At 31.0% G+C, this 140,992-nt stretch overlaps 20 protein-coding genes and 2 non-coding genes across 31 annotated transcripts; 11 read left to right on the top strand and 11 right to left on the bottom strand.

The window, feature by feature from the left end:
- Window positions 1–12,997: 12,997 nt before the first annotated feature.
- LOC137826735 (protein JINGUBANG-like) lies at window positions 12,998–15,776 on the top strand. Of its 4 annotated transcripts, none has more exons than XR_011083579.1 (4): window positions 12,998–14,503; window positions 14,729–14,905; window positions 15,075–15,242; window positions 15,362–15,776. XR_011083579.1 is itself a non-coding variant. In XM_068632873.1 (2 exons), exon 1 carries the CDS (start codon window positions 13,095–13,097, stop codon window positions 14,496–14,498), a length of 1,404 nt encoding a protein of 467 aa, XP_068488974.1. In that variant the 5' UTR covers window positions 12,998–13,094; the 3' UTR covers window positions 14,499–14,509; window positions 15,075–15,239. The 4 variants fall into 4 exon arrangements, 1 of the variants encoding a protein (XP_068488974.1); XR_011083578.1 differs by having other exon boundaries at window positions 12,998–14,509; XR_011083580.1 differs by lacking the exon at window positions 14,729–14,905.
- Window positions 15,777–19,581: 3,805 nt separating this feature from the next.
- On the bottom strand, window positions 19,582–27,233 carry LOC137822554 (uncharacterized). Its single transcript, XM_068627459.1, has one exon. The coding sequence runs from the start codon at window positions 27,097–27,099 to the stop codon at window positions 19,582–19,584; it is 7,518 nt and encodes a 2,505-aa protein (XP_068483560.1). The 5' UTR covers window positions 27,100–27,233.
- Window positions 27,234–29,775: 2,542 nt separating this feature from the next.
- Window positions 29,776–33,543, top strand: LOC137837913 (uncharacterized). The gene is made up of 7 exons (XM_068647127.1): window positions 29,776–29,997; window positions 30,210–30,375; window positions 30,473–30,531; window positions 31,696–31,814; window positions 32,024–32,261; window positions 32,696–32,816; window positions 33,340–33,543. Exons 1-7 carry the CDS (start codon window positions 29,938–29,940, stop codon window positions 33,417–33,419), a joined length of 843 nt encoding a protein of 280 aa, XP_068503228.1. The 5' UTR covers window positions 29,776–29,937; the 3' UTR covers window positions 33,420–33,543.
- A 3,378-nt stretch (window positions 33,544–36,921) lies between these two features.
- Window positions 36,922–38,932, top strand: LOC137837835 (allene oxide synthase 3-like). Its single transcript, XM_068647015.1, has 2 exons — window positions 36,922–37,978; window positions 38,074–38,932. Exons 1-2 carry the CDS (start codon window positions 37,213–37,215, stop codon window positions 38,748–38,750), a joined length of 1,443 nt encoding a protein of 480 aa, XP_068503116.1. The 5' UTR covers window positions 36,922–37,212; the 3' UTR covers window positions 38,751–38,932.
- Window positions 38,933–45,003: 6,071 nt separating this feature from the next.
- Window positions 45,004–47,452, top strand: LOC137837759 (cold-regulated 413 plasma membrane protein 2). The gene is made up of 4 exons (XM_068646909.1): window positions 45,004–45,363; window positions 46,412–46,519; window positions 46,610–46,680; window positions 46,900–47,452. Exons 1-4 carry the CDS (start codon window positions 45,197–45,199, stop codon window positions 47,151–47,153), a joined length of 600 nt encoding a protein of 199 aa, XP_068503010.1. The 5' UTR covers window positions 45,004–45,196; the 3' UTR covers window positions 47,154–47,452.
- Window positions 47,453–49,104: 1,652 nt separating this feature from the next.
- Window positions 49,105–55,957, bottom strand: LOC137837605 (probable CoA ligase CCL6). 3 transcript variants are annotated; one of them, XM_068646687.1, is made up of 19 exons: window positions 55,549–55,957; window positions 55,100–55,163; window positions 54,610–54,699; window positions 54,467–54,523; window positions 54,031–54,079; window positions 53,806–53,882; window positions 53,310–53,346; window positions 53,118–53,212; window positions 52,841–53,005; window positions 52,276–52,386; window positions 52,094–52,181; window positions 51,887–51,953; window positions 51,730–51,805; window positions 51,543–51,660; window positions 51,049–51,294; window positions 50,470–50,609; window positions 50,129–50,311; window positions 49,671–49,790; window positions 49,105–49,561 (listed from the first exon to the last, which is right to left on the bottom strand). In XM_068646687.1, the coding sequence occupies exons 1-19, from the start codon at window positions 55,695–55,697 to the stop codon at window positions 49,523–49,525; spliced, it is 1,971 nt and encodes a 656-aa protein (XP_068502788.1). In that variant the 5' UTR covers window positions 55,698–55,957; the 3' UTR covers window positions 49,105–49,522. The 3 variants fall into 3 exon arrangements, 2 of the variants coding, with proteins under 2 accessions (XP_068502788.1, XP_068502864.1); XR_011085508.1 differs by lacking the exon at window positions 50,470–50,609; XM_068646763.1 differs by lacking the exon at window positions 54,031–54,079 and having other exon boundaries at window positions 55,549–55,844.
- TRNAI-AAU (transfer RNA isoleucine (anticodon AAU)) lies at window positions 55,310–55,383 on the top strand. The gene has a single exon. It is a non-coding gene; the product is annotated as a tRNA-Ile (tRNA).
- Window positions 55,958–59,246: 3,289 nt separating the features above from the next.
- On the bottom strand, window positions 59,247–61,611 carry LOC137827682 (RING-H2 finger protein ATL65). The gene has a single exon (XM_068633939.1). The coding sequence runs from the start codon at window positions 61,264–61,266 to the stop codon at window positions 60,079–60,081; it is 1,188 nt and encodes a 395-aa protein (XP_068490040.1). The 5' UTR covers window positions 61,267–61,611; the 3' UTR covers window positions 59,247–60,078.
- Window positions 61,612–64,659: 3,048 nt separating this feature from the next.
- Window positions 64,660–66,698, top strand: LOC137826815 (mitochondrial import receptor subunit TOM6 homolog). Its single transcript, XM_068632991.1, has 2 exons — window positions 64,660–64,946; window positions 66,482–66,698. The coding sequence occupies exon 1, from the start codon at window positions 64,761–64,763 to the stop codon at window positions 64,923–64,925; it is 165 nt and encodes a 54-aa protein (XP_068489092.1). The 5' UTR covers window positions 64,660–64,760; the 3' UTR covers window positions 64,926–64,946; window positions 66,482–66,698.
- A 1,522-nt stretch (window positions 66,699–68,220) lies between these two features.
- Window positions 68,221–73,841, top strand: LOC137820955 (CASP-like protein 5C1). 4 transcript variants are annotated; one of them, XM_068625321.1, is made up of 4 exons: window positions 68,221–69,028; window positions 70,071–70,203; window positions 70,295–70,398; window positions 73,365–73,841. In XM_068625321.1, exons 1-4 carry the CDS (start codon window positions 68,898–68,900, stop codon window positions 73,384–73,386), a joined length of 390 nt encoding a protein of 129 aa, XP_068481422.1. In that variant the 5' UTR covers window positions 68,221–68,897; the 3' UTR covers window positions 73,387–73,841. The 4 variants fall into 4 exon arrangements, with proteins under 4 accessions (XP_068481422.1, XP_068481430.1, XP_068481437.1 ...); XM_068625329.1 differs by lacking the exon at window positions 73,365–73,841 and adding an exon at window positions 70,578–70,631; XM_068625336.1 differs by lacking the exon at window positions 73,365–73,841 and adding an exon at window positions 70,557–70,631.
- Window positions 71,313–72,880, bottom strand: LOC137820947 (pentatricopeptide repeat-containing protein At2g15980). Its single transcript, XM_068625302.1, has one exon. The coding sequence runs from the start codon at window positions 72,878–72,880 to the stop codon at window positions 71,417–71,419; it is 1,464 nt and encodes a 487-aa protein (XP_068481403.1). The 3' UTR covers window positions 71,313–71,416.
- An 850-nt stretch (window positions 73,842–74,691) lies between the features above and the next one.
- Window positions 74,692–75,756, top strand: LOC137820940 (uncharacterized). The gene has a single exon (XM_068625289.1). The coding sequence runs from the start codon at window positions 74,850–74,852 to the stop codon at window positions 75,630–75,632; it is 783 nt and encodes a 260-aa protein (XP_068481390.1). The 5' UTR covers window positions 74,692–74,849; the 3' UTR covers window positions 75,633–75,756.
- A 6,092-nt stretch (window positions 75,757–81,848) lies between these two features.
- On the top strand, window positions 81,849–82,274 carry LOC137822544 (uncharacterized). The gene has a single exon (XM_068627447.1). The coding sequence runs from the start codon at window positions 81,849–81,851 to the stop codon at window positions 82,272–82,274; it is 426 nt and encodes a 141-aa protein (XP_068483548.1).
- A 3,279-nt stretch (window positions 82,275–85,553) lies between these two features.
- On the bottom strand, window positions 85,554–87,064 carry LOC137837449 (anaerobic nitrite reductase MHB1). The gene is made up of 4 exons (XM_068646473.1): window positions 86,683–87,064; window positions 86,464–86,578; window positions 86,202–86,318; window positions 85,554–85,938 (listed from the first exon to the last, which is right to left on the bottom strand). The coding sequence occupies exons 1-4, from the start codon at window positions 86,859–86,861 to the stop codon at window positions 85,798–85,800; spliced, it is 552 nt and encodes a 183-aa protein (XP_068502574.1). The 5' UTR covers window positions 86,862–87,064; the 3' UTR covers window positions 85,554–85,797.
- A 2,275-nt stretch (window positions 87,065–89,339) lies between these two features.
- On the bottom strand, window positions 89,340–90,793 carry LOC137837526 (anaerobic nitrite reductase Hb1-like). Its single transcript, XM_068646574.1, has 4 exons — window positions 90,566–90,793; window positions 90,325–90,439; window positions 90,027–90,143; window positions 89,340–89,723 (listed from the first exon to the last, which is right to left on the bottom strand). The coding sequence occupies exons 1-4, from the start codon at window positions 90,667–90,669 to the stop codon at window positions 89,586–89,588; spliced, it is 474 nt and encodes a 157-aa protein (XP_068502675.1). The 5' UTR covers window positions 90,670–90,793; the 3' UTR covers window positions 89,340–89,585.
- Window positions 90,794–92,012: 1,219 nt separating this feature from the next.
- LOC137837356 (plastid division protein PDV2) lies at window positions 92,013–94,163 on the bottom strand. The gene is made up of 2 exons (XM_068646366.1): window positions 93,680–94,163; window positions 92,013–92,740 (listed from the first exon to the last, which is right to left on the bottom strand). The coding sequence occupies exons 1-2, from the start codon at window positions 93,875–93,877 to the stop codon at window positions 92,069–92,071; spliced, it is 870 nt and encodes a 289-aa protein (XP_068502467.1). The 5' UTR covers window positions 93,878–94,163; the 3' UTR covers window positions 92,013–92,068.
- Window positions 94,164–95,321: 1,158 nt separating this feature from the next.
- On the top strand, window positions 95,322–98,603 carry LOC137837280 (putative pentatricopeptide repeat-containing protein At3g18840). The gene has a single exon (XM_068646277.1). The coding sequence runs from the start codon at window positions 95,407–95,409 to the stop codon at window positions 97,480–97,482; it is 2,076 nt and encodes a 691-aa protein (XP_068502378.1). The 5' UTR covers window positions 95,322–95,406; the 3' UTR covers window positions 97,483–98,603.
- A 2,149-nt stretch (window positions 98,604–100,752) lies between these two features.
- LOC137837201 (uncharacterized) lies at window positions 100,753–105,341 on the bottom strand. Its single transcript, XM_068646164.1, has 12 exons — window positions 105,206–105,341; window positions 104,953–105,068; window positions 104,077–104,149; window positions 103,822–103,905; window positions 103,445–103,549; window positions 102,913–103,347; window positions 102,414–102,820; window positions 102,089–102,188; window positions 101,935–101,994; window positions 101,776–101,862; window positions 101,509–101,637; window positions 100,753–101,420 (listed from the first exon to the last, which is right to left on the bottom strand). The coding sequence occupies exons 2-12, from the start codon at window positions 105,042–105,044 to the stop codon at window positions 101,118–101,120; spliced, it is 1,875 nt and encodes a 624-aa protein (XP_068502265.1). The 5' UTR covers window positions 105,045–105,068; window positions 105,206–105,341; the 3' UTR covers window positions 100,753–101,117.
- A 7,419-nt stretch (window positions 105,342–112,760) lies between these two features.
- LOC137817191 (probable E3 ubiquitin-protein ligase ARI2) lies at window positions 112,761–116,569 on the bottom strand. 2 transcript variants are annotated; one of them, XM_068620456.1, is made up of 7 exons: window positions 116,166–116,569; window positions 115,645–115,677; window positions 115,283–115,559; window positions 114,698–115,178; window positions 113,983–114,528; window positions 113,768–113,898; window positions 112,761–113,286 (listed from the first exon to the last, which is right to left on the bottom strand). In XM_068620456.1, exons 1-7 carry the CDS (start codon window positions 116,286–116,288, stop codon window positions 113,141–113,143), a joined length of 1,737 nt encoding a protein of 578 aa, XP_068476557.1. In that variant the 5' UTR covers window positions 116,289–116,569; the 3' UTR covers window positions 112,761–113,140. The 2 variants fall into 2 exon arrangements, with proteins under 2 accessions (XP_068476557.1, XP_068476607.1); XM_068620506.1 differs by having other exon boundaries at window positions 112,761–113,358; window positions 116,166–116,562.
- A 1,555-nt stretch (window positions 116,570–118,124) lies between these two features.
- On the bottom strand, window positions 118,125–120,686 carry LOC137833090 (uncharacterized). The gene is made up of 7 exons (XM_068641466.1): window positions 120,522–120,686; window positions 120,338–120,434; window positions 120,132–120,270; window positions 119,724–119,806; window positions 119,459–119,593; window positions 119,271–119,375; window positions 118,125–118,435 (listed from the first exon to the last, which is right to left on the bottom strand). Exons 1-7 carry the CDS (start codon window positions 120,575–120,577, stop codon window positions 118,304–118,306), a joined length of 747 nt encoding a protein of 248 aa, XP_068497567.1. The 5' UTR covers window positions 120,578–120,686; the 3' UTR covers window positions 118,125–118,303.
- Window positions 120,687–121,362: 676 nt separating this feature from the next.
- TRNAM-CAU (transfer RNA methionine (anticodon CAU)) lies at window positions 121,363–121,434 on the top strand. Its single transcript has one exon. It is a non-coding gene; the product is annotated as a tRNA-Met (tRNA).
- A 3,267-nt stretch (window positions 121,435–124,701) lies between these two features.
- On the bottom strand, window positions 124,702–129,255 carry LOC137833080 (protein TIC 62, chloroplastic). The gene is made up of 14 exons (XM_068641459.1): window positions 128,901–129,255; window positions 128,567–128,684; window positions 128,424–128,496; window positions 128,284–128,335; window positions 128,015–128,191; window positions 127,653–127,734; window positions 127,440–127,512; window positions 127,250–127,360; window positions 126,262–126,414; window positions 125,946–126,079; window positions 125,611–125,799; window positions 125,268–125,462; window positions 124,986–125,068; window positions 124,702–124,902 (listed from the first exon to the last, which is right to left on the bottom strand). The coding sequence occupies exons 1-13, from the start codon at window positions 129,073–129,075 to the stop codon at window positions 125,014–125,016; spliced, it is 1,587 nt and encodes a 528-aa protein (XP_068497560.1). The 5' UTR covers window positions 129,076–129,255; the 3' UTR covers window positions 124,702–124,902; window positions 124,986–125,013.
- Between the last annotated feature and the right edge of the window lie 11,737 nt (window positions 129,256–140,992).

Here is a 140,992-nt window from a genome sequence, read left to right as displayed (position 1 = left end):
ACAATAGTTCATAACATTTCTCTTACATAACTCTCAAAATAAGAACTGATAGATAGACAAATAGGAATAGAATATACAAAACATATTAGGTCTGCTATTCTGCTATTGCTCATTCCTTGAACTCAGCAAGAACATCTTAGTGAAAAACATATCACCAAGGCACAAAACGATCCATAAGCAAACACATGGTTGCCTCTGACATGGTTCCACTACTGTCTCTCTTAACTGCAGTGCTCTTCTTTTGAGCTTCCTTTTCTTCCTGTTCCCTTGCTGATCCTTCTTTGGCTTTGGAGAAGAAAGGCTTGCGTGCAAGTACTTTCTCTCTGAGCTTTGTGAACTCCCCAACCCACACCTCTACCACAGCAGACATGTTTTTCTGCAACTGCAAACTAGTGAGGTAAAAAATTCTTTGTTTTGTTGCTTTTGCTTTGTGCTTTTGCTTGAATGTTGGTGAAGAGAGTGTGGTTTATATAGGAAGGAAATAGAAAGGCCTAGTGATAAGTGACAAACTAGGAGCTTTTAGAGCACCTTGGATGCAGTGGCACACAGGACTCAGTCAATTGAATTAGATATACTTTAAAGGTTTGAGATATTCTGTGGGACAAAACTATTGGCTCTGTCCTAATATTTCTTCTATTTTTCTTCCCTTTTGTTCTACTGGTCCCACGGATTTTTGGATATATATGATTCTAAAAATACAATCTTTTGAATTTACTATGCCAAGGATAAGATGAGTGTGAACATTCAATTATTGCTTTTCTTTTTCCTTATCACAACCAAAATATTATACCTTTTTAATGTAACAATAATCATTAAAAAACTACTTATTAATACTTTATTGTATTAATTCTTTCAAAAATATTTAAAACATTAGATTAGTTAAGATATTTTTAACATTAATTTTACTTCTACTCATGAGAGGAGATATTTATTCCCAAGTTTTATTGAATTGGAGCCTAATTTATTTTTCTTAAAAAATATCACATTTTTTTCATAAAAATATTTTCTTTAATTTTTACAAAGAGAAACTATTTGAAAACTATTAATATGTAAAGTCTATTTCGTATTAAGGAGACTCATGATTTAGAGACTCTAATCTATATAAAATTTAAGATGACAAAGATCGATAAAAATGAGTTTAAATATATGAAAGTTGAGTGATTTATATATTCTTAAAATAAAAAATAATATCCGTTTTTATATCTTGTCTAAAAAAGTAAAAATACAAAAAAAATAAATATTTAACACACAATAAGTAACAAGAAAAGGTGAAAAATATTTTTCATCTACTATCCAAGTCAATTAATCAATAAAAATGAAAAAAATTCTAAGATAAAGAAAAAAATTATCAACAAAGAAAAGAATTGAAAAAAATGGAAAAATTATTTGAATTGATTCATACTAATCTAAAATCCAAAAGCAAGAGCCAGAACATAAAGTATAATTGACAATATAAAGTGGTACAAATAATTATTATTTGAATAATAAACCAACTGATTAATTGATGTTAAAATAGAAAGAATTGATGATATATATGAATCACATGATACATACATGGTAGTGGTGGGGTCCATCATGAATGATATTTGCCAACTACTCATCACTTTTTACGGCTTATAATTCAATTATATTATGTACTAAAGCAACTTCACTACTTGTACATAGTTATAAAATACAAATAAGTAAACAAGAAATAAATAAATATAAAAGAGACATAAAAAATGTTCCAATATTTATATATATATATATTATATTTATATATATAATGGAATCCAAATAATATTTTTAAATACCTTAAGCCAAAAGTAAACTTATCAACACAAAACATAAAAATCCACTACTTTCACGAAAAAACGTCATGTAAAACAAAATTGCTAAACGACCTGATATTAAAGGATAATTGTGACTCTCAAATAAGAAAACCAAAAATCAAAGCAAGACAAAAAACATAATGCACATTTACCGTAACGAACAAAGAAACGGAAGATCAACCTCTCAATCTATACAACAATCAACGTTTTACTGCCATATAAATATATTTCATTGCATAAATCTCAATTTATTAAAACTTATTATTCATTGTCTGATATAATGTTTCAAAAAATATAAACTTATTTTCCATAAATTAGATTATTTGTCATTTTAACTTCATTGTCCAGTTCATTTAATCATAGAGATTCTTAAATAAAATTATTAAGAGTTAAATTTAAACTTAATTCAAATTTATCAACTTCTAAACTAAAATTTCCACAATTTCTAACTTAATTTTCTCATATTAATATATATATATATATATATATATTATAAGTGTCATTAAATATTTTATAAATAATTTAACAATAGTTTGATAATGAATAATTTGATAATGGATGACAAATAGTTTTAACAAATCTTATTAAAATATTAAAAAAATTTATTTATTTTACAAAATTTACTTCTCAAATCAGATTTGTACTTACTCATATAATATAAATTAATTTTATATATAATTAATAAGAGATAATGATAAGTTTTTTTCTATTAAATAAAAGATTATATAAAAAAAATTATTTTATGTTATTGTATAATTACCATAAATACAATTATACAAGCATTTTGATATGTGTAGGCGTTTCTATTATACTAAGATGATGTAATTTTAAAAATTAAATAGCTTTTGTCAAAATAGTGCTTTTGAAAGGAATGTATGGAGAAAAACAATAAAAATAATTAGATAGCGTAGAAGAATATGTCCACATTTGAATTATTTAACGTATGTTGCGGCTACTTTTGATTTGAGAGTTTATGAAATTATTTTTAAGATTGAGAGATTGTGAAATTATTTTTAAACTGAGAAATTATATGGTTACTAATCATATTTTTATTAAATAATGAAAATATATTTATCTGATGATAAAAGATATAATAGTCTAATTCGAAAATGATGCAACAAATCATTATAAAGAATTCATACAATTGTATAGGCAATAAATAGAGAAATTCCATGGTAGGAATTTCGTTGTGCTACCTCTAAAAAAATATGAAATAATAAAATTCTCCTTAATCTTTTATTTTATGATTTTCAAAAAAAATGAATTACTTTTACTTCAGCATTATTTAACTTTTTTTATGTATTTTATTTATATAAGATCATTAAAGAAATGTGTGGAAGAAAGATCCAAGAAAAATATTTAAATGGGCTTTTCATCGGGCCCTACTGCACTTATTAGAAGAGATAGTTTCTTCCTGCACCTCCATATGTTATACTCTTACCTCCATAAAGTTTTGATATTCCAAAAATGTCCTTCTATAATATTCCATATTACGTAATTTAGAATTCTTTTTCAAATTCATAATTAAATTCTGGTTATGAAATTTGAAAGCCTTTTTTTAAGATGCATAATTAGTTTCTAGATTACATAATCTATAAGTCTAAATTAACTTCTGGATTATGTAATCCGGAAGCCCTTTTTTCAAATGTATATGAATTATATAATTCGAAAGCTATTTTCAAATCTAGACTTCCAGATTATATAATCCATAATATCATTTTTTTTAAATATATTACAGATTACATAATCTGTAAGTTATTTCCAAATCCAAGATTAATTTCTGGATTATGTAATCTAGAATATGGAGATGACATAAGAAGGATAAAAAAGTATTTTCATATTTTTATGGGGTGACAAAAGAACATATGGAGGTGAAGGAAGAAATAGTCATCAGAAGACTTACAAGGCCTAACTATGCTTGAGGAATTGCTATTCGGACTCATCTTTATACTTTTCACACCCATAAACTTTTGGACTCTTCTGACATACTCAAACAGACCTTTTCTCTTGCCTTTTAGATTATAAAAAATAATCTTCATTACATTTTTTTTAATATATTACAGAAATTAACTTTTGTAATTAAATTAATTTTTTATTATTATAGAAATTAGCTTTCGTAATATATTTACGCATTGATGTATTATGGAACTAATCTCGATAATGTATGTAACCGCACAGGGCCTTATACTTATTATTTTATAAAAATGATTTAAAAAAAAAAAGTGGTGTGAAAGAGGAAATAGAGTGTAGCGAATAGCATGGTCTATCTGTTGGTGGATATCAATCGGCCCAATTTCAAGGCTTGATATATCCACCCTTGCACTCTTGATTACATTACACTGCCTTTTCTTTTATTTTAAAAAAGGAAACATTTTGAATATGACCAACTCATTTCAGGAAAAAAAGGTGTAACTATCTATTTTTATTTCTCTAAATATTATTTCCTTAATTTTTGAAAAATTATTTGTTAGTGTTAAATCTATAATACTTTTACATATTTTTTAAAATTTTATAACTAATTATTATTAGTTTAACGCTAAAATAAAAAATATTATTTAATATAGTTAGGACTAAAAACATTATCAAGTTAAGCGAATTATAATTTTAGGCCCTAAATTTAATTAAGTAACATAAATATTAACCGTATAAACAAGGCAATTATATATGTAAAACTTTTTTTTACGTTATTTATTTTGAACATGGTGTTTTCATTAAAAAATATATATTTTATTCATAATTTATAATTTATTTTGTATATATTAATTTTGATATTACAATATTGAATTATTATAAAATAGTTTTCAATGTGTCACAAATAAAATTTTTATCTCAACAAATAAAAATAATAATTTTTTTTAATTTTTTAATTTTAATATATTAAAATTAAATGTAATATAAAAAATAGTCATTATTATTTTGTTTTCTATCCTTACTTGAAATCAATACAAAATAATTTACTTATGTATTGCCATCCCTAATATATATATATATCATTAAAAAACTATTAAATAACAATTAAATTTAAAGATAAAAAATAATTAATTATTATATTAATTAAATTAGATATTATTTAAAAATTAAAATATTATTGATATTTAATTTTTTTTATTATTAATAAAAATTTATAAAATAATTTTAAATGAATATCTAAATTAGTTATTTAAATTTTAATTATAAATTAGTCTTAAAAAACTAATAAAAATAATTTATAATATAAAGTAATAAATAGTTAAATAATTAAATATTAATTTAGAAATTATTTTGTAAATTTTTATTAATAGTAAAAATACTTTAAATACTAATAATTTTTTATTTTATAAAATGATCTTTAGTTTAGTTAAATAGTAATTAATTATTTTGATTTTTAAAATTAATTTTTATTTAATAATATTTTTTAGTATATATATATTATTTATTTATTTAAATGTGTTGGATTTTGGCTCTAGTTCTGAATTGAGTGCACACCATGAGCAATATGAAGATGAAGAAGTATGATGAGAGGTCTAGAAATTGCAATTATTGATTTATCATCCATCTGTTGTCTTGATTCTTCTTTACCTGTGTATACTACCAGTATCTGACACGTACACTCTACTTCTTTCATCAATATTGCCACCACCAACATCCCCACAAAATCACTTCTAACACTTGTAGGACCAGAAACAAATTCACGAATCAGATTAATCCACTTTCAAGAAGAAGATATACCATCGCAAAAAAGTTAGAATAGGTGATAATGCAAGTAGCTATCTACTATAAAACAATATAAAACACTTTCAAAGATAACATTCATACTTTTCTATTATTATAGGTTACAATACAGGCACTGTTTTTCTCATACAGTAACATCTTAAAGAGTTTTTTTCTGTCGAAAAAGTTTAAGAGTTTTTACTTCAAAATCTTTAACTAATTCGAACGATTCTGCATTGATATTATCTTTGATTATTTAAGATAATATTAGGGATAGGGATGCAGAAATCCTGGTTCCATGATTGATCAACATATGGGAGATATTTTGTTTGAGTCAACAAGAGGAGCTTGACTGCGTGCATGCGTTGCTGAGAGACACTGGTTTTAGGGTAGTTGATTGGTTGGGGTATGGTTAGTGAATGGCCATCTGTAGAGCACTAACAGTGGTTGGTGGCTAGCTACCATGTTATTATTTGGTTACTCTTTCTTTTTCATCAAGTTATGATTAGATTGGTTGGACACACTCTTCACTCTTCTGTGTCACATTTGCATCCTAACGACAACATGGTCCAAATAATTCTACAATAGTTTGCCAAGTGTACAGCACTACCTTGGATCCATGCTTCTTTTCCCATCTACAACTACATGGAACTTCTAGAACTGCTACCACTCTTCTGATATTTCTGTAATGCCTCCATTTCTTATATCACAAAGTTACAAAAGAAAATGAAATAATGTTGATTTTTGTTATTCTTTGTTAAGTGAAATGAAATAAGATAATGAAGAACATCATAATAGGTCATACTTTGAAACTTATTTGTCCACATGTGAAATGTCGAGTGATACTGATAATTGATCATATTGACACATTTCATTTAGCAGCTATATGGTCAAAAACTATGCACAAACAGTGGCACCAGACGGCTTGTTTTCTAGTTGCTGGATATGATACAAATCAACACAACAGATCAAAGAAATTTTCTGTACATTTTTCTAGTCCTGCATTTTCTGTTTTGCACTTTTTTTACTGTAGAAGAATGAAGTACACACTTTATGCAAGTATATTTTGCAAGATTAATTGTATATATAGGTAGGTAAATGAGTTGGAATACACCAAATGTTCTCTATAATGTATATATATAAAATTTTAGATGCTATTGAAATACACCAAATGTTCTCTATAATACACTCAAAAGGACAAAAGTGTGGATTCTTGATGCACACTGTTTTTAGTAAAAAGTTTTAAATTAGATGCCATTGAAATATATCACACACACATATATATATATTGTACTGTCAAATTTGCTTTATTTGATTTATATCAGTTACTACTGTCATTGTCACTGCTTTAAACAGCATAATCTAGACAATAAACATCCAATTATATATACAGTGCAACAAAACCAAAAAAAATTACCAGTTTGGAATCATAGTTACAAATGGAGCTGGCCATTTGAATGTCTTCTGAAAAAGCTTTAAAAAGAATGAGGACAGCTGAAATGAATGATTTTGTTGTGTTGGTGGAAAACAGAAGAAGCAGCTAATATCTTCTTGCACTGCTTTTTCTCGGGGATGAATGAAGAATCTCATAATCACGCCACGTTGTCAACATTAACATAATTTTTCAATCATGAAAGTATAAACACAAAAGGAAAATTGCAATCATTCAAAGGCTTTGACGTTCTTGCTACGCAATCATTAGCTAATTAATCGGCTTCTTATCTACAAACTGATGAAAAAAGAAAATGGAAATATAAGGTTACTAGAAGTGTGTTCTTGTTATTTTTTATCACTTTTAATTGTGTTTTACTTCAAATTATAATCATTAACATCTTTAATAAGTGAGAAAAACACATCTAATGTAGAACCAAACAAAATATATACATTATGGAACCATTGATTAACTCAACAAAAGTATTATAACTTAATCTTCTAATCTTCTGATGTTATTAAAGGTAGATGCATGTCGTCAATCACGCGCCTCCTGTATGAATGTTTGATCTGCTTCTCTTAAACATAAAGTTCAGAAATCACTAGACCAATTACATCATTTTGGTCCCCTAAAGTTTTAAAAAATTTAGCATATCAAAATTTAAAAAATATACTTAGTTTTAAACAATTGAAGACTCTAGAATTAGGTTTTTTTTTTAAAAGTCATTTTTAATCTCTAAACAGTAAATTTGAGAAATTAAAATCATATTTGAAAAAAAAATTGGGAGACTAAAATTGGATTCATTATTCCAAATTTAAGATTAAATATAATGAAGTCAATTTTCAATAGTTTCTTCCACATGAGAAAGTTTAAAAATTTAATACCTACCTAACAAGAGAGGTCCTGGTGTTTTATTTTCTTGACATTTATGGTATGTTTTATTTAAGTAGAAAAGGAAAACAAAAATAAAAAGAACAAATCATATTACTTTCATGGTATCCATATAATAATTAAATTTGTGTCCTTTTTTAACCAACATTTATTCATGTTAAATCAAGTGTTAGAGACTTCAACATTTTTTTTTTCTAAAACGGAAAGCATTTAATTTCTTCGGTCTGATTCAGTTTTTTAGCTATTCCTTTTTCAATTTTTGTTTGGATAACTTTCTTTTAATATATATGTGGACATTAATTGGAATACTCATGTAAGAACCTTTATCTAAAAACGTAAACGAATGAGTCATTGCATTAAGTGGCCTCTGTGTAAAAATCTCTCAACACTTTATTGTTAATTATGATGCAACGAGACAGCTCAATGGGACACTTGTCCCAGATAATTAATTGCAATGTTGAGCTCGTAAGTTTTGGCTAGAAAACTAGGACTTTATAGCCCCCACAATAGCCTTTTTCTTCTAAATTTAGTTAGATTGCCACTGAAGTATGTTATGTGAGAATCGTGCTTTGGCTTTGGGATAACGTGTTTGATGATAAGCAGACACAAAAGGCAAAAAGTGAAAAAAAGAGAATAATACTGAGTATTTGCTTGAATATGGTTGAAAAAGTTTGTGATTTGATGAGAGTTTCACTTTTTTATATTCTATTCTTCTGTAGCAGGGATCGCTGTTCACTAACACATGTTGAGTTGGTGCAACTACGAGGTAGCTAGCAAACATGCAACCTTGCATTTTGAGCCAAATATGAAGCCTGCATGTTCTGCCAAGTGTCTGAGACAAATTCCTGGTAACATGTTTTGGTCTGTGATTTTGACTTGTTCGGCCTCACACCTTACACGTATATGTTTTTTTTTTTAGGTCTAACACGTATGTGTAGATTAATAATGAACATATTTTTGTCATGGGTAGTCATAAAATGAGAAAGACTTCATACAATTGTATCAGAAATATGAATCACGCTAGTGTTTTAACTCTTGCACACCACTTCGAACTTGAATAGATCGCGCATGGTGCAATTCAATGAACTCAACCACGCCTACGTAACGTTCATTCCAAACTCATGGATTTAACCGACACATGTGCAACCCTTTCTATTCTAGCCAGCTTATATGATAAGATGAATCTTGTATCGGATTATAATTGAAGAAAAACAATACTTTTTATTAAAATTAAGTAATTTTAATATTATATTATATCACATTAAAATTGTAAATTGATATCTCTCTACTGTATAATTGTTAAAATAATATTTTTTATGATGTTTTCTTGATGAAACATAATACCCTAATAATAATTTCATTTATTTAACATCTAAAAATTATTATTTTATTATGATATAATATTTTATTTTAAATTTTTTTTTTTTACTTAGAATGCCAAATAAACTTTATTTTAAATTTATAAAATGGCTTCTTCAATTAAAAAACATAAATTTATATTATTTTAATGTTTTATTAGATGTTCTATTATATTAATTTATAAATAATCTCTTATTTATAAATTTTTTTTATAAGAAATTTGTATAAAAGAAGGAAGAAGATGTTTTATTCTTATATGTGTATTTATTTCGGAAATATATACTAGGTAGGAGACTTTCTCTCTCCAAATTACAATCTAATTATACATGGATTCACTCAAAATTCTATCATTATTAAATTAATTTCATATAATTGAATATAATATCGTATAATATTATATACAATAATTACATATAATAATTTATTATTTATTTAATATTTTTTTCTGAAAATCGAACTCCTAATCATAGTTTTTATACTATATTTATGAAATTCAGCATTTACTATTCGACAAAAAAAATTACGAAAACACTAATTTTTTTTACATGATGTAATGACTGAAACATATCATAATTTGATGGTGGCTTATCTAACTTAATCTCTATCACAAAACAATTAATACAATATGCAATAACTTCTTATTCTTAACCTAATTGCATGACCATGATAGACTAAATGTATAAAATTTAAATGATTGATCGCATATGTAGGGGAGCACAAGGCTCCCAATTCTCAACGCAATTGATGAAGTCAAAATGTAGGTAAAAAGGGTTGCTTACATTTTGAGGAAACTATAATATTATATAAAAAGCATATGTTATACCTATCACAGATAAAATAATAATTCATGCATATACATTGAATTCAATACACTTGCAAAGAAAATTTATACGAAACCGATTCTTTTTCCGCCATGTCTTCCCTTTAAACTTTAAACCCTTATTATAAATAATAATGTCCAAATCTAAACACGAATTATGATTAGATTCGGTAGATTTCTGATGACATCTGCAGAATCTCCTTTATTATATTATTATCTGCTTCATATATATAAGTAGATAAACTCCCCATAATTTTTTAAATTTCCCTATTTTAACTACGTGTTGAAACCTCAACGATGGCTTTTATAGATAACATTTGCATACCCATTGCAACTAAGAAGTGTGAGATTCGATATTTTATTATGTTATGAGAAGCAAAAAAAAACAAAAATTCCATAGGACACTATGAACAGGAAGAAAAAGGATATTTATTTTGCTTAGATTAAAAATGAAATAGAAAATAAAAGATAAAAATAAATAGAATTGACAGAAATAAAAGATAAATATACTTTTTTGTAAAAGAAAAATATAAACAGAGATTATGTACATATTCATTTTGAATAGATTTAAAATAAGAAAGAAAGAACTATTTTTTTTAGATGAGTGAAAGAGAGGAAAAATAAATAAGTTGAATTAAAATAGTTAAATTTAATCTAAATAGTAAAAAAAATTACACCATTATTTTTAAGGGTGAAAATATATATTTTTTCAGTTTTTATGTCATAAAAGTATTTACGTTTTAAGAAACTAAAATAAAAAGAGAGGTTTTCAATTTTTTTTTCTGATTCATTCTGGAAAAATAAGTTTCTTATAAATCTCCCAAAAATATCCTCGTTTTTTTCTTAAGAAAAAGTAAAATTTTGAATTATTTTATTTTTCTTTTCTTTTCTCTTCTTTTCTGTATACTCGATCTTTTTAAATCATATTGCATATTTCTCATTTTTCTAGGCCAAAAACTATAGAAATTGCACATGTTAAATATATAATATAAAATTATGGAAACATGTCAAGTGAAACATTTTTTTATTGTGATAAATAAAAACTATAAATATAAACCATATTATATATATAAGTCGTTAAAATTTGATTAATAATCAGATTATTACTTGAAAAATCATACATTTTTTTTACTATTTATATTCAAACTTAATTTAATAATATTTTTAGTTTTATTTTTCATAAGAAGAATTGTCATCTAATATATAATTAAGTTACAACTCTCTATACGATCTAGTAAGTTCAACTTTAAAATATTTAATGTGATATAATGGGATAATTTATTCAAACAGTGATTCATAAAATTTTGATTTTTTTTATCATGCTTGAAGTCTAAAGGAGGAGTGAAAAATATCGAAATGAGTTAATAAGACTTATATTATAAAGTCGTTCACCTTAGGATTTTAATGTTTACTCATTTTAAAATTAATCAAAATTGAATTTGATAAAAAAAATTAAACATATATTTGAAATATATACATGCTAACATTAAATTCACTATAACTTTTATATTTAAAATATGTAGATATATAATAAAAAATAAATTAATTTTATATGGACACACGTAAACGTATCGTCATGCTTATGTATTGGGAAATGTAGAATTAGTCCACACAGCGAGATTTCCTGATGCAATTATTCTTTTTACACCTATTCATTTTTTAGATAATATTTTTTTTAAATATATTAAATATGTAAGATAAAATAATAAAATAAATATTTTATTATTAAAACAAAGTATAGGTACTGGAAGAAAAAAATTAAAAAAAATTAAAAATGAAAAATATTTTAAAATAAATGAAAAAAAGTACTTAGGGAGACATATATATAATTTGGGATGGAAGAAGTAGTAGTGGCATAAATTTTTGGGTAGTGAATGAAATAGATGTGACCTACTTTACTTATATAGCAATTATCCATTACCAATATTTAAACTGCGTATTCAAAGTAGATTGAAGTTCACACTGTAACATTTATATTATCTTATACTATGAAAGGGGAAAGACAACCGAGGAAGATGTTTGGTCACGTATTAGTTCGATCTGGGCAAGACTTTTTGTTACACTTAAGAAAATGAGTGGTCCTGAACAACGTTTGAAGTTTGATGGCAATATCAGAGACGTAGACTTACAATTTTTTGAGAAAGACGCAGCGCAGACATTACGCCTTCAGCAGTTATTAAACAGCTTCTGTGTGAACATTTTGGATAGTTTTGGATATTAGAATGTTGCCCTAAAATGCCATACATATATGGTTCAACAAACATTTTGACTTCACATCCCAAAACTTTGTCTCTGTCTGGTGACATGTTACATTTCATTTCCATTTTTTGTGTTGCATTGCATGGTTTTGGGTAGTATACGCAATATTAGGAATTTTCACTCGGAATGTTCGGTCATGGATGGCCATTGCACTTGTACGGATTCCTTAGACAGTGGGAACGAGGAATTTAAATTTACGCACTCAACGTGTTGAATTCAACCTTCTGATATATTGTGCTATGTAACTCAGACACGGTCACATGTTTAAATTTCTTGATCTCATTTTTAAATTTCTTTTAAATTGTTCTGCCATCGTATCATCCACTTGTCTTTTTATTCAAAATAAATAGTTAATAATTTGATATAGTAATTAAGAATGTGACATTATTATGAGTAAAAGAATTGGGGAAGATCTATTGAAACCGTCCAGCAGAAGGGAGAGGGCAAGTGGGAATTACACGTCATGGTGGCATCAGCTAAAAAGCGGCTTTTTGACAAGACAAAAAGGTCAACATTAGACGATCCCTTCCCTTCCCTTCATGGTATAGAAATTGAAAAGTCAAACATAACAATGGCTCATTCATATGCGCAACCAACACACTTCCTTACGCAACAAAACTAATGTTCATTTTCTCCCACAAAAAATCTTCCAATTTTCGGTTTCATTACACGTGTCGCGCACCCATCACCCCATCTCCCTCCACCTCTCGCTATATATATCCGCGTAACCAACCTCTTGTTCAACTTTCAATCCTCTCAAACAAACACAACCTCAATAAACACATCTCAATATTTTTAAGATTTCTCCTTCATTGCTTTTTCTCATTTTTGAATGACAAACGCACAGGGAGGCTCCTTGGTGGAGCCCAACACACACAACAACGCCTTACACAGACCCAAATTTGGAGCATTATTGCACTCCGAACCCAACTCGCCTTACCCCTCCAACAACGACGATGATAACTTCCAATACAACCGCCGCAGCAACGCCGCCCACTTAAACTACACAGACAGCAGCAACAATGTCTCTCCCTACGCCATGTCCCCGTGGAACTACCAACGCGATTCTTCATCTCCCCTCAAGAAGTCTCCGTGGTTATTACCCACCTCACCTGCGATAAACCTCTTCCACCACCAACAAGACGACTTTCCTGGAAACAGCCTCATCGGATCCCTCGTTCGCGAAGAGGGTCACATATATTCCTTGGCCGTTTTCGGGGACTTGTTATACACGGGCTCCGACAGCAAGAACATAAGAGTTTGGAAGCATCTCAAGGACTACACTGGCTTCAAATCAAGCAGTGGATTGGTAAAAACCATAATAATCTCCGGCGAAAAAATCTTCACGGGCCACCAAGACGGGAAGATCCGAGTGTGGAAGGTTTCGTCCAAGAATCCAAGCAAGCATAAACGCGTCGGGAGCTTGCCGACATTCAAAGACTACGTCAAGTGTTCCATGAACCCCAAGAATTACGTGGAGGTTCGGCGGCACCGGAACGCGGTGAAGGTGAAGCACTTCGACGCCGTTTCGAGTTTGAGCCTGGACAAGGAGGAAGGGTTGTTGTACTCCGGGTCGTGGGACAAGACGGTGAAGGTGTGGCGTGTGGCGGATTCCAAGTGCTTGGAGTCGATCAACGCGCACGACGATGCAGTGAACGCGGTGGTGGCGATGTCCGGAGGGTGGGTGTTGACGGGGTCCGCGGATGGGACGGTGAAGATGTGGAGGAGGGTGCGCGATGAGAAGGGGAAGAAGCCAAAGCATGTGTTGGACCGGATTTTGCTGGAGCAGGAGAACGCGGTTACAGCGCTGGCGGTGAACCCTACGGCCACGGTGCTTTATTGCGGTTCCTCTGATGGTATGGTGAACTTCTGGGAGAGTGACGAGAAGCGTGGGTTTATCCACGGCGGCGTTTTAAGAGGGCACAAGCTAGCCGTGCTCTGCCTGGCCGTGGCGGGGAACCTTCTCTTCAGTGGGTCTGCGGATAAGAACGTGTGTGTGTGGAAGCGCGACGAGAGTGGGTTCCACTCCTGCCATTCGGTTCTGACGGGTCACATGGGTCCTGTTAAATGTATCGCCGTGGAGGAGGACCAGGCGCAAGAGGAGAAGCCTCGCCAGAAAGGTGATCAGCGGTGGATTGTGTACACGGGGAGCTTGGACAAGTCGGTGAAGGTGTGGCGCGTGTCTGAACAGACGCCGGAGTTGAGCTGGACCACTCCGGGTCAATTTACCACATAGACTTTGTGAGGGTTGGTTCTTGTCGTACAAATTGTTTTTGTTAATTAACTGAGTTATCCAGAAACTTGTAAATACACATGTGATCACTAATTGCATTTTTTCACACTCTAGGAGTCTGTATAAGCCTTGTATCAAGTATTGCAAAGTTAATTAGCAAAGTGAACGAAGTTTTACAATATATTGGTAATTCATCTTAAGGGGGAAAGTTAATGATGTTTAGTTTGCAACAGGGTGAAATTATTCACACCACAACCTACTCAAATACACCATGCCATGTAACTTGGATACAGTATTTTTCCAGCTGCTCCAGTGGTGGGAACTGGAAGGGATGCAATGCAACCACTCAACCCACATACTATAGGACAAATGAACATAAAATATCTACTGAGAATTATTTTCTAGAGCGGGTGAGATAATGTTTTCTCCTCCACATATTCATCATCTCATCATAATCCATTCCTATACTCTCACTAGCTTACTACACTTTATAACATTTCATGCAACTCATATCACACAGCGTAATTCTTAATACTGTTGTTGTGTTTTTTAATCCCATGTTTCCTTGATTAATTTCAGTTACACAATGGATTACCACCGCAATCAGCTGAGTGGAATTTTTGTATGTACGTAACATAGGATTTACTCAATCACATCAGTGTCTGTCTACACGTTCCTTCGGATGCAGGGTGCTGAAATTTCCACGATAGATTATGACCCTGTGTATCAACATGATCCTTCACTCAGGTCACCCTTCTTTTCATTAAGCTAACACATGATAACAATATTCAGTTTTTGAGTTATGCACTGTAATGGATAAAATAAAACTACTCGGCAGTGCATTGAATCTTTGTTTGTGCTTGCAGGTACCATCTAATCAGTATACATGTTTGAAGGGTTCAAGTGGTTGGACATGTTTGAGGACACTGATATGTATTCTTATCTTATTCAGTGGCCTTATAGATGACTGCGATGAGTGCACTGTAGACAGTAATGGAGTTGCTAACCACGAAATTTTAACAGCCAAACATCATCACTCATATAGTCTTCAGCATCAAGAAATTTCTTCGAATATTGACCAAGAGATTGAACAGTAATGCTTAAGGAAAAAATCTTGGAGGAAATGATAATTAACCTAATCTTGATTAGGCTAGAACTTATGTTGCCACCGCATGGTCTTATTGCATGTATCCCCAAACTTGCATTTATTTGTAAATGTGACTTTAATAACAATTTCATAGATATTTCGATTATCGTAAATCAAAGTTCAAATATTATTCTTGAAGGGAACGTGTTAATGCAAGTAAATCAAATGTAATTTTTATTACGTAAGGTTAAAAACTTTAAGCTAAAACTTTTTAAAGACAAATCACTTCTCTTTAAGTAATAATTTTAATTATTTTTTCTTATAGAATAAAAAATCAGCCAAAATTAATGTTTAGCGAACACCAAATTCCAGAAATCATGACTAGGATATTTTCATTTTCTACTTAGTTGTACACTAAAAAAAATTATTAAATAAAACCTATTTTTCAATGAAAAAAAATGATTTTCTTCTAGTGGTGGTGGTAGGTGTTGTCATTTGTTCAATTTAAAAAAAAAAAATCTTCAATTATGTTGGATGAAAACAAAATAAAGAACCTGTAATAGACAACTATATATTACAAAGTAAATTTTAAGTCTAACTCAACCTCATAAAACCGGCTCATGAGATGAGGTTTGCATCCACTTATATACAATGAATTGTCCCCATCTAGTCGATGTGGGATTTACAACACTGTATTATCATCTAACAACTTTTTTTTAAAATAAAAGTTTTCGTGATAGGCATTACTATGCAACTTGACATCTCAGTTATGTTGACATCTCAAGTAACAACAATCATTTGTCATCACATGAAAAAAAAGTATTATTAAAAAAAATACAAAAATATGGAAAACTAGACCAAAGCTCACGTGTTAAAAAATATACATATGTAGACTATATTTATTCATAAAGAATTTTAAGAACATACTAGATGATAACCTATTATACCAATGAAAAGATTCTTTTTTGAATAAATATTAAATTAGCAAACTTATCAGCAAACACATTTCCTTCATGAAAAAATATGAGTAATCCTAAATCTGATTTTCACACATTAATTAAGTAATCAAGAAAAATATTTCACCGATGACGAAGCATCCAAGGAACATTAGTCCTAACAATAAACGCATCACAAACCAAAGCGAAATCACATTCCAGTCAGACATTAATAAGTCTCATCTTTTGAACTTCCTTCATATAATCTAACCACCTTAAATATTACTAATTTACTTTTATTATTTGATTATAACACTACAAGAAAATCATGAAATAGAAACCAATTTTAGAGACAAAAAATAATTAGTTGTAATAATGACTAAATTAGAGACAATTTTAGAGATTAAAAAAAAAACTTGGTTTCTAAATTAGTTTATATCATTGTTAATTGGTTTCTAAATTGGTATCAAATTAGCAACTTTTGCTACTAAATTTGAAATCTAAATAATTGATAGTTAAAACTTTGGTAACTAATTTGATACCAATTTAGGAACCATTTAACAATTATAGAAACTAATTTAGAAACCATTTTTATTAAGTTTTTAAAATGGTCTCTAATTTAGTTACTATAACAACTAATTACTTTTTGTCTCTAAAATTGATTTTTATTTCATGTTTTTCTTGTAGTGTAATATTTTATTATTAGAAGGAATTGTGAGAGATAAAATTGGGTATCAAATCATAATTTTTTTTAAAAATAAAATCATCTAATGAAAACTGGTAATTGTTTGAGGAGAAAGAGTACCAAAATATTTTTTTATTTTTTTACAGGCAAATAATGAATTAATATAAAGTAGCACTTAAGGGTACTGTAATCATAATACAAAAAATGATTCATATTAAAACCTACACACCAGACTTACGCCAAAAAAAGTGTAAAACAGTTGGATACAAAAGTCCCATTCTGACTACAAAACACTTATTCTAATAAAAAATATAGACTTTGAGATGTATATTCTGCACTATAAATGCATCATAAATTGCTTGCTACATGCTCTTTGTTCCAAAACTAATGCTTCAAAAATGAGCTCATTACATGTTACAAAGAGAGGTTCACAAGTCACAAATAACCCAAAATTTATAATAAAAGAAATGATACTTTCACAACAAGAGAATTTTATATTCATTTTTTTTTTATAGTTTGGTCTAATTCAACTCTATTGAATACTCGTGAATAATATGTCCAAAATTACGAGTTTTTATTTGTGAGAGGGTAATTAAATCTGTTAGGTGATAGCGTTTACTAGAAATATGCTTTGGCATATAAAGAAGAGAACCATGATTTTTGGAAATATGAAACCTTAAAAATTAGGATTTTTAAGAATAATTAAATTTTACTTAAGTGGTAAAATAATATTCTTAAGATTATTTGAACAAGTTTTTATAAATCAAGAAACAATACGCTGTTTTTATCAAAATTTAAATTTGTTATCACATTAAATTATTTAATAAAAATAACAGTCCTATTTTCTTTAGTTAAATTTATACTTTTTGTTTAGGAAGGTTAGTTTCCACCTCTCCATGCAAGATTATGTTTTTGTTAGAAATCTGATTCAAAATATTCGTAAAAAAAAACTCTATTTTCTGAAAATTTAATTTTTTAAAAAGTAAAAAAAAAAATCCAGAAATTAGGTATAGAAAATATTAGTTTATATCATGAATAGTAATTTTTCTAGATTTTAATATATTATATATTTTTTTATGGTTGAATTTAATAGCTAGAACTATTTTGTATTAGATATTTTATTCCATTGATAATAGTATAAAAAATATTTTATTACATATATATTGATGGATATGACTTCTTGATTTGACTCGAAGAATGTCTAATATAATATTTGAATATGTATGATATAAAAACAAGATGTAGTAGTTGTGAATCGGAAATAAATATTAGAAGTTGTTAAATAATTTAGTTTTTGCAAATATAATTATAATATCTCACAAAGACGTATAAAAGAATGTGCACAAAAACATTTATATTTCCACACACTTCAGATACATGTAAAATGAGCGTAGCCAACGAACGAGGTAGAAAAAATAGAAAAAGACAAATATGATGGATTATAGAATGTTTCTTATAATTTCTTCGTTAAAAATAATAGATTTGAATAGCTTTTCATGAGTTTATTTCAGTTTTTCAAAATAATTAAAAGGAAAAAATATATAATCTATTTTAAATGAGATAGCTCGTCATAAAAAGCAGTTATTTTTTTAAAATAAATCAAAATTATAATTATAAACAAACAAACACATTTCCATTTTGTTAAAATATTTGGAAATATAATTAATCACTATTTTTTTTTTATATTTGAATGACCTCATTTTTAAAAATAAAATTGGAAGAGAGAGCCCTACAAAACACTAAAAGAGGGGAAAAACATAAAATAGTGTCAATGAAATATACGAAAAAAGATAAAGAAATTATAAAATGAAATTAACAAAAGAAACGAATCATCAAAAGTATACATTAAGGCTGTGTATATATACAAGGTCAGAAAATCATACACTCTAATTCATAACAACAAGCTTAAAAGTATATCCTAAAATAATATAAATAAACTTATCAATAACAATAAGCTTAAGAGTATATCCTAAAATAATATAAATAAACTTATCATAATGTAAGACTAGAATTTTGAGGAATTACGTATGAGATAAGATATCTTTATATATCATATTGATTATTTTTTATACAATGAAGGTGAGGGATGGATGAAAGCAATGATATAGGGGAATTACTTTCCATTTCTCACCTAATCATAGATGCAAAATAATTCAAATGCATTTCTTTGTATTTTTTTTCTCAAGTTCTAAGTACATCTTTATATCATAATCCGATGTAACTATACAAAGTCACAATTCTATATAAGCTTCACTATCTTTTCATCTACTAGTCTTTACTCTGATTTCATTTTATATACATACTTTGCATTTTAATACACATATTCCTAAACATTAATTAATTTGATTTTACAATAAACTAATAAAATATTGTACATAATTAATCACAATACTGATTTCTACTTTGCAACTGCCTCTCGTTCTTGTTTCGGTAGTCAACAATATTGTTGTTATTGTTTTGGAGAAGATTGCTTGCATGATTATGATTGCTATTGGCATCACTTTTACTGTTGTCGACATCATAATTGCTTTTAGTACCATCACGATTGTGATTGATACTGTTCTCATTGCTTTTAAAACCATTATTGTTTCTATAATTAGAATTGTTATTTGAATTGCTTTTAGCACTGTGATCATTGAGACTGCTTCTATCATTGATTTTAGTGTTATTGTTGTTGTGGTTGGAATTGCTTTTAGTAGTATGACTATTCTTGTTGTTGCCACAAACGCTATCATTTTTTAGGTTGTTGTAGTCACTGCCATTTCTTTTAGTAGCATCATTGTTGCATATGTAATTCTCATTTAAACATTCACGAACATTTTTTAGGTTGTTGTAGTCATTGACATTTCTTCTAGCATTATCATTGTTGCAGATGTAATTCTCATTTCCGCAAGAACGATCATTTTTTAGGTTGTTGTAGTCATTGGCATTTCTTTTAACACCATCATTGTTGCATATGTAATTCTCATTTTCACAAGCACGATCATTCTTAGAGTTGGCAATGCCACCAGCACTACTTTTGTTGCATTTGTTGTTATTATCATCACTTTTCTTGTAACTATCATTGTTACCCTTGTAATTATCACTACTACCTTTTTTAACACCATCATTGTTGTGAATGTCATTCTCACTACCATAAACACCATCATAATTGTTGTTTCCCTTTTTGTTGCCTTTAAAATTATCATTGTTATTTTTGTTGGTGACGGTGTTGTCATTGCCACTGATTTTAACACAATCAACATTGTGAATGTTATTGTCATAAGCATCATCACGTGTGTTATTAATAAGGCCTTTACTTTTAGAAGTATCATTTTTGTTGGTGTTGCGACTATTGCAATTGATTTTAGCATCATCATTGTTGTGAATGTTATTGCCATAAGCAATATCATGATATTTACTACCATTGACATTTTTCTTTGAGTTATTGTTGGTGTTCATGTTGCCAACATTGTCATCGCTCTTAGCACCACCATTGTTTGGATTATTATTGACATTTCCATAAACACTGTCATAGTTAATCTTGTCATTGCTACTACTTTTAGAATTATTGTTCTTGTTGTTATGACTACTATTTTCATTTCTCTTAGAATCATTATTCTTTTGAATAGTATTGCCACAACCACCACCATGGTTATTGATGTTATTGCAACTTTTAACACCATCATAGTTGTGAATATTGTAGTCATTAACACCATCATTCTTGATACTGTTATTATTCCATGTGTTGTTGATATTGCTACCGCTTTTAGTGTCATCACTCTTGTAAATATTATTTCCATTGATATAGGCACTATCATTTTTACTATTACCATTGTTGTTACACTTAATGTTATAAGTGTTGTCATTGTAGCTTTCATTGTCCTTACTTTTAGCATAATCCTTATTGTGATTGTTATTGTCATAAACATTATCACAATTGATGTTGTTGTCATTTACCTTGAAAGTATCATTGTTACTACCTTTGACATCATTATTGTTGCAAATATTTTTTCCATAAGTACCACCATGATTAGTATAACCCTTAGAACTATCATTGATGCATATATTTCTAACATTGTCATCACTCTTAACAACACCATTCATATAAATGTTATTGCCATAAACACCATCATGGTTATTGATATTGTTTCCACTTTTAAAATCATCATTGTTGCAATTATTATCTTTATTGATAATAGGTTTTTTAGTTCTAACACTCTTATGATTTTTGTTGGTATTTTCTTTACCAAATCTCTCAGTTCTATCATTGTTGTAGGTATTATTTTCATTGGCATAAACATCATTATTGTTATGGTTATTGTCGCTTTTAAGACTATCACTCTTGTAATTGTTATTGTCACTGTCAATGTTTTTACCTGTATTGTGATTGTTGCCAATATCAATGCTTTTACCATTATTGTTGTTGTAGTTGTAACCATCTTTGCCTCTGTTATGAACATTGTTGTCACTATTAATGTTTCTAGCACTGTAATTATTATAGTTCACGTTGATATTTTTAACAATATCTCCATCCTTTTGTTTATTGTTATCCTCATACTCAATGTTTTTACCACCATCAATACTCTTGTACTTGTTCCCATTGCTTTCAACACCATCAATTTTGGGGTTGTTGTCCCTATTTTTAGTGATTTTAGTTCTAACACTCTTGTCATTATCATTGACAATACTGTTAGTACTATCATTATTGCAGTTGTTAATGTCAATATCTTTATCCTTAGTGTTATCAATGTTGAAATTCTTTTTTCCATTGACATTATCACCACCATTGTTATGAATGTTGTCGTCGCTATAATTACTTTTAAGACCATCAACATTGTAATATTTGTTGTCATTGCCCATGTGTCTACCATTAACAACATTGGTGTTGTTACTAATGTCAATCTTTTTATTTCCACTTGTGTTGTGCTTGTTTTCAATGTCAATTCTCTTACCAACATCGTTGTTACAATTGTTGTTGTATATATTGTTGTTCCCACCGTCAATGCTTTTAGTATTATAATTGTTGTAGTTGTTAATGTCAATATCTTTACTCTTAGTGGAGTCAATGATGCAATTGTTTTTGCTATTGACATAAACACCACTCTTATCATTGTTACCACCATTGTTGTTACCTTTAAGATGAATGTTGCGATATTTGTTGTCATTGTCATTGCATGTACTAATACCAACATTGTTGTTGCTAATATTGTCAATGTTTTTATTTGAACTTGTATTCCAACCATTGCTAATATCAATTCTCTTACCAACATCGATGTTACCATTTTTGTTGTATTTGTTGTCAGTGTTATTGGTGATGCTTTCAATGTTATCATTGTCGTACTTGTTAATCAAAATGTCTTTACTCTTATTGCTAGCAATGTTGAAATTGTTTTTGCAATTGACATTATCATCATCATTGTTATTGATGTTGTCGCTGCTATTATCATTGTGTCTACCAATATGAATGTTATTGTTGTTGATGTTGTCAATATTTTTATTGAAACTTGTGTTGGGATTGTTGTCAATGTTAATTGTTTTACGAACATCAATGTTACCCTTTTTGTTGTCAGTTTCATTGGTGATGCTTTTGATCATATCATTGTCGTAGTTGTTGACTTTATTCTTTGACCTATCAATGCTGTAATTGTTTTTGTCATTGACATTATCATTATCACTGTTATGAATAATGTCACCATTGTTATCACATTTAAGACAATCAGAGTTGTGATTTTTGTTGTCACTGTCCATGTACCTATCAATATTAACATTATTGTTGTTACTGATGTCAATCTTTTTATTTGAACTTGTATTCCAACTGTTGCTAGTGTTAATTCTCTTACCAACATCAATGGTATCATTGTCGTACCTGTCTATGTCAATGTCTCTACTATTATTTCTATTGACATTAAAATCACTTTTCCCATTGACATTATCAGCATCATTATTGTGGATGACGTCGCCACTATAATTGCTTTTAAGATCCACAACATTGTGATATTTGTTGTCATTGACCATGCATCTACCAATATCAACATTGTTGTTGTTACTAATGTCAATCTTTTTATTTCCACTTGTATTGTACTTGTTGTGAATGTCAATTCTTTTACCAGTATCGTTTTTATAATTATTGTATTTATAGTCGTTCCCACTGTCAATTCTTTTAGTACTATCACTATTGTAATTGTCAATGCCAATATCTTTACTCATAGTAAAGCCAATGATGCAATTGCTTTTGCTATTGACATGAACATTGTCATTCTTATTGTTGGTATCGTCATTATTGTTACCTTTGAGACCATTAACATAGTGATATCTATTGTCATTGTCATTTTTGTCGATGTTAATTCTTTTACGAACATCAACATTACCATTTTTGTTGTCAATGTCATTGGTGGTGCTTTTTATCTTATTGTTGTCGTAGTTGTTGTCTTTACTCTTAGTATTGTTAGTACTATTATTTATTTGAAGACCACCAGAGCTCCAATTTTTGTTATCATTCTCCATGCCTCTACCAATATCAGTATTGTTGTTAACACTAATGTTATCATTGTTGGTGTATTTGTTCTCATTGTCATTGCTCATGCTTTTAATGCCATAATTGTAGTAGTTGTTATTGTCAATGTCTTTACTTTTAGTGCTATCAATGTTGCAAATTTTGTTGGCATGGACATGATTATCATCATTGTTACGGATGTTGTTGCCACCATAATTACTTTCAAGACAACCTGCAATATGATATTTGTTGTCATTGTCCATATGTCTATCAATATCAGCTTTTTTGTTGTTACTTGTGTCCATATTTTTATTTTCACTTGTGTTGTGCTTTTTGTCAATGCTAATTCTTTTACCAACATTGATGTTACAATTGTTGTTGTCTTTGTTGTAATCATCACTGACAATGCTTTTAGCACTATTGTTGTTGTAATTGTTAGTGTCAATATCTTTACTCTTAGTGGTGTTAATAATACCATTACTTTTGCTATTGACATTTACACCATCTTTCTTACCATTGTTGTTGTCATTGTTGTTACTTTTAAGTCCATGAGCATTGTGATCTTTTTTGTCATTGCCATTGCGTCTACTAATATCAATATTGTTGTTGATGATAATATTGTCAATCTTTTCATTTGCACTTGTGTTGGATTTCCCACCAATACTAATTTCTTTACCAACATCAATGTTATCATTGTTGTTGTATTTGTTATTGTCAATGCTTTTAGTACTATCATTGATGTAGTTGTTGTTGTCAAAGTTTTTTCTCTTTGTAGTGTCAATATTGCAATTTTTGGTGTTGACATGAAGACTATCATTGTTATCTTTTTGGCCATCATTATTGTTGCTTTTAAGATTATCAACATTGTGATACTTGTTGTCGTTGACATTTTCGTTGCATCTACGAATATTGACATTGTTGTTGTTGTTGATGATGTCAATCTGTTTATTTGCTCTTGTGTTGCGATTATTGTCAATGTCAATTCTTTTATCAACATAGATGTTTTCATTGTTGTTGCATTTGTTGTCATTACTAATGCTTTTAGTACTATCATTGTTGTACTGATAGATGTCAATGTCTTTGTTGTTAGTGTCATTAATATTGTAATTGTTCTTCTTGTTGACACAAACATCATCATTGTTATAGTCGTTGATGTTATTGTTGTTACTCTTAAGACTATCAATGTTGTGATTTTTGTTGTCATTGTCGATGTGTCTACCCATATCTGCATTATTGTTGTTGTTGCGAATGTCAATGCTTTTACTTGCACCTATATTGCAGTTGTTGTCAATGTCAATGTGTTTACCAATAGGAATGTTATGATTGTTGTATCTATTGTCATTGTCATTGCTAATGTTTTTAATACTATTGTTGTCAATGTCCTTACTTTTACTAATATCAATGTTGTAATTGCTCTTCTTATTGACAGAAGCACCATCAACATTATGATTTTTGTTGTTGTTGTTGTTGTTACTTTTTAGACTATCTGTGTTGTAATTTTTGTTGTTGTTATTGTCAATGCGCCCACCAATAGCACCATTATTGTTGTTGCTATTACCAATGTTTTTACATGCCCCTATTTTGTTATTGATGTCAATCTTGCTAGCATCCCCACTTTTATTGGTGTTGTTAATGCTTTTAGCATTATTGATACTATCCGTAAAGTTATTATTCTTAGTGATATCACCGTTATTTCGCTTGTTACTTTGAGAATCATTGATTCTAGTGCTACCATAGTCATTGTTGTTATCATTGTTGTAGTTGTTGTCATGAATGTCACCCCAATTGGAATATTTGTCTCCTTTTTCACTACTTTTAGCATGATCATGATTCTTATTATTGTCATTGGGAGTGTTCTTGGTTGCATCGCAATTCTGGTTGTTAAGGTCATTTTCATGGCTAACAATGGCCTTTTGCGGTGACGAATAACTCATTCCGGTCATTGAAGAATTAACATTCATTGTTCTTGGTGAGCTATAATTTAACCCTCCTAAAGAAGAATGATGGGGAGAACCAACATGATTCAAAGGGGTCTTGCTTTGGAATGTGCCTACCTCTGACACTTGTTCAAACACACGCCACACCTTCACTGACTTGTCCAAGCTCCCAGTGTACACTATCCACCCTTGTTCTTGTTCATGACACTTCTTTGATTGCAAGTATTCTTCCTCCACGGCAATACACTTAACAGGGCCTGTGTGACCTACCAAAACTGAATGACATGTGTGGAAACCATTCTTATTGTGCCTCCACACACACACATTCTTATCTGCTGAGCCACTAAAAATGAGGTTTCCAGCCACAGCAAGGCAAAGCACAGCGAGTTTATGTCCCTTTAAAACATCACCTTGCAAGTATTCACCCTTTTGGTCACGTTCCCAAAAGTTCACTAAACCATCAGAAGAACCGCTATAAACCACTGTGGCCATACAATTCACAGCTAACGATGTAATAGCATTCTCTTGCTTTAGCAAAATTCGATCCAAGACATGCTTTGACTTTTTTCCCTTCTCCCCTTTCTCCCCTTTTTGACCATTCACCCTCTTCCATAACTTCACAGTCCCATCAGCAGATCCGGTCAACACACGTCCGTTAAACAATGTGACCACCGCGTTCACTGCATCATCGTGTGCACTAATAGAATCTAAGCATTTTGAATCTGCCACGCGCCACACCTTGAATGTTCTGTCCCACGAACCAGAGTACAATAACCCTTCTTCCTTGTCTAGGCTTAAACTCGAAATGGCATCGAAGTGTTTCACCTTCACTGCATTCTTGTTTCTCCGAACCTCCACGTAGTTCTTTGGGTTCATGGAACTTTTCACGTATTCTTTAAACGTGGGCAAGCTCCCTATGCGTTTGTGGTTATTTGGATTCTTGGAAGAAACTTTCCACACTCTGATTTTCCCATCTTGGTGGCCAGTGAAAATTTTGCCACCGAATATTACTATGGTTTTGACCAATCCACTGCTTGATTTGAAACCAGTGAAGTCTTTGAGTTGTTTCCAAACTCTTATGTTCTTACTGTGCGAGCCTGTGTATAACAATTCCCCTGAAACGGCCAGGGAATATATGTGACCTGTTTCGCGGACAAGCGATCCGATAAGCTCAGTTTCAGGGTGATTATCTTCGTTGTGGTGGTTGAAGACACTTTCGGGTGAGTTAGGTAATAATAACCATGGGGACTTGTTGAGAGGAGAATAAGTATTGGGTTGGAAGTTCCATGGGGACATAGAATAGGGAGAGGCATTATTACTACTTGTGGTGCTGCTATTGTGGTTAAAGTTGAAGTCATCGTCCTCATTATTAAAATTGCTAAACGAAATAGGTTCAGGATGTGATAATGTTTCGAATTTGGGTTTGTGTAAGGTGTTATGTGTATTTAGCTCCACTAATGTGGAGCCACCATGTGCATTTGTCATTCAATAATGAGAATAAGTGAACAATAACAAAGAAGATTAGACTTTTTTGGTTTGAGAGAATGCACTTTTAAAAGAGGAAAATTTGAAAATATTGAAATTTTTGTTTGAAGTTGCATTTGTGTAGCAACATTGAAAGTTATGGGAGAGGTTCTTGAAATGTCTCTACATATATAGGTAAAGGTGGAGAAATGTTGATATAATAGATGGATATGCAATGTGATAGGATGATGCATAAGCCTTTTTCTATTGCGAGAAAAGAAATATACCGTTTTAGTTTATGCAACTTCCAATCTTTAACATTCTTTTAATAATATTGCTATTAATATATTATTTTGTGTATACTATAATAGTCATTGTTTGTGAAACCATTAATGTTCTAATTCTAAAAAATGTAGCTCTACTATTTTTTTTAAGAAGTAAAATTATTCTCCCTTTTAAACTCAACAAACAAAAACCATCAATGGTATTCTTTTTTTGTCATATGATTTAAATAAGTTAATCTAAATTTGGAGCGTCTTATAACAAAATTTGTACAATATAGTGTTTTTTAATAGAGACTAAAATAGTATTAATATTCCTTTTCATAATATTATTGTTGAATGAAATGTGAGTATGATTTATATTCATTTCATATTTTCATTGTTGAGAAATCATTTTTCAAAGCATGAGCAATGATGTGATCAATATATCATTCCACTTAACAAAGGTATAAAAATTAGAAAATAAATAAAATTAATATTATTTAGGATGTTGATATGGTAGAAGAGGCACTACAAGGAGATCTAGAACTTCTATTTGTAGTTCTGGATGATACATAATGAAGCATTGATCCTACCCAATGTTGTACACTTGGCACGCTATTAAAGTATTATGTATCGAAACTCAAGTTAGAACATACATGTAAAAATGGACAAGTTTAAAGAAAAATTCAAAAAACTTGCACTTTTGATTGAAAAACAACGTTAGATTGTGTTATGTTGTTGGGTTATGTTTCTAATTATTGGACCATGTTGGCATTTGGATGCAATTGGGACACAGAAAAGGGTGTTCAAACTAAGTAGAACCCATTCATAATTTCACCAAAAAGATAGCCACCAATCCCTGTTAGTGCTCTACAGATGGCTACGCATGCATGCAGTGAAGTGAAGCTCCTCTATCACTCAAACAAAATATCTTCCCTCTTCATCAATCATGGAACCAAGATTCATCTATGATGTTGTTTCATACCAGTTTCTAGAACTATCATACTTCTTAAGCTTCTTATAAGTTATGTTTGAATTAGAAAATATGGTTTAAGTGCAAGTTATTTTTGTGAAATCAATTTGTAAATTAAGGAATTTTAACCATTCACATTTGGAAGTGAAATTACTTCCAAATCTAACATACACTTCAACAAATAACAAATGTATATATAATATTGATGGTTGGATATTTCACATCGATTAAAGATAAAAATATTTTATAATAATATTTATATTTCATAATAATATTTGAGTGTATATAAATTTTATTTTAAGAGCTGATTTATGAAATTGAATTAGACTTAAAGTTCATAGAGTCTGTCCTAATAAAAGTTTGTTTAGTTTATTAGACCATTCATTGTTAAAATGTTATTGGATCATCCATAAATATATAGTTTCACGCACAAATTAATAGATTTTATGTAAAAAAATGTATTAATTAAAATAAACATGAGTGTTTATTCTAACTCTCTCAGTGTAATAACCTGAATGTTTGATCAAAGCTTTGAGTACATACACTTTTTACTAGCTAATCTCATCAAACGATTTTGATTCAATCAACTAAGTTCTGAGCTTTTAGTTGCTATATACGTTAGTTTTATCCAATAAAACATGTTAAAATTATATTTAGACATAACTATTTTTTTAACTCTAAGCGATTAACTATTTTTCAAAATAAAAGCAATGTCAATTTTGATACACTAAATAATGAGTTGTTCATATTATAAATAAATAAAAACTAAAGAAAGGGTATAATTTAACCAAAGAGTGGATATATCGAGCATGTAAATTGGGCCATATGATACCAATAAATAGATGGTCCATGCTATCGCAACCATTTTTTTTCTCTTTACACCATATATTTTTTTTGTATTTTTTAAATGAAAATGTGGTTTTTAAAAACTAATCTCTGTTATGTATTTTTTTAGTAATATATGGCTAACTGCATTATATAAATTAAATTTCCTACTACACTAATAGATAAATTTATTATGGAATCTAGTTTTCGTAATATATTGAAATATATTTACATCGTAGAAATTAATTTTTGTCATATAAAAATTAGTTCGAAACCAATTTTCTTAATCTGGTGTTTAAGATAGAAATTTTACAATTTCCAATAAATTTAAATACATTGAATTTGAATTAATTTTATCATTAATAAAAAAATATATTTTACATAATTTAAAAAACATCATTGATTCAAACATTGTCGATCCAAAAATGCTAAAATGATTTTGAGAGGAAAAGAAATGAAGATTGTAGGAGGCCGGAGGAAAGATCGAAAAGGGTAGTTAGGGTACGACAAATAGTTAAAAAAATTGAGAGTGTGAAGAGTAAGTAGTGGGGTGTGGGTTTTAATTTTCTAATAAGAGGAGGCCTGTAATTTGAGTACGCTATAAGGCCTCAATAAGCCCATTAGTTGTCCAGATTCAAAAGCCCACCTGATGATCCTCTGTTTCGTCTTCCCCAAGTTGAAAACTTGACGTTGATCAGAAGAATTGGAAAAAGGGAGAAAAGAAACAGGGTGGCAATTAGCAAAGGAAGAAAGAGCTTAAGGAGTGACAGATACAATACTTCAGCATTAGCATTGAGAATGGAGTTTGTTCCAGCAGAGGGCAAGCACCTTCACGAGGATTGCTCCACTTTGATTTTAGTGCGTTCATGTTCTAGGGTTTCGCCCTTTCTTTATTCCCAATTCACTACTCTATCTTTTATACCTTTCTATAATCACTCTGTTCTGCGAAAAAAACATTGACTTTTCATTTCATTGCTGTAGAATGCGTGTGTGGTTAACTACTAATTTGGTGCTTTAGAGTGTGCATGTGTGTGTATGTTGCATCATTGTAATTTGTGTGTTTTTTTCAGCCTGCTCTGTCGATTGGCAATGTGGGGCAGCTAGTTGCAGATCTTTTGATTTCTTCAATAGGTTCAGAGAGAGTTGGGTATTTGGACGATCCTAATGTTTTGCCCTGTGTTGGAAATGATGCTTATGGACCCTTTCCTCAAGGATACGTTGCACTTCCCCTTGAAGGTCCTCCTTTGTTCTGTTTTGATCTTTATTTGTTATCTCACCACTATTACTCTTGTTAATTTCATTTTCTATTCTCTTCCTCATCAACTTTTTGCAGCCTATGATTCCCCTTCTAATGCTCTCACTGTCATCCAACAGAGATCGCCGGTGATTAAGGTATTGCCCAAGGCAGCGTCTATTTTGTTCCTTTAATTTGATATTGCTTGCTGAATCTAATGTGCTGATTTTCTAGCTAGCGGATCATTAAGTGACTTGCAATGTGTGGATTGTTCCTTATATGCTTATGCTTAGTTGTTGGGAGTAAATTTTGAATATGGACAAGCTGAGACTTCAGTGATACCGTTTTTATTTTAAATTTGTGCGTGCTTGAGTGTCAATTTCTGCCCCCTTCTTATCATTCAAGTTTGTGATATTTAGTGTTTATGCTTGTTGTCTTCTTTTTATTATTCCCTGCAACGATGGACATTGTTATCTCCTTTGGGTGAATCAATAGATTATCATAGGGTTATTAATATACGGATTACTAGACTGGTAGCTTTTTTTATGTATTTTCATGTCCGACATCATCGTAGTTGCCTTACTAATCCATAAACGTCCCTGGCTGCGTGTATTTCTTTATGGTTAGTGTTGTAACATGAAAAGCTGAAGTTCAACTTCTTGAATGAATGGTGGGATCTCACTTCCTCTTGTGTTTGACCTCTTCCGTTTCTCTATTTTTCTGCCTTGTTTGTAATTCAAGGTTCTAAACCTGTCAATAACACACTCTCTCAACTCAATATTTTTCTCAATTGTTCCTTGAATGATTCTATCCCTCTAATCACTGACCTTTCTTTTACCTCAACTTCCGAGTAACTTATCCTGTAAAATATTGCTCTTATTTATGGGTTACTCGGTTAACTGTCCAAGTAATTCCTCCGAAGAATACAGTTCGTTTGCTATCCTCTTTGAAATGGAGGTGAAAATTTCAAGGATGTGCACTGTATGAAAGAACAACTGTATTCCGAAATAATTCACACTCTAATTTAAAAGTGCATGACAATTACCAGATTGATTCTTAGGGTAGTCATAAAGAGTAATATGTATAATTAATTACTGCTTAACATTTGGATTAACAATAACAGAACTGTGGGTATTTGACTTGTGGTTTGGTTGGTGTAAGCACGAACTACTGTGCATGTCACTTGTTAATTTCAATCTTGATGCTTTTGTATTATACCTCACTTTAATGTTTTCTATTAAATTTAATGATGGAATTTGTACAAATAGTTTTGGAAACTGTAAGAAAGAAGAAATTGCACTAATATATGGTCATTTGAGTAGGGTATGATGGTTGAGTTTGCAAAAAACATGGCTGATTTTCTTGCCAGCAGTGGAAAGAAGCATATTATTGTTCTCTCCAGCTTAGATTTTGGAAAGTGGCAAAAAGTTGACATGTCAGGGTGAGGAGCTGTATACTTTGAAATTTCCCTTCTTTGTGGTTAAGATATTTAATTCATTCAATTATGTGATTCTAACTCTGTTCAAATTACCCTCCGTAGATTATGAGCTTTCTCACTATTTCATTTATGTAGCATTTAAAAATCCAACTTGCTCTAGGAAACTGTTGTGATTCTTTCCATTCTGATATATCTGTTGGCTATCACATTAGTGGTTTGCAGATCTATTACCTTTCTAGTGCCAACAGCAATGGAACTGATGAAAACTGTGAACAGCTTGGATGGAAGAAACTTCAGGAGTATGACCCGTCTCAAAAGCATTGGAAATATCTTAGTGATTTAGCTGAAGGAAATGCTACACTGGAAGATATTATTTCTGTAGAAGATGAGCTAGAAGAAGAAAATTATTATGCTAGCTTGCCTTTTGCTGCACTTTTTGCTTTTCTCAAGGTAACTTGTATGCATTTAAATTTCATGATGCTACATTTCTTGTTAATCCTTAAGCCATTTGTATGTAAACTTTTTTTTGGATTGATGCCTGTTGTCATAAACTTTCTTTAAAAGTAACTCCTTCTAATTGGAAGTAATTTTAATTACATGGTATGCTCTATTTTTTTGCATGAAAATGATTAAGGCTCTCTACCTGGATTGATTGCTGCGAAAGATGAGGCCAGGTGCATTTGGGATTTTGTTTTCTTATGAAGAATAAATAAACAAGATGAGGCCATGCTAGAGAATGTAGTTTATTTAGTTGATCACCATTTAAAAATAAATAAAGCAGGATGGCTATCCCTTACCTTTTTAATTACAAAATTGTAGAAATAAAACATTAATATTGGGATACATGGATTGATGGATATGAGGTGTTGATTTCGATGTATCAGGCTAAAGGTTTGAAGGTCACCTGCTTGTTGTGTTATTGCTCGGAAGGGGACAATATATCCGATGCTTTTCAATTAGCCGATGCAACATGTAAACTTCTCCAGATCACTAACCCTACCGCTGGTGAGCTTTCTTTTTCTTTGGTGTCTTTTTATTCTTTTCATACTTAACTTACCTTTGTCGTCTTTTATATTGTTTTATTGTTTTTTTTTTATCTATTTTTACTATTCATACAAAAATTGTTTTATCATGACAACTAATGATTGTACGTAATATATTTTTTCAAGGATATCATGATTCACTGTTCTTAACTCCCAAAAATTGTCACTGAATAATATTTCTGCTCGGAAAGGTGGATTTTAAAAATTAATATTTTCTGAATCCTTTGTCCATCGTCCTACTACTGATACTATTTTCATTTTTCTGGATCTGATGAATTTCTTGTATTAGAACATCTTTGTAGCATGTATTTTCACTTCCAAGGCTTTCTTATTTTAAGATACAATATCTCTTACTATTTCTGCTATGAGCCACATCTGTCATTTTTGACAAATTAAAGATTTAATTTTGAGTAGTGAGTGAACATATTTGCAAGTAAAAAATCTTAAGAGTTGGTTGCTAATATTTCATATGATTGCCTTTTCAGGAATTGAAGGTGGTAAATGGCGAGTTCCACTTTCTTGGATGAGTGTGTATGGACCGCCCCCAGATGTGTCCATCTTCTAAGGCTAGTTACGTAGTTTGATTCATGTAATTTGTAAAATCAAATGGGAAAATATTTTCTTATAATCTTCTCTCTCTGGGAAAACCCTTTTACCTTTAATTTGAAGTTCTTATATTTTTAATTTCATTATTAAAGTGTCAAATACTATTTATAACTCCTTTCTTTTCATCAAGTTTTGCATTTCTAAATAAACACTAAAGTGGTCCTATGTAAGAATTTATTATGGTGGAATTGTAACTTCAATTGAAAGTGGAACTTGTCACTGGAATGGGAACAGTGAGCAAACATTTTTTGACACAATCTATTACTTTCCGAGACCAGACAGATCGTCATATGTCAAATTTTAGATTTTTTTTCTTTTAGAGGTAATTTTAGATTTTTTCTTACAGAGATCTAAACTACAAGTGAGCTCCGAAAACGACTAGGATTAATTTATGGGGTAATTTTATTTATACAATTATTTTATTATAATTCTTGTAATTTTATTTTATTTTTTTTTAAAAAAAAAGAGGAGAAAAAGTATAACTTTAGTGGTTGGCAAACATCAATTATTATATGAAACATATAATATTGGCCTATACTTTGCACTTTTAATATTACTAGGTTTGGTTATTCTTCAAATAATAATTCTTGTCTGCCTTGTGCGTTATACTTTTTATATAATTATCGTATCCAACACTTTACAAACAATTTAAATATTTCAACTATCAAAAGTTTAGCAATTTAGAGATTTAGAGTTCAACGTTTACTTGTTAAACTTTATAATTTAAATATTGTTATTTATTTGTGGAAGTTTCTCTTTTACGTTAATAAATTGACATCTAGAAAGAAAAGTATTATATATCTTTTTGTTTTTAAACATATTAATTGTATTTAACTTTTTATAAAATATTGAAAAGTCTAATGAAAAAATATTTTATTTTTTATACCAGTCTAAACAATCTTTATCCAAAATTAAATGAATCCAACAAATGCGGTTGCAAACTAAAAGAGGTGGGGATAAAAGATATCCCAAATTTGACCTAATTTTGCAAGTTAAACACATGAATATATTTGGGTAGAACTAAAAATCTCAGTCTAAATTAGGTTCAAAAAGCTAAATTTAATTTTAAGTGTGTTCAATTAATCTAACCTACTTCAAAATCAATTACTATTAATGAAACAATAAAGTACAACCCCATCCCATTATCAATTTTTCTAACTCCTTAATAGTATATTATAAATTATAATCTACTAATTATATATTTTAAATACTTATATTTTTTATATGTATTTTTTACCCTCTAAATCTATAAAACTAACTAAAAGTATTTATTTCTATGCGATCTTTTAATTACTTTACCATTTTTATCTTTATTTTAAACTTAAATTAGTAATCTATCAGAAAGGATAAAGTGAAGTAAAATAAAACAATATAACACGCATATATTATTGTTATATATTATATTTAATCAAATTGAAAGTAATTAAATAAATGATTTTTTATTACCGTGCTACAAATGCACTGTACCAAAACAATTATTTTATCATATTTTGTTTAAATTCAATTACATATTATACAAATTTTAATAAAACTATATTATTATGAAGTAATAATAACTTCTGGTACCAAAACTTTCCAGCTCCACAAAACGACAAATACAGAAGACAGAGATGACTTGTCAAACATGTTGTTGACAAATGGAACAAATGATTTATTATGAAGTTCCGTGTTTAATTTTCTACCGTTGATCTGTTTGTAAAAAGATAAAAGTAGTTAAGATGGATTCAGTCACGTGAGAGTGTTTGGCACGGACAATTTTTTTCGTAGTTACCAGAAAATAGGTTTTGGTTTTCATTTAAAAATGATCTTTTATTTAACCTATATAACGTGATTTCCGGAGTGGAAAACGCATTTCCAAACATGTCTTAAGGGTGTATTTGTTTTCATCAAAACATCATTTAAGACAAATGAAAAAGTAGAGTTAAAGAGTGTGATTGATTTACAATTGATTGATTGAGTTCATCTAAAAACAAACACACCAAGAGAAAACCGTGTACACATGTAAATTATGAAAAAAATAAAATATAAATGAAATACTTATTTATTAGAGGGTTAATCATATAGAAATATTATAAATAGTTAATACACATATAAATATAAATACAAATATAGTTTGTGTTTGAAAAAATATTTTCCTTTGATGACATTGTTTTTTACTTCTTATATAAAAAAAAACAATGATATCTACAACAGAATATCTGCCAGATGTCTCATGCAAATCCAATTCAAGTTTTAAAATTATGTCTTCTTCTGTAATGGCAAATACCATCATTATTTTTCAAATTAATTAAGTATTTTTTAATTAAATTTGTAATTTGATATTACTTTGGAGAAATTTCTGTATGATTATCATAAATTATTTTATTTAAATTATTTTTAAAGTAAAGAAACTTGTCAAAACATTTTTTTGTTTTTATCTGAAAAGTGTCGTGATTACATTGATGACATTTAAGTTAAGGATACGATAAAGGCATTAAAAGACTTCACATGATAAATAATTCAATAATTACTCAATAGATCTCTTCATATAAATGCACCTTAATTTCTATGTAAGAAGGCAAAATAAGTTTGAATTTCCATTCTGAAAAGTATAAAAAGAAAGTCCATAAATTTTGTGTTTATCAAACTCTAGAAAAATCAATTTAAAAAATATATAAACCTTGAATCCAGGGTAAAAAAATAAATAGCTTAGAAATGACAATATATATTTAATAAAAAGTGTAGAAATATGAATAAAAATAATACAGTTTGTCCTACTAGTTTTTAAAATTATTTGTTCGTATTCCCTCCAACTAAACAAAATTAAAAAAAAAAACTGTCCTTCACGTGTCTGTAGAAAACAAACAATAAGAGTTGATGTGACACACCATACATGTTTCTTATTTGCACAACTTAAAGTGGTTAAACTAAAAACATGAGTTAAAAGTTACAGTGACAGCCTTGTCTATTTATGAGGACGTACAAGGTAAAAACTTTCTTTTTCTATATTATCTTATCTTATTACTTTTTCTTTTACAATCTTATCCGTTAAATTATTACCTTGTGCCAACGTGTAGGCCCCTCCCTTCGTCTCTCTCTCAATCACTGTTAACTGTACTTTCGATAAAAAAGAAAAACGTAATATTCTTATCTTTTAATTAATGTGAGATTACATTTCTTTACATATTTGTGAGTATTTTGATAAAGCTAGCTAACGTATAATAAAAAATATTAATATTATTCTGTTCCGATTCCAACTTAAAATATGAAATAGTATTGCCAGAATTAATCAGCTTTAAAATATTATGTGTGTTTTGTTCTTGAAAACTAATTTGCTGGATTAATTGTTAACGACTATATTGCAAAGAGTTACAAGAAATCTGAATGTTCAAAAGTTAAGTGCGTTGGAGAGGATCTTAAATCACCGCATTCGATTTATCATCGCATTCGAAATATTATCGCATTTAAAGTATTATCTACGTCAGTGCTCGTCACAATTTTGTTAGAAAAAAAATATATATATATAAACTCTCTTTCTTCTTAATCCTTAACCTAAATCTTAAACTCATTAAATCAATTATTAAGGGATCAAACTATATATATACGAAAATAAACTATAATATAATATTTAAAAAAATAGTTATAGGGTCGACAGCACACGTTTCCCACGCTGCTGAGTTCTTAACATAGTTATATAGATTGTTGAGACATAGTTCTGAGCTCAACCCTCCTTCTACATACTAAGCACCAAGTTACAGTTGAAGCAATCATCAATGGCTTCTTCAGACACCAACGGCACCAAGCTTCCCCTCAAGCAGATCCCTGGAAGCTATGGCATCCCCTTCTTCGGACCCATGAGTGACAGACACGACTACTTCTACCACCAGGGACGCGACAAGTTCTTCGCCACGCGAATCCAGAAGTACAAATCGACCGTTATCAGAACCAACATGCCACCGGGTCCCTTCATTTCCTCAAACCCTAGAGTCATTGCTCTTCTCGACGCCGTCTCCTTCCCAATCCTCTTCGACAACTCCAAGGTCGACAAGCGCGACGTTCTCGACGGCACCTTCATGCCGTCCACCTCCTTCTTCGGCGGCTACCGCGTCTGCGCCTTCCAGGACACCACCGAGCCCTCCCACGCGCTCATCAAGACCTTCTACCTCAACCTCCTCGCCTCCAAGCACGCCTCCTTCATCCCGCTCTTCCGCAACAACCTCGCCGAACACTTCGCCGACCTCGAGGACAAGCTCGCCGGAAAATCCTCCAAGGTCAGCTTCAACACCTCCGTCGGCTCCGCCTCCTTCAACTTCCTCTTCCGCCTCCTCACCGGTCAAGATCCCACCTCAACCGTAATCGGCAGCGACGGCCCCAGCCTAGTCACGACCTGGCTCGCAGCGCAGCTCGCTCCACTCGCCACTCTAGGTCTACCCTGGATTTTCAACTACGTAGAAGATATCCTGATCAGAACACTCCCCTTCCCTGCGTGGACTGTGAAATCCAGCTACAAGAAACTCTACAACGGTTTTGCCAGCGCAGGTACTACAATCGTCATTTACTTTGAATCAGTTAACGTTAACGTGTTATTACAATCTCAAGTTTTCCTTATCTAGTTTAGACTGTGATGTATATAGGTTCGTCGGTGCTGGATGAAGCGGAGCGGTTGGGGATTAAGAGAGACGAAGCGTGCCACAACCTGGTGTTCACGTTAGGGTTCAACGCCCAAGGAGGCTTCGTGAACCAGTTTCCGATTCTGATGAAATGGGTCGGGTTGGGCGGGGAAGGTTTGCACAAACAGCTTGCGGAGGAAATCAGGAGCGTTGTTAAGGAAGAAAACGGGGTGAGTCTCCAAGCGTTGGATCGGATGACTTTGACTAAATCTGTGGTGTACGAGGCGATGAGGATAGAGCCTGCTGTGCCGTTCCAGTACGCCAAGGCGAGGAAAGATCTTGTGGTGGAGAGCCACGATGCGGCGTACGAGATCAAGAAGGGCGAGATGATCTTTGGATATCAGCCGTTCGCTACCAAAGATCCTAAGATATTTGAGAAACCGGAGGAGTTTGTTGCCAACAGGTTCGTGGGGCCTGATGGAGAGAAGTTGTTGAATCACGTGCTGTGGTCCAATGCACGCGAGACGGAGGAGCCCACACCGGATAATAAACAGTGCCCGGCCAAGAATCTGGTGGTGCTCCTGTGCAGGCTATACCTGGTGGAATTCTTCCTGCGATACGATACTTTTAGCTTCGACTTTAAACTCGCCGTTTTGGGTCCCGAGATTACCATCAAGTCACTCCTCAAAGCATCCTACTAACCCTCCACTAATCTCTATTATCAATTAAATAAACCAGATTAAGTAAAGTAAATATCTTTCTCATTCTGCACGTTCTGAGTGATGTATGTTTCGAATTTTTTTCCTTCTTTTCTGCTGTTTCATTGCTCAATGTATTATTCGCTTTTTTCTCTCTTTCGTTATAAACATCTCTTTCACTGATATTTCTCGATAACTCCTCTCGTTTTGTCTTCTAAAGTAACGACAACAACAACTGAACCACACTGATTATCCTTGCTGTAGGCTTTTTTAATTATTAGTTGTTAATGTTTACGTTAACTTAACCCACAAATTTCGATGTTTCACATGTCCACACATAAATTAAGGTTGTCAGTGACAATCATCATATTTCACACCACTTACATAAATCATTTAAATTTTATAACTATTTATTTCATTATTTTATTTCTTAATTTTCACGAGTATACTATTCTATTATTAAAATAAGTTTTTTTTTTTATGGATTGAAAGAAGTGGAAAATAAAACAATAGTTGACTTATAAAAACAATAGTTGACGTGAAAAAGAAAATGAAAGATTTGTTATGAATAGAAATTGCTCGCCACAACTTCTGAATTTTGATAAGATACCATATATTTAGGTGCATAATTGATTAATTTTTCCTATAATTAATTATTTATGATTATTTTTTCATCTATGTATTTAATTACGGAAACACAAGTTAAGAAATCTCAATCAATTAATTTTATTCACTTAATTAATATAGAATTATAATTAAAAATAAATAAGTTACAATTCAATCTATATATTAAATACTATAATTTATATTTTATATTATACCTTTAAATTTTGAATTATTGCTGATTTGAATATTTTTCGAAGATTAAATCACTGAAACTTAAAAAAAAAACTATTAGAAACTCATTCAGAAACTGACACAAATAATTATATAGACATAAAGATAAATGAAGATGATTTACAATATTTTAAGACCATTGAATCTCAATATTAACAGCACCTACACTACCCAAAAAAATTCACGTGTCTATTCACTGATATAAACCAATGTGGATGTGACAACACATGCTACATCACATAATAAAAAACTTAAATTCAAGTGAATTAATAATAATATTTACTTAACATTTACATTTAATGCATATATTATTAATCCTCATTTTTTTTCCTTTGTATGGTAAAACTTACATAAATATCTTTCACCTTCACCTTTATTTAATCTCTATCAGATTTTTATATCTGTTTAATTATATGCAGAAGTTTGCTTAGTGTTTTAGTTTAAGGTGAGAATTGAGATAATATTAAAAAGGTAAAACCAACGAATTGATTGAATTTGGATGGATGTGAAGAAAATGGCGCATGTTTGCTTGCACTCACAAGTAAGTAAGAGAAAATAATCTGTTTATTTTTTATTATTATTTCTAGCAAATGTATGTTTCACTGGATCCTCCAGAATCTACAGTGCTCCGTTTTTTTCTCCTCAGTACACTTATTTTAATCCTTCTTATCACTAAGGTCTAATATCACTTTTCATTTTAATATATGTGAAATTTTCATCTCTCAATTATTTTTAACTCAATTCAATCTCCATTTTATTTGAAAGGAGATAATATCTTCTTCTTTTTTAATTGGTATTCACACTATTCAGAAGATGACGATATAATAGTATAAATGATCACGTGACACGATATGTATGAATGTTCAAAAATTTATTTTGAGTTATCCAAGCTTATCAGACTCTTGACTTGTGAGAGTCAAGTAAACTCTTACTTCACATAAAAAAAAATTTAAAAAAAATAATAATTATGATACAAAATTCATAATATTGAAATAAATAAGTTTATATACTAATAAAATAATTAAAATAACACAAATATTATAATTTAAAAGTCCTATTCATCTAATTCTCTCATAAAATTATTTAACCCTAAAAAAAATTAATTAGCCAATCTATCCTAAAATTAAAAAAAAAAAAATCAATCTGTCAGGATGCCCAAAAATTTGCCCCAAACCCAATGAACAAAAAAGCCACAACCTATTTTTAAAACCTCAAACCTAATTTTAAAAATCCTAACCCAATCAGTTCTCACCGCAGCAACATGACTTAAGTGTTTCGCGGCGCACTGTGATAAAGATTGCGGCAAGGCGAGGTGCAACGACCAGCGGTGCGATGTAACGAGCGACACAGCGCGGTACGGTACGGTGCGACAAGCGGCGTGGCGCGGTGCTGTGCGACGAACTATAAAACCCTAAAAAAATATAACATAATCACAAAGAAACACACCATCTTGAACTCATTTTACGCAACTCGGTAACTCGTCCTTAAACTCGCGAGTTTGGTCGAGTTTGACCGAGTCAACTTCGTTTTTACTCAAAAAAGAAGCTCATCAACTTTCATTTGACTCTTAAACTCGTAAGTGTTTACGAGTTAACCCTAGAGTTTGATAATCTTATTATTTATTGTTAGAAGTACAATTTAATGAGTTGAAAAGAGGGAGGACCACTAGAACAAAATACAAAAGTATGTAAGAGTGTCGATTTGGTTGATTATAAAATCTATGATGTGATTGCAACTCTTTTCTTGGAATGCTTCCACAATATATTGGTTCACTATGAAGTGTTTGAACTTGATTTAAGAACAAGTTTCGAAAAAATGAAGAGTATCTAAAAGCGAGTGTTGGAAAGGGAAAACGCGATAAATTTATCTCCATCTCAATATTAGTCAAGAACAAAAACCACAACCTGAATCTTCGAAAACTCGTGGAGCATGGCTGAAACCTGATTTACAGACAATCCAACTTTCAACAAAAAAGTCAATCAAGGATAATGCACAACCTTCAAACTCCTAAAAAATTAAATTAGGGTGATGGATGATTAAATCACCAAATTGTTTCTCATTGAAGACTGAAAAAAGAAAACTCAACCTAAAATATCACCCTCCAATTACAACAACATTTGTTAATCAACAAATGCTCTCAATATTTTATGTTCAATTTTAGTTTTAGTCATAATTGTTAAACTCATGATATTTAACGGAGATTTTTAAACTCGTGATATTTTATAGAAATTCTTAAATTCATGATATTTTATAGAAATTCTTAAACTCATGGTATTTAACAGAGGTTCTAAAAGACTTTTCTTGAGGTTTAAAAAAAACTCCAGAACATGTTTCCTGGGATGGTTTAGTGAGAAAACTGCAACCATGGGTAAACGACTTAATAGTGATTTTAATTTTGAATAATGTAAAAATAAAACCCGTTAAAATCATTTTTTCTTGTAGTGTATAACGTCAAATTATCGATAAATATTTATTGACATCAAATTATTGATGGATATGGATTGACATTCAATTATCAACGAATATTTTTGATAAATTTTTAATTTTGCATCTTTATCGATAAAATCAAATTACTAATAAATATCGTTTTAGTAATTTTTCCCTTGATAAATTAATAATTTCTTGTGTTTATTGATAGATGAAAATAGTAAATATTCTCTACAACATATTAATATTATTATTATTATTATATATATAGTTTTTTTTTTTTGACATATGAGACTATCATATTTAGCTTGAATAAGAAATGCATTTAATGAAAACAATACTCATGTTGATATAATGTGTTAACAATTCCAAGAGCAACACTTTCAGGATGATTTTTATTAAATAATATACTTTAAACATAAAGCATCTAGCTAGATAGATATAATGATGAATAAATAAAGGATTAATACGTCATGAAATACGATAAAATATTTGGATCGGTTAAACAAGTTTTTTAATTTGGCCTTTGAAAACCAATTTGTCAATAATGCAATAAGGTTTTTACATCTAAGATGTCACTATAATTAAAAAAACTAGAAATGTCGTGTTTGACCATTCGATTTGCAAGCAATTTAGAAAAAACTTACGAAGTCTATATTTTGGGAATATATATTAAATAACAAAATCAAGAGACATTGAAATAGTAAATGTGTCATTACGAAATACCAATTTAATGATAATGAATTTGGGATAAATAGATACCAATATGATGAATATGTTCTTTTCAATTTGTAGAAACTATGACAAATAAAGAATGTTGATATGTGTAGAGTGTAACAAAAAAGTTATATGAATTATTAAGGTTATATCATATAAAATGTTTATGTGCTATAATTGATGAAATTATGAGGATGATTTTGGGTTAGGAAGGATAGAGTTGGAGAGGCTTCTCCAGTTTATTGTGGAGGTGTAAAGCTTTGTCTTCCGTTTTGGTCGTTGTTTGGAGGGTGATGAAGAATAAGATTGCTATTAGGGTAAATTTGGAAAGATGAGGGGTGGTGGTAGAGAATCCAATGTGTGGTTTGTGTGGGAAGGTGAAAGAGTCGTCCAGTCATCTGTTTTTAGTCTGCAAGTTTACCTGGTGGGTGTGATGTTTTTGTTTTGAGTGGCTAGGAGTGTCGTTTGTTATCCACAAGGACCCTTCGGTAAACTTCCAACAATTCAGGTTGTGTTCGACTTTTGATGTGGTTAATGACGTTTGGAGGGCGATTTGGGTTTTACGTATCCCAACTGGGTTTTGAACTAGTGGATTGTATGAGGCTGGTTGTTTAATGTTTTCTTGAGTTTGGTTTGGTTGTTCCTTATTTAAGTTGGAAGGTGTCCCTTGGTAAGAGGTTGATAAAGCGCTAGCTCTTTGTGTATAAGGGTTAGACTACCCTGAAGTGATTTTCATTTATTTATTTTTTATTACTGATAAAAAAAATAGGATTATTTTAAAGTTATTGAGAAGTTCATTTGAATATACAAAATATTCCATATTTATGAGAAAAAGAGAATTGTTTACAATTTGATCATAAACGTGTATATTCTTTAGTTATATTAATAATGTAATATGTTTTTTATTTCACAATAAAAAAAGTGGATAAGACGTGTCAACTTCACAAGAAAAGTCTTTATTAGAAAATAATTTGTATACACTTTGATGCTGTATTGTGTTAGATATAATATATTAAATTTAATATATACATTGTGATGTTTCTTTGTTTTATTTTCTTCTACTACACTATGAAAGAAAGTAAAATAAAGAGCAAAGTGTGAATAATGATGTATATGTTTATTAAAATAAAATTCAACATTTTCACTATCACAATTTTCTCTTAAAGAATGTGAGAATGTCAGAATCAAGCAGATTTCTGAAGCATCCACATATTTCCATTTGATCAACTTCTTACACTTGTCATTTTTAATTAAACTAAGCTTGTTTATGTTAATAATTAACAATGAAGGATAGCTTATCCAACTCAAATTAGAACAACTTAAACATTTTCATAATAGGTGCTGTCACATCCTCCTTTCAAATCTTCCTACACCTGTCCTCTTTAATCAGCTAAAGCATTCCATTTCTGAGTATTTAATAATGAACAATTCATGATTACTCATCTAAATTTAGAACAAGTTAGTAACCCAATCATTTCGCATTATTATAATGTATACAATGCAATGTCGGCACAAACCAATTCAAACAAAAAACAGCACATTCATAAAAAACCTTGTTGGCCCAAACAAAAACTGCAGGCTATTCTGTCGGTCCAGTGTGACATGTTGGCCCAAACGACGGGAGGGAGGTTCGTCTTGCCACGTGGCCGACACCCACACACGGTCTCTTTGAAAACTGTTCTGGAAAAAACAAGGAAAAGGTGCACATGGCACCATGTGTTTATATTTTGTAATTTGCACCCAATTTTTTATTTGAAATGATAAAAATTATTTTTAATTTTAAAATAAAAGGAAATACGTATTAAAATATATATTGAATTTATTAGTTTGAAATACATTTTTGAATTTCGTAATAAGAATTAGGCTTAGATAGGACGTTAAACAACATATTATGGACGGTAAAGTAATAGACTTAACAAACACTTGATAGAATAGACTTTAAATGACTTTGATATCATATTAAGAAGTGAATTTTAAGCCTATTCAACCCTATAAAACCAACTTATGAGGTAAGGTTTGCAGCCACTTATATATAATAAAATATTTTCATCTCTATTTGATATGTGATTTTCAACATTTCGTAATTTTTTTTAATACCCTTTTGGAATCTCCTGTTTAAAATACATTTTTAAATTATATATTTTTTTGTATTTTAGAAATATTTTTCTAGAATAAGTTAGTTAAATTAAATTGAAGTGTATTTTTTTAAGAGATTGAGTACCAAATTGATTGATATAAAAAAATACTGATTTTTGGCTCCTAATAAGAGATTGTAAGAGTAAGCAAGGACAGCTGCCAAAAACTCACACGCCAGCGCGTCTATATCCGTTTTACATTATTGCCAAACCATTAGTCTCCACGTGTCCTTTGAGTCCTTGCAACACCTGCATATACCTTATGCAGATCCTCATCTCTTGATTTCATACCAATTCACAATCTCTGCATCTTCTGAGTTGCCAAGAAAAAAAATGTGGAAGAAAATGGGTTTTGAAGAAGAAGCAGTAGTTCAATTGATCAACTCTGATTTCAGAGACCTAAGTCTAGCTGCTAATCAATTAGGCAATCACCTCGTCAAACTTGGTGGCATAGGCTTTGGAGCCTCTTTTTTCGGATTGATTGCTGCCATTGCTGCTATGTACCTTCTCTTCTTACTCTATTTACTACTTCCCTATCTTCTTATACTTTTCTGACTAAAATTTTCTGCTATATCAACTTCATTTAATTACTATATAACTAATCACCTTTATCTTTATCACTCAGTTGAATTATGGATCATGTGGAAACTGGAATGAATGAATTTATAAAGATGCTGCTGAGATTGGATCTATAAAAGTAGTAATATGACTTCTTGCAGTAATTTTTGCTTTCGTGTCTTTTTGTCTTGTAATATAACATTGTGTACTTAATATAAGAGAGTGTAAATCCGTTTTGTTTTTTCTTTTAAAGAATGGTAAAATAATGCATTCAAACTCTGTACTAGGGCGTTCTTGTTGAGAATTTGTTTAGCTACATAAATTATTTGCATGATGTGCTATGAACCGGTTATTGAATTGCTTAAAAAAAAGATTAAGCTGATTCGATCTATTTTTCTTAAATGACCTTGATTAGGTTGATTGAAAAAATGTAAAATTGATATAACTCTGTGAATGTTACAGTATATAATTAGCTTCAGGAAACGATTTCTTTTAAATAACTATTTAAATCGTATGCATAAAATACTTTTTTTGACTTGAAATGTCGTGTAATGGGTTGCTGTGTTCTCTTTCATTTTAATATAATAATGATATTGATGCAAATAGTTATAATAGAATCATAGATTGTTTTCCAAACAAAACAAGTTGTTTAAGTAAAGAGGGTGGATGATGAAATGAGTTATGAGTGTGGATAAAGGTTCATCCAATAGTGAAGCTATTATTAAAGCTAGGAGGTCCACCATCTCATCTCCTCTCCCCATGTTAACTGGCTGAGTATCTTTTGGTATAGTTTATGTCTTTAAGGTTATTCAGAATAGATCAATTTTGTTTTATCCAAGAAAAAGGTAAGGTGCAACCAAAACTTTTGAAAGCTAATCAAGTTTTTTTTAACATAAACTGTTAAGCACATTCTTTCTGACAGGTACTACTTGGTGTTTGCTTTCTAGTTTTTCTGTGACTTCACCCATTATTTTATCATGTTGTTCGCAGTTATCTGTTAATTTTGGATCGTACAAACTGGAAGACAAATATTCTCACAGGACTACTCATTCCATACATTTTCTTCAGCTTGCCTTCAATAGTTTTTGATGTCTTCAGGTGATTAGTCTATTACGCATTATCATGTCAATTTTGTACCTTCATTTTCTCTAATATTGAATTTCCATCTTGTTACCATTCTACTTGTAGAGGAGAGATTGGAAAATGGATTGCTGTTGTTGCTGTTGTATTGCGCCTTTTCCTTCCAAGACACTTCCCTGGTATGCTATAACTGCTCAAAAAATAAGGTTAATCCGCATAATAAAAGTTGGCATAAATTATCAAAATGATTCAATTTCGATTGGAGAACAATACCAAAAGAGTAATTAAGTAATTAAGAAACTTCATGTTAAGTTTTATCGATTTGGTTACTCTCCCACTTCTTAACAATGCTTAGAATTAAGTGTAAGGTTAGTAACGAGGTATGATTGTTACTGCAGATTGGCTGGAATTGCCTGGTGCTTTGATTCTTCTTATCGTTGTAGCTCCTTCTCTAATTGCAAGCACCTTTAGAAACAACATTGTTGGGGTGGTAGTGTGTCTCATCATTGCATGCTATCTGCTGCAAGAACATATTCGGGCTTCTGGTGGTTTTAGAAACTCCTTCACTAAAGCCCACGGCATATCAAATTCCATTGGCATAATACTTCTGTTGGTCTATCCCATCTGGGCGTTAGTGGTCATACTCTTTTAGGAAGCACCACTTGGACTTGGTTGATATGTGTGAATTAAACCAATTGTTTTCTCTGCCATTCATTTGTTGGAACTTCGTATGTATAAGCACCTTGCATTGTTTTATGATTCACCTGTCATGAAGTTAGCATGTCTACAAAAGTGGAATCAAATCTCAGTAAGATTTTTGGGTTTCATGGAAAGTAAAAAACAAAGATGAAGATGATTTTTGTTGTATCGTTTTAGCTGTCTAGTATTCACAGATCATGTATCACTTAGGAAAACCGTTGTACTCTTGTAATATAAATTTACATTTGTTTCTGCTCTGCATTATTACACCATTTTGTTTCCAGAAAAAGAAGTTCTAGAAACTACAACAGAATTCCCTCTGAACATGTAAACTCAAAATGCCAAATGAAATAACAATGTCAAGACACTAGAGATATGAAACCCCATGCACACTTAGGAAGACAAGAACAAGATAAACTCAGCAACACATCAATTTTTTTTTTAAATTCTCAGTAGAATATGTCATGGATACATCAACAAAAATTTATACAATATTTCATATACATGTAGAATTTCTGATAAATAAACAGATGTTAACGCTCTGCAATGATCACAATTTATAAAAAAAACATCTATGAGCAATGATGAGTTCTCAAACATTTGAGAAACTCGTCCTAAAAAGTTAGCTACTAAAGAGAAGGAATGAAACACTTAAATACTACACCCAACTTCCCATATCAGTTAATGTTGGATTTAGGTACCCTATAAATTATATACTTTCAGAATGTGTTTACATGCATTGAAGTATTTCAAAAATACCCTGTAAGTATATGGGGAAAAATTAAAAATTTAAAGAAATTAGATATTGTTCGGATACGTATACCGAAGTATACAAGGAGTATCCAACATGGGTATGACACATTTTTTTAATTTTTTAAGTATCTGCCTAGTACGGCAAAAGCATAAATGGTGAAACTTATTGAAACTAAGTTAGTTGTAAACATTTTGAAAAAATTAAACAAAATTTTGTGAAACTGACTTCAGTTTTATGAAATTTACACTAAAATTAAAATTGTGAATGCACACCAAGACTCATAGTATTAATATTAAAAGTTATTCGAAATGAGGTAAAAAATCTAATAGTTAGTTTGAGATACCAAAATTTCAATAAAAATATATTACTTTTTTAGTATTTTTTTTTTATATTTTAGACTTTTAGTTTACTTTTTAGGATTTATATTTACATTTTATTATTTAGAGTTTAGATAGGATTTTTTTTTACCTTTGAGTTTAGGGTTAGATTTTAGTTGTGACAATTTTATTAGAGTTTATATTTTACCGTAAAAGATTTAGGATTTAACTTCATTTTTTTAATTAATTTTTCAATTAAAAAATAATTAAATATTTATTCATTTTATATAAAAAAAACTCAAATTAATAATTTAATTAATTATTCTAATTATTAGAAAAATAAAAACAAATATTTTTTTTTCAAAAAAAAAACTCGGCAAACTGAAATCCTGATTTGCACCCACGACTTTAATGTTAAAAAAATTTGGTATCACACATGTACAACTTTTGCACAATTTTTTTTCAAAGTTATACTTCTATCTCACTACCTATATAAAAAAAATTCAATCCGAAAAAATTTCACTATTTATATATCTATGTGTTTTTACCTCGTAATACTAGAGGTTTTTCTTAACATGCTAATTATAGGAACTCTAAAAGTAGCTGCAACTTTCTAAGTTGGAGTTTTTAGTGGTTTTAGCATACTATTTTTATTTTCATCACACTTCAAAAGTGTAATTTCTGCCACTTCTATTGTTATAAATGTTTTTTTCAATCCCACACTTCACCCATTTATCCTCTCTAGAGGCACCCACCTATGCCAGAAATCCAACACCGCCACACACTCCTTCAAGGTCACTCACACACAAAGATATGCACTCAACAACACAATGTTGGTAGAATATATGTAATAATTTCTTATTGAAAACAATCCCAGTCAAAAAGCTTATATAGACTCAAACCTTGCTCACCAGGTTTGTTACACACAGTTCTGTAAACAAAAAAAAAAACTATAAAAGAATTATAACATATAATCAAAGCATTGTGAGCAAGAGGTCAAGAGAAGCATGAAAATAGTGCAGATCCAGCATTACCCGCGAAATATCAAGCCTATCGGAATTTCAAACGATCATTTTGTAATCTTTTTTTCAAGAATGAATGGATGAGTGGATATGCTTAGTTGCTATTAATATAAGGTTTTGTTTGCAGCTATTCACTTTCCTGAAAGAAGCAAAGTGTACAAAAAAAATCAAAATGGTTTATGTGAAAACTTCTGAATCATCATAATTGCATATATAATCTCAGCGTCATCTATGCCTTCGCTTCCTTGTATAGTTGATCAATACAATCCTGTAATTGATGTTGGCAGAGAGTGAGATTTTATTTAGCCAAAAGTGGTGCACATTTTAGCAAACCATGAACCATACTACTAATATTGATCGCAGAACATGAAACAAACCTTGTAGTGCTTGAGCAATTGCGGTCTCTTCAACTTGAATGTTGGAGTTATCAGATCTCTCTCCATGTCAAAGGGATTTGGTTCAAGGTGAACAGCTTTTAGCATTTCAAAACCTCTAAGCTGAGAGAATATCAACAACGTCATATTTGCCCAGCAAGATCAAAATATAGTATAACACCACGATTGAAACTAATTACGAGTAAGCTCTTGGTAGTCCTTGAGATTATTTAGGTTGAGTAATTTAATCCCTATGATTTCAAAAGCCTTGCATTATTAGACATTCTACTTTTTAGTCCTTGTTGAGTGCAAAACAACAATGAAAACAGAGCTTAAAAAAAAAGTGAATGACTTTTTGCAACGCTAGAAACGAACAAAGTATTCATGACCCTCTAATCTCAATGACTAGTTCGAGTTTACTCGAAACTAAATTCATGGAATTCGGTTTTATATGCACATACTTGGTGTTTCCGACCAGTGCTGTTGAGCTCATCCAAAATGTATTTTCTTGTCTTCGGATTTTCAAATAAAGATTTAAAATCATCTGTAGAATTATGCTTCACTGCCCAATCCTCAAGGGCCTTTCTTTCAGGGACCACCACTGCCACCAAAAAAGATTCAAAACTGTTTCCATAGACCCAAATCTGCATGTAGAATAAAAAACTTATTTATTAATAGAACTACACATATATTTAAGAATTGAGGTATTTGTAAGTCCACTTTCCCATTAAAACTAGGCATCCAACACAATTCATGTTGCTCTAAATTTACTGAATGTTCTCTTATTGAAGCATAAGCATACCGATGTTATAAGAGGGCATTGTAAATACTTGTTTTCAATATTCTCCACAGCAACATATTCTCCTTGAGACAACTTAAAGATATTCTTTTTTCTGTCAATAATTTTCATGGCTCCATTTGGCTGCCATTCTCCAATGTCACCTATAATAATTTTCCAAATATTCCAAAACAAACGACATTTAGGGGGAAATTAGCAACTACAACAATCTACAATCAGTATGCAAGGAATCCAAAATCAAAGATGGAGAATGTCAGAACTTCATGATAAAACTCCCTAAGTTGATCTCCTATGTGCCTTCTTCACTGGGATTCCAAATTTAATAACAATTGTTGAACTAATTATTTAATGAAGATCTTTTTGGATTTCTCAATTTTCAATGGAAATCCCCTTGACCATTTCAACACAAGATTTTACACAGCATATTGGGAAATTACCAAGTGATCAACATAAAACTCTTTTGATTGTATGTGAGTGCCATTCTATCTAGTAGCAGTTTACATGATTCTGAGTAGTGTCTAAACAACTAAACACTAAATCGTTAAATGGAGAACTTGTTTAATCCACAACATGAGCATTTACCTGTATGAAACCAACCATCAACCAGAACTTGTTCAGTAAGATCTTGACGCTTGTGGTAACCAGAGAACAAGGTGTTCCCTCTCAGGCAAATTTCTCCACGGGCTTCAGTGGAGAGTGCATCATATCCCATCTCTGGCACAGATTCAAGCCTGGCCTCAATGGTTGTTGTAGGGACTCCAATTGTTCCCATCATAGAAAACACATTGCTAATTGCAGTGAAACACCCACCACAACTTTCAGTAAGACCTGTCACATCAAAATGATTATAGTTAACATGGCATAATTGAATGGCATACACACATAAACAAATTGATTAAGATTAACATTTGACCACTACTACAGAATGCATTTAAGAACCAAAATGGTAAAAACATGCCAAAATCATGCAACAGATTAACAGAACTAAACCATGTCTTAAAATTTTGTATTGAGCAGTTGACATCAAAATGACATAAAACAATCCACCAGTACATTTTAGCAAAAGATTCAAATACCATATCCTTGCAGCATAGTAGCTCCAAAAGTGACCCTCAAAAACTCCTCCACGTGCCTGGCCAAAGGAGCAGCTCCCGATAACAGAAGGCGAACCCGTCCACCTAATGCTAGTTTTATCTACCGTAAAACCAATATTTTAATTTTCAAATGACTTTCTGAACAAGAGGTACAGAATAAATGAAATACCTTATCAAACACAAACTTATCAAATAAAGGTGCTGCTATGTCTTGGGGAAGACCCTTCTCCATATATCCCAACTTGCTGTATGTAGATTCTGTATCAGTTTGAATTATGATAGTAGAGTAGAAGTTTAAAAGGGTAGGGTATGGTTGTAGTACATACTAGTTATAAGCGTATTGAAACAATGTATTTCGCAGTGTTCCTGCAGATGAAATTTTGCTACTGATGCCTTCAAGTGCCAAGCTTATAGTCAGTACTTAATGGACACTGTAGTTAGTAATTAGAAAAGCATGTGGAGCTTAAATTCAGTACTTAGAACATTATACTACACACGATAAGAGAAATAGTAAAAGAAGATTCTAGTCTTACTAGCATAAACACGATCATAAATTCTAGGGACACCGCAAAATACAGTTGGTTTCAGCACTTGAATATCTTCCATCAAGAACCTGACATCCTGCCAGAATTGACATGAAAAAAAAAATCAGTGAGACAACATTAGAGATTCAATGAGCCAGAACTTAATAAAAGGAACTAAATCCAAAACTTACTCCTTGCCAAAATCCAATTGAAGAACCCTTATAAACCCAATAGGTCTCCATTATCTGGTCATACACATGAGCAAGAGGAAGGAAAGAGAAATACACATCCTCTTCTGTTCCCTATCAATAAGACATAATTTATCTGTCTTGTGAGCAATATCAATACATAAAAAAGATAAACTCGTGCTTTTCCTCATCATTCATCAGCTTATACTAGAATATGACTAACACATTTGACATGAGCTTTACTTTCTCTAGCATAATTCAAGAAAACTCATAAAGTCTGGCCATGCATTTATCCAAATAATGGAAACAGATATGGCTCACATGTTTTGTACTAGCTCTAAAGATAAGGACCTTAATGACAAGATAAAAGTGCACAAACTAAACTGCAAATAAAGCCTGAAACTATAATTACCTAGTACTTTTCTCACTCACTTGTAAATAAAGAAACAAAAAAACAACAATAACAACTAATAAAAGTTTCACTGATCTGAGGGGGTGGGATGGCAGATTTTTCCCTGACTTCAAAAAAAATATAACATGAAACCAGTGAGAAAAGTTATTATCATACCACTTTGTCAGTTAATTTAAGCATTTGGTCAATAGACAACACTTGAGCCATGAAAGCCTCATTTTTAATAATGACACCTTTGGGTTCCCCTGTTGTTCCACTTGTATACATGATTGTGCAGATGTCAGTCTTCTTTTTCAGTGGCATGTCTAAATCCAGATCTCCCTGAAAAAATGAAGATACAAAATTAAATATTAAAAAATATTTCTCTCAATACTCAGTTGAAATGGTTATTGCTGTCTGTTGTAAACATCAATCTGAAATTCAGGATTCCAACCAACTGGAGAAACTCTTCCCACGAGAAGCAAGATGCACCAAACTCCTCAGCTTCCTTCTTTTGTGCAGTTAAAACATTACCGAAACTGACTATAGCTACACCAGTAAATTAAAGAGGCCTGTTACATTAAAAGAAGGAAAACCCTTCAACTAACAGGGACAGGAACAGGAAGAAAATACACATTTGACTTACTTTTAAGATTTGAACAGCGACCAAGGCATGACAAAACCTGTGGAAACAGACATTGCTTTAGTAGGAATGGAGAAAAAGGACTAAGGTATGATAAGCTAATTATCTTCAAGAAGCTCAATGGATAACTCAAAATGTTACAAGAAGTACAATAAATAGCAACGTAAAAAGGACTAGCAGTATCTGCAACATTCTATCAGTTTAGAATAGAATATCTGATTTTGACTACTGTTTTAAGCAAGTGACTAACAGAAATATTAGAAAATAAATTTATATAACTCATTTTAGAAACGGCAAATGACTTTCTCATATTACAATTTATTACGAAGTTAGTTGATCATCAACTGAAATAATTATATGTTGAAGGTATGTAACATACAAGGAAGTTGGCATCCAGAACAACAGAGGGAAAAAAAATTCAAAGTTCATCTGGCTAAAATTAAATTCCCACCAAGGAAACAATAAAAGATTTGTGCACCAAGAATATGATGGAACTTACAGAAGGAATCTTGCTATCCTGTACAAATGCTATCGAAACTTCAGCATGGTTTATGATAAACTCCACGGCATTAGCACCTGTTGCACATAAATTTAAAGGCATATCTAGCTGAATGACAACATGAGTGCAAAAGACATGTAACAAACTCTTCAGTTCTTTCTTTGGTTTTGAAAAAAATGAAAGAAGCACACTGAGAATGATTTGGAAAAGGAACAAAACACAAACCCAGGGTGTCATATAATGGGACATATGTTACTGCGTAGCTATTGCAAGCCTGCAAACATAAAATTTGAGTCAAGCCACTCAAGTCCCATTGGAATAATCATACAATATGGTAACAATGTTTCAACTCTTGGGATGTTAAGTGAAGAACAATAATACAAACAAGGTTAGTGAACTTTTTAGTTGTCAAATCATAATTAGGAATGAGAGAAAAATGCTAGCAATACATTCTTTATAAACTCAACTCTTTAATTATTGAATGAATTTCCAATGTGTACACCCCTAAATATCATGAGCGCATTCTCTAATAGGAAAGCATGTGTTGTTAGCATTTCTCATGAATAAAATAACCACTCATTCTAATTTTGTCCCGGGTTGGGATTAATATAATAAAACAACTGATTAAGTGCAATTTCTCCTACAAAATTCAGTGTCATACCTCCATTGCAAGTATCCATTCAGAGCAGTTAGACCCATATATGCCACAACGATCTCCCTTGTTGTCCAAAAGCACTGAGTTAGATTAATTGCAAATATATTTTCCTATACATACTATCTTAAAAAAAGAGCAAGATTGATTACAGGATTGACACCACGGCTCCTCATGGCTGAACCCATTCGGATGGCAGCATCATAAGCCTCCTGATATGTCATCCATTCATAAGGACCAGCCTGCAAAATCAGTTCAATAATTGTATAATTTACCCAATGCAACAGAAAGTTATTTATTTATTGGATACTAAGCTGTCTCAAAAAGTTTAGCTGTGTCATCTACTTGTATGTTCATTATTAATTTAACTCCCTCGACATATAAAAAAAAAAACTTAAATTTAGTACTAGATTGAGTTTTATCTCACTAATATGCATTAATATTGAAAACAATCTTTTAATTATGCAGATTAGAATTCTAATTATACTCAGAAGAACACATGTTCCCTATCAGCATCTAAGTTTTTTCAATATAAATAACAACAAGGAGCTAAGTTACAAAAATTTGGCATGTGCCAACTTAATCCTAAACTGAAATTGCCAGAAAATGATGGAAGAAACAAAACCACATTCAAGTTGGTACCTTCAAATCAGTTTTTTGACGCCGACCCAGCATAGGGTTGCTGGGGCACCTCTTGGTCGTATCCCTGCAGACAGATCCATCGAAACTACTAAGAACGAATTCTCAAAACCCCACTACAACTACAACTCACTACCACTACAGAAAATCTCAGCAGAGAGTACACTGTTTTAACCATCCTCATTTAAACAAAGTATAAACATTCTAACACATGGCCTATTAGCTCAGCTGGTTAGAGCGTCGTGCTAATAACGCGAAGGTCGCAGGTTCGAGACCTGCATGGGCCATTTGTAAACTTTTTGATTTTATGTTTTACAATATGAAGAAAATAGCTTCTTCCCTGAATCTTGGAGACAAAAAGTTCATCACAACACAAACATTATGCATAAATTTTGTAACATTGAACCCTTTGTTTATACAAATGAAAAGTTGAAACAGAAAGTGAAAGTGACCTGAAGAAGTCCCATGGAGATTCAAAATGAGAAGGCAATTCCATCAAGCCATCTCTGGCATAAATGCACCTGTACACAGGACCTGCTGATGGTTTTTCATCAGTTTCCAACCTTGCCTCCTCCACCTTCACAGTGTACACCTCAGCCATTATGCACAGAAAATATGCTTGCTAACAAATGGTGCTGTTTTCTTCTCTAAAAAGCCTTTGAACTTGAAGAATGGTATGAGAAACTGGTAGATGAATTTAACAAGAGATCATGGCTTTGAAAGAGTTAGTTGAGCTGAAGGCTAAAGCAATAAATTCCAACATTTTAAGTAATGAGGTTTTATGAGCCTCTCTATGCAGTTTGCAACACTCACTATTTTCAGCAAGACAAACCATTTTCACAGCATTTATTTTTCTCTGTCATGTTTGGTGTAAAGCTTATGCCTTCCCTTTATCTCTCATTTACACAACTTCACAATTTTCTTCTGCTACTGTTTCTGTCAATGAAACCAAAACCAGAAATTTATCTAATTACTGGGTTTGGATGCAGTGTTTATGCAACTTCAATGTGTTTAAGATATTAAAACAAATGCTCATATCCAAATTATTACATTCAAATGTCTTCACACTGGTTAGTGGTGGGTTACTTACTAATTAAGAGAAGTTGCTAAAGAAACACAGTATTCATATACTTTGTGTATACTATGTATGATTTTTTGCATGAAAAAATTACTTTCTCTAAACTTAGGATTTCGATCAATTTGCAAAATTTTCAATTATTCAGTAACTCTGGTTAAAATTGAAATGGTACTTAGAAACAAAATAATTGAAAATTTGTTTGGAAATCATGTTTTTCTTATTATTGAATATAAGTATAACCTACTGCATTTAATTATGCTTTTCTTAAAATATTATAACTTTAATTAGTGTCTACTTTTTAAATAAAATATTTTCTTTACTTTTGAAAAAAATTAGTGACTACTTTTTTTTACATCGTGATAATATGTAAAAAGAATGGGAAAATATTTTAAAAAGAACACTTTAATTTATATATAAACATTTTTATTTACTATTTATGATATATATATATATATAAAGAGTAAACTTTTTAATTAAATAATATAAGTAAATATTAAAATAATAATATTGTTAGCTGTGGAGTTGGATGTAAAAAAAATGTTGGTTTTCTATTATATTATAAAAATCATTCACTAAGTATTATTCATTTCAGTCTGTCCTAGAAACATTAAAAAATTATATAAAAATACAATTTTGAAAATGTAATTTATTTTATAGAAATTGGATGACCAAAAAATCAGCCTAGTTTTAATAAAATAGTCTAGATTGATAAAAAAAAACCATTACACACTATTTTCTAAATTTGATTATTTCTAATCCTCCATTTTTCTGTTACAAAATATAAATTATATTTGCATTTGAAACACACTGGAAGTATTATAAAGATGATAAAAGAAGAAAAAAAATAGCTTGTGTTTTTTATTTTATTCACATTTTTTTCTCATTACGAAGTAATAATTTTAGAGAAAAAATATTTACACGCTAATTTTATTGACTTGTTTTTTTTTCTTATTTTTTATTCCTGTTTTTTAATAACATATCATACTTAGTTCATATTGATCCAAATATAGTTATGATTAGTTAATTCATATATTGAAGTTGAAAAAAAAAATTCAAAAGAGCTCAAATTGAATCAACAGGAGTATTCTTACGCTCTTACTCCTTCAAATAGGTGATTATTATTTTATAAAAATAGTTCTTATAATGATTTTTCAATGTTTTTTACTGCAAGATTTTTCCATTTGAGAGTTAATACTAGAGTCAACTGAAAAACACGATTAAAAATGGAAACAACAGGATAACAGTTTTAATGAATATTTTTAAATAATAATGACTCGCTTACATATATGAAAATTGATATTAAAGAATAAACTTGAATGATTATTAAAACGTCTCTAGTAATAAATTACAGAAAAGAAAATTGTATTATATAATCTAGGTCTTTTCTACTAAATTCTATGAGTAGTTAGTAATACTTTTAATAGTAATCAATCACTACTTAAAACTCCTATTACTTTCATTCTTTATCATTAATACCTAAAGAACAGTAATATATGGACATTTATTATTTGCAAAGAGTGAGTTAATAGGTGAAATTTTCTGTCTCTTTTCTTATAAATATGAATGAATTAAAGCATGAAAGTGTCATATACCCACTTCTCACCATTATCTTGGGACCCATAGTTCATCTTCTTTAATTTCCTGTAGAATTTAAGAATTTGATCAGCATAAATATCAAAGTCAACCTCTTTCTTTTTTTTTCTCTTTTATATGTTTTATATCTTCACTGTGACTTCCAAAATAGTGATAAGAATTGAGGTAACCTTGTTGAATACTGAGAAAATGAATCTGCGTGTGCGTTTGGACTTGTTAGAAAGTGGGGAGTGACCTACCTGCACGTACATTGGATAGGAATGCATGCATTTTCTTGAAATCTAAAACCTATGCATTTAACTTCATACTATTCATTATTGCCAAAGCACATGATGTGGACCCTTTATCAAACAAACATCTATGTCAATTCTCAAACTTTCCAATCCTCTATGGCTTTTGCTCATTGCACTATATCATTTTGCATTCTTCATTGTATTGTGGAACTAAAATGATAGAAATACCATCATACTTTTTAAAAAGTCTTAGGGTTTTGATTTTTTCAATATTGCATTGAAGAACACTATTTCGGCAGTTGTTGAATGTTAATTATGGATGTTTTGTGTTGTTGATTCATCCATGTATTTTTGGTTATTTTCTTGTGGTTTTTCAGTGTGTTATTAAACATGGTTTGTAGAGAGAAGAGAGTTGATGGGTGGTTTTTTTTCCAGATTTTGATGTGCCAAAATTTCTCAAATTAGGCCTATTTGAAATTGGTGTTAAATTATATTTTAGAATATGGTTTCCGTAATACCTTTCCACATTAAGCCTTTCAAAACTAAATCAATTTGTTTTATGTGTGTGTATTCTCTTACTTTCTCATTAAGACTCAATCACAATTCAAATCTTTCACAGCAATGCGAAACAAAAAATAAAATCCATACCTAACTTTTTGCGCTAGCTTTAATGTTGGCTGCAACATTAATAATGCATGTGACCACTACAGATAGATATTACAGAATTTTGATAATATAACCTCTTAACTTGGTCTGAATGCATGTCTCAGATGAATTCTATATTTCGTTATGCACTTTGGACCAACATGAAATCTACTGGGCTGGATCGTACAGTTACAACTCTGGAGAATTGGTTTGGGCTTCAAGACACATTGTGAAATTCAGAGTAACTGCGTTGTCTGTGCATATGATAGCTCCACAAGTTAAAAAGAGTTGCTAATTATGGGTCAAAGGAAAAGACACCAAAAAGAATGCTACTATAGTCTATGTTTTTATATCTGTTCTGTCAAAAGAAGAAAACAATGGATTCATGGAGATCACACTTTGAGAAAACCCTCATGGGCAGATTCACAAACATTACCATTGAAAGGAATTGGATAGAAATTGAGGTAGACAGAGAACGTTCCAGCAAATATCAGAATACACTTAATTTTTCAATTTGCAATGTAGACTTTGTATGTCATCATCCACAACTCCTTAACTATACAGATTAGGAGGTGTTTAAACCAGTAAGAGGCAAGTAAAATTGTATTTACAGCAAGATAGCAAGAGTGTATTTATTTGAGGAAAAAAGGTGAGTTTGTTTAAGTTGGGCAATCCCCCATGAGTTGAAGAAATAAAAAACAAGTTGAAAGTGCATTGATCAGAAAAGATTCGAAATTCAAAATGTTGTAAATGGCATTAATTATCTGACGATGAAAGAATTCACAGCAGAGTCACGCACTAAAACGAATGAAGCAATGTTGCTTGTCAGCATACCCAATGCCACAATTAATGCCTTGCGTCTGTGGGCATAAAGCTATAGAGAGTGAGCTAGGTGACACTATAACCAATATTAATGTGTGTTTTGCATCTTCAGTGCATTCACATGGGGGCCTTCAGTCGGTGGCATAAAGAAACTAGTTCTTGAGCCAATGCCAATAGCCTCTATCCATTCCTCTCTCATTTATGAGCTTCCTCTTTAAAACCCTCTCCCCCCACCACAGTCTGAGCATAGGCACAGAGAATAATACATATATTTTTATACACAGAGAGAAAGAGAAAGAGAGAGAGAAACACTCTTCTTACTTCTTTTCTCCCTTATGAGTATGAAATGTCTTAGTTCTCTCTCTCCAATTAAATGCTCTTCTACCATCCATTAATAACTCTCTACAAATTGCCAGACCGTCTCATTAAATTAAACCGCATGCGACCACCTCCATTTAATTCCTCTTGACCTGACCCACACCGCCACTCTCCACCCATCTCCGATCATGCTCCCACACCCATCTAACAATCACGCGCCGCCACGTGTTCTCTTGCTGCCCATTTCCATTTCCGAAACAAATTTCCAACATTTGCTTTTTACCTTCCTTGCATCACCTCCGGTTAAATCTCTCCGGCGATAGCAGCGCCTCGGGATCCCCGCACCTCAGCCGGCTCGACGAGAACGCCGCCGCTGCCAGCCCCGACGACCGCAGAAACATTGGGCTGGCAATCGACTTGCTCCGCCGCGATGAGCTCCCGCCGCCGCCGTACCTCACGCTGGACTCCGACAGCGGGAAGAATCCCCTCCGCCGGAAGAACGGTGATTTCATCCCTCTATAATACCGAAATGAAAACACCCTCGGTTTCCCCAGAGACCCAAACGGCGACGGCCTCTTGCTCCAGAAACTGTTACTCCCTCTTCGGTACCGCCACGGCGACGCAGTGGCGGCTTCCATCACCATCCTCTCCGACGCGACACTCCGTTCAAACCCAAACGAATAAGACCTCTTCAGCAGAAAATCCCTAAAACAATCCTCCGAGTTAACGTTCGCGTGGCTCTGGTTCTGGTTCCTCCTCGGAGATTGCTCGTCGATGCAGGGCGTTATCTCCGGCACGGCGGATATTGCCAGAGGAAGTGGGGGGTCGAGGAGAGGGTCTAAGCTAATGCGGTGGAGAATTGTGTCGTCGTCGAGGCTTGGTCGGATTCTTGCGGCCATCATCGGGGTGAAAGGCGAATCGGCGCAGAGGACTCCAGCGCGGCAGAGAGGGCAGTTAGCGTGCGATCGAAGCCACGCATCGATGCAGTCCACGTGGAACGTGTGTGAACAAACGGGAAGCGTCCTCACGTAGTCTTCGTCTTCGAATTCCAGCAAGCAAACGGCGCAGTCGTTGCGAGACTCTTCGAAACGCGCGTCGTATTTGGCGGTGTAAAGCGAAAACGGTATCGTTTTAATCACCGTTTCGTCTAAGCCATAGGGAGAGAAGACGCGCGAGCCGTCAAAGGGAGACTCGTAGGGTAGGGACTCGAGGTCGCCGACGGAAGACGGAGGGAATCTCCGCCGCCGGAAGCGGTGGAGAAGGCGGTGAAGTGGCGGCCTGAGGTGGCGCGCGATGAGGCGGGAGTAGGTTACGACGAGAAAGGCGGCGGCGACGACTACGACCATTGCTATCAAGGGAGGGCTGAAGTCAACCGCCGGCGAGTTGGATGGTGGTGGCAAGAATGATTTGTTGAATATTGGTGTTGGGGTTGGAGATGGAGATGAAGATGGGGCCCAATGGGGTGGCTGAGAAGGAGTCATGATGGTGATGAGAATGGGAAGAAGAAGAAAGAAGAAGAAGAATAGCAGTAGAAGAGTAGGGTTTTAGTTGTGGAAAATTGAGTGAAAGAGAAAACTGTGCAATTGGGTTTAATGCAAACAGCAGATACAAAGCGTTGACTGTGGTTGTGTGTTTCTCTTTTTTATCCTTTTTTTAATATTATCATCTTTCATTTTCCCTTTTTCCCCCACTCACTCACTTACCACTATGCCTCCGTTCAGACACGTGGACTTTGGTCAAGTTCAGACCAAGGCTTTTTTTCCCCTGTGCTTCTCCCCACTCTTCCATCCTATTCTCCCCACTTCTTAATGGATTCATCACTAATCTCATATGTGATTCATCAAATTTTAAACTCTCAAAGTTTAATTTCCTTTTTCATGGTAATCAAACAATAAAAGTAACTAAAATGTAAAGACAACTAAGTAAGGTAATAAAGCAATCCCATACACCTCAATCATTTAACATAAAAAGTCAACATAACTCAATTGGAAAATATACTATTTATAAGTATTTAAAAGATTAAGAAGATTAAACATATTTAATAAAGACTTAATTAAATATATTTAAATTTATCACAACTTCAAACATTATTTAAATCAATTAATTATATATAATTTATTATTTAATATTTTGAAGAAAAATGAATTTCAATTTTAAATTAAAATTAAAATATATAGTTATAGGTTTTTTGCACAAATTATAAATCTTTGGATAATTTAATTAATTAAATTATGTTAATTGAATGCAATTTTTAAAAATTTAGAATAATGTTACTAAATATATATATATATATATATATATATTATCATTCAAATATCAAAAGCGAAATAAAACAATGAGAATATTTTTTGGATTATTTTGATTTAGTTGATCCATTTTATCATTTTATTATAGATATGAGTAATGATCGGTGTTTCCGACTGTTGATGGTGCATGTGAAGGTCATGAATGAATATGTTGACCAATAATCTTTATTTTGGACTTGATAAAATTAAACTTAGTAAGCATTTGTAGATTATAAATTGGGTCAGTATGTTAGTAATTGTATGTGAAAAATGGAACAACGGATAATTACATGAGGATAAAACATTCAAAGAGCTTGAAATGGCCCACAATCAACCACCAATCATTTAATTGAACTGTGTATAACATTGGTTGTCAGTTAAGTTATGAGTCGTTATCATTATCTATTACAGCGTTAAACATGACACATAATCGATTTATGTTAATTTTTTTTAGTATGACTATGATATTCTCAAGGTACTTATGTCTTGTTCGCAATACACACTTTGTCTTCATCCATGTTTCAATAAACTAAGAATTTGTTCTTAGTTTATTTTAACAATAGCAAAATTTAGTAAAGATTGTGCTCTCTTTGAAAGACTTGCATTTTGTTAAGTTAGTTGTCATATGTCCATACATCTTACCTCCATCAAATGTTTGAGTCTAGTTTTATTTTGGTATTTAATTTATCCATTAAATTATCATTCAAAACTCTAATCTCATAAGTGATAATTTAATTTGAATAATTAGTTGTTTCATTTCATAACCTTAATAACCTTAATTAATATAGTTAGATAAATTAAATATCATCCTTGAATTGTTATGGATGAGTCATGTCTTTGTAAACATTTGATAATGGAAGTGAAGACAATGAAAAGAAAGATTATCACAATGAATATGAAGCACTATTTCCACCTTCATCTCACTGATCTACCAAACATGAAACACGTAGAACGTCAAGAAAACAATTTAGAAATTCAAGTTGTGACATTTAGGTAAATATTTTTTCCTATTAATATTTTTTTTTCATTTCAATTAATCTTATTTCAATAATAAAATATATTTTACTGACACTGCTTTAAGTTTTCAAAATTACTTTCCATTAACATAATTAATTTCATTAATTAATTAAATTAACCAAATTTTTAACTATTTAAAAAATTTAATTTAAATATATTTTACTATATTAATATTTCAAATAATCCAAAATACACTCAATTAACATATAAATAAAAAATTAATTACATTATCTAAATTTAAAAAAATTTAAAACATACAAAATCAAATAAACAATAAGAAAATAAAAAAGTTTTAAGAAACTCTATTAGAAAAATGAAAAAAAAATGGTGCTAACAAGCACGACTTCACAAAAAGAAAATATATTTTTTTAAAACATGTTACCAAATAAGACTTCGACAGAATTAAAAAAATTCAAATAGTTAAACTTTTTTTTTTAAAAAAAAGCACAAAGAAATTGAAAAACGTGCTTGATAACACCATTTTATCAAAATATTAAAAAAAATATTTCAAATATACATGACTTTAGAAGAGACATTAGTAAATTTATCAAACTAAGACTTGCAGCACTACTTACCCAATTACATCATTTTCTTAAAATTTATCCATTCAATAATCTAGACCCAATTGTAAAAAGGCCTATAGTTATATTACATAAGTAGACCAAATTTGATAGTCTATAGCTGAAGAAAAATAAAATATACATGTAGTCTCTACCATTTATTATTTATTTTACCTTTAAATATGCACAACTATTATTTTTATAATTTAATTTCATTGAGAAAAAAGTTATTTTCAAATATTATATCAATATATACATATTGTAAAAACTGTAACACTTTAAGTTTTTCATAAATATTAATTAATAAAAAGTATTTGCTAATGATTTAAAATATTTTCAATGTGTTTTATTTTAACTATAAAATTAGTAAAATCATGGGAATTAAATTTTCAATAATTTAAAAGAAAAAAGTCATGGATACTATGATGGAATATAAAAAGTTAAATATAAAATTATTGAAAGAAGATATTTTGATAAGAGTGTGAATAAAATTAATTATAATTTTAGTTTATGAAATTTAAGATAAATATATATTTAGTTTATCAAATTTAATGATCTTTTATGAATTTAATAATTTTATTTTAGTTTCTAATTATTATTTAATAACGTTATGAACATTTTAAAACCTGGTTAATAGAGAGTATCTCAGTTTCTACTACGGAGATTTGAGTATAACATGTTAGTACCATCATTAAATATCTTTTATTGTGTCAAATTGAACTCAAATCTTGTTTGGTTCTAAATTTTGAAAATTGTTTTTTATTTCCTATAATTTAAAATTTGTTTTTCCTAATTTTTAAAAATAGTTGTATACTTTAAAATTTATCTTGTACAAATTAAAATACCATTTATGTATGTATTTTGTATTAAAGGATCGTAGCTTGAAATCTAGGTTTGCTCCATTGAGGTGGACGTGGATAAAGAAAGGGTCGAATGGCCCAATGGGCCCTTCATTGGGCAGTGTATACCCATTATCGTTATGGCCCATAGTGGTGTTGGTTTGCAAAAGCAAAAAAATCTTGAAGAGAGAGATCGCAATAGAGAAACCCTAATCAGAAGAGGAGAGAAGACTGAGAGTTAGGGTTTAAGCCTGATCTGATCGGGGAAGGCATCATGTTTCCAGGGATGTTCATGCGGAAGCCTGACAAAGCTGCAGCACTGAAGCAGCTGAAATCTCACGTTACCATGTTCGGGGCATGGGTTGTTGTTATTCGAGTCACCCCTTACGTTCTTCACTTTCTTACTGCCGAGAAAGAAGAACTCAAGCTCCAGCTTTAGCTTCTCACGCTTCCTCGCCTGGTACATTCATCGTTTGCTTTCAATTTACATCAACAGTTTCTGCAACTCACTATCATATTTTGTGAACTGTATATCTGTTGTAGTGAAAAGTTATGGGAACTTTATTAAAAATGCTAAATTAATATATGAATAGGGGAATTTGCTAATCTTTTCAATTTATTGTCTTTGTCCCTTGACATTGAAAACCCAAGCATACTGGGTTATTTCATAATGCAAGCGGGCGATATATGCTTCGTGTTGGGTAGGGAACTGTTCTATAACCAAACCCAGAAATTTATAACATTAGCTGCAGTAATTTGGATCAAAATAATGAATATAGCAAACAAGTTTTTTGTTGTTGGGGTATTTGCATCTTGAAATTGTGCTATTTTTTAGTAATTGTTGCATTCTTTGATAGAGCACAAAACTTATTACTCATGTCAATTGCACACTTGCATCACTCCCTTTGTGCAAACCTTTTATAGGTGGTTTTGGTGACATCTGGACTCCCAGCCAAAAGATATCAAGTTTGTTGAATTGAATTATGAGTTAATTTAATATAATTATTCCAAGAATATTCTTAAATTAGTTCGTCTACTCCAATAAATTTTATTAAATGTAGTTAAGGAACTATAGGTCTATTTATATGAAATCAAGAAACTTATATTTTAGTCTGGAGGCTGTAAATTTTGATTGACGTGTGACTATATTTTTTTTAGACATATAGTTTTGTCACGCGTGCCTGAGTGATATGTGTATTGTGATCCAACTGAAATGAAAAGGGAGATTCAAATGATAAAATTAGTATCGGTTTATTGAAAGATCGTTGGATAATAGGATGAACGGTTTAATCTCTCCTAACTGTTTATTGCTCTGTTTTTCATTTTTTAAGAAAATTAATAGTGTTGGAAACCACATATTGCATTTAGTGTTTACAATAAGTAAGAAGGACATCTTTTTCTTATTGGGTTTATATCTTTGTAAGCATTGAACATTACTTTAATAAGTAGTATGACTTCTAAAATTAGCTGTTGCTGGCTTAAGTGGCAAGTGATTGGATTTTTCTTGGTCTATAGATAAGGAAGGATATGCCATAACATGAACTGGTAGTTTGAATGGTGGTAATTTTATTCCTGTCTTGTGTTTTTATGCTTTATTTTTTTGGAGTTTAACTTCTGTTAAAATACTGCTTAAGTATCAAAATACATAATTTTTTTGGCTCAGGAGGTGTATCACACTTGCAATACCTGTTTTTTAGTGTATCGTTACACTCACTATTCTACACTTTCTTTTAATTGTGACCTTTTAGTAGAAATATCATTCGTTTATGGTGTTGAACTGAACATTTCTATTTAATTATGGCCTTTTCCGCTGTCATTTTTCCCAACACAAAGAAATTCCAGTTGTCTGTCTTCCATCTCTACCCCTGTAATGCTGTATAAGTTTATGGCATTAATTTACTTGTATTTGCTTATTTTAATTCCAAGTGAACATATAAATGTTAAGCTCATGGCTGCCCTTTTCCCTGTTAATGTTGACATTTTTTTTTGCTGCAGCGGATCTTGAGGAGTAGGATGGGTCCTAGGGCTCGGTACAATCATGGAGAAATTACATTTCCTTTTTGTATTTGGAATATAATTGTGTTTGGATTATTGGTGAGAAAATAGACATTTTCTATTTTCAATAATCGATTACAGATATGAAAAATTATTTGTAGATGTGACAGGTGAAGGATGGCTTTAAGCTAAATATCTTCTTTTACTACTCTACAAAGAATAATGTTTCAAAATTAACTAGAGTTGGGTTTAATCTTAACGAGGTAGAGTTTGAATAGGATTGTTGAAGATACATGTGAGAAATAAAAGAGAAATATTTTTGTAATAAATTATAAGAAAAAGTGTGTAACTATTCTTACCAATTAATTTTGCGTTTTAAAATTAGTGATGTTTAAATTGAGAAAACAAAAGCTAGCTAGAAAATTAAATGTTAATATTTAACAACTTCTTAGTTACTTTTTTTGCGATAGAAATAGTTAAAATTATATGTAATGATTATTGTTGTTTTTGTCAGACAATAAAAGAAATAACTATAATCAGTCTACTTTTTTGAAAATAGGAGTGTTTCATTTTTATTTTTTTGATTTTTCTTTTCAATGTTTAGGTCTATTTCGTAGGCATATATTCGGCATTATTCATATACTCAAGTAGGAACTATCTTTATTCGATTTTTAGAAGAGAAGGAAAAAAAAAGAATTTTTATTCTTAATATTTGGGAATTAATGAATAAGAAATTGAGATATAAAGTTATCGTAAATTTATTTTTATTTTATCTCAATTATTAAATTTCGTCGAAGATAAAAAATTGACATTTCTTTTATATTAAATTCCACTAATATAGCTTGTAACTCTACCATGAGCTACGGAGGAACGGGAATTCAATTTTGTACACTTCAATTCCGGTTTTCAACTGATGACCATAATGTAAATAAAATTCAAAGTGGATAAAAAATTTAAAGAATATTTTATTTTTTAAAATTTATTTTCTCTCTTCCTTTTGTTTACATTTTGTTCGATAAAATAAATAAAACTCCGTTATTGTCCGTATTTTCACTATATTTTTCAATCATACTATTATTATTATTAATATAATAATATTATTATTAATAATAATAATTTTACATCATACAGATTAACGATGTGACCGGAGGGGTAGGTAGTAAAGTTGACGGTTGAAGTTATGTGAGAGAGAAGAAACGGTTTGTTTTCACGGTAGTAGTTCCTGTATCCATAAAAAGAACAACACAGGAAAACCAAACCAAAATGAAAGTAGCTCATAGTTGCAGCTAAGAGACATTGCAAGAGTCGAGTTTCCTTGCCCACATGGAGATGTTGCAGTAGTCTTGTACCATTTTGTTTATCACCTAAGAAATAAAGCTTCACAAGCTATGAAGCTAAGCTGAGACTAAATGATAGTGAGTTGATCACAAAAGCATAGAGAATTGAGAGTCCTTATAGGTTTTTGTCCCACCATTCTAGTTACTCCGCTCCCACTTGCATCCAATGATAACATCATTTTCCAATGAAAATGAGATCAACACTAGTTTGACAATTGGCGAATCTGAGTTCCCTCTTTAGAAAGCACTGCCACACAATCTGCCGCTAGTCATTCCATTCATAAATTCATTTTGGACACAGATGCATCTCTTGTCATGTCTGGTCCCTATTAAGAAAGACTAACGACCGTTCTAAACCATAAAAAAATAATATAACCAAATTTTCCAATGGAAAAAAGAACCAAATCTTAAAGCAAAAAACGCATCTTTTCATCACCCTTTTGAATATATCTCATCTTAAAAATATTTTACTCTTCTTTCCATCATGATGAGGCTAGAGTGGAGAAGGCAAAAACGTTCTGCTATTGACAGAAGAGTTAGAACTCACCCCTTTATTAGAGTCCTGTCAAAGAAGCCTCAAATACTTAGCGGCACCGAATGACGAAGTAGTCCATGTGTCAACACCATCATCTTAATTAAAGCAACAACATTATTGCTAAATCAGCAGACAGAAAAAGTCTATGCACATAGTCCAAACTTGCACCTAACATAAACTTGCCGGAATTCTATCGTGAAGTTTCTATTTGGAAAAGAGAGGTCTTCATTGTCATAAAGTGCAACCCATGTGCTTATTACATATTGGATTTTCTTTCTTTTCTTCCTTAGCTTGTTTCAATCTTGACACAAGGGGAGATAAGGGGCCAAGGATTTCATACAAGCTAGGGAGTTGTGAGATCTCATCTACTTTAGATAATGTTTTTGTACCACTAGAAGGTTTCAGCTGAAAGAAGTAAACAATGATCACAAGATGAGTTTGGTTTGATCTTGAAGGACAAATATGACAGAAGAACATCACAAGGAAAGAGGAAAGTCCATAAATAGAATTAATACAGTATTAGTACATCCCATGCACTAAGTAAATGGATGAAGTACCTGGCTCCTTGGGCACCAGCGCTAGCTTCAGTCTGAGAATTGGCCAGACCATGTTCTCCTCTGCTTCCCTTCTCTTCATGTCTCTGGGGGTTGAATTCTACAGCTACACGGCTTTCTGGTACCTTCTCTTTTTCCTTTTACTTGCACCCCCGCTTTGTTGTTATTCTGATCTAAAAGGGTAGTTGATGTTTGTCATTATGTTCCTTTTTTATGGCTTGATTTTCTACAATGATTTCTCCCCGACATTCTGCAGTGTTTTAGCTTCTCTATCATTTTCTTCCATATATGTGTTATTCGAGATAATCTAGCACTGAGTTTGAGCTCTAGAATAGCAAAAGGTTACTAATTTTACGCCAAGGATGATATTGGTGAATATTTTACGGATGATTAATTCCTTAGTAATGTTCCTCTTGGATTAGACATTTCAACTCATTAAGATCAGGTAGCTTAATTGTAGTGATGTCATTTCTATAGACTGGCTGAGAGGATTCAATTATTTACCTTTTAATTTCCTCCACCCTTTGACTATTGTTTTGCCCCGAGTGATGGGACAGAAGATGCTGCATTTCATTGTTCTATTTACATTCTTTAATAAGAACAATTTGCTACTAAAACCTGTATTCCATAGAATGATCTAATCAACTTAGCGGTAAAGCTCTGTTCACGTAGTGTTAAGAACTGGTCGGTATAATGAATTGGCATCACAGTGATCTTTGTTGATCCAATTAGTTAGAAACGACACAAGAGTATAGGACTTGTCTAAAATTTCTTATCAAATTATAACAATCTTTTCTCCTAGAGAGCACATAATATCAGCAAGAAAGTCGTTTTATTAGTTTTTTATAGAAGGTTTGTGACTATTAAATCCTAAAACAAAAGCTTACTTTGGATTATGGATTGCCAAGCACATCTTGTGAAGTTTTACTGGAATAACTTTTTTCTCTTGTCTCTCCACTTACACTACAAAGTCGCAGTTCAGGTTGTCAGCACATTAAAATCTTTTATTGATAATGTTCTCTTATATCTGTTATACAATTCTGCTTGTGTTATTTGCATCACTTAAATGGTAGGGGCTGAGCAGGCATCATTAGTACAATCGAATTTGTTGATTGTTCTGTTAATTATCTGGTTTATTTTTGTGTTTACTATGCATGTCCTAGCTATTTGGTGACAATTATGGGGTTGGTCATACCATGGAGTTTCTCATTAGCACTAGTAGATGGATATTCGGTTCTTCTCAAATGCCCCATTCGTCAACCAGGAATTCTATTGATTATTGTTGTGGGAGATTGGGTATGTAGTTTCTGATCCAGGTGCTATGTATCAGTTGATGTAGATAGATAATGGCAACCATCTGTTAGTGACTTCAGTTCATTTGCTATAGGTATTATCAACCCTCACACTGGCAGCAGCTTGCTCAACAGCTAGTGTTGTGGATCTTCTGCTCAGTACTCATGGGTCATTTTGCCCTCCAAAGCTCTGTAGCAGGTATAGGATATCAGCAATTATGGCCTTTTTGTCATGGTTTCTGTCTTTGGCATCCTCTCTATTTAACCTTTGGCTATTACCCTCTTTGTGATTCTCATTTAATTCCCCTGTAAAATTATTAGATTAATCATTATTTGTTTTGTAATTTTCCCGCTCAGTTATAGCCTGTAAAATACCAGGGTGCAGGATTTCAAATGATGTATATTTATAATTACAAAAGTCTGTTTGGAGAAGTTCAAAGTGTAGAGAAGCTAAATGTTAAACTTTACACTGGAGCAAAGTACATCTTGAGTCCAATGAATGTCATGCTCAACCTCATAGCAGTTACATGATTGTAAATACTAAAATGTAAAGAGGGCACACTTCAGTTCTGTCGTTTGGTAATTCACCATCAACATTTGCCACTGAGTCCTCTAGTGGTCTTGTTGAGAAGTTGCAGTGATACACAGAACCAACAAACAAAATAAATAGTTAAATTTTCGAAGTACAGCTTGATCCTGAACTGGCACCAGATCACAAAGATGGCCTTTCTTCTTCCTTTACATTTTTACAAACACCCAAAGCAACCTTCAAAGTTGAACATATTAAATTGAAGTGTTACTGACACGAGCATACTAGTTTCAATAAATAGCTATCAAGCCAGTGTCTACATTGATTTATTGTCATTCCCTGAGATGTACCCTTTAAAAATCCAGCTTTTGACATCCAAAACCGTGTGTATCACACAAGTAAATGGAGTTAACTGCATCCGATTCGCTAAGAACAAAATTTCATACAAATTGTGCAAGACTTATGTTCAATTGGGTGCGTGCCATCTATATTAAGTTCGAGAATTATTATATCATTGTCAAACAGATTATCGATAGAAAACCGCCATTAAGAATGTAGGCTGAGGAAAAAAACAGATAAGGATATAGTTCATCATCACCCCCCAACAAGTTCTTTCATTGATGGCCTCAGAACCTTACAAGAAAATAATTTTCACCGGATGAGGCAAAGCACAAAAGTTATTATTCATTTAGCTCTGCATCTCATTTTGGAGCATTTCTTTCCTCAAAGCTCTTGCCATTTCCTCGTTCCCCTGTCGAATGTATCCATCAACAAAAGCACCATATATTTCAGCTTTCGGTTGGAAACCTTTTCCTACCATCTCTGCCTGAAGCTTCAACGCTTCTTCCATTCTTCCCTCAAAACACAACCCCTTCATCAAGACCTCATAACTCTTTTCCCTTGGAATCAAGTCATATTTACTAACTGCGCACCTCAAAAACTCCAGAGCTTCCTGAACCCTACCCTTATCACAAAGCAACCTAACCATCATGTCAAGGGTTGAAGCATCAGGCCTTAAATCTCTCCTAGACATATCCTCATAAACCAGAACAGCCGAATCAACATCCCCAACACTGAAATATCCCTTCACAAGATGTTCATAAGTTGAAGCAGTGGTCTCAACACTCGCCAACGCCATTTCCCTGAAAAACTCTTCAGCCCTAGCAACATCTCCAATCTTGCAAAACCCACCAATAATAGTATTATAACTAACAACATCAGGCTCTATTTTCTCATTTCTCATTTCTTCCCACAACTTTTCTGCATACCCCATCCTCCCTTCATCACAAAAAGCAGTCATCAACACACTGTAGCTATAAGCATTGGGTTTACAGTTACTCCTCATTTCATGCCAAAGTTCCTCCATCCTTTCCACCAAACCATCTTGGTAGCAGCACAGCATCAACTCATTATAAGTATGGACGTTGGGTGTGACCCTTAAACTACAACCCCTTCTCGAAATTTCACTTTTTTCCTCATCCAACCGAAAGAACTCGCGGTAAATTGCATACCCTTCATCCACCCCTCGACTTCTACAAACCCCAGTAATCAAAGAATTCAAGGTGCTAACTTTAGGGCTAATCCCGCGAGAGAGCAGCATTCTAACGATCTCAACAGAAGGGTCAACCTTTCTGGAATCCAAACACGCCTTGATCAACAAATCGAACACGAATGGAGCGGAGCCAAAATCTCGGTAGGTCTTGACTAGGGTTTCGAAAAGGTTCAGAGGCGGCGAGGCAAAACGACAATTTTGGTCGTCGGTTTGGTCGGAATCGCGAATTGCCGTTCGGATGACGTGGGAAGCGTCTGAGGAGAGGCGCCCACGCGCGAGGAGGTGGATGATGGCGGAGTAAGAGGCGAGGTTGTGGTGGCAGAGGGATTTGGATTTGGTCCATAGGAAGAAGCGAAGGGCGAGTTGGGGTTTGTTCTTGAGGTGGAGGGTGATTTGGGAAAACTCAAGGGGGTCTATGCCGTTGGGGCACGCCGAACGGAGATTGCTCCAACGTGACTTGGAACGGTGATTGATAAGGATTGTAACCACATTTGTTACAAAACTCTGGGAATCATGATTTGAACAAGAAGAAGAAAATAACAGAGCCCATGCTTTGGGTCTCGGTGTTTTGCAAAACTGTTTAAGGACTTGAATCGCCATTCACTTCTCCCACTTCTCTGCTCTGGAAAATCGTTTTCCATAATATCTAAAAAGAAATCGTTTTTATTATCATTATTTCATTTGGGGAAAAAAAGTTAAACTACTATACAGATATCTTACTACCTTGTGAAGATCCATTAGAGGCAGACAATGCAGCAAGTAACAAATTGATTGGAATAAGAAAAACATCAATAAACTAAGCTAAATATAAGTTGATTATGTCGTTTTTGGAGGCAAGTGGAAGACTTTCTTTAGCACCAGCAAAAAAAAAATCAATAATTACTAACAGTTTGTGAATATCTTATGGTCTAATGGGAATCAAATTTCCCTACTTAAACATGAATGTGTAACCAAAAGCAGATGCTTTGACCAAACAACTGAAGCAAAACACTAAACAGCACTATTCTTATATCTTAAATTGCTTAGGCCTTGGGATTTTTTTCTTCTAATATTATGAAGTGTTTTGTATTTTGTTTTTTATCAGCTGCCAAAGATGGTTAGTTTGAAAGGCTGAGAGAGGGAAGTTGGAAGGAATAATTTTTTTGTCGATAAGGACAAATCAGAGATCAGCACAAATAACAGAGACCAGAAAGAGAATCATATTAAGCTTTCACTTTAGATGAAGATCATGCTAGTAGTACCATTGCTGTAGAAGAATTGAAGGGAGAAAGTTACCAACCAAATAACTAAAGATTCCAGATGTTTGTTTCCGTGGTAAAAGAAACAAAAAGAAAAATGGTCAAAAAATTAAAGGATAGAAAAAGGATCAAAGTAGTATTTCGTCATTATTGTTCAACTGGGTTGATTCATTCTTCTAGCATTTGTTCCTCAAGAACCTAGAAGCAATGGAATTGAGAAAGGGTATGTAGCATAAGTTCTTCTCTACCACTATACATCTATGACATTGTAACACGTTTCAATCACTGTGCAGCTTCAAATAAACGCCTTTATGAATTGGTGATGATAATGCTTTGCTTAGAAAATCCCCATACCCTCACAGTCCAACTTGCCATGTACTATAGATATTAAAGTAATAAGTATCAGAGAATCAGTTCCTCAAAATTGCATCATGGGTCATTAGCATTCTTGGTGAAGACACAAATGGATAATACTTTAAATCAGGCATAATTTCTTTCCAAGCTAGAACCGAGTGGACTCAAAAGATTAGAAGGTTCGAAACTATTAATAATTATGAAGAGGCATTTATTCCCTTGTTCCATTTTTTTTGGTTTCAAAACTTCAATCACGGAAGAAGCCTGCGTGTGATTCTCAATCATCCTTAGCTTTCACCTAAACAAATCCAATTATCTATATCCAAACAAAGCCTTTGATTCTTTGCGTACTTTGAAAACACTGGCCAAACTTCAATGAATACCGAAGTTATCTGTACCACCTCATTTAGACACTAAACTATTTCCAAGTAAACCCAATTCGGTAGATGCTAAAATTCTTATTCTGTAATGCAATCAAAAGTCCCTAGATTGCAATCTTATCTTCATTTCCTTCTTCATGTTTTAGAGAAGTTATAAAACACACTGATTTTATTTTGTACATGATCTGCATGCATAACATAACATGATAACAAATTAGTAATAAACCAGTTGTTAAATTTATGTACAGATTGAAAATTATGCAGAGGCTATAACAAGTTAAACTAAAGTATACATGATAATAATGAAAATAAGAAGTGGTATATATTCTGTGGTGGGCACGGACCACTATGCCTTATGTCTAGCTCTTTTCCTTCCCGTTGACGTGGTGATTCTCATGAAGTGTCTATTTAACACCATCACAACCATCTTCCGAGGAGGCATAATTCCTTTTCAGTAGCTTCTACCATAAGCCAAAATGAACCGAAAACTCAAACAAAATCTAAGATCTCTCACATGTCTTTGATTACCCCTCATGCAACAGAAATCCACATCACTCACCCCCTCCACATATAAATACAATCACCCTTTCAAAACGCATGCTACACCAGCATTTTCACCACATCAAAGCTTCAATATTTCATACAGAACCAAGCATGAAGTACAGTGAGATATCCCATTTCAGCCACCCACAACACAAGCTGAGATTTGAGTACTCGGAATTCCCCTTCAAATGTGATGGGTGCAAGGAAGTAGGCATAGGGTCGCGTTACAAATGCTCCATCTGTGACTTCGACCTTCACATGCACTGTGCCATGATAACCTCCCCCACTCTTTTCCACCCTTTCTACACCAAATGCACCTTCCAGTTCATGTCCAAACCTCCAGGTGACACACCTCGTTACTGCAACGCATGCGAGAAGGACGTGAGTGGGTTCGTGTACCACTGCAAAGCATGCGGCTTCGACCTCCACCCTTGCTGTGCCAAGCTACCAATGGTCCTTGATGACGGTGAAGTGAAGCTGTACTTGTACAGGAAAGTTAGTTCGTGCTGTCACCGTTGTGGCAGAAAAGGGCGTAGCTGGAGTTACAGGTCAAAGTGCAAGAACTACAATCTGCATGTGGCGTGTGTGAGGGACATGTTGGTGGAGAATTGGCACGAGGTGTATGTTGGACGCTGCAAAGGAAGGAATGTGAATAGCAACGTTCCTAGTCTGAGGAATACACTGTACACTCCTCACAACAGTAGGAGGAGTAAAGGGAAGGTGAAGAAGTGCTGTGAAATTGCTGGTTTCGCTGTGCAGGTTGTGATATCAGCTGTGTTGGGAGATCCAACGGCTCTCATTGCAGGCATTGTGGGCTCCTTCATCTCCAGGGCTTGATCATCACGCCATGGAACACAATCTTTCACTTTAATCACTTTTAAGCTTGTAAACTTCGCTTCACTACTTTAAATTTCTTTTGCTTCAGATGCTGTCAATCTCAAATTCAATGTGCTTCCAACTATCTCATCACTTCTCACATTTCAACCCGTTCTGAGTTCAGAGATTAACACTCAGTTTCTGCAATAAATTTTATGACAAGTTTTACAAAGTAAGAGGCCGAAAGATGATGATACTATAGAAACAAAATGAAGTTATGATGTTATATAGCAATAATAATAATAAAGATATGGATAAATATTAGTTATGTTAGGTAAAGTGAATTCTCCATCTACAGTAAGTAAGTTGATTTATGCTTTTTAATTAAAATTTACTAATTGATTAAATAAATTAGTATTTTAAAAATACTTATAAGAGAAAAATGTAAATGTTTTTTTATATTGAAACATGAGAGAATGATAATGTAATACAAGTAATTTTAATAAAAATACTATTTTAAGGTGTTACTTTAAATAATTATATTCACTTATATACTATTAACTCAACTTATTTTAACTTACTTCCTTACGAGACAACTAGTACGTGAGATCATATATTTATAAATGATATGATAGCAAGAGGTGACACGTTAGACTCAATAAACTCTCGTTAAGATAGATTCTTCTGACAACGGTGGATTCTTGACGGTCATGGAGATGACCTCCTCACCGTGGAGGAGGACAAGACCAAGAGTGCAACGGTTCTCACTGTCCTCACCGTCGACGGGCTTCTTGCCCTTGGCCGGAGGAAGCTTGCATAACTCCTCATAGTCACCGAGAACGAGATTCGTGTGGCGGTCAAACGCCATAAATTTTCTGATGAGTTGGTGTCCGTTCTAAATGGTGGTGCGAGTCGGTAGTTGATGTACTAGAGCATCTTAAAACTCTTAGACATCAACATTTTCGAATATAAGTTTAGTTCCCGTGCAAACTTTATTTTAGAAGTCAGTTTTGTAAAGTTGAGTTAAACTTAAAAATTCACTTTTTAAGATGTATTAGAATCATTTAAAATTTATCCTAGCAAGAATTTGTTGAGTTTATCGTATTACTCGTTATCGGGCCGGTATTAGATTACACATTAATATATAATCCACAAACGAGTTGACAGTCTTGACGTGAAGGGTTGTCTTAAAGATAATAAATAAAATATAATACATCTTTTATCTTTAAAAAGTATATAATGCAATAACCCAAAAAGGTTTTTTTTTTCTCTTTATTCATTTCGGCCTTTTCTTCATACATGTCTATTACTACATGCACCTTCATATTAATAATAATAATAAAAAACTAAAATACCATCCATGGTTGCATCATGCCAACACCACAATAACCATTGTCACTACTATATGTTCTTCTTCTTCTTTGGTGGAAAGTTTCTTTCTCGAAAGTCCATTTGAGAAATCTTGTTCCATAAAACCTGTATCAAAACACATTTGATATATTTTAAAAAATTTGTTCTAAAAATCTTAAAAACTCAATCTAATGCATCTTATATCTTTATCTTTTGGAAAGCTTCTTCCAAAATGTATTTTCTAAATTCAGTTCTAGAAAATCTATTCTAGAAATCTTGTTCCAAATTTTTTGAAAAACTTGTTTTAGAAGATTTACAGAATAAATAATCCAAAAGTCACCATTACAATACTAGAGTGGTCATTTTAAAAATTATAGAAGTATAATTAGTAATTATCGGGTTGTAAGAAGCAAAAGCCTTCAGTTTTTTGGAAAGAGGGGGTCCAGTTTGAGAGTTGTCGGGCATATGTGTTGTTTTGGACCGAAATGAATCGCACTAAATAAGTTGTGCTTTTATTATTTACACTCCCCTTTTATTTAGTTTTTAATCACCGAAAAATACTCTTTTAAAAATTGTAAAATAGTTGCTTGGGAAAAGAATGAAAAAGGAAAGAAAAAAATATAGTAGTTTGGATAGATGGAAAGTAAAAATAAATGAAAGGAAAATTTATAAATTATTTAATAATAATAAAAATTATATATTAAAACGATGATCAATTACATAATCCATTTCCATATTAATTTCTACGTAAGTTGTGTCAATATGGTGTGAAAAGTTTAAGCTGTTAAATTTTTTTCATTTTGAGTTATTTTTTACTTGTTAGATTCTCAATTTTTGCATTTTCTTTTTCTTTTGTAGGCTTAGAAAAAACAAAACGTAATGTTTTCTTTGGATTAAAGAGAGAGAAGAAAAAGAAAAGAAATAAAATATAACATTAATTTGTTTAAATTAAAGAAAAGTAAACAAATCAATAAAAATTTGAAATGAATTAATTGATGTGTGGGAATCATTTTTCATATATTAATATAATTAAAATTATTTAAAAAAATATAGAATAATTTATTTTATTTTAATTTAATTGTAATAATTTATTTATTGTAATAGAAAAACATGGATACTAACTAATACTACTACTAATAATAAATAATATCAAAACAATAAGCGATGATGTAAGAGAAATACTGAATCAGAAGTTTCTTCAACGAATGGTCTCTATATTGGGCGAAAAGTTTGAAGGCTTTATTGAAATATTGAAACCGAGTAAGAATCATTGTCGTTGACTTTTTCTTTTTTTGGGTGACATGTTTTTGCAGTCAAATCCTCTTTTTAAAACCATTTTCAATTTTCTCTAGGAAGAGTATTCAATATTTTTCTAGAGAAAAACTTGTTTGACATAAAAAGATTCATTTCACAGCTATTTATAATAATATTTTAAATTAAAAAAATAAAATAAATATAATTACAATATTAATATATTGAGTTAGAGGATCGTGTTTAGTATAGAGGTGTCAACGTATGATAGGTTAAAGTTAGCATTCACAATCATACAATCGAATATATTATTATTTTACTTTTAAAATTTTATTTATATTAATTTTTATTAAAAAACATAATATTTTATTATTAAAAGAGATGTAAAATGGAAATTATAGAAAAGACTAATGTAAAAATTTCATTTTTCTATTACTGGTTTGATATTTTATATGTTTTAGGACATAAAATAGTTCGAAACAAAGTTGATAAGATTTATTTTCTGATTTCTTTTGGTTCGATTTCACTCTATGAACTATAAAAACTTTAACTTGTAGTGCAAATCATTTACTAAAAAATAATATGATCGGTATTTGTTATACAGTAAAATATGCCCACCACGAAAATAATTTTGCAGGAAATTTGAAAAAAAATATTCGTAAAAATAATTTTAGAATTCCTGGGGGAAAAATTATTTCGTAAAAAATAAGATAAATTAAGTATATAGAAACACACTTTTCTGAATTCAAATTCTCAGAAAAAGTAAAATTTTCTTATACTGACAGTGAGAATTTTATATAGTTTACTTTGGGTTTAAATTTTTTTGATATAAAAAAATTAGTTTCACTAACGTAATTTTTTATTTTATTTTTCTTGATGTGTAGGAAAATTAAAACTGCTACAGAGAGCAGAAGATGAGTGTCTTTATACTGCAGTCTGCAGCTAGAGTTTCTGACAGAATAAAGGATGGTAATGGAGATGGACAAAGAATCTTTTATGAAACAAAAAAATAAATTAAGAATGATATAATTATAGAATGATCATTCCTATTTATATATCCTAATCTATTATAACAATAAGTTGGCTAATTTAGGATTTTTTCATAGAGAATCTTTTTTTTGGTATAATAGGCTTCCACCTTGTCTGTTCTTAGAATTCTTTATGAATAGGTATAGTCTACATATGTATCGTTTTTGTTAACATATGGGTTTTGGTTTAGTCCCCCGTATTTTTGTATTTTTTTTTTCTTTTTTTTTGTTTAATAATATTTTTTTTCATGTGATGTGGTAAATGATTGTTGTTACTTGAGGTGTCAGCCTAACTGAGATCTTAAGTGGCATAGTGATACCTAACATGAAAGCTTTTATTTAAAAAAAAAAAATCTATTATAACAATAATAAATTTAATATAAGTTTTTTCATAATCAAGCAATTAATTTAAATATAAATAAAATGAGTTGATTAATTTTAATAGACCTTTTTATTTTTTTAAGTTTTTATTTGTTTTAATTATTTTTTTACAATTTTTAGCAGTAAAAAATGATGAATGTAAATAACTTGACATTTTAAATAATTTTATTAAATCAATGAATCATTTATAACTTAAATTGCTTTATTGATTTTTTATTTAACTTATTTTTTGGTTGATTATTTGTAACACCCAAAAAATTTCAAGCTAAATTATTTATTTAATTTATAATTATTAAAATTGTAATATATATATATATATATATATATAGTTTATTACTTAAGTTTAGGTGTAAATTTAATTAATCTATTTATCTGTATAAAATTAAATATTCTTTTCATAAATTGTGAATGACAATTAATATTTTAAATTTTAAAATTATATTTTGTGAGAATATTTATTTAAATTAATTAATTCCAAAAATAAAATAATTTGATAAATAATTTTTTACCATTAAATTATTAGTAGGTTTGTTTGTACATATTTTTTTTTTTTATAAAAAAGTGTTGTTTGATTAAATAATTACATTTCTGTTTATTTTACCTGTATATAACATGCTTACTTTAAAAAAAAGTAAATTTTATCTATTTCGTAAATAAATGATTATTTTAATATTAACAAAACTGGTTCTGTATTTGTTGCAACAACTAATAATTACACTAATACTTTTTTTTACAATTTTTTCTCCAATAAAAAAATTGCATATACGATTACATTAATTTCGACTAAATTTTCAACAAAAAAAAAATCGTATATAGATGTTTAGTCTATTAAATGATTAAAGTTTGTATTTACTGATTGATATAGAAATGGTATGGTGTGTGAAATAAGTTATTATCAATAATTATTCAAGTGTATTATTATTATAGGAAAACTTTGGTTAAAAAAAACTCTCACGATTAATTTAAGATATTATTTGTTTTGAAGTTCATTAATTTATCACGATTTTATTTTCAAAAAATACTTGATCAAATTAAGAGGAGAAGAGAAGTAATATATAAATAGTTCTTAATCTTAATTTTTCAAAATGATATGAAACTATATTGTTCATAAAATTTTCATTAATTATTGAAGAAGATGATACATATATAGAATAAAAGAGTGATGATGCAAACAGTGGAAAGTGGAAACATGTAATGGGAAAAAGATGATTTGTGATAAAGAGGCTCCATGGGCATGCAAAGTTAAGAACAATGTGGAAACAAAATAGGCATCATCATAGAAAATACACTGATGCTTCCATTCACATACACACACACACTCCAAGACTTCAAACTTGACATGCTTTTCTTTTCATTTTCTGGGACCATATTCTCATGTCATTTTCCACATCTCTCATCCCTTCACTCATCTTTCTCCCTCTTATCTCCTCTCCTCCAACCCATATCATTACTTTTATGCTAATCACATTACTTATACTCCTTCGCACGTAAGTACTACACTTTTTTAACCTAAACTTTTTCTCTGTAGGGAAAAACTAGAAAAAAAAAATCAGTTTTCGTTGTCTTTTTAACAATAAAAAATAATGCGAAGTAGACTTTAAGTCTACCTCAACCTCATAAAATCGATTTATATATACAATGAAATATTACTTTTAGTCGATGTGGGATCTCCTAGATGATTCGATAGCGGGTGATATGATAAGTCTAACAATCATTTGCTAGGATAGACTTTAACCTGACTTTGATACCATATTACGAAATAAATTTTAAACCTAACTCAACTCCATAAAACCGGCTTATAAGGTAAGGTTCACATACACTTTCTCATTTCTAATCGATATGGGATCTCAAACATAAATCATCTCTAATCGAAATGGATGTGGGAAGCCATGATTAGTTTCTCTTGACGCCATGTGGAAAACGGGACCATAACCTATGAGGACAAAAGCACTGCACATCTTAGAAAGGAAGCAACGAAGAAGCACGTTCAAAACCTTCCTATCAGTTTCGTGCTTTTCATGCATTACTTTTCATATTATTAAATTCAATTAACGAACAATTATGTCTCCTTCATTGAACTTATATTTTATTCCTCTTCTTTGCTTATAAATACCACCACCAACTCTCCCCACCTCACACCAACAACTATAGTATTCACAACCAATTTCTTTATTCCATTCATTCTTTCATTCTCAGTTTCTCCCTCTCAAGAACCAACATCAACCCTATGGGAATTTGCACATCTACTGAATACTCAGTGAAAGGTGGAAAGCAGAGTTGGCAATCCACGGTGAACATAGTGAACATGGATGGAAGGTTGGAGCAGTTTCAGGAGCCAATTAAGGCATGGCATGTCTTGTCTCAGAACCCAAACTGCTACATCTGCTGCTCAGAAACCATGTATGTCGGATCACCAATGCTTCCTCTGCCTCCAAATCAAGACCTTCACTTGGGTCTCATATACTTCCTTGTCCCACTTTCCCAATTTCGCGTTCCACTCTCTCTTCAGGACTTGGGGGCTCTAGCCATCAAGGCCAATGCAGCTCTAGCTGCCGCTGCAACACCTAACTACCCAATCTTAGAATCTAATCAACAAAAACAATTCAGTACACATCCTACTCTTTCAAACGTTTCTCTGGGCTGTTCCCATTAGATTTTGGAAATTGCATCTGTGATATGTTCACACTCGTTGTGTAATCTGCGGATTGATCTGCTGGATCATGATGGTGAAGTCAAGAGACAAGGTATCCTTAACTCACCCTATGTTGCAGACTGCAGTTTTGAAGTTCAACAGAAACTTTCATGAGTAACACAATCAAGAATTATATTGGAAGTAAACATTTTCAAGGGAATTAAGGTGACAGAGACCAGATTGTGGATCAATTAATTCCTACTTTGGAGTGCGCATGTAACATGTAACATTTGTGTCGAATAGTTATGCTGATCGACTTAAATTTTTTTAGCTGTAGAGAAGCTGTTGAGATCATTGAATTTTAGTGGTTGTGTGTTAGCACTTTGCAATGATGATGGTTTCATCTTGACAATAAAATATTCATTATTCGTGTCTCTGTTGTTGTCGTTATTTATGAACCATACATTAATAAAAAAATACATTCATGTTGGATTGTTCCTCAGGTATTTGGAAATTAAAGATATTGAGTTGAATTTGAGCACTACGTTGGTAAAGAGCCTGCAATCTGGATCATAAAAAATGAAGTTGATGTGTGTGTGTTATACATATGACATAAGTGATTCCGTCATACACATTTAAACTTTGACTAGGGGCGGCAATGAGTATTCTGATAAAGTGCATTGTATTAAAAGTAAAGGTTGAAAAGGAAGCTGAAGATTCCAAATTTTATAGATATGGATGGTTATTAATTGGTGAAGGTCTTCAATTTCAAGATATACATATTAATTATGATCCCACAATTATGTTCCAAAAGATCTGAAGTTTGGGGGTCAAGTTTCAGGGTGGTAGAGAGAAAGTGGGGACTTTGGTTGAATCCAAAACTTTAGATATGAAATTGTATGATCATAAAGGATTCGAGTAGTAAGAGACAGAAATAAAAAAGTAAGTTTACAATTAAACAATATAAAAAATATTAAAATAATAGTATTGAAAGTGATTTATATTATTGTTTGTTTTCTCCGAATGAATGAGATGAGATAGAGCACTTTCTTTTCTATTTGGAAAAGAAAATTGTTATTATAAAAACTTCATACTAGAAACACCAATTTACAATTTCTTAAGGAAATTTTACAATGTCAACATTCCATTATTTTTTCTTCTACTTTTAACATTTATAGTCTAGATCAATTTGCTATTTTTTCTTATACTTTTAACACTTATAGTTTAGATCAATTTATTATTTTCTTCTTCTATTTTTAGTAATATAGAACAATTGTAATTTATATCACTTGAGTAATTGTAATTTATATCAATTGAGTGTAGAAACTTGTTATTCGGTGTTCCTCCTTAAGTATATGTTTTTTTTTTCTTCCTTTAATTTACTCTTTTCAGGTGTCTTGCTCTGCCACTTAATTGAGATCACACTGTTGTATAGTGATGCTTTAATACACACTGTTTTTTATTAAAAGAAAGTTGGTTAAATATTTTACTTTTTTTAGTCTCCATAACATTATTTTACTCATTTTAGTTCGATTTTTTTTAATATTTTTGTACTTTTAGGTCTTATCGTTTTAACTTTTTTTGTTTCCTTAAAAAAATCAATTTATTTTCTTTGTTTATATACACGGTATTGAAATATAATATTATGATGAAGTAACATTGTATTTATCTGGTGATTTTTGACATATCAACATCAATCATACAGAATAAAAATAAACAAAAACAATAAAACTAAAATTTCTGAATTGGAAGATTTAGACGATATTAAATTATTTTTTTTACAATAAAATGATATATTTCTTTCCACGTGAGTCCTAGTTCAAGAAAAAAAATAAAAAATAAAGAAGGATAGTGTGTCTACAAAAATATTAACGTGGTGTGGGACACCCGGTACATGCGATTGGTTGAAAAAAAGAAGAAGAGAGAACTAACTAAATGAAAAATTAAAGTTATTTAATTAAAGAGAAATAAGAGAAAAACAAAGTGAAAATTAATATTTTAACATTTTTAAAATAAGAAAAGTAAATATTATTTTTGTTATATATATTATTACTTATTCAGAAAATTATTAAATAAAAACAAATTTTAGAGATAAAAAAAATTAATTGTTATATTAATTAAATTAAAGACTATTTTAGAGAGTAAAAAAAATTTGGTTTCTAAATTAGTTTTTATTATTGTTAAATACTTTCTAAATTGGTATCTAATTAATCACCAAAGTTTTTGTCACCAAATTTAGAATTTAAATAATTGGTAGTTAAAACCTTGGTAGTATATTAAAACCTTGGTAGTTTATTAAATACAAATTTTGAAACTACTTAACAATAATAAAAATTAATTTAGAAATTAAAAAATTTTGTAGTCTCTAAAATTGTCTCTAATTTAATCAATATAACAACTAATTTTTTTATCTCTAAAATTGGTTTTCATTCAATGATTTTCTGGTAGTGATTTTAGTTATTATTATTAATAATAATTTAGTTTTATCATAATTTATTTTAGATTTAATTACATTTTTAGTCTCGAATTTAGGATAATTTTGGTTTTACTCTAAAATAACTTTTTTCAGTTCCTTAAAATTGAAAAAAAATAATTTTAATTCTTAAATACTAAATTTAAGAGACTAAAATGAGTTTCTTAAAATTTGAGACTTAAGATTTAGAGAGGTTAGGGTTTAAAGTTTAAATATTAAATTTGTTTTTAGTCCTCTCAAATTTAATTAAGGATTTCTTTTTAGTTTTAAAGAAATAAAATAAACTTTAAAAAAAAATAGGAACCAATAGTCTAAGTTGTGCTACTTTTTAAAATTTAAAACATAATTAAACTTTCATTTTATTATCATAATAGAATAATGGACTTAGAAGTTTTAGCTATAGTTGGAGAAGAAACCTTTGGTGGTGATAAGTACTCATCAAAGTCATAATCAAACTATAGAAATTGATGATGCAGAATAATTTTCAGAGGATCCACCTACTTTTTAACTCTTTTTTTTCTTTCAAACCATTAATATTTTTCCTTTCTCTGTTCTCTTATTTTCACTGTGCCAAACCATAATCCATGTGCAGTGAAAGACCATTGGCTTGTGCCTGAGAAAAGCTAGAGTTACACAGTTTCCAGATCAGAATTCCAACTTCTTAGGAATGAGGAGCAAGTTATGGTTACCATTCCTCTGTTTTGGGTTGGTTCTGATGTGGAGAAACATCATGAACTCCAATAGGGTTATCATTGGTGCTTGTGCACAAAAACAAAGACTATTATCGGTGCAAGTTGCATTGGTATCAGGAAAAACACAAATAAATGTAAAAAGGCACAAATAGCTATAATTCATTTAGCCACCTTCAATTACAGAACTGTTAAATTAATGCTAGACACTTCCTTTCTACCTAGCAACTCTAAATACATTACATAAAATATATTCCATTCACACCAAAGAAAAGCACCAAGACTTGGACTTTGATTTATTATTAAAATAGTATGGCACCCCATCAATTTTATTGAGTTTGAGAGGGATGGAATGAAAAGCTGCAGGTGTGGAATAGTCTCTCTAAGAGGAGGGTGGTTTCATTTCAGATTTAATGGCCTCCGCCAGCTGATCATAAGCTTCTCCCCATGCATACTTCATCTCCGGTGACCACATTTCAGGTACAGCTTCTTTTATGGTCTCCAAAAGTGCAAACTTTCCCACCTTAATAAAACCAGAGAATATAACAAACTACATACATTAGTCTTTTACAAATAAAATGGATAATCTGATGAACACAAGTTAAGAATAGTAACTTGTGTTTTTATCAATTGATTTTATACTGCTCATTCATTTATGTCAGAGTCTTGCCATAAGTAATTTATGCCAAATTTTCAAAGTAACAAATAATAATATAATCAGATACCAGCAAAATTCTATACTGTTTAATTAGTCAACCATGCTCATGATGGAAGTTTATTATATACCTCAAAATGCTCGTTTACAACGCCGGTTCTTAAATGGCTAGCCCCTAGCTTTTTCAAATTTGATTCTCTGACAGTGACTTTACCAGCCTTCCGCAGTTGAACTGCTGAATCACAAGTCTACAATAACAAAAACAAAAACAAAGTGAAGTGATACCAAGAGAAATAACAATAACAGTAACAAAGTGAAGTGATACCAAGAGACATGGCTTCTATAATAGCGTGATAGTTTCATTGATTAAGTATTAATTTAATTTTAACTTACCATTATAAAGACAGATATGGCATGGACCTTGAACTTGGAGTTTTGCTCCAAAGGAACGGTTGAGTCTCTCAAGAATGAGAACAGTTTCTGAGTTGATGGAGCAATCTCAAATATCCTACCAAGTTTGAAGCCATTAGTTCATGAGAGTTGTATAATGATTTCAGAGAGAAAGATAAAGTTAAAACATAAGCAAGAGTTTGAAAAGTTGAAGAAGCTTACTTCAAGAAAAACTTGAGGCCCAACTCTGCAGAATTCTTCTTCATTACACTCCATGATTTCAGCACCAGAGCTTCTTGCTCTTCCGTGAAACATTTTCCCGAGGAGTTCATGTTGAGTACTTGTTTTGGGATTGTGATTGCAGTGGAAGTTGGATGAGGAAATGGTTGATGTTGTGGCATGGTTTGGTGAAGTTTTTATAGTGGGATTCATCGAAATGAAGTTGGCCTTTCACTGCAACGGTGAGTCATACCACTCAGGTTTTTCTTAGTCCATTAATTTGCTTTCTAGAATAGTAAAATATATCCAAAAAACCACTTTTTTTTGGATTATATCTGAATAGATTTGGTTCATGCCACCATTTGTTGTATATCAGAAGGGAAACAGTAGGAATGTGGCATACTAGGAGCTCAAAAACCAGGGGCTGCTTCTTGGTTTGGAGAAGTCAAAATGGTGGTGTAGTTGAATTTGAACTTGAGTTAGTTTGGTTGAGCACACCCTACGTAAGCCATGATGAGATCAGATTACTATATATTTATCTTTTTCCTGTTATGATCATCTTATAATCACTGCTTACTACACTTGTCTTTTCTTGTACTGATTCTTTTAATGAAACAATCAATGTGATTTGTATCATTTTATTATAGGGTAAATGTGAATATATAACAGAGAAGACATAATAATGATAATTGTTTAACACACTAATGAAACACTTTATAGTATGTTGGCCTATATGATAAGTTAGCTTATAAATTAATTCGACTAATATAAAAAGTAGAGTTTTTGAAAGTAGTTTACTTTAACAATTTCTAACTTATAATTATTCTTTATATTTTAATACTTTTTTTACTATCCTTAATTTTTCCTTTTTCAATATATGATGTTACGTGGAAATTACATTTAATAAAATTGTGAGAAAAAAAAGTTCAAGTGTAAGGATTTTTTAAAAATTTAATTTAATAAATACTCACCATATCAACTCATTTAAATAAAATCAAATAAAAAGACATATAAAAGTTATATATAGAAGTATTTATTTTTTAATAAAAAAGTACTTATTTTAAAATATATAAAAAATTTAATCGCATAATAATATATTTTTTTCTATAAAATAATTATTCATTTATATAATATACATTTTTTATATTCATTATATTTACCAATTATTTTATTGAATACTTTGATCATACACTTCTAATTGAATCACTATAAGAAAATTACTAAACAGAAATAAATTTTAGAGAAAAAAAATATTAGTTATTATAATGATTAAATTAGAAACCATTCTAGACACTACAAGAAAATCATGAAATAGAAACCAATTTTTAGACACCAAAATAATTAGTTACAATAGGAACTAAAATAGAGACCATTTTAGAAACTAAAAAAAAAAATTGGTTTCTAAATTAGTTTCTATTATGGTTAAGTACTTTCTAAATTGGTATCTAATTAGCAACTAAGGTTTTAGATACCAATTATTTAGTTTCTAAATTTAGTCTCTAAAACCTTGGTTGCTAATTAGATACCAATTTAGAAACTATTTAACAATAATAGAAAATAATAGAAAATAAACTAATTTAAAAATCAAATTTCTTTTTAGTTTCTAAAATGGTCTCTAATTTAGTTATTATTGCAACTAATTATTTTGGTTTCTAGAAATTGGTTTCTATTTCATTATTTTCTTGTAGTGAGAGGTTAAAAAAATATTGATTTCTAAATTAGTTTCTATTATTGATAAATAGTTTCTAAATTGGTATTTAATTAGTTACTAAGGTTTAGCTATCAATTATTTAGATTCTAAATTTGGTAGCAAAAACCTTAGGTACCAATTTAGAAACTATTTGTCAATAATAGAAATTAATTTAAAAACCATAAACTTTTTAGGTCTCTAAGTTAATTAATATAACAACTAATTATTTTTTTTTCTAAAATTAATTTATATTCAATTATTTTCTTGTAATGAATAAACTGATTTATTAGCTCAAAATTTATAAATTAAAAATTTATTAAATAGTTTATTAGTTAGTAACAAATCTAAAAGTTAGTTTTGGCAAAACATAAGATATACTAGTGGAGTAAAACAAATAAAGTAAAAAAAATACTTAAACAAAGAGAATTACTTAATTTACAGAAAAAAAAAATATCAGATACTAAACAGTTGATTGAAAATCTAAAATATATATAATGTATGGGTGAAAGATGTGATAGTTAAGTTTAAAGTTAACAGTTTTGTATTGATTAGTTTTGACTCTTTTAAGATTCTTTTCCAGTGCAAGTGAAGAGAAGAGACTCCCTTCCCTTGAACCAAAGGCTTCACAAAACTATCTCCTCTGTTCTCCCATTCTACCAGAGAAACACAAACACACAAAACTTTTCTGTACTATTTGTTTAGGAATAAGCATTACAGATCCTAAAGATATCACAACAAAACATAAATATATATGATCAGTGAATCTTGTTTTACATATATAATTTGTTTGTGATTTTGTAATCTCTAATCCTGATTTGTAGCCACAATTCTCGAGATATTAGTAATCATTTCTTATAAACAAAGGTGTGTATATATGCATTATATATATGATCAATAATTATTATAAAAATTCCACCATATTTCTTTTTCTATCTCTGATATCTTTTTTCTCTTTCTATCACAGCAATCATTTTATCTCAAAACCATATTATGCACATAGAGATTCTTAATAAAGTTTAGACCCAAATTATTACAATTCATATCAATCCATGTATTTATCAGTACCCTTTTTGTTACAACTCAGATCACTTTCAAATACAGGATTTTAAATTTGCGAATAGATAGATAGATATATTATTTTCCATCACAAACGAGAAGCACAGACCCAAACACAACCTTATCAATCTCATTCAATCAGAGAGAAAGGAAGTAGAGTCTAGGAGGAGGGCTTCATTTCAGATATGATGGCATCAGCCAGCTGATCATGAGCTTCTTCCCATGCATTCTTCATTTCCGGGGACCACATTTCAGGCACTGCTTCTTTTATGGTCTCCAGAAGTGCCAACTTTGTTACCTTCACAAACCAGAAGAAAGAACTATAAACAAAATACTCTATAGATAAACAAAAGCAAAAGTTATGCAAGATTGACAAAAAGTACTGATACAAAAGTTATATTATATTTTACACCACTCATGCATTTTTGAATGAAATCTCACATAACTTACCTCAAAACTTAATTCAAACATTGATATAACAAATAGAACCAAATGTCATTTTCAACTTTTATACATGTTGATAGTTGACACTAACAAATAAACCATCTTTATCAGCTATAGATATGTTCATGTTGTAAGAATATGATATATATATACATACCTTAAAATGCTCAGCTATAACACCTGCTTTAAAATGACTGGCACCTAATTTTTTCAAGTTTGATTCCCTCACAGTGACTTTACCAGCTTTCCTCAGTTGAGAAGCTGAGTCACAGGTCTGCAATAACAAAAACAAAATAAATTGATAACAATAGACCAATATTATGTAACTTATGGTTGAAAACTAAACATCATCATTAAAGTGTTAACTTGGAATGTTGTTGTCTAGTAGTGTTGTTAGTGGGTGGTGAGAAATGAAGTGATGATAAAGGTGAAATGAATGAAGCAATAAAAATCACCATGACAAAGACAGCCTTGGCATGGGGCTTGATCTTGGGGTTTTCCTCCAAAGGAACGTTTGAATCTTTCAAGAATGAGAACAGTTGCTTAGCTTCAGGAGCAATCTCCAATATTCTAAATGTTGAATTCAAAGTCATGTATCAGTGATAATAAGTTTAAGTGTTGAAAATATGCAGTGTGGTGTATGAATTAGTAGTTGGTGATAGGTTGAAAGAGTTGAAGAAATTAAATGGAGCTTACTTGGTGAAAAACTTTAGACCGAGTTCTCCAGAATTGTTCTTCATTGCTTCCCATGATTTGAGCACAAGAGCTTCTTGCTCTTCTGTGAAAACTCTTGCATCCATGTTTGTGACTGATATGAAAGAAGTGGTTGGTGTTGTGGCTTGCTTTTATACTGAGATTACTTCAAGATGAGGTTGCCCCTTCATTGCAATGGGTAGGCATTCCTGTTTCACTCCCACGTTCTTTCTGATATTTCCAAGAAAATAAAAATATCAATTAAAATATTAAAATAATCACCATTATCTTAGGAATATAAAATTACTATTTTTTTAGGATTTGGAAAAACTATGTAATTATTATATTAGGTGTTTAAGGTATTGGATTACCTAAATTAAGAAAAAAAAATTAATTATTTTATTTTTAATAAGTTATCTAATATAATAAAAATGGAAATAAAAGTATAATAAAAAAATTTATATCATCTTGAAATTCTAAAAATGATAGATAAAAAACTAATATTATATAAAACGTGGAGAAAGTAATTAAACCTGAGATGAACCATGTGTATGAGAAGTTATGTAACTTAACTTAAGATTAAGAAAATTATGTAACTTAATCAGTGATAGTAACATATTTTTGAAAATAATAACATAAGGTTATTTTTTATTTTAGTTTTAGTCTTAGAAATTAGTATGATAAATATTATAGACCTATCCTGGTTGATATAATGTTTATTTAATAGAATTGACAATAAATATAGATAATATATAATGTGAGTCTATACAAATAATGTAGTGAACTATATGGTACCCAAAAAAACATTATGTATTATGTTAACAAACAATTTGAACATGCACATTAATTAACATTTTCAACATGCACATAATTAATGGTCTAATCTCGAACAAGTCTCTTAAACATCATTAATGGTCTAATATCGGACAAGTCTCTTAAACATCATATCTAAATCAAACACACTTATCAAACATCATCAACACTTGTAAGACATTCATAAAATTCTGTGAAATATCTCATTCAAAAATTTATTTATTGAATTTTTAACAATTCTAACACAATTTTAAAAAGAAATATTTTAATTTTGTAAAAACTCAATTTTTTTTTATAAATTTTTATTATATATCTTTGTATTTGTGTTTCTGTTGTATCATTATCTATGATACATATAACATGTTATACTAACAATTCAACTGTTTCAACTGTTGTTAAAAGAAAAACAAAGTCGAGACTAACGATGAGGCACAGCTTCAATGCATTACCACAACTTTCAAAAACAGAGCTACAGGTGAAAACATCACACCCTTATTCAGTAATCAGAGCATATTTTTTCAAAATTTCTCCCTTTTTCAAAACAAAGGTTCAACTGCATTCCCTACCAAAACCATGACAGAGCCACTGAATATAACATTTTTAAAAGCATATTGACAAAAAGAAGAACGAAGGAACAAGAGAAAAAGATAAGAGAGTGAACTGATATACAATGCAGAGTACAAAAAGCCATTGTCAACCACATCCATAGTTTATATCAGGTGTTGCAGCAACAGCTGAAAATGGAATTTCAATTCTCTCTTTCACTAGGCATCGAGCTTCCCCATTTTCCCACACCAGAATTCTCCCAGGTGGACACTGAATACTTCGTCTCTCGCCCCCATTTGTAGTTGTAGATCTCTCCAGATTTTCTACTCTGTGACGCCAGCCTTGCACGCTGAAACGAGTGCCTAACTTAGGCCCAAAACCAGACAAACTTAGTATTGATACCACGCCAACTACCGTGAGCATTGTTTTGGCTGCAGAAGTTATAAAAAATCCCAATCCTTTTCTCGAACTTTTAGCCTCATTCTCAACGTGACTTTGATCTTTTTCACTGAGATTCTTGTTCGCCTCAATCATTGGATCAAGCGTCATTAACCCATTACGAACAGACTTGTTCACGGAAGGAATCTGTGAGAGATATTCCTTGTCCATAGACACAGAGTATGGAGGGCGGCTAGGATACGGAGGAAGTAGTAGATCATTGCTGTGCTCCACTGTTTCACTAGCAAAAGTGGAAGCTTCATGTATCACTTCCAATTCCTTACCTTTGTACTCAGTGAGCTTGTCAATTAACATTTTGCGACTGTTTTCAATCTCAGCCAAAGCAATTTCTCTTTCATATCGCTGTTGTTGTTGCAGAACCTGTAAATAGCACAACAATACATATGATTCGCAAACTATTATCTCAATCATAATTTGATTATTTTCCCACAGAAACGCATAAAAAATCAGAAAAAAACTTCTAAAATCATCTTACAAGCACTAATATAAGTTCAATGATAATAACCTGAAAATAATAAACAAAATCATATTCTAGCAACGTCACAAAGTAGGAAAGAGTGTGAAGGACTGAAGGCATACTGATCACATACTTCCAAACTCCAATCAGTCAAGTTTCACTTCACATTGTGGATTTGCTAGGCTAAGAATGAAGAAACCATTAATTTAGAATGTAAATATGCAATGCAAGGGAAAACTGTATTTGGAAGAAAGCACAAACGTGAACACACCACGTTTCCACAATAGTCTTATCAAGCATCTAATACAATCCGGGACTGTTTAGTTTAAGAAATGCTTTCTTTTTTCAGTTTTTTATTACAAAAAACACCACTTTATTTACTATTTTTAATCTGCATAAAAACAATGAGAAGTTGTCTTCTTTAGTATAAAAACCCTTGAAAACATGAAAGAAAATGTAAGGTAGTGTTTTGATCAATCCATGAATCAACTAAAGCATCCCGGGCTGCAAATACACTGCAGATTCTTGTGGTGGTAGTCAACCACAGGCGTTACTGAACTTGAATATGTCCAGCTAGTAGCTAATTTCATCACTAAATGGAGTTTATTGGTCTTTGATACCGACAAGAATGAACCGAAGCTGGTGTGCAACAAAAACTTCCATAACTTTTAGACACAAGACAACCACCCAAATCTCAAACTCACTCACTAAGACAGCAACAAATCAAGAACCCAACCAAAAACCTTTTAAAAAAACAAAGACAATCTACGACATTCCACAATTCCCAATCATAAAAAAAAAAAAACCCAAATAAAAAAAATCCCTAATTTTGAAAAGGGCACCTGCAAGGAAGAAAGCTGAGTCTCCAAGGCTTCAAGGGCATCGCAAATGTTGAGAAGTCGTTCGGTAGCTTCTTCGTCGTCGTCGTCAGCGGCGTGCGACGAGGGGCCATTGGCGGTGGCTTTGTGGATGCAATTGCTGATTTTCAATCGAAGTTCTGTGGCTCTCGCCAACACTAACCCTATGCCTTCCTCTTCCATTCTCCTCTCTCTCTCTCTCTGTGTCTCTCTGTCTCTCTTTGTTTGTTTCCTTTGTTGGGTTCTATTCTACCCTAGATTCAAACCTTGTAATTTCAATTTCCCTAATATTAATTTTGTGAATTTTTAAGGAAAAAGAAAAGTTTGACATGAAATCCAAACCCGCCAAATGCTTCTTCATCTATCGCTGTCTCCCAGTGGTGGGGATTGTGATTAAGTGATTCTGATGCGCCATAGAGAAAGAAAATCTACTCTCACTAACTTTTGCGTTTTGTCAAATTTCCCAAACAGACAAATATTGAAATCAGCACTTTTTATCATTTCCAAAATTACTGTTCAATTTTCATCTCTTTTCTTTTATTTAATTTATTTCAGTGTGTTAAAATACTAATTTATTACCCTGCTCAAATTATTGTGCAGAACATACCATGTGTACAATCACAGCAATTATTATTTGAAAAAATGTCTAGAAAAAGTTTAGGGTTTATAAAAGTGTAAGTTTGAATATTGGATTCAATGGATTTACCAAATTTTACTTTTAAAAGTAGTATGCTTTCACCTTTTGGATTGCCGTGTGGCTATGATTCTCTCAAACCTGTCATTAAATATAATTTCATAGTTTAAAAATGATGAGCTTGATATCTATCTAAAAAAAATATATAAAATTGTTCTGATAAAAAAAAATCTCTAGATCATTTAGTCTTTTAATTTTTACTATTTTAAATATTATAATAATATAAAAAGAAAATAATAAGATTGATATATTAAATATTTAAGATTATTTTCATATAGACTTTATTTATCTCTTGTATGAGTCTAAAGACTACTCAAACAGTTGGTAGGAATATTTCAACAAATTAAAGTAAAATTACAAAATAATAAAAAATAATTGTTTTTAAAGATCATTTGTTCATCAGATAAATTTTCTAAGAGATTACACTTGTCAGTAAATATTTTATGTTGATGACATAGTAAAAATAATAATCACTACTTCTACCTTTTATTTTTTATTTAACTTTCTCATTTTCTTCTTAACTTTTTATATGAACTATCTAAATCGTTTGTTACTAAATTGAGTCTATAATATATTTTTATATTTTTTCATACCTATGGAAACAAATGTCCTATCATAAGAAAGTATGCTTATTTTTTTCAGATAAAAAAAATAGTATTAAATTATTTTCTTTTATTTAAACAATTGACATCCCCGACAATTATTTTCAACTATTTTGATGAATCTAATTATAAAGTGAGTTGTAAATTTGTAACCATGAATTTTGATGGAAGTCACGCACGTGCACCTTTATTCCCCCATATGCATGCATGAAGGAGAGTGAATTAAAATGCAAAACCAAGCATACAACATCATCATCACACACACACACACACATATATATATATATATATATATATATATATAATCTTTTGATGTTTGTGAAAAAATCAATTATGGTGTTATCAGCCTTTTGTTTTTGGTCCTAGAAGGAACAAATCAAGAATACTTTTATTTTCAAAAGCAAAAGTCAGTAGCAATGGCAATTAGGTCCCTGAGAGTGAGAGATGCTCTGGTATTCTGTGACCATGTCCAGGCAATAAAATCTGGTTTGGTATCAAGCATTTTCACTTGTAATCAACTCATTCACCTCTATTCCAACCATGGCCTTTTGCAAGAGGCCCACAAACTGTTCGATGAAATTCCCCACCCGAATGTATTCTCTTGGAATGTCATAATCATGGCTTACATAAAAGCACACAACTTGACACACGCACAAGCCCTTTTTGACTCGGCCTCTCATAGAGATTTGGTTTCTTATAATTCCATGTTGTCGGCTTATGTTGGTTTGGAGGGCTACGAGACTGAGGCACTTGATTTCTTTACTAGAATGCAATCTGCACGTGACACAATTGGGATTGATGAGTTCACTCTCACGACCATGCTTAACCTTGCTGCCAAACTACGTGTGCTGCGTTACGGGAAGCAGATGCATTCATATATGGTGAAAACTGCAAATGATTTAAGTAAGTTTGCTTTGAGTTCTCTCATAGACATGTACTCTAAATGCGGTTCCTTTCAAGAAGCATGTACTGCATTTGGCGGTTGTGAGGGGATGGTGGACCTGATTTCAAAGAATGCAATGATTGCAGCTTGTTGTAGGGAAAAAAGGATGGACATGGCCTTAGATATATTTTGGAAAAATCCTGAATTAAATGATACTGTGTCTTGGAACACATTAATTGCAGGGTACGCCCAGAATGGCTATGTGGAGAAATCACTTACCTCGTTTATTGTGATGACTGAAAATGGTATTGGTTTCAACGAACACACTTTAGCAAGTGTTTTGAGTGCTTGCACAGGTCTAAAATGTTTAAAACTTGGCAAGTCTGTTCATGCTTGGGTTTTGAAAAAGGGTTACAGTTCAAATCAATTTATTAGCAGTGGCGTTATCGACTTCTACTCTAAGTGTGGGAATATCAGATATGCCGAGTTAGTCAATGCAGAAATTGAGATTAAAAGTCCATTTGCAGTTGCTTCATTGATTGCAGGCTACTCATCTCAAGGTAACATGACGGAAGCCCAAAGGCTTTTTGATTCACTTTTGGAAAGAAACTCTGTTGTATGGACAGCTCTATGTTCTGGGTATGTTAAATCACAACAATGTGAGGAAGTATTCAAACTTTTCAGAGAGTTTAAAACTAAAGAAGCAGTAGTTCCTGATACAATGATCATTATCAGTGTGCTTGGTGCCTGTGCCATACAAGCTGCCCTTAGTTTGGGAAAGGAAATTCATGCTTACATCTTGAGAATGAGATTTCATGTGGATAAGAAATTACTGAGTGCTTTGATTGATATGTACTCAAAATGTGGAAATGTTACTTATGCGGAGAAAATCTTCCAACCGGTTACTGATAGTGATAGAGATGCAATCTTATACAATATCATGATTGCTGGTTATGCTCATCATGGTTATGAAAATAAAGCAATTTATCTTTTTCAGGAAATGTTGAATAAAAGTGTCAAGCCAGATGCAGTCACTTTTATTGCACTTCTATCAGCTTGTCGGCACAGTGGATTAGTTGAACTAGGAGAGAAATTTTTTATTTCCATGGAACAAGATTACAATGTATTGCCGGAGATTTACCACTATGCGTGTATGGTTGATATGTATGGAAGGTCTGATAAACTAGAAAAGGCAGTAGAATTCATGAGGAAGATTCCCGTACCAATAGATGCTACAATCTGGGGGGCATTTCTTAATGCTTGTCAGATGAGCAGCGATGCAGCACTTGTCAAACGGGCAGAAGAGGAGCTATTAAAAGTTGATCCAGATAACGGGTCTAGATATGTGCAGTTGGCCAATGCATATGCTGCCACAGGGAAGTGGGATGAGATGGGAAGAATAAGAAAGAAAATGAGAGGATACGAGGCCAAGAAGCTTGCTGGTTGCAGTTGGATATTTGTGGAAAATGGTATTCATGTATTTACTTCTGGTGATACATCTCATTCAAAAGCAGATGCAATATATTCAACTTTGATATGCTTGACTGGGAAACTGTATTTATCTTTCATAGAACTGAAGCAACTTAATGAAATTCAGACTGGTATTTAGGATATATTTTGATGGTTAACTAGCCAATGGCAGTAAAATTGGATGCTCTGCCATATAGGGATCATAGAACCACCATCCAGTGCAGCATGCTTATAGATAGTATTGCAGTAGCCAATAGGAATTATGGTACTACTACAAAAATTATTGGAAGACTAGTTTCTTCATGAAAGTGCATTTAATGATTTGGAAGAGGTATAAGACAGTTTTTGAGGCAGAGACTCCTTCACCTGTACACCAACCTTGCTCAATTCATCATCCCACTACTCAAATTTAGACACTGAGGGGATGAAATATACATGACATGTCCTCCTTACTACAAATATTTGATGTTGTTGCATCCTATCCTATCCCATCAAAGGAATCTCTTGGCAAATGCAGTAAAGAGCAAAAGAACTGTAAGTTGGCCTGATGAGATGACTTGTAAATCCACCATTGGAGTACAGACTTCCACGGAGATACATATGGAGAGAGTTTATTCCTTTTGAGTTGAAGTTTTGGTAGATTACAGATTCTGTGACGGCAGTTGTTCAAGACAGAAAAGGTGGTGTTCTACAATTTACACGAGCAACTATGTCTCATATTTGGTGACATATGGAACATAATGAAGGATTAATGCTCCGTGATTATGAAAGCTCGTGGTGATTCCACCCTAGTGTCTTGGTGCTCTATGGGTGATCTGAAGCGTACAAATGGAAACAAAGAAACATGTCTTGAATTCTTGTGCTCTATTTCGGTTTTTCAAGCATGTGAGGAGCTAGGAGAAAGCCAGCTCTTTGATTGCCGCTGTAGTTGTTGAGTTTTGGTTTTGCTGCTGTTCTGTGAAGACATTCTTTAGGTATGAAGTTCAGATTCCATCAAGTTAGAGATGGATCCTTGTAGGGAGAGATAAGCAGTTTGAGGATAAAAGGACCCCCTTCAGATAAGCAGCAAGAGTCCATCCTTCACCATGTGCAGTTTGCCCGAGTCCTCGGAGATATTTTAGATACAGTTGATCTGTTATATTTATGGTTTGTTAATAATTCAGTACTCTGTCTACCACTTTAGTCAGTTTATAACATCAACTGTAATGTGATTTAAATATTAATCTAGACTAAATGCATTGATTCCTCCTCAAAGAAAAATCGGTAAACTATGCTCCTGTCCAGACAGTTTAAATTTGTAGGAAAAATTTTAAATTTAAACTTGAATATATTTAGTATCTAAAATTTTGGATTATATCGTTTTTATTCTCCAAATTTAAAATTGAACTTTAGTCATGTAATTTAAAAAAAAAAAAACTTGTTTTATTCTCTGTCCCAAAGATATTTCATGGTTTCACTTGGTTAATAAATTACAAGTTGTTACATGATAAACTATTTTGATTCTACATTCTTGCCATCAAACACTCTTTCACTGTGAGAGCATTTTAAGTACGAGGCATTTTGGGTATTGTTAGATATTATTATATATTATTTGATATTATGTTTAGAGACCAAAATAATTAGTTATAATAGGAACTAAAATAGAGATCATTTTAAAAACTAAAAAAAAAAATGGTTTCTTAATTAGTTTCTATTATTTTCTATTATTGTTAAATAGTTTCTAAATTGGTATCTAATTAGCAACTAAGGTTTTAACTACCAATTATTTAGTTTCTAAATTTGGTAGCAAAAATCTTGGTTGCTAATTAGATACCACTTTAGAAACTATCTAACAATAATAGAAAAATAATAGAAACTAATTTAGAAACCAAATTTCTTTTTAGTTTCTAAAATGGTCTCTAATCTAGTTACTATTGCAACTAATTATTTTGGTTTCTACAAATTGGTTTCTATTTCATGATTTTCTTGTAGTGTATTATAGATATTGTTAGATATCTCATATTTATGTAATGGGCTTAGCCCATATGTTTCTTTTTCTATATAAACATAACCCTATGTGTTCAATATACACCAGAGATTTATCCTATTCTTTCTTTTCCTTAAAAAAAAAAAAAACCTTTGTCAACACTTTCAGACCAAAGATCTTGGCAAACTCAGATATTTCTTGGAGATTGAGGTAGCACAATCCAATATTGGTATTGTTATCTCTCAAAGAAAATACGCATTAGATATTTTGGAGGAAATTGGGTTGATGAATTCGAAATCTGTTGATACTCCCATGGATCCCAATGTCAAGCTTCTATTCAATCAGGGGAGCCTCTTTCAGATCCTGAGAAGTACAGGAGATTAGTTGGAAAATTGAACTATCTCACTGTTACTCGTCTTGATATTTCCTTTGCAGTCAGTCAGTGTGGTGAGTCAATTTCTTAATTCTCCATGTGAAGATCATTGGAATGCAGTCATTCGTATAGTGAAGTACATTAAAGGCTCTCCTGGAAAAGGTTTGTTATATGGTCATAATAACCATACTAAAGTCGTTTGTTATTCAAATGCTCATTGGGCAGGATCTCCATGTGATAACTTCTGGTTATTGTGTCTCCATTGGTGATAACTTGATCTCTTGGAAGAGCAAAAAACAAAGTGTTGTGGCAAGATCTAGTGCAGAAGCAGAATATAGAGCTATGGCCTCGGCTACTTGTGAGCTTATTTGGCTTAAACAGTCACTTAAAGAATTGTAATTTGGAGAGTTTACTCAAATGACACTTATATGTGATAATCAGGTTGCTCTTCATATTAGCTCAAATCCAGTTTTTCATGAAAGGACAAAACATATTGAGATTGATTGTCATTATTATATCGGGAGATATCAAGACTGAGTTTGTTAATTCAAATAATCAATTAGTAGATATTTTTACTAAACCCTTACGAGGGCCTAGGATTGATTACATTTGTAACAAGCTGGGTACATACGATCTATATGCACCAACTTGAGGGGAGTGTTAGATATTATTTGATATTATGAGATATTATAGATATTGTTAGATATATCATATTAATATAATGGGTTTAGCCCATATGTTTCTTTTCCTATATAAACATAACCCCATGTGTTCAATATACACAAGAGATTTACCATATTCTTTCTTTTCCTTAATCAAAATTAAGAAAGTTTTGTATGTCAAATTATAGATATTAAAACGATCAATTTTAAATTTGAAGGACCGAACACTATATTATTTTTTAGATTTCATGATCTTCTTTCCACTTATTTTCTCGTTATCTTTCATGCTGTTTGACCAAAAGGCAATAAGAATGTGCTTTAGTATTGCTGGGCTGGGTGTCAGTAATGATTTCTACTGAGCAGACACAGAAAAGGTTTCCAGGATTGAAATATCATACGAAGCAGATGTCGAGGAAAAGAATTAAGAATATACATCCATTAATTGAAAACAAAAATGTAGCTATGGTAAAGTTCTTAAACCCAAGAAGGAACTTAAGATGGAGAGTTAAGAAGCAAAAATTAAGTACATCTTAAGCTTTCTATCTGAAGTACATATTTCTCTGCTTCGTATTTTCACCTTAGTGTTACCCTTCTGAGTTTAATATTTTCAGATATAACGCAGACAACGATTATTCACCGGTCATGCTTTGAGGCAGACAAATTTGCTTCCTGCACGTTACACCTGTGCTTACCACCAAATGCAAGTCTTGGATAGATATGGACAGAAGATTATTCTACCCATACACGTACATGAATCCTTCCAAGACATGTCATTACCAAGCTAATTCCTTTGAAATCAAGTAATGGAAAGTGAAGTTATGAGGGGTTAATTCAACGTTTTTCAAGCTTGACTTTGATTGAAACTCTTCAATGCTCTTCCTTTGAGAATCGGGTAGATAAGGCCTAATCATCTCCATCAAATCAGGTGCTCGCAGACCTGAATTTTTTGCAAAGGAATCAACCATCTTCGGGAGAACTACTTTCTGTTCCTTGCTTATGGTGATGGTGGACTGAATGTATTCCTCTTTGGCACATTGTAGCTCTTCAAATACTCTCTTAGATGTGTACAAACGTACCTGAGAAGGCAAGAGAAGAGGTTAATACAACAAAAACTGTAGGTAAACATATTCTTCTACATAGAGTACAGAAAGACCAGAAGTCTACCGCAGGATCAGAATGGCTTCCTGTGCAAAGAGCAAATAGTAATAAAGGTTCTGGTCGATGTATTGCATATCCTTTCCCTGCATCTCTAACCTTTGGTTTTGTCATTGAAGGAAACCACAACCGCAGCCACTAGTAGAAAATGAAAGGTGCAATAGTGTGTTAAGAAAGGCATATGGACAACAGTATTCGATCTATGCTAAACTCGTTTTTTTATTGAGTAAAATGAAATATGCAATCTTCTTAGAAGTTTCTGGAAATCAGATTTACTTGTCCTGGGCGAGGCATTCTGCATCCCAGAATGAAGTTCTGTATCATGTCTACGCTTATAGTTTGTCCCCCAATGTTATACGCAGCCTGAAATATCCTGGCTTATTTTAGAGTCACGTACCAGTCAATTCCGTGGAGTTTTATGAACGAGAAACTTACCTTCAGTACTGAAGACATTCTTTTGACATTGTTGGCTGAAATTCCATAAACTAATAAGGCCTGTGGAGGAAAGTGAGCAGAATGATAATGGTTCACTGATTTGGAGCAATAACTTGCATGAGATAAAAAAAATTAAGAGATTCAGAAATTTTACATGCATTGCTAAGGAATTGTGCACATTAATCCAAAAGGAAAGCTTTTCTTCATGCCTCATATTTCTAGGATTAACATTTTCCAGCCTAGAAACAAGTGACCTGTAAGAAAGTAGGATATGAAGTTGTTCTTCCAGACAAAAGAAATCATCTAACCAAATTTGCATACTACAGACATCTTGGTGCATTCTATCACAGTTGATAAGTTCAATTTCAAGGTAAAAAATTTAGTTTGTTGTCTCTTCATCCAACTAATAGACTATTTAGAAAAGAAACTTTGAATCTGAATAACATGATAAAAAAAGAATGCACTCCAAGATGGCTCACCTAAATCTCCGTAGCATGTATTCAATTTCCTTTAATTTCTGATTATCTGTGCATAATTTCTGTATCCTTGTCATTGAGCAATAAGGTTCACTAAATTCTTTGGACCCTCTGACATAGAAAGGGTTAGTGGAGTTTAGATTGAAGGATGAGTGTTTCTTCCATTGTGATCCCCACTTATTACCCTGGCTCTGTGAAGATAACTCGTTAACACAAGATGAGTATATTATAGGGGATGAATCATTTTTATGACCAAGAGAAGGTGGTTCAGTAAGTTCACAATATATAGCTGATATGCCCTTGATCATCTCCTCAGAAAGCCAATTGGGTGTTTCTGGAACGTAATCAACATAGCTACTCCCAAGATGCTCAGCCAGACTTGTTGAACTGAATTTAGCAAACTGAGCTTGCTGTTGAAATAAAATTTGGAAGCAGGATATTAGAGAGCGCTGCATGAGAAATTAAAGGATGGAACCAGTTTTCTGGTTTTCATTATACTTACCTCCAACATGGATAATGGCAGAGAACGGTAAGAGTCAACGACAGCTTTGGTTTCAATGTTCCCAGGAGAAGCTTCAATTGAGCATACTGTTCGTTGAGATAGTGCAGAGTGACATCGATGAATACTAGAGTCTAAAACAGTTTCTAATTCTAACTGGTTATTGCATTCCTTAAGGTGAAAGCCAGCTGAATTTCTGGGTGAAATGACATTACTACAGTTCACAACTGAAATTTCTTTGTCAGAAATAGCATCATTGCGGGGCACTGCAGATTTTACTTTATTAGTGTCTGAAGCTAATTCCAATCTTCTTTCCTTAGGTGATAAAGGTGAAGTTTGTTGATCAAATCTTTTCCGATACAAAGAGAGAAGGTATTGTTCCAAATACACAACTTCTAATTCCAATATTCCAATTTCCTGAATCAGTTCCTTTGCAGCCTAAAATTACATAAGAAATGTATATAGTGGATAGTCAGAAGCGAGATCCAAAAATTTCAACTGAGAAAGTAAAAGCTGCACTCCTATGTAACTGTACCTTTGGTATTGAATTTTCTATTGTAGCATCCTGTGAAAAAGGCAGATAACGTGCTTTCTCTAATGCGCGCCTTATCACGAATTGTTGCTTTAATCGTTTTTGAAGCTGTAGAATCTTCAGAGATATAAAAACTATATATTATGAAAAGCTATAAACCAAATGCAAATAAATAAAATGAATACTACATACTTTGACTCAAGGCTTATCTAAGCCATGTATAGTATAACAAGGACAGTTCTAATCATTGCCTTCACTACTATGGCTAGTGAGTACCTGTTACTGTCACTAGAAATGACTCCACAAAAAAGACTGTGCTGCATAAGCTTACTACTAGCTGATTGTATAATGACAACTTAATTATCAATCAAGATTTGTACCTCTTGAGTCAAAGAGCTTTGAAGATCGATATTATGGTATTGCCTCCTCTTGGATTCAATGGTGTGCTTTAGTTTCCCCAGTTCCTTTTTTTAACATAAAAGAAAGAGAAAATTACTAAGAGCTGTAAGTATTAGCTTCTATGTGCTGAAAATCATTCTAAGAATACTAAAATCTGCTATAATAAATGAAAGGAAAATGCTCAAAAATATGCAGCAAGATGGTAAAGGTGGTCTGAGAGAAAGGGTGAGAGATACCACTTCAGGCCGATAAGAAGCTCCACTAATGTTCTCTAATCCATCTGCCATGACTCTTCTTTTCATTGGGTCACTGCCAAACAGTAAACAAAAATGTCAAAATAGGGAGCAAGAAGATAAAATCATTACAGTTAACATGATCCTGTTAGCCTGCAAAACCAATGCAAAAAGCTTCCTCATAAGACCCGTTTTGGCTTTGTAGATGAAACAAGTACCAGATTGAACCTTAGTTTTCTAAAATACTGATTATATGTATTTCAGTAACATGATATCCAATGTCAGAAACTACTCCCCTGACTCAAATATAAGCAAAAAAAGAAAGGTGATGATGGACATAAAAATAAACAAATTTCAATTCCTTCATCTTACTTAAAGCTGCTATTTCAGAATTACCCTTATCTTTAAATCTAAGCATCACTCTCAATAAAATTAGTTGAGGGAAATTTAAGAAATATACCTCTTTATTGTGTAAAAACAAGAATATTAAATGAAGTCTAAGAGTGAAAATAGTTAAATTTGCTTAGAGTCCGGGGGGAATATTCCCTCTCGGGTTAATTTAATGTTACGATCTTCTGCAACAAAGTAAGATTACCTATATTTAGTAACATAAATCTGAAGAAGCAAAAGTTCTGGATAACTTGAAGAACCATTATTTGGTTAAAAAAAGAATGTACTGAAGAAGAAGAAGAAGAAGAAGAAGGAGGAGAAGAAGAAGAAGAAGAAGAGGAAGAAGAAGATGCGTGCCGCTGCAACTCGATCTTCAATTTATTTGGTTTAGAAAGACAAAAGTTGGTGAAATGAGAAAGTGACAACAAATACTGAAAAAGAAAGAAGAGAAAATGTTGAAAGTAGGAGACGAATTGTGTCTTCAAAAACCTGGTGGAGCGCTTGTGAGTTGAAATTGAAACAGTTGGGTCCATGAGCTTGAATTGCTTGAAAACAGAATCACACCACTCTATTCCATGCATGTAAGTGTCAGATTGGCGTAAACACTGTCAATGAATGCACCAAAAAACCATTAATGCGACACACACCAGGACCAGATATTGACAAAGTTTCATAAATGTGACATAGTCAAAATGGCAAGATACATCCAAAATACATTAATTTAAAGCATAGCTGCGCTTACAAGCACCAGAATCTCCTCTCTGATGGAATGTGACTTCTCACACAGTGAAGCTTTTGGAAAGCTGAATCGATTTGGTGGTTCAAAATCCCAACAGCCTCTCTCTGTTATATCTATTTCAATTCCAAAAACATTTTTTTTTTATATATATACGTCTGTTAAATGTCATTCAACCACTATGGTACGAGTACAACAAGAGTATATTTGTGTTGTACTGCTGTTGACAAACAATCTATGAAGCTCCTATGACCTCCTTTTTCATATTTTTTGACTGGTCTCACATGACTAACCAACCCACCCTTTTGGAAGCCTTTGATAAAGTTGTGGGTTTTGCATTTCATTAAAAGAAGAAAAACCATGTCATAGCTTTTGTAGAATGCATTCCAAAGTAAAACTTAGGGATTACAAAAGAATGATATGACAAGAAACATGGAGGCAAACTGAGATATGTGTATCGCAGAATATGCTATCAACAATGATGCAAATATATTGCATGCATGTCTAAAGGCACTTCAACTTTGAAGCTTTTTTGCTGGTTGGCTTTATGCACTGCATTAAAAGAATCACATGAGTTTGGTTTTTCCCTTTATCTTATATTATAGCAGTGTCTAAAAGCTGAGACCTTCACCATTTAGAATGGAACATAGTGACAAAACACAGAGTGGTGATTAGGATGGCAGTTTGTTGGACAATGGACTTACATAATGCATTCACCGCACAGTTTCATCCACTCGTGCACTTGGTTTCTTTTCTATGCCATTCCAAGAGCAAACTCCCATGTGACACATCTCACAAATCATTTACTATCATTTGGTTTGAATGGTAAAAGTTTAGTGTCCTTGAAGTTTGGTCTAGTCATCTTAATCTCCTTCTTTAGCCCTCTAAGGGTTTTCACCAGCTACAATATCTCTTAGTTTAAAGTGAAACATGACCCCTAATTGTTTATGATAAACTCAGACAAATTTTACCTACTAGTTAGACTACCTGCCATTATCCTCCTGTTATAGTGAGAGGTGAAACCAATTGGTAATAACTTCACTACCTAATCTTGAAAGTGTTTAGTCTAATTATTGGTGGCATACAAACTATGCTTGTTTGTTCTGGTAGCCAATATAGTATCTCGTTCAGGAGTCAAAGCTAAAGACAAAGATAAAGCTAAAGACAGTTTATATATTCATTCCTCCTCTAATACACCAAGGCCTCCTCCAACACACACCAAAGCAACTTTTAAATACAGAACCGTGACAAAACAGTGACCTCTAACAATAATTTAGATGAGGTGAATAAGAATTATTAAATTATAGAAGTTTGAATATAGTCTTACATAATTTACATATAAATTTGAGAATGGAGAAATGTGATAATTTTTATGCCACGTATTTATACTGATACCCTCATGAGTCATGACCCCTCCACTAGGCGATGCTACCAACGTTTGGGAAGGTTGAAGAAGAAAACACAGTGAGTTTGGTCACTTGGAATAAAAAGGAAAACGCACTTATAGAAAAGCAGCCTCAAAAGGGCTGAAAGTTTATTGTCAAAGGAAGAAGCAGTGTAAGTTTTTTTTTATATGAGGTGACTGGTTTTGGTGGGCTGTCTTTTGTCTAATTTCATGGAGAAACTTGGATACAACCAATCTTTGCATTGTCAATGACTTTGGTGGGAAAAAGTGCCATGCCTTTTCTCATTGGAGACGCTGCTATACACGGAAGAACATAAAATAATGTCTCTACATATCCAGTTACAATAATGGGTATAGAGATATTTCCATGCTTGCATAGTGAATAATATGTACACTTATTTTACATTAGACAAAATAATGCCCTTTCATCAACAATGCCTTCTTTTCCATCTTTTGACCATAACTTAAAAGATGGAATTTTTTTTACAAGTTGACAATTCAACATGCCCTTCTGCTGTTTTTATTTTAGTTTAATTTTTGTATTTATATAACTTCTTAAATAATGTGTTCATGTGTCCGGTACTGAGAACTGATTTGTTACAAAATTTGTAGAAAACATACAGGTGAAGTGTTCATTTATAAAGACAATTTTTTAGGTTTTTCTCAATTCTAACATCACTCCAACATAATTTTAGAAAAAACAAATGTAATTATTTTATTTGTATAAGTTTCTATTGTGATTATAAAAATAAACAACAAATCCTATATATAATAAAAAATATTTAAATTATATAATTGTGAATATTTTTATTTAATCTCCTATCATATTTTAATATATTGTAAAATTTGTTAAGTTGTTAATTTGTTTTTAAATAAATTTCTAACTAAAAGATCTTTTTATGTGATGATGATAATTTGTGCTATTTGAAACAAATTTATATAGTCCATTGTATTATGAAATTAGACTTTATGTATAATCACTATGATTTTCTTTTTAGATTTTTTATATATTAGCTAATTAGTGAGGGAAAGGAAACTGAATTAAGAGAATTGTTTGCAACAGCAGCTGAGGTGAGGGATTCAAAAATCTGAAAGAAATGTAAAATGCAAATTAAAATACTATTTAGTACAGATATATGTGATTGAATAGAAAACCTTTTATATTATAAGTGCATGTGTTATTTTTTTTATTTTTCTTGCACCCCAATGAGCAAAGGTAAAAATAAATAAAAAATCTGTTCTGCTTTGTTAATTCCATTTGTTCTGTTTTGGCTCTTGCAACTTCCAAACTCTGACTCACTTTTTGATATTTCACTAAGTTTTGTAAGTACTTTGTAGTTTGACTTGTGGCTGGGTTGAACCTGGAGAACCAATACTCTTCTATTCTATGTCTCTGTGTTGGGAATCTCCAATCTGAGTTTCTGACTCCAATCAGAACACATGATTAATTAATTGCTTAATTAGTTAATTAGAAATAAACCTGTCTTATTGAGCAAAACATTACACTGTCAATTTTTCAATGGAAACTGACAGACATACTTGTCACTTCTATAATAAAAAATAGCAGTGACAGGCTTAGTTCAACACTTTTTTTCAATAATCCAGAACAAACCAAAATTCGACTAATTTCAAGACCTCAAAATTAGTGAAAATTTTACCTGTTAATGTGTCATAAGCAACTTGTTAGTATAAAAAATTTAGAGAACATAAATTTGTTTAGTGTTGTTAAATTTCAAATGAAAACTGTGCTTAATTAACTGTTATTTGTCTCCTTTTGAACAAAAATTATATTCATATTGTTTGTTCATTTAAAATTTGTAAATAATGTGGGTGATTTACTTATGGCTTTATTCTTTTTGTAATTCTTAAATATTTTGATACACTTACTATGAATTACAAAGAAAAATTAAGAATAATTTCAAAATACTCATCAATATGTGAACAAGCTACTAAAATGGACAATGAACAAGAAGAAAAACTAAAAAAAAAAATAGCAAATACTTTTCTCAATAGGTACAAACTTTAGAAACCCTAGAAAAATCTAGTGGAAGGTGAGAAAGAACTTAGGAAAGTGTAAAATTTAAGATAGCATTGGCACATAGATCAATAAGAATAATTTATTAGGGTGTGTGTTTAAATGCATGAATTAATGAGTGAGAGATGATGTAGCATTTATGGTAGTATGAGGAACCAATGCATGGATATTGGGGTTTGTAACATTTTTTAATGTTGTCAGAAGGTAACGGAAGTTTCTTATTTCAACCAAAAAAACAGAGGAAACAGAATCTTATCGTTGAGATTTGTGAGACAGTAATGTGTTGGTAAGACAGAGTCTTTTTCTCTCATTACTATCATATACTCTGTTCTGTTCTGTATAATACTGTTTTTTTTTTAGTCAAAGGAAACTATTTGTTCTATTTCTTCTAACTTTCTTACTTTAATGTATGTTTATGTGTTATTGTATTTCAATTTTTTCAAATCCTCTCCTAATTTCAAATTTTTTTTTTCTATTTTATGCTTTCACATCTTTAGAGTGAACAGAAATATCCAAAAATAGTCATGTTGAGTAGTTTATTTTATTTTGTTAATTACGGTAAACATTGTAATTTTTTTTGTTTATTTTCCCTATTATTTTTGTCTTCATTATTTTTATCTTGTATGTTTAGTTTTACTTTTTTTATTTATTTGTCCAACTATTTTTATATAATTGTTTTCTTCTCTTATGAAATAATTGTTTTGTTTTGTTTGTGTATTTTCTTAATTCATCTAAGATGAGTGTGGGGAGGAGCAGAGAAATCCAAAGCCCAATGAAGACATATTATTATAGTTTCAACGGAATTTAAAAGTAAAGATGAAACAAAACAAAACATCTCTACTTTGATACCATGCTTAAAATACACAAATATTTTTAAAATAACATTATTAAATAGAGTTTAGGTAGTTGAAATTTACTTATATGTAAGATTATCAACAAAACCACTTCTAATTTATAATTAAGTTTAGAGAGTATATTTTAATAAAATAAACTACTAATAAATAATATTAGTATTAATATTATTATTTTGAAGTACTTATTTTTCTTAATCTATGGGGAAAAATATTAAACATCAATCAAAATAGAATGAAGGAAGTAAAAGGATTTTTATCATAAATGTTTAAATAAGTTCATAAATTAAAATAAACCTTTTTTAACAAAATAATGATGAAATTATAATTTGTTACACATTTTCAAATACATGGTGGACTTTGGAAAATATAAAAAAGATTCCCTTGTTGTGTTTGTTGGTGTGGTTTTATAAAATTGGATTTTCTTTGGTGGGCTTTGTTGATTGGATTTTAACATGGAATGCATTGTTTAAGTGAATAGTTTTCTTTCTGCACCCCTACATTCTTTGAGATAGTAGAATTATCCGTGATAATTTGGATGATTTCAAAATAAAAATTTTGTAAGCAAAATGTGTTTTCTAAATAGAGATTTTGTAAGTAAAGGGTGTTTTCAGAATAGAAAATGGAAGGCAAAAAACCATTATGGATTATCTTTTCCATAACGTATTTTTCAAAATTTCCAGAATGGTAAATCCAAAATTAAAAAAATTGTTCTAAAAAGTATGTTTGGAAATATTTCAAAAAGAATAATATGGAAATTAATTTTAAAAGGGGTAAATGATTTTTCCAAAAATGATGGGTGCATGAAGTCATTTGCTGGGTGGGGGTGTAGAAACACCCTTAAGTTATGTAGCACAGACACTGACACGGACACGGACACTGCCACGACACGGACACAGACACGGAGATATGTATAATTATATAAATTGACAATAAAGATTTTTGTTCATTAAGTATGTTTCAGTTTTTTTAGCAAAAATATGTTTTTCATAACTGGTTCGAAAGGATTTGTTCCTTATTTTTATAATCATAATAAAAATTTATACAATAAATTTGAGTTTTTAGAAAATTAATGTATTTCTCCTTTTAAAAATTGTGTTAGACTCGTGTTAGAATTGTCAGAAATCTAACAAATATCTTTTGAACTAAATACTTAACCGATAAGTATCCTACAAATGTCATACGAGTGTGTTCGACTTAGACACGCCATTTAAAAAAAAGTGTTCGAGATTCATAGCCTTTAAGTGAAGGAGGAGAAGAATGGGAAAGAAAAAAAAATAAGGCTTTTCTCCACCACGAAATTTGAATCTCACGTGATTGTTTTTAAATGACAGAAATATCCTCAATTAAAAGAGGCTACACATCAAAATACAAAAACGTTGGCAGATTTGAATTACATTTTTTAATTCTGGAAGCCTTTTTTATGAAATACATTTATGTATTTTATTTTCTAGAATTTGTTTTTCGTAATGTATTTTTTGATTTTGAGAATTATTTTTCCAAAATAAAGTTTTGATTTTTTTTAATTTTATTTTGAAATTCACTTCATGAAGACAAATGCATTTCAGATTTATTTTTTTGAGTGTTCTTTTAGTTTCAGATTTTTAATTCTGGAACGAAGGATAATTTTAAAATTTCGAAATGCATCAGGTTGCAGGTCACAATTTGTTTGTAAGGTGCAGGAAGAATGGGAGGAAAAGTGCAAAAGGTGTATGCATTTGAAGTTTCTGCACCTCCATAGTTTCTTCTTCTGACACTTCTACACTTTAATGTATGAAGGTGGAAGAGAATTTCCCTATGAAGCCTCAAATGCCAATCACCTCCTCATTCATATCAAGAATCTATCCATTAATTAAAAGCAAATTAAAAGAGGATATTTCTTACTGCACCCCTACATTTTCTTCCTGTACCCCTATATTCTTTGCAATACTATAATTAACCTTAATAATTTTGGATGATTTCACAATAAGGGTTAAACAAAAAGTTTTTCTGGAATAAGGATTCTATAAGTAAAGTGTGTATCCATAATAGGAAAATTCGGAAAGTAAAAAACTATTTTGGAATATCTTTTCTAGAACACCTTTTTTTAGATTCCAGAGATAAATCTGGAATTTGTAAAATTTATTCCAGAAAGTATGTTTCAGAAATATTCCAAAAAGAGTGATGTAGAAATCATTTTTAAAAGAGGTAAAATGGTTTTCTCCAAGAATGATGGGGTGCAGGAAGTCATTTATTGGGGTGCAGGAAGAAACACCGATAAAAAGATTTGCAGCAAGCTCATACGGCTGGCCCAAGTCCACACCAACAAATTAGAATACTTATTCATTGTCCATTCCCAGTTATTATGAGGAATAAAATATTGGTCTTTAAGAAAAAAAAAATTAAATAATTTTCTAAGATTTCCTTTTAAGTTCACAAAGTTGATCACTTTCTTCATTTAAATAGTAATAATAACATATGTTTAGACATCAAAATATAAGAACAAGTGATTAATTTTGAAGATTTAATAAACTTTACAAGTTTTAAAAAATTATTCAATTTTAAATTTAAGACTAATCCAACACGCAAATACATTTTTTAAAACTAAGTTACTCATTTCAATTTTTTATTATTACATAAATTGCGATTTGATAAGATCTCTTTAATGACATAAACTAAAATCGTTGACTTTCTGGTCCTTCATAGACTACTTTGTCTCCCAACATATTATTTTCATTTTTTTAACCTATGTGCTTTATTTCCCCTTTTATAAAGCATATCTGGAGAAATTTTATAAGGATACCTGAGAAAAAAAAATAACATTTTCATAGATTAACATAAGTTACATTTTAAAAGTTATTTTTGATTAACTTCTAAAATATGTAAATGTTTAAGTAATCGATAAACTAATATTAATCTATAAAGAAGTTAATTTCATTTTTTTTTCTTTTATTTCTTCCTCTCCTAAATATGTGTATGAGGGACTTCCCTTTAAACATATCCTTAACATCAAACAAGAATACATTTCTCTCAATTTACAAAAGACTAGTGAATCAAGAAAGTGATGGAAATTTAACCGTTTAAGTAATAACTTTTGATCAATTGACAAAATGTTGCATTCCATGTCATGACATAAAAAAAAGTTACCTTCTTTAAGAAAGGTTAAGTATGCGTAGACAAGTGTATAAGGGATTTCAGTTTTGAATTTGTAAACCATGAGGGGTTTGGAAGAAAATGAAAAAGTAGAGCATCGACATTAATAGAAGAAGTATATTGTTTAAAAGATGAAACTAAGACAATAAAAATGAGTGAAGTTACCTCCACCTATGACTTCATAAGATAGGAATAAAAAGGATCCTAGAAGTTGTCCTGAAAGGTGTTGCTAGAAACCCAGGTAGCCATTTACATAAAACTAGTAGCAAATAAATGCCCCCCCAAGGCTATCTATATACAGCGCTAAGATTTCAAACCCAAGGTAGAAATGGCGTCGGAATAATAAACTTTAGAAACATATATCTCAGTAGAGAGAGAGAGAGAGATGAGTGGCTAAGTGAAAGATATGAAAGCGAATGGGGTGAGAAATCCAAAAAGATTAATTCCTTCCAAAGGCAGCAAAGCAATTTATGTTAGACCTGTACGCCTGTACTTATATAAGGTGTCCTTCTTCAAAGTCAATTCCTGTCTATAAACTCTGCCGGCAAGTTTAGATCAAAAAAACCACCTCCAAGACCATCTTTTCTAGCTCGTTTACGAGAAGAGCATCCATTATCATCTGAACTCCCTGATCCGGAAGGCCGATCAAGTTCAGCTGTTACACCTACGCTTGCAGCATATATACAATAATCCTTTTCACTCAGTAACATTTCTGATGAGCATCCACAAAGTCAAACTGAAGAAAACATACATAAGAACATTCATAACATAATATAGAATAAAGAAGCTCCAAAATTAAATTTACAAATTGCCACTGTATTTCCATGGGTAAATAACAACAAACAAAACAAGTTCTAGAGTAAGCACCCTCAAGCATGATTATTTATGTATCGCTCATCTACACCAAAGATTAAACCATGGCCAGAGATATCATGCATCAAATTCACAACAATGACTACTTCATTTTAATGCACAACAAATAAATTAAAAAAGCAGGCAAAAAATCAGAACATAAAACAACCATCAAAAGCGGCTCACTCAAAATTTCTCTTTAATACATTATGAGAGGCGGTAACACAAGATGGCAACGTTAACGCCAAGAGGGTCCGGTTCATTATTCAAACAGAACCGACACAGGCACTTACCAGTATTGACTTTGTTGTTCCAGCAAACCGAAAGTTCTGAAGCCCTCTCGATGCCCTTTGACTTGTATGGAGCAATACTATGAATGCCAAGATGAAGAGAACCCAATAAATCATTCTCGATGCACTCATACCTGCAGCAAATAGCAGAATTTGCAATTATTAATGTCAAAACTAAGAATGCATCTACAACCTTATTTCTTAAAGCGGACACTCACATTTTCTGACAAAGCTTATCAATAATTGTTGAGAGGGTGAGAATCTGCATTCTTATCTCCACAACCTTATCATCTGAAAAGGTTTCAAAAGGCTCCTCCAAAATTTTAGAGAGCTTTTCAACATTTGCCTCAAGCTGCTGCTGTTGATCCTCAAATAAGTTCTGTTTTATTTCCCTTTGCGCGTCTGTCATTTCTTCCTTAAAAAGCTCATCTCCAAACATATAAAATGCAAAAGCATATGAATAGGATAGGACTCTCCTAGATCTGAAAAGTCTGGAAAGTCCATTATTTACCCAGCTATAATCTCTGAGTGTAGAATCTTTTTCTTCTGAAATGGCAATCTTCCCTTGTATAGTTTCTTTCAGTTTGCTTTCAATCTTAAAGGAGTCTGTGTGAGCTTTATATCGGTTATGATAATGCATATACCGATATAGATCCCTCTTTGCACGTTCTGCCGATTTTTCTTGCTCTTTGTAGCGACCACAGCTATGACCAGCTATACTTGACCAAGTATGCTCTCGGCCAGTAGCTCCACCGCACAACCAACTGCACCAAAAGGGGTGAATTATTACTAAAAAACAAGTAAATGTCAACTCAGTGTCAGAGGTGGCTTCAACTTCTGATCCATACTGCTATATTTGATTAACTGATTTTTTACAGCCAGAAAGATTAATTATTAACAGAATATGCTAATGCAGGAAGGAGGAAAACTCACCAAAATGCTTGACCACAGATACAGCTAACCAAGTTACAACCACCGTTCTTCTCCACTGGTTTGTGACACTTTGGGCATGGTTTTGTATGAACAGTTATCCAATTAACAGTTTCTGATTCATCTCGACACTTCTTAGCCCAAAGCTCCCACATCAGGCATGAACAAGGTGAGTGTGCTTCTGACAAGCACCTAAAACAAAACTGTAAACCACATGAACATTCTACCTCGCACAATTCATCATCCTCAACCCGTATTGCATTCCCACAATGAGGTGTACTGGGACACCATTTAACTCTTTTATTGTCTTCAATGTAAGATTCAAGAAGAAAACGTTCATATTTCTCTGCCATACCAGGGTGCTTTCTACTGAGTAAAGTTCTAACGACAGCTTCATCACATATGGAATTGCACTTGTGTTGCATGCATCTAATACGTTTACTTTGACCCTCATTTATTTTAACAATAAAATGTTCAATCCAACCTGTAAAATATAAACAAATACAAAACACGCTCATAAATGAAGTTTGCATGAATTTCCATCATTGTGCAAAACCAAAAGTCGTGTATAACCAAACAAATACTCACAGGAGTTGCAAAAGCAATGACCACAGTCCATTCTTGTTGTTTCAACCCTAGCAACATCCTCCATGCAGATGTAGCACATTACTGTAGAAGGAACGGATGAGTCAGAGTCGGGATGTTGATCCACACTAACACCAGCCTCACCAAAGAGAAATGCTTTCCCCTTGTCTACATACACTGCAAACAACTTCTCCACATCCCAACGATGATAAATTAGCAGTGTACGAGCATGTTGCTCTCTTACCGATAGCATCTCCATCACTCTGCGCAAATCCTCCTTCTGCAACAATATGCATAGTGATCTCAGTAAAACGTACATATATAATTTATCCAAACAAAACACACAAAGACATCCTTCAATTTACCTGTGCAACCAAAAGTGATTCCTTAGTAATCACCTGCAAATTCCAAAGGAGTTCGTCAGAACACAGTAAACTTAAGGAAAAAAACACAAATAATCCAGCTTCACACCACACCCAAAAATTAATCATAGAATCACAGAACCCAACCAGCCCACAGTAAACTGAGATGCCAATCACAAACAAACCCTTCAAATTCCAACCACAAATTTAGCACCCACTAAAGAATTCAAGAAAGTCCAAAACGTTCATGTTACGCAGTCCAACCAAGAAACAAAATTCAAAGCAGTTCCTAAAGCCCCAACCTTCAACAAACCCATCTCAATACAAAACCCAAGATAATGCACCTTATCGTGATGACAATCAATTCACAAACCAATACAAGAAAAGAAAACACATACACACACCCTCACACAAATAATAGCGAGAGGAGGAAATCCAACAAGTGAGGGTTTTAAAGACAAGAAAAGATAAAATAAAAAATTGGGATTATCCCAAGAACGATGTATCCTATCGGAAGCGAATACCTTAGTAGTGGGACCCTTGGAAGATAGCAACGCGTAATCCTCGTCGTTTTCATAAGCCTCGACGGAGTCATCTTGATCGGAGTCGTAATGGTAATCCTCGTCGCTGCTCGCATAATCCTCCATCTCCAGCACCCCCACCCCAAAACACGATTGAATGCGTATTCAAATTCAATTGATGAAATAAACCACTATCGCACAATTAGGGATTCGATATTCGATCGAATCCGGTGATCGGAAAATCAATAACTGAAATTCCGACGAGATGGCCGGCAAGACAGAGCGCAGCCACTCACCAAAACGCACAAAAAGAGAGAGAAACAACCTTTCCTTCTTCCTTTGCAGTTTTTCGCAATCCCTTTCCCTTATATAGTTACAAAATTATTATTATTTGTTTGCTATTGATTTACTCTTTCGTAAACATTATCAGATATTAATTATTACTATTATTTTTCAATTTCTGACATATTTTCAAGTCATAGAACTATTCCACATTTAATTTCCATTTTATTTTTGTTAATTAATTATACATTATTATTTAATTTTATTTCGAGTATAACGGGATGGGACAATGAAATGATGATAATTATATTCAATAATAAAACAATTGTTCACTGTCTTCTCTTTATTCAAGTTAACTTTATTGGTCACCCCAGATTTTTTCTTTAATTTTTAATAAATAAAGAAATGTATTATTTGTACTTTTTCCCCAATTATTTTCGCCTGTAGATTATATTTACCTGTATTTCCTGAAAAAAAAATGCACTTTGTGGAAAAAAACTATTATTGTTTTACAGCCCTTTTCTTTACAGATAGCAAATATTCTATTAGGCTGCCAGAAATATATATTTTCTGACGTAATCTTGGGAAATTTTGAGATTCATATACTTGGTTACATTCCCAAAATAGTTTTTTTATATTTTCAATACAAATATTTCAGAAAACTGTCTAATATTTTATATTTGATTTTAAATTAATTTACTCTTGAATAAGTGAACTGATATGGTTTGAAAACTGTTTGTGATAGCATGTAATATATAAATAAATAATGTTACATTAGATCAAATCAACATAATTATAATGAAAAATTTTACAAATATTAAAGAATTATCATTAGTGGGTTATCGATCAACTTACCTCCAATCCGACTTAAATCTTTTTAACTAATAAATTAAATGAATCGGTTCACTTATTAGGTTATGATATATATATATATATATATATATATATATATATTATTTATTTTCAATAATTATATTAATTAACATGTATTATGTTTATTTGAAATTAGAATATCTTGAGTTTGTTTTAAATTTGATTGGAACATTTTAGGAGATAGTCCCATGAATAATAGGATGTAAAATGTGAAAAAATATATAATATACTTGAAAGTAAATAAAATTAAATTAAATTAAATAAATAATTTGTAAATAAAGAGTCAAAAAGTTTTAATCAATTAAAAGTTAAAAATACAAATGTAAATACTCTAAAATAAAAATAATCCAAGTCTTTATTTTTAGTATTTTATATTTATCAGTTACCTTAATAAATAATTTTTAAAGAAAGTAATTTGGGATAATTGAAAAGGACTCTTTTAAAAATAGTCATTAAACAAAATCAAATAAGCAGGCATATTTAAGATTCTTATTCCTCTTTCCTTTCTCATATTTAGGTATCTTCTCTCATATTAAATATTTTAATTTAACTAAAGTTTGATATTAAAATGTTATTTTTCTAAATACGTATTTAATATCTAATACTACTATAGAAATTAAATTACATATCCAAATTAAAAAATAGAAATGTAGGAAGATTGAATTAATTTATCCAAAACAAATATTTAAAAAATATAGAAAGCTTAAATCAAAGCAATTTAAACTTGCAACATTTTCAAATTCCTTAAAATTTTACAATTTCTCATTCAAACACAATTTAAGGTAGTTATCCTAAAACATGTCAACCTTAGCAACTTAAGTTACTTTCATTAACTTTTCAACAAAGTAGAATTACAAGTTTGGAGCCACATTAGTTTGTTTGAATTCACTGTTATGATAATTGCACTCCTCCTTTGAAGCAAGGAAACTAAAATTGCAGTAAGAAAAATACATTGAAATTGATGACAAAGCTTCGTGCGATACAAGCTAATAGTTCAACTCGTCAACATTGATTCGGAAAGCAAAATCTTCATTTTCTAATTCTTCATGAAGTAGATTAATAGATGGTGCTTCAAACCCCTTTGTAGGTGGCATATCATCATATGATGATCTCTGTCCCTGAAAAATGTTTCATCAAAACATTTAAAACAAAAACGCAGTCATAATCATCATTTATTAAGGTCTCTTATGAACAATTCTACACTAAATCATATATAACAAACCAGAACTACATTCAAGAAACAACTCATTGTTCGTTTGAATTAGCCTCATGGTGAGAAATGATTATTTCTTCACGGAGAGGACAAAACAACAAATAGTCACTTCTGGGTTTTCAAGGTATCACCATGATTTTGTGAGGTGGAATTTATTCTTGTTATCTGAACACACTATCAGATTTCACCTAGATCTCCATCAAAGGAGGAGATCCAACCTTGAATTCCCCATCCATGTATAGCACACTATTTAAAAACCCTCCCTCACCCGAGAAAAGATACACTCAGTACTCCTGATGAAATCTATACTTTCTCATGAGAATAGAATAATTATCTATATCATTGCAAAAGGTAGCAGTTTTTAATTGTAAAAAAAGTAGGAGTATGTTAGATTTTTCAAAGGAATATGCAACATCACATGGTCCAGTATTTAAAAATTCAACAACCTTGTCCTTGAAAGATATGCATGACATTAAATTGGTTCTTTGATGTGTCATTTTAGCCATCAAATTGGTTATTGGAGTACAAAAATACAGATGAGAAGAGCCAAATTGACAACGTGAAGTCAAGTTTAAATTTAAAGGACCAGAATGAGTATTCACTATAAAAGGTAGTAAATGGAATTGGGGATTTTGGTAGAAAACTCACATGTTCAAGTCTTGGTAGCAATACCTTAAAATAATAAGGAACAAACATTTGTTTTTATCAGAATAAAAACAAGTAAGATTACACGGACCAACCTTCTTAAGAATGTAGACAAAATAGTGGAACGTTTCACCAAAAGTAGTCCACTCAACAGACCAGGTGAAATCTGGAGCGTTAAATATAGGGCGCCTGAAATGTGGCTGCCAAGAAATTTTAAATATATTAGAGAATCAATCACAGCAACAAATGAAAAGAGCCACACCAAACAGTTCTTTTTTTAAACCTGGCCAAAAGTTACTGAAATAAAAGTGCCACCAGCTTTCAAAACCCTGTGAACTCCTTTCAAAGTGGCCATGACCTTGGATATAGTTTCAGGCTTTGGATTCCATGGGTCACCACTGTCCACGAACAATACATCCTTCAAAACCAAAATCACATGTATCCCATAAACTTCAATTCAAACAATCATCATTCGGAAACCACAATCATTAGTTGAAGACATCAAGCCAAAATCCCATCATAAACGAAAGAAAAATCATTCAATTTACCATAGTTCCTTTCTCAATAACCAAATCAAAACACTCATCCCCAAAAGGTAGCTCTAGCATATCAGCTTGCAGCACTTTTATGTCTAATCACAGAAATAAAAACACGTAAAATCATGACAACAAAAACATGTAAACCACATAACAAGCAGAAACACAGAATCACGTGAAAAAGCTAATGTTGATAGTCAAACGCACACCCATATTCATATGTTTCATGTCTAGCAATTAACCAAGCTCCTTAGACAAGCTTTTCTAGTGAAAAAGTAAAATTAGTTTCATGTATAACTTCAAATTGCCTTATGAATGAACAAGTTAAAATCAGTTTTATTTTAAGAAACGACTTATTTTATTTTTTTTCTCCAACGAAGTTTATCCTAACAGGACCTTAGTTCGAATGCAGAAGCTGACCTTTGAATCCCCGGGAGAGTAATCTCTTTTGCATGTTTTCAACCGCAACATGTGAAAGATCAATGCAAGTTATGTTATTTGTGCCATCCTTATGCAATTGTTCACACATTTGTGAGTTTCCACATCCAAGCTCCAGGACCTGCAAATACATTCGCGTTAGCCACATTCCATCACAAATCGTAACCTAATGCGTGAACGAAGCATACAGCGGAATGGGGCGTGAGATGGGGTTGAATCAAGTGGCGAAAATGGGAATAATCCTTGAACCACTCATATTGTTCCTCCTTCGTAAACCTCTCATCCCTGACACCAACAAAAAGAACATCAAAATAACTTTTTGAGAAATTATCCAAAATTGTTGAGAAGCTTTGATAAATGAATGGTGTTTACCAGTAGGAGGGATTAAGGTAGGCCAACGCAGTTGAAGGTGTTGGCGTATCTTCCATTGTTCCTCTTCAAACTTCAATCCAAAACCCTAACACCAAACCCCTTTATTCCTTGGGAACAGATTAAGAAAGAAGTCACAGTAAATTGAATTTTATGAGTAACCGTTGACACTTAACGGTGAAAAAGAAAAACAGTTAAGATTAAATCAAAAACACATGATGGTTGCAACGGATATAATTGATTTACGGTTAAAAATACATCTTTTTGTCGGAATCCGTTATGATTTTAACGGCTATGTTCAATTCTATGTCTACATACTCTTTACACTTTTTTCAATTTTAAATTATTAAAATATTTTAAATTTATTAAATATTTAGTTCAGTGGTGTGCATTCAAGTTTGAAATATATACATTTATTTATGAATTGGTGATTTATTATTTGACCCTTAAGTAAAAGAAAACACCTTGTTTCTGAATTATTTTTACATTACTCAAAAGTTTAGTTACTGAATTCTTTTTGCATTGATTCTGTCACCAAATCAGTTAGTTTCAACTCACTTGTTTAAAATCTGATAAATATAAGGTTCCATGAACCTTTTTTTTATATTCTTATAATTTATAATCTTACAGTTCCTCCAATCAGCTTAATTGGATAATTTGAACAATTTGACCAACATAACTGAGTTTGCCAATTTTATTTCATTTTATTCTTAATTTGTTAGATATACAATTTTACATTAAATTTTCTTCCCATTGACATGAATAACAGAAGGAGCTTTTTCACTAAACAGTTTTTTTTAATGAAAACGTACATATGATTAAAAACGATGTAACTTTTCAACAAATCAGAGTGGCGCAGCGGAAGCGTGGTGGGCCCATAACCCACAGGTCCCAGGATCGAAACCTGGCTCTGATAAAGAGTAGCTTCCTAATTTTTTTACTCCTTTTTAAGCTGTTTTTTTTTTCTTGTACATAATACAGAATTTTAAAAAAATAACAATTAATAAGAAAACTCATAATATTTTTAAACTTTATATTTTCTAAAACTTGAAAAAAATTTATTCAAATAGATAAAAAAAAGTCTATATGTTAAATATATATATATATATATAACAAGATTTAGTTTATAAGTTTTCTATTTAGTATTCATGGATAACATTAACAATAAAATATTAATAATTATGTGAGTTGTCATATAAATCAGGTGACTATTTTTATAATCACTTAATAGAATAAGAAAAAGCAAATGTACAATTAATTTTAAATTAATCATTTTATTTTAGCATATATTAAAATTAATTTAGAAAATTATTATACATGTATTTATAATAAAAGAATCAAATAGTTTTATGTTACCAATATTTTTTAAAATTAAAATATTAATTTCATGTTGTACGATAAAAACACATCATTATTTTAAGTGAATATGAACATTTATAACTAAGGATTGCAATGAATTTGTATAAAGATAATTATTATTCATTGTGTGTATAGGAACTAACTTTTGGGATGGTCATATATTCACTTTATCTTTACGACTAAACTATGTATAAGTATTTTTTATTTTATTATTCATAATAGATATATTTAAATAAAAGAGATTATATGTATTTTTTATACATGTAATAAGATTTATTAGAACTAAATTTATAAATTAAATATATAAATGAGAAAGAATATTTTAATAATTATAGTGTCATTATTAATGTTACATTTGAACAAATACAAATATATGATTATATCATATTCCAATAATCATCTTTTTCCTTTGCATAAAATAGTCAATTTCAATATAAATAAATAAATATTTTTGTTTCCATTTTTCTCTCTGTGTTTCCTCCTCTGGATCTTCTTTACTATGGATTAATGACTTATACACTTTCATATTCAAGAAGTTTGAGAACAAAATAAAAATATGTAAATAAATTTTAATAAAATATTTTTCTCTTTTCTGTTTTAAAGACTTAAAAAATTATATTTGAAGACAAAAAAAAGTGGTGAATGGTTAATGTTTATAAAATAATTATTTTAGTGCTTTTGATAAGAAAAAAATAAATATTTGAGTCTTTAAAAAAAGAAAAAAAAGAAAAAGGATTTAGGAGAAAAATAGTGAATAAATAAGCAACCACATGTCTAAAACGCAAAAAAAAAAAAAAAAATGTGTTAGATTTACCGTTGTAGTTTGTTATGAAAAAGAAATTGAGAAACTTACTAATTTAAAAATGAATGTAAGAGAGTGAGTGAGGACCAAACTTCACCACGACAACAGAAAATCAATGCAAAAATTCATATTTAAAAATTAATATGAGTTTATTTTGTTTCATAATTTATTTTATATAATTAAATATTTTTATTTTTTATAATTATTATTTAATACTTTCATTTGATATTTATCCAACTTGCTATCAAATAAATAATTAATTAATTTAAAATTTCATAATTTTGAACTTAGAAAACCATGATTAGCAAAATATATAAAATGTGTAAGAAAAAGAAGTTTATTGACTTAATTGAAAACTCCAATAAAACTACATTGCCACTATTTTATAAAAAAAAATTAAGGGATTTGAATTTTTTCTATGATATAATAACTAAATTGAATAAATTATATAAATGTGGAATAGAAAATAATTTAATGTCACATGTATATTTTTTTTACGTTACCTATGCACAGTGCTAACATTATTTGTGTCAAGGGATAAGCTGATATTGAATTGAAATTTAAGAAATGTAATTATAATTTTTAATAAAAAATAGATTAAATTGAATAATTCATATAAATACAGAACTAAAAATCTAATACAAATATTTTAAAAATCTAAAATCTATGTATTGTTTATGAGGATGTAGATACATAATAAGGAATTGTAACTGAGAACCAAATAATCTGGTGTTTTGAAATATAGTAATTTTATTTACAATAATTACAATAGCACAATTAAAATTTATTAAGAATAATTTTATCTGGCATTTGATAAAAATATTAAGAGTTACAAATTGTTGTTTTTATAAATCCTAAACCCTAAAATTTGTTACTAAATACATTTTAGTGAACTGAAAAATATTAGAATAAAAGATTGATTGGGAGTGATAAGTTTATTTTGTTTTTTAAATCCATTATGTGGTAATTATAATAACTTTTTAGGCAATTTTTTTTATTAAAAAGAAATTATTACAAATGTAAAGCTTATAAAATATATTTATATTTTATATTTCAAAAAGGCTTCTGCTTCGAATTTATTTGCATTCTCTTAGCCACCAACATCTTGCCAGCTAAAATAATTTTTTTCTTTCATCTTCTGTTTAATGAGGATCCGAATTTGACATTGATTTTGTTGAAGTGACAAATAATGTAAACAAATTTATTATTTGAACCTCAAAGAAAATCAATTATTATATACTCACTTTTCAAAATAAAATTAAATATAATATTTTAAAGCTCAATATAGCATATTTTCTCATAAACTTTTTGAAAAAATTTAATCAAAATATAATATAACGAGTTAATTTTCCACGAATTAATAATGTAATTAAAAATTATTTTATGATTTTGAAAGTAATTAGTATACATGTTAATTCACAATTGAACGAAAAATATTTTAAAAAAAAATTATTGTCAGTGGAATTAAAACTAAAACTAAACAGTTTAGGAATTATTATTGATAATTAATCTGTATCTCATGAATTTCACACAATTTAAAAAAAATATAAAATATATTTAAAAATAATAATAAAACGTGTATAATTAATTTAAATTAAAAGTGTAAGTTGTTTAGATTTACGAGAAAGGTGGTACATTTTAAAAATAAATAAATAAATGGAGTAAGTAATTGAGTTTAGAGAAGAAGGAAAAAAAGTAAAAATTAAATGTTAAAGTAAAATAAATATTAAATTAGAATATTTTATTAATATTTTAAAAAATAATTCAATCATTTTCTAAAAAGATATGAAGTATGTAAAATTATATATAAGCCATGTGAAAAAAAAGGGACATTTTTACTGTTAAGATTGATTTTTTTTTCTAGGTTTTTCTCTAGGTACTAAATAACTAAAAGCATATATTATTTTCCCCTTTGATAAATAAGACAATCCTTTCCAAATCCAAATTACAACACCATGGAAAGCGATTAATTACCCGTGAATAAAATTGAACATGAAAATAATAAAACTAAATTTTAAAAAATTGAACATGAAAAGTGATACCTTTTCCTTGTTTAAATTGCAACATAGGGAAAGTAAATTACAAAAAGGAGCAATAGTGTTTGTTGAGTTTTGGCAGAAAGGTCATACAGAAAAAAAAAAATGACACTGCTGAAAATTTCAATTCGCAGAAATGATCCTGATCCTCCATGAGTTGTTGCTGCATTAGACTCTTTCAACAGTTCTATCAAAATTATGTGTCCATTAACTTCCACAGCATAAACAAAGCATAAACCTTACTATGATGTAATAATTTGCATTTCTAACCTTGTCTGATTGAATAGGAAAGCAATTCCTAGGAATTTCTGAAGGAAGGTGATGGTGATGCAGGAGGCTTCAAGTCCTCATACCTGAATGTTCATTTCTATGAATGTTAACACTACCTCCAAGAAACATAAGACAAAATATAACTATTCTAAAATGTTAACACTATGAATGTTAACACTCGCCCCATATATCATTTTTCTAAAATGTAATTATTCAGCATGAGGAATGAAGAGTCATTGGAAAAGAAACAAGAAAATTGAAGGCAAGTTGGAAGAAGCTCACATCGTATAAGGTGACAGTGGTCTTGACTTGGGTTCGGGGAGATGTTCTTCCTTTGGTTCATCTGCAGTTGAAAGTTGGGGTGTTCCATTACTTGATATTGTGTCTATCTGTGGCACACCAGCTGCAGCAGATGTGGAAACTGATACAACTGGTGCATTAGGAGATGGTGAAGTGGGAGGCTTTAAGTCAGGATATCTGCAGGCATAACATGGCCTCAGGCAACAAACATAACAAGAAAATCACACAGAGGGCAGTGACAGAATTGACATAAGCTGAAAACCAAAATATATAAGGTTAGGTGCTAATGTGTATTAACAAGAATGAAAAATTAGAAGCAGCTTACGCTACATAAGGAGAAAGAGGCTTCTCCACTTTGGATGAAGATGTTGCTTGAGTGATGCCATCTACTCCTGACACACTACTTGGAGTATCTGAAGCACTTGGTTTTGGCACTGTCTCACTGATCTTTGCTTGTTTCCCACCACCAGGCTTAGATGGAGAAGGAGATGATGGTGGCTTCAAATCATCATAACTGATAAAACATACATCGAATTAGTTTATGCATCTACAGTCCACAATGAAAAGTTGGTTGTGTCCTAATCCTTATTACCTAATCAGAAAGTGCAAATTATTTCACTATTTTAATGTTGTTTAGGCAATCTTTGCAACTTGGCTTACGCGGTATAGGGAGAAAGTGGCTGTTTTGCCACTGGTTTAGGTTGTGAAGTTTCTTGCTCAGTGGTAACACTTGGTTCCGCAGTCACAACATTAGCAGGAGGATCTGGAATACTGGCCGCTGGAATGTCTGGTTTCTGAACCATCCCAATAAACAATTAACTAACATCACTGGTTAGCAATACCAAGGTAGAATGGCTAATAAAGAATAGCACCCTCAGTGGGAAGTTGAACTGATAAGCAGGATGAATTCCACTATTATGCTTCAAGATTCAACCATCCGTTTAGAATGTACAAGACTATATAAGGAAGGAAGTACCTTGGGTGAAGAAATGTAAGGGCGTTGAGAAGGTATCTTTGCAAGAAGTTCCTCCATGGGAGTCAGCGGTGCAGTAGTCTCTGCAATTGCCTCCACTATTTTACAATATGATAGATCAGGATTCTTGGCCGTGACTGCCAAGAGTTCAGCAATCTGCATTGAATCAGAACAAGTTAATTTTGTACTTGCTAGAACTTATTTACCAATTTAATCAACAGCACATACTAATATTCATAAGAGGCAACAACAACTGCCAACATATTTAATTACTTTCCATACATACAAGGAACATGGGGCAGTAAATATTATATATATTGTTCTGTATGTGCAGACAAGACAAACAAGCATGGATTAATTAAAAGTGGTGGTATTGGCCTCAGTAGATAGATATTCATAATCAGATATACTCTATGGTAAGACAGCAGATAGCAAAGTTAGCAATCATATTTAAACTTATACATATACATTACCTACTAGATTCAGGGTGGGGATTATGGGAAGGAGGAGAATGATAATCCAGATCCATTGGTTAAGGAATCAAAAGTACAAAGGTTTTGTGCGCAATTGTAATGTTGGATTCTAATGCACTCTCATTCAGGACACTCATTAGCATGATCTTCAATTTCCAGTCAATGCATTGTAAGCTTTTATGAAATTATATTGGCAATGATCCTACCAAGAAAATATATAATCACGAACTAGAAGAGTGCCAAAAGGAAAGTAGGATAAGAATAACATTTACTAGTACTATTTTTTGTATCAATTTTCAGGCAAAAAACTGGGAGCTGCTTGTAGTCACATTCCATCACACACAAAAGCATTTTTCTTAAATTGCAATGCTTAAAAAAAGGAAATTCACTTACTTTTATTTATTATTTATCAGTACTTGGGTACTGTAAAGTTAGAAAATCAGAGTTAACATGTGCCATATGCCTACCATAATTTATAGCTACACACAAGAAAACATAACATTTCACATGATAACTACCTGAAGGTTTGACACCAGACCGCCAAATAAAGTGTCTTCTGTTGACAGGGTTATATTATGAGTTTCCTTGAAAGCATCAGTAGGTCTCTCCATACCTCCAGGTCTCACTATCTGAAGATTGACAAAATAATTAGTCAAATAGAACCCTGAACTTGGGTGAAATTACTACAAGAGATTCATAATGACTCACTGTGTATGGAAGTCCACTGGCCACCAGTGCTTCTTCTGCCTTCCTTTTCCAAATTAGTACTCCCCAAAACAAACTTCAGAAGCAGAATTAGGCAATCAGTTGAACTGCGTTCTGATCTCAATATGTGAACAATAATAACTACTGCTTGACTACAAACTACAAACATGGAAATTGTTGAACACAGCAAGTACATGACAAAGCTTTCACACTCACTTGAGGATAGCTGCAGGGAAGCCAATTTTGTTCGTTCCCAGTGAAGTAACCAGTATGAAGTGATTTACTTTGGCAACAGTTGCTGCAATACATAGAACACACTTTACATTTGTGTTTTCAACTTTCAGTACAATATGAATTAATTACTGCTCAAGACAAAAATACATAAAAAATAACAAATAATAAGCATTGACTGATCAGGCCAGGCTGATTTCAATATCTGTGTTTGTTTGTGTTTCGATCAAGATTAAGATTGAGGCTTAAAAAAATTGGAGTAGCAAATAATGTCAAGACAAATAAAGACCAAAACATACAGAATGCACATGGCATTTAAACATAAGACAGTGAAAGTTCTTTGTTACCAGCATCAATTAGATTTTTGGTGGCCTGATAATCTATCCGAAAGGGTCCAGTGATGTCAAAAACTTCCTTCTCACTGGCACCAATGGTACATATCACTGTTGACGCATTGCCTAATGCCAATCCAATTGTATCTGGTTTCTCCAAATCACATTCCACAATTTCAAGCTTCTCTACAGCTGGGCTAAAACCCAAAAACAATGTTATTCAATACACCAGCATTTTGTTGTTGGAACCAAGACATATTGATTTCAAAACTTTCTTGCCTTACCTTGTCCCTCTCCAGTTGCACTTGTACCATCAAGCTTCAATTGTTGAACACTCTGCACATATTTGTATCTTTAATGCATATCTTTTTTACACAAGATATTAGTCACATAACATTTTTCAAATAACTAATTCTTACACCACCTCAATTAATGCACCCGCCCTCTGAGCACTCCGCACTCCAGCTCTGACTCTAAATCCAAGCTTTATCAGCTCCCTGAATGAGAGAAACTATCATTACTTAGCATTTTGAAAGGAAAATGCAGAGTAACAACTAATAAACGTACCTCACTGTCCGTGAACCAACTTTACCAGTAGCACCCGCAACAAATACTAAGTTATCATCCTTGGAATCTGTTTTCTCAGATATCCCCTCAGCAGTACCCACACTAGATTTTGTTGAACCTTGTATACAAGGTGCATGTTTAGATTCACAAAAAAAGCAAGTTTTTTTTATTTTTTACTTTAGATTAATGTATACATATGTTATCTCAGGTTGATGAATTGATTCTCAGTCTAAAATTGAATGGATTGAAACAAGTTTAAGTAACTTTTGCACATCAAAAAATTTATATTCCAAATTAACATATTTTGTGAGAGAGAAGGAACAACATTTATTACCTGAAGCTTGAGCTTTGGTGCAACGAATTCTGTGTTTTGTTGACCTTGTGGTACAAGGGTACCTTGTGAAATGGGAAAGGCTAACATGGGCACAAGGTTTCTCAGTGGCCCCTCTATGGGACAAGGAGGAGGGGATGGTGGTTAGAGTGAGCGACTGTAGGGAGAAAGCCTCCATAGGCACAGGTAGAAGGTTGTGGAGGATTATGATGAGAAGGAGAATTGTGAAGTTTAGTTTTGATGATGTTATCCATTGCTATCTTCTCTCAATGGCACCAATGCCATCCTCTACTCTCTGTGGATATGATGCACCTGCCCCACATGTGTGACTCCTTAAGATATTGATTACATAGATTCCACATAACATGCAATTTATGTGGTTTAAAAAAATCTAATGCCTGAAGTTATTATATCTATAATGTTACAAAAAAGTTGTCATATATTCAGAACTAATGTTACAAAGTTAGCCCAATTTATTCAGAAAGAATAATGTTGATAAAAAATGAACAAGAAAAGTGATACTTTTTCCTTATATTATTTAAATTGCAACACAGGAAAATAAATTACAAAAAGACACAAGAGTGCTGTTGAAAAAAGTGAATGGTTGAAAATTTGAATTCGCAGAAACATTTGTCTTCATATTTGAGGGACCTTCCTTCATGAGTTGCTGCATAGACTCTTGAACTCTTCAACGGTTGTATTATAATTACGGGTCCAGTTAGAAAAAATAAGGCATGTTTTGAACATCAAGGGCAAACAAACACATAACATAGTGATAATAAGTAAGATAGACCTATACATAAGGCAAGGGGCAGTCTCTTCCTGCACCCCTACATTTTTCTTCCTGCACCCCCACAATTTTGTAAATTCCGAAACTGACCCCCACAATTTTGGGATCTGGGAGTGTGTTACGAATTCATCAATCCGGAAGTGAATCATGTTGCATTCCCGATGAGGGGGTGTTCCAGAAGCAAAGTTTGCATAAATTATTGATTTCTGGATTGCTAAATCCGGAAGCCTAGTTTCTATTACGGATTGGTGGATCCAGAATGATTTTTTTCAATTATGGATTTCTGAATCCGGAATGCATATTTTGAATTATGAATTGGCGGATTCGTAATAGTTTTTTTAATTATGGATGTTTTGCATTTTTTATTTTGGATTAACACTATCATTCATGTACTACCGGAAGCATCAATCCGGGAGATTACCGGATGCACCAATCCGAAAATTTACCGGAAGCGTCAATTCGAAAATTTACTGGATTTCATAATCCAGAATACAAAAAAAAATGTACAGTTTATATAGGGACAGTTTTGTCTTTGCGCAATTTTGTGGGGTGCAGTAAGAAACTGCCAAGGCAAGGAAGAAATAAATAATGAAAAGAGACATATATAGCCCAGCAATTAACATGAAGATGAGAGAAATCACCCAAGTGAAACTGAACTTCACTCAGTATTTTGACCCAAAGCCAAAGTATTGCTAAAACCCTGATAACAAAAAGGGATTAAATTTACACATGGTAGGGCGTTTAGGTAAAAAAAAAAGGCAGCAATGTGTATTTAACTGACATATGAGCACAAAATTAGATGATCACATACGCTACACAAGGAGAAAGAGGCTTAAAAAAACAGTTTAATTTTGTTAACTCATCACTTTTCAATTTTTTTAAATTTATTTTTTTAAAAAAACTAGATCTATTTATTTTGTTATAATAATTAATATATTAATACAAGAAAAAACAATAAATTTAAATTAAATTTTAATATTATGATAGAAGAAAATTTAATACCTAACAAAATAAAGAAAATATCAACAATACTTTAATAAATCAAATGATGTATAAAGAAATTAATGTAAATAAAATTTTATATGAAACATTGATTATTATCAATTTTTATTCCAAAAATATGAAATCTTTCTTTAAAAGTATAAAAAAAATAAGGGACTGATAGGAAACCAGACCAATACACATTTGGCGGGCTCAAACAGTGAACCTAACAATTTGGCGGGTTCAAAGAGTAAACCTAAGATCCCTAATTTGAACCACTTGGTATTTGTATTGTCTCACTGATCTTTGCACCAAATCATCATAACTGATAGAAGACTCTTTTTTCCTGCACCTCCATATGTTCTTCTGGCACCCCATATAAAACATAAAAATATTTTTTTATTCTTTTTGTGCCACCTCCATACTTTGGATTACTTAATCCAGTATTTCGGATTATATAATCCAGAAACGCATTTGGAAAAAAAGTTCGAATTACATAATTCGGAAGTTAGAAAAGACTTCCATATTATGTAATTCGAAAACTAATTATGCATTAAAAAAAGACTTTCGAATTATGTAATCCAGAAGCTAATTACGAATTTGAAAAAAAAAATTCAGATTAAGTAATCCAGAATATTGCATAGAAACATTTTTGGAATACCAAAAATTTATGGAAGTGAGAGAAGAATATATGAAGGTGGGTGTAGGAAGAAACAGTCTCGTAATTGATAGAATGAACATCCAATTAGTGCATACCTCCACAGTCCACAATGAAAAAGTTGGCTATGTCCTGATCCTTATAACTTATTCAGAAAGAGTTACAGAGTTTTTCTGCATGATATTTTGATATCTCTTGTCTAGGCAACATTACTACTCTGGCTTACACAGTGTAGGGAGAAAGTGGCTAGTTTGCCACTTGTTTAGGTGCAGTTTCAATCTGAGTGGCAATGCTAGGTTTTTCAGATGCAACATTAGCAGAGGAATCTGGACCACTGACAGCAATCTCAATAAGCAATGACTTAACCAATACCACTTGTTAGCAATAACAATAATGGTTAATAGTAATTAGGACCCTAGTGAGTTTTAGGAAGTTGAACCATACATTTTTTTTTCTCAGATACTATTATTTTATTATAATATAAAGTTGAGAAGTTATCTTTGAAAGAAATTCCTAATTCTACAACACCCTTCCATATATTTTGTGAGTCTAGAAAATTTTCCATAATCTTTATAGATTATTGATAATACTTGTTTGACATAAAAGACTTCTTATCTGGTTGTTAAATCCAATTTTAGTCAAGTATATATATTCTTTATATCTTATATATTGCTATCTTTAAAATTCAATTAAAATAAGCTAATGATATTGTTTAAAAATAATGTTGACTCTTTTCCATGCCAACATTTTCCGTTGGCAATTGCTTCTGGCATCAAAATGTTCTTTAAAAAAATGGATACATATAAAAATACATTCCGGACCTCTTTCCTGAAATATATTTCTAGATTTTTTTTATTGTGGATTTTTCTATTTGGAATGGATTTTTTATTTTTGTTTTTGGATTTTTATTTCAACACAAAAACTCTTCCAAATCTATTTAAAAAAATGTATTATTTTTAATTTTGGATTTTCTTATTTGGAATGAGATTTTGATTTTTGTTTCTGGATTTTTATTTCTGAAACACAATAATCTCTTTTGGATCTACTTTTTCAGAATGTATTATTTTCAATTTTGGATTTTCATTTCTGAAATAAAAGGTATTTTTGGAGTTTTAAAATTGTATTAAATGTAGGTTCAAAAATATTGGGTGTAGGAAGAATTTGTCTTTGGCAATTGCTTCCTGCACCATATCACTGCACCCGATTCCAGCGGAAAAGACAAAACTATCCTTAAAAAAAATTTCCGAAATATGTGTTTTGGATTTTTTTTTCCGGAACGAAATTTTATATTATGGATTTTTTTATCCGGAATGAGTTTTTCATTTTTGTTTCCAGATTTTTATTTCCGAAACACAATAATCTCTTTTCTGGATTTTTTTTTCCAGAATGTATTATTTATCAATTCTGGATTTTTTTGTCCAGAATAGAATTTTAATTTTTTTTTCCGGATTTTTATTTCCGAAACTCAATAACCACTTCCAGATATATTTTTCCGGAATATATTATTTTCAATTCCGGATTTTTATTTCCGAAATAAAGGGCATTTTTGGAATTTTTAAAATTGTGTTGGGTGCAGGTTAAAAAGTGTTGCGTGCAGGGAGCATTTGCCTTTGTCTTTTCCGTTTCATGAGGTATCCTTGTAACACATGGGCCAAAGCCCACTTCGTTTTTAATTTCATTTGTTTCTTCCTTTTTATTTCTCCTCCCCTTCTCTCCCTCCTGTTGATCTAAATTTCTTACTTCATTTCTCAAATTTTTTAAAATCAGATATGTAATCGAAGTGTTTTGGAGTATTTAGAACTGAACATATTTCATTTTAAAGTAACACTTCAAAATTCTCTTAATTTTTGTTTTGTTTTTAAGCTTATTATTGGTTTGGTCATTTGAGAAAAATAATTGTTGACTAAAATTTGATTTTATTTGGTTATATTGTTATAAGTATCTGGAATTTTGGTGTTTTTTCCGTGTTTGATAATTTATATTTATTTTGAACTAGATAATGGCTTGGATGAGTCCAAATGAGTGTTGTTTGATTTGGATTCTTTTGAGTTTTTTTGGGGTTGGTAGGGCCTTAAGTCTTGAGTGCAGAGCTTTATTGTTTGAGGAATCAGTGGTAATTAGGATACTCTTGAGCACAGAGTTGAACGTGCAAGTGGAGGGGACAAGGTAAAGAGAAAGTTTTGGAATCACCATGTGTCTTACTGAATACCAGAGTATTTTGGGGTTTTAGCCTGCTGTAGAAAAGCTTAAAATTGTTATTAGTGAATGCCTCAAATTTTGTTAAGCCTTAATCTTGCAACACTAAAACAAACACTAACACTGAAATCAGACTAATCAGTCAAGTTGAAAACACAGAGATGCACATTGTTTGTTCTACCTTGCAGCAACTGTTGCAAAAGTAAATCACTTTATAAGTGTCACTTCACTGGGAACAAACAAAATTGGCATGTGAATATGAAAGTTTTCTCATGAACTAGCTGTGCCCAACAAGTTTGTATCAAGCACTAGTCATTATTCACACATTAAGACCATAAAGCAGTTAAACTGATTGCCTAATTCTGCTTATGGTTTGTTTTGGGAAACTCTTGTTTTGGAAAAGGAATATCCATACAATTTCACCCAAAGGGACCTCAAAGTGTGCATCTTCCCACTGATGCTTGAGAGTGTCCTACCATGTTGCTTGTATGTTTGGAAAGTAATATAAATGTGTTGTCAGTGGTTACAGGCTCTTATGAATGGTATTATATGTGCTGTTGGTTTCTTCAAACTTGGTAGGTAGGTTCTAGGGAAGTGCAAAATTAACTTGCTCTGATTCATTGTAGATTGATGAACTTTTGGCAGTAATTATTTTCTTGTTAAGGGTGTTCCCTGAGGCCAATTATGCATGACTTAAACCTCCCACTTCACCATATCCTGAAGCACCAATTGTATCAGTTTCCACATCTGCTGCAGATAATGTGGGCACCACAGATAGACAAAGTATCAAGTAATGGACCACTCCACAGAAACAAACACCTTTGTATGTTACTATGGTTTAAGCTTTTTTATTTTTTACTTGCTGAAGTGACAGCACACCTACTTTTAATAGAGCTTTTAAAGGATCAGAATGGTGACTCAAATAGCAGAGTCTTCAGCAGCTCTAAGAACCTTTTTTACAACACTCAACCAACACTGTTTCCCCATTTATATTCATTTATCTTTGTTTTTTTATCATTAAGTAAATACTCATACAAAAGTGATTTCTTATTACCCTAATAATTTACGAAAATTAACTCGTTATATTATATTTTTATTATTTTAAAAAATGATGATACTATACTTCGATTAAAATAATATTATTTTAAAAGTATAAAACAATTGATTTTGTTAGAGTATCAAATAGTAAGCTTGTTTAACTTATCAGTCACCTAAAACAGTATCAACTCGCATTTAAAAGAAAAAAAAAATAGTTGAAAATGTTCGTAAGTATAAATAAATATATATGTATAAGCTTTAAATAATGGTCTCAAAATTAATTATATTTATCACACGGTGAAATCTAGGAGAAGCATCTAGTGAAATGTGACTAGCGGCCAATTATAATCCACAGATAAATCATCGTTGCAACATTTTTTTTTGTTTAACCAATCATCATTGTCTTATTAGACTCTTTCATTGACACGTGTTGGAATTGAAAAGTCAGAAGTTTTTATTATGATGGGAAAAAAAAGGTAGTTATTATCAGAATTCTCAATTCTTCATCATGATATTAAAAAAACAAATATGAAAAGCATCAAATGATATTAAAATTGATAATATATAATATGAGAAAATAGAGAAGTTAAAGTAGTTAAAGGAAAGTAGTTTGGGATTTATTAATAAAGAATTATTTTATTGGTATAATGGGTATTATGTTATTTGAGTTTTGTTATTAGAAAAATTTAGGAATAGATATAATTTATTTATATTTTTTTTTAATATATGAGTTTTGGTTTAATTTTTTATATTTTTTATTTATTTTGTATTTTATTTTTTTAATAATAATTTTTTTTCTTTTATGACAAATGATTATTATCGTTTGAAGTCTCACACTATCTAAGATGACAAATTACACATCGAACATAAAAAAATTTATAAGAAAAAAGTTTAACATATTCCTCTTTTCACACGTTTTCCACATCCTAAATCAACATCTTCTCCTTATTTTCTTCATCCCATCCTACACCACTTATCTGATGGATACCTCAATGCACCACAACATTCACCTATTTGGAGATTCCATAAGATTTTAGGAAATTTCCATAAGAAACATTCAATAATTGAGAAAAAGTACAAATTATTTATTTATTTATTTATTATTTTACTAAGTAATATCACGAAAAAAAATAAGTTTTCTTCCATTAGTTTAAATATGTATATTAGTATAAACATTTTTTATCTTTTTATTTTATTATATACAAAAATTTAATTTTTATGATAAGATTCTTAAAATAATATACAATTCTTATTTATTGAATGTAATATTATAGTAATATTATTGACTTTGTTTTTCAATTACGTTTTCTAAAAACTATTTTATTTTATGAGTTAATAATAGTTTGTTTTTACGGTCGATTTAAAAAGGAATACTCTTTCTAAAAATTATTTTCATTTACGAGAGAATCTACTAATGTAGAATAGACAGACTAAGACTTTAGAATGAAAAAATTGTTGGTATTGAAGTGGTAATTTGAAGAAAATATTATTGTACTATTTATTGGGAATAATTAGTACTCACAAGGTACTTTTTGGTCTTCCATATTTGGTGTTAGCACAATCATCAATATCATGAAACATACAAAACACAAGGTTAAACTAGTGTTATTTAAGTTCAATATAAAAATCTAAGATACAACGTTTTAAAATATTCCTATATTTTGTAACTTATTGATTATAATAAATATATGTATATAATTATATAATCTCCAATGGCATAGGTAATGTAAATGGAATATTAGACATATGTAACACCGTCATATATTTAGAGTGAATTTGTTGTTACTGAAAAATAATTTTAAAAACATCATGATTTCAGAATCTTTCTCTAATAAAATTAATTCAACGTATTTTTGGGAGAATAAACAATCAGTACAGTGAAAATGTTTTATCTTCAAGAACAAGAACACTAATTTGTATGCTTCAACCCAGCATTTTTTTTTTTTATATTATATTTCTCATTTATGTTGATTTTAATCCCAGGTAGTGTTTTTAAGTCGAATACTACTGTTTATTATTTATTGTTTTATTTTTTCTAAATTAAATTATTATTGTTTAACTTTAGGTACAATATCTAATTCAGGTTTTAAATATCCCTTATACTCGCTGAATTGTGGTTAGATATATACATTTGAAGCATCACATATTTTTATATTTTTTATTCAAAAGAGCAGTTATCAAAACTTTAGTTATATGGTTCATAAACTAAACTACGGAAGATTTTAGTTAGATTTAATAATTTTTATATATATAAAGAATAAAGAAGAACTTCCATTATAATTATTTTTAGTATATATAATTTTTTTTTGTTTTATTATTATAAATATTTTATTTTAGATATTTCAATTATTTTTTATTTTTTAAATATTTATTAAGTAATTTATTTTTATAATTAATGCCTATTTTATTTTATTTTTAATATTAATATATTATTATTTCGTAAAAAATTTAAATGTAAAATAGTTTTTATGATGTGAATAAGTATTTTTTATATCTTATTTTTTTTAAATTATAATTTTTATATTTTCTTATTATTTGATTTAATTATTTTTTTTATTATTTCATTTTTTATTTTTGTCAAAATATATAAATATAATAATAAAAAATATAAAATGCAGATAGAAGACTCGAGAATATCTTTGTTTGCGCCGATTTACATCAATTTTATAAAAAAATACTTTAACATTAATTTATTAAAATCAATTACAGCTATTTTTAAACTATAATAAAGTCCGTACTTAAATTTGAAGAAGCGTGAGAAATGAGAAACACGCAGAGGAGCTAAATTGTGATTGGGAAATCGGTCAGAGCCATCGGATTTCTTTTGAAGAAAAAGAACCATCCGATCTTGAAAATCACCGTAAAGTTTTAAAAATAATTTTATAAATCAGTCAACAAAATAAAAAATTTAAAATTATCTGAATTTGACATTATCTGTCGCTCTGAGAATTTTTTCCTTAAGTTAACGATTAATTTTAAAGTTTTATGGACGAATATTTTTAGAAAAATGAAAAGGAAATTAAAATTTGATAAAATTTAGTTTTGGGTTATTTATCACTATTTAGAAAATAAATTATGAATATAAACTGAATAATAATGTCAGTTGTTAGAGTGAAAGTTCTATCATAAGGACACACATGTACCTAACTATTTTTGTCTTATTAATTGAACTTGGTTGTAGACTTATTTACTTTTATATTATTTGAAATGCCAACAAAAGTTTAATTGGTAGAATTTCTAAAATATTTATTATTATAAAATACCAATTCTCTTTTTTATTAAGATTTTTTGTCCAGAAAACAATAGAATACAGGTCCCATCTATATACATAACAAAATTAGTGTCAAAATAAGTTAAATTTATATTTTTAAAAATATAACATTAAACTACAACCACAAAATATGATCAAAGTTTTTCTTATAAATTAAGTTAAAAAATAATATTGAAAAAAAAATCCCTTGTAATGTGAAAAATCACACTATGTACTAACAATTTTTCTTACTCATAAAGTTTCCTTATACTAAATAAATAAAAATGTCTTTGTAAATTATTCTTTTATCGACATAAACGTTTACTTATAGTATAGAGTGAGACTTTTCTATAAAAAAAATTTATTGTCAATAGTACTAATTATATATTGTCAATAATATTAATTATATTTATTTTTACACAAAATTTCATACAAAGTTAAAATAAAACTATATCCATCAATATGGATAAGCTATAATGATCGATTGACGAGTCCAAAAACGTATTTAAAGTAATTACAATAAATAGCAATTAAAGCAGTTGTAAAAACTTCCTAAAAATATGGGACTCGTAGGTAATACTCGATAAATTAATAAATTTTCATAAAATAAAATTAACACTGGTATATGATAAATTTGACATATTATAACATATTATCCATAATTAAACATTATAAATAAACTTTCTACAAAGATATATACACTTTTAATCAATTCTTAATATACTCTTTGTATACCGAATACTTACTTAATATACTCTCACGCTTTTCTCAATTTCTTATCTCATATTTATTATATTCATGATGAGAAAGTTGAACATTTCTTCTGTACTTATCATAGGACACAGTTGCCTTCCTTGATGCATACCAAAATGCAACGATTCTTCTTTCTAGAATGCACACCATGCTAAATCCTTTTCCAATTGCAAGTTATTTACCAAATTTTCCCCAAGAATCAAATTTCATTTTCTTAATATTAATTTGCCCATATTTTTTAATAAATAATTAAAGAAGTACCAAAGTTTCATTATAGATTAAAAAAAATACATAAATAAGAATATTATATTCACACAAAATTGTTAATCTATTTTTATTAACTATAAATTTCTAATTGCATGATATGTATCTTTTAATGATTATAAGATTCTAATATTCCTGTAAAGTAAATTTTTAATAAACTCATTAATATTTATTAATTACTGATTCTTTATATATTTAATGAATAGTCTAACATTAAATATTATATTGTAAATAATTAATATATATTAAAATCTATATCAACGAATAATTATTTTCATTTATCACATAAAAATTAATATCAAAGTTAATCTTAATATATAAAGTAATTTAATCAAAAATTGATTTTAAGAATCACTTAACATATTTCCTTTAATGAATCTAAAGACATGTTCTATAAACTATTCCATTTCATATTTTTAAAATAAAACAAATCAATATATTAAGTTGTATTCCTAACAAGTTAATATATTGAAATAATTTTATTCTAAATGAAGTATAGTCTCACGTCTTTAAATATTTCAAATTTTGTAATTTGACATACTTTTCTTATAGTCACACAATTATACTTACAACACTTTTGAAATAACAGTTTCATCATTTGATTATATGTAATGAAATTGACAAGAAAATTCATTGTACCTTTTTTTTTAATCTATTAGTTTCCAAAAATATAAAAGAATAGTGTACAAAAACATACACTAAAAAAAATAATAAAATATAAACTAATTTTTAAAGACCAAAATAATTAGTTGCAATAGTAACTAAATTAGAGACCATTTTAGAAACTAAAAAAAAAATTGGTTTCTAAATTAGTTTATATTATTGTTAAATAGTTTTTAAATTGGTATCTAATTAGCAACCAAGGTTTTAGAAACTAAATTTAGAAACTAAATAATTGGTAATTAAAACATTGGTTGCTAATTAGATACCAATTCAGAAACTATTTAACAATAATATAAATTAATTTAGAAACCAATTTGTTTTTAGTTTCTAAAATTGTCTCTAATTTAGTTACTATTACAATTAATTATTTTGGTCTCTAAAAATTGATTTCTATTTCATTATTTTCTTGTAGTGATAGTTACCATTAGTCAAAACACTACAAAACTGATCTCAATTGTTAATGTTCATCCGTAGACACCACAAACCATCCACTTCACTTGAAAATAAAGAAAAAGATACGGAGTCTCCATCATAACAAAAAAAAAGTATTAATAGAATTAAAAAAATATAAAAATACATAAAATTTAAGAATATATAAAGATGTAAAGAGAATTTGCCATAATATTTCATTTCATTCATAGTATATATTTTTATTCTTTAAACATTTATCTACTTTGTTTACAATAAAAAAATCATAAATAATAAACAATAAATTAAATATTTCAATATAGAATTTGAAGAGTTGTTCACATAATTTATTTAATAAATAGTGAACAAATAAGAAATTTAAATATACAATTTTATATATAATTTGTCTATGTCGCAAAAAGAGGTGATATAGGAATTGTGTGAACCTGAGTTAAAGAGTTTGCATCCATAAAATATTAAAATTATCTAAGCCGAACCTGACATATCTGCGCGCAAACAGTTTATAGTTTATACAGGTATACGAGGTTAAATTTAAATACCTACTACATCTATTCAAACATTTTTTTTTCTTAAAAAATTTAAGGAAACTTTGACTTGGTGAACACAGAATAATTTAATCCAGGGTGCTTCTTTAGTCAAGAATATGACCAAGTCCTCATATTTTTTTATTAACAATATTTCCAAATCAATAAAACACAAATATTGACAAGATAAATTAAAAATATATAAAACATATTTTCCTTCACTTTTTAAGGCATTTTTTTTCATATGTTATTTTTCAAATTTTAAGATAGAAAAAACTTAACGAAATATAATTAGATAATTTGTATAAAATTACATTAGAAATAGAACAATCAAATACTTTCGTGAAAGAATCTTAACGTATTAATTAAATTATTATACGTGAAAGTATGAATTGATATATATAAATATATATTAGTCAAAGACGCCACAACAGAATAGAATGAAAGCCACCCGATTTTGAAAACTCTTATGAGATTTTAAAACATAATTTTACACAGTTAGTCAACGCAATAAAAATAAATAAATAATCTAACTTTGACCTTATATGT

Source organism: Phaseolus vulgaris, chromosome 11 (genome assembly GCF_000499845.2).
Source record: "Phaseolus vulgaris cultivar G19833 chromosome 11, P. vulgaris v2.0, whole genome shotgun sequence".
In the NCBI taxonomy this organism is placed as follows: domain Eukaryota; kingdom Viridiplantae; phylum Streptophyta; class Magnoliopsida; order Fabales; family Fabaceae; genus Phaseolus; species Phaseolus vulgaris.
Note: the sequence above shows the minus strand (reverse complement) of the source record. Positions and strands in the feature narration are given on the sequence as shown.

Bases quoted from the DNA above. Each gene is read 5' to 3' on its own strand.
- LOC137837835 (XM_068647015.1), top strand. From the start codon at position 37,213: ATGGCTTCTTCAGACACCAACGGCACCAAGCTTCCCCTCAAGCAGATC. The intron at 37,979-38,073 runs GTACTACAATCG...TGATGTATATAG, and splicing joins CAACGGTTTTGCCAGCGCAG to GTTCGTCGGTGCTGGATGAA.
- LOC137833090 (XM_068641466.1), bottom strand. From the start codon at position 120,577: ATGGAAGATACGCCAACACCTTCAACTGCGTTGGCCTACCTTAATCCC. The intron at 120,435-120,521 runs GTAAACACCATT...TGTTGGTGTCAG, and splicing joins TACCTTAATCCCTCCTACTG to GGATGAGAGGTTTACGAAGG. The intron at 118,436-119,270 runs GTTGGTCCGTGT...AACATTTTTCAG, and splicing joins TTGTCTACATTCTTAAGAAG to GGACAGAGATCATCATATGA.
- LOC137820947 (XM_068625302.1), bottom strand. From the start codon at position 72,880: ATGGCGATTCAAGTCCTTAAACAGTTTTGCAAAACACCGAGACCCAAA.
- LOC137833080 (XM_068641459.1), bottom strand. From the start codon at position 129,075: ATGGAGGCTTTCTCCCTACAGTCGCTCACTCTAACCACCATCCCCTCC. The intron at 128,685-128,900 runs GTAATAAATGTT...CTTGTATACAAG, and splicing joins CACCAAAGCTCAAGCTTCAG to GTTCAACAAAATCTAGTGTG. The intron at 128,497-128,566 runs GTACGTTTATTA...TCTCTCATTCAG, and splicing joins GTTGGTTCACGGACAGTGAG to GGAGCTGATAAAGCTTGGAT.
- LOC137837449 (XM_068646473.1), bottom strand. From the start codon at position 86,861: ATGCCACAACATCAACCATTTCCTCATCCAACTTCCACTGCAATCACA. The intron at 86,579-86,682 runs GTAAGCTTCTTC...CAAACTTGGTAG, and splicing joins GGCCTCAAGTTTTTCTTGAA to GATATTTGAGATTGCTCCAT. The intron at 85,939-86,201 runs GTATATAATAAA...GGTTTTATTAAG, and splicing joins TTGTAAACGAGCATTTTGAG to GTGGGAAAGTTTGCACTTTT.
- LOC137837201 (XM_068646164.1), bottom strand. From the start codon at position 105,044: ATGCATGGAATAGAGTGGTGTGATTCTGTTTTCAAGCAATTCAAGCTC. The intron at 102,821-102,912 runs GTAAGTATAATG...TTATTTCAACAG, and splicing joins TGCCATTATCCATGTTGGAG to CAAGCTCAGTTTGCTAAATT. The intron at 101,421-101,508 runs GTAGACTTCTGG...TTGCCTTCTCAG, and splicing joins GAAGCCATTCTGATCCTGCG to GTACGTTTGTACACATCTAA.
- LOC137822544 (XM_068627447.1), top strand. From the start codon at position 81,849: ATGGGAATTTGCACATCTACTGAATACTCAGTGAAAGGTGGAAAGCAG.
- LOC137820955 (XM_068625314.1), top strand. From the start codon at position 68,898: ATGGATGAAGTACCTGGCTCCTTGGGCACCAGCGCTAGCTTCAGTCTG. The intron at 69,029-70,070 runs GTACCTTCTCTT...TGCATGTCCTAG, and splicing joins TACAGCTACACGGCTTTCTG to CTATTTGGTGACAATTATGG. The intron at 70,204-70,294 runs GTATGTAGTTTC...CATTTGCTATAG, and splicing joins TTATTGTTGTGGGAGATTGG to GTATTATCAACCCTCACACT.
- LOC137837280 (XM_068646277.1), top strand. From the start codon at position 95,407: ATGGCAATTAGGTCCCTGAGAGTGAGAGATGCTCTGGTATTCTGTGAC.
- LOC137837759 (XM_068646909.1), top strand. From the start codon at position 45,197: ATGTGGAAGAAAATGGGTTTTGAAGAAGAAGCAGTAGTTCAATTGATC. The intron at 46,520-46,609 runs GTGATTAGTCTA...TTCTACTTGTAG, and splicing joins ATAGTTTTTGATGTCTTCAG to AGGAGAGATTGGAAAATGGA. The intron at 46,681-46,899 runs GTATGCTATAAC...TTGTTACTGCAG, and splicing joins CCTTCCAAGACACTTCCCTG to ATTGGCTGGAATTGCCTGGT.
- LOC137827682 (XM_068633939.1), bottom strand. From the start codon at position 61,266: ATGACTCCTTCTCAGCCACCCCATTGGGCCCCATCTTCATCTCCATCT.
- LOC137837605 (XM_068646687.1), bottom strand. From the start codon at position 55,697: ATGGCTGAGGTGTACACTGTGAAGGTGGAGGAGGCAAGGTTGGAAACT. The intron at 54,700-55,099 runs GTACCAACTTGA...CTGATTTTGCAG, and splicing joins GTCAAAAAACTGATTTGAAG to GCTGGTCCTTATGAATGGAT. The intron at 50,312-50,469 runs GTATGCTTATGC...TTCTACATGCAG, and splicing joins AATGCCCTCTTATAACATCG to ATTTGGGTCTATGGAAACAG.
- LOC137837356 (XM_068646366.1), bottom strand. From the start codon at position 93,877: ATGGAAGAGGAAGGCATAGGGTTAGTGTTGGCGAGAGCCACAGAACTT. The intron at 92,741-93,679 runs GTGCCCTTTTCA...TGCTATTTACAG, and splicing joins CTCAGCTTTCTTCCTTGCAG to GTTCTGCAACAACAACAGCG.
- LOC137820940 (XM_068625289.1), top strand. From the start codon at position 74,850: ATGCTACACCAGCATTTTCACCACATCAAAGCTTCAATATTTCATACA.
- LOC137826815 (XM_068632991.1), top strand. From the start codon at position 64,761: ATGTTTCCAGGGATGTTCATGCGGAAGCCTGACAAAGCTGCAGCACTG.
- LOC137822554 (XM_068627459.1), bottom strand. From the start codon at position 27,099: ATGACAAATGCACATGGTGGCTCCACATTAGTGGAGCTAAATACACAT.
- LOC137837526 (XM_068646574.1), bottom strand. From the start codon at position 90,669: ATGGATGCAAGAGTTTTCACAGAAGAGCAAGAAGCTCTTGTGCTCAAA. The intron at 90,144-90,324 runs GTGATTTTTATT...TTGTTATTGCAG, and splicing joins CCAAGGCTGTCTTTGTCATG to ACCTGTGACTCAGCTTCTCA. The intron at 89,724-90,026 runs GTATGTATATAT...TGGTTTGTGAAG, and splicing joins TTATAGCTGAGCATTTTAAG to GTAACAAAGTTGGCACTTCT.
- LOC137817191 (XM_068620456.1), bottom strand. From the start codon at position 116,288: ATGGAGGATTATGCGAGCAGCGACGAGGATTACCATTACGACTCCGAT. The intron at 114,529-114,697 runs GTGAGTTTTCCT...CTTTTGGTGCAG, and splicing joins ATCTGTGGTCAAGCATTTTG to TTGGTTGTGCGGTGGAGCTA. The intron at 113,287-113,767 runs GTAAGTGCCTGT...CTGCAAGCGTAG, and splicing joins GAACAACAAAGTCAATACTG to GTGTAACAGCTGAACTTGAT.
- LOC137826735 (XM_068632873.1), top strand. From the start codon at position 13,095: ATGACAAACGCACAGGGAGGCTCCTTGGTGGAGCCCAACACACACAAC.
- LOC137837913 (XM_068647127.1), top strand. From the start codon at position 29,938: ATGGAGTTTGTTCCAGCAGAGGGCAAGCACCTTCACGAGGATTGCTCC. The intron at 29,998-30,209 runs GTGCGTTCATGT...TGTTTTTTTCAG, and splicing joins ATTGCTCCACTTTGATTTTA to CCTGCTCTGTCGATTGGCAA. The intron at 32,817-33,339 runs GTGAGCTTTCTT...TTGCCTTTTCAG, and splicing joins GATCACTAACCCTACCGCTG to GAATTGAAGGTGGTAAATGG.